Here is a 103538-nt window from a genome sequence, read left to right as displayed (position 1 = left end):
CTCCAGGCCACGTGGGGAAACTGAGATTTCGATTAGGGAAAAGAAATTCCTTAGGGTCATATGGAGCATTCATTAATTCAACACATTTTTATTCTATTTAATATTTTGGTTAAGTAATATATTCACAACATCCAAGAAACCACATATAGAACGATATACTTTACAAGGCCTTCCTTCTACCTCTATCTGCGTTCCTTCACTTACCTCATCCATGCCCTATAAGTAATCCACTTTATTAGTTTCTTATGTATCCTTTTCAGGTGAACGCAACCAAATAGGAATATGCATTCTTATTCATTCACACCCCTGTTTTACTCAAAGGAGGGCATACCATGCTCTGTATCTTACCTTTTTCACTTGAAAAGGTGTTTTGTAGTTTAATTAGTCCATAGAGTTTTCTTCTATGAGCTTTCTAGTACATGATGGGATGTAGCAGAGTTTATTAGCTAGCTCCTTCCTTAATTACACTTGGGTTGTTTCCAGACATTTGCTATCACAAACAATACTGCAGTGAATGAACTTGCCTATCCAGGGCTGATAATTAAGCAAGAGTATCATGGGTAAGGCTGTACCAGTTGTTAAAATATTGAAATACTTTTGTAGTGTTTGGTAAATAGTACAATTGTAGCTGTAACAATCAATAACTTAATACAATTCTTCTATAACTCTTTAGTTCAAGCTATGGTTGTAGGATGTCAGGACTTGCCCAATGGGCCTTCCGGACGATTCGAAATGTCAGGACTGGGATTTCCCTGGTGGCACAGTGGTTAAGAATCTGCCTGTCAATCCCTGGTCCGGGAAGATCCCACATGCTGTGGAGCAACCAAGCCTGTGTGCCACAACTGCTGAGCCTGTGCTCTAGAGCCCGTGAGCCACAACTACTGAGCCGGCATGCCACATCTACTGAAGCCTGAACGCCTAGAGCCCCTGCTTCGCAACAAGAGGAGCCACCTCAATGAGAAGCCCACGCACAGCAACGTAGAGTAGTCCCTGCTCACCACAACTAGAGAAAGCCCACGCGCAGCAATGAAGACCTAACGCAGCCAAAAATAAATAAATAAATTAAAAAAAAAAAAAAAAAAAAAGAAATGCCAGGACCAGTTCGGACTATAGCCCATGCTGCAGGGTGACTGTGTTGATGTATTGAGCAGTCTTTACAGAACACTCTGTAGTTTAGAACCATCACTGGTTTGATATTTGTAAATTTAAGATTTATAGTAAAACTTTAAAAACAAACACCAAAATGAAGAGACAAGAAATGTTGAATGTTTCTTAACATTTCTTTTAAATATTTTATTTTTTTAATTTATTAATTTATTTATTTTTTGGTTGCACTGGGTCTTCGTTGCTGCGTACAGGCTTTCTCTAGTTGTGTCAAGCAGGGGCTACTCTTAGTTGTGGTGCACAGGCTTCTCACTGTGGTGGCTTCTCTTGTTGTGGAGCACGGGCTCTAGATGCATGGGCTTCAGTACTTGCGGCATGCGGGCTTCAGTAGTTGCGGCACGCGGGCTCAGTAGTTGTGGCCCACGGGCTTATTACTCTGTGGCATGTGGGATCTTCCAGGACCAGGGCTCGAACTTGTGTGTCCTGCATTGGTAGGTGGATTCTTAACCACTGCGTCACCAGGAAAGTCCCTCTTTTAAATATTTTAAGTGTGAATCTTCCTTTCCGGGGAGAAAGAAGAAAGAAGAAATAACAATAATAATCCATCACAGCCTGGGATATCTTTTATTGCTGTGTCCAAATCTGAAGAGCCTAGAATATTTATTAACATGCAAGAATCAGTACAAAATAAGACAAATAATTTTCATTTCTAGAATAAAAAGCAAATTGATAGTCTTGTGCTTCAGGTTATTATGGACAGGGTAATTCTAATCAATCCTCTTTTTGAGGAACAGAAAAGTTGGACAAAAGTTGGACAAAGTAGAATCATTTAAAAATCATTCTACTTAACAAGTGAATGGGTTTAAAATGTGTCCAATTATTGATGACATGCCTCTTTTCAAGAGGTAGAGCCCAATTCCCCCTCCTTTGAGTGTGGATTGGACTTTGTGACTTGTTTCTAATGAATAAAATAGAGTGTAAGTGACTGTGAACAGCTGGGCCATTAAAGAGATTGCGGTCTCCTCCTGCTCTCACTCTGGGAGAAGTCAACTGCCATGGTATGAGGACACTCAAGCATCCCTAGGGAGAGGTCTACGAGGTGAAGAAACTGAGGCTTCCTGTCAACAACCAGCACCATCTCACCAGGTGTGAGTGCACCATTTGGAAGTGGGTCCTCCAGCCCCAGTCAAGCTTTCAGATGACTGCAGCCCTGGCTACCAGCTTTACCACAACCTCATGAGAAACCCTGAGCCAGAACCACTCAGCTAAGCCAATCCTGGATCCTGACTCTCAGAACCTGTGTAAGATAATAAATGTTTATTATTTTAAGCCGCTAAGTTTAGCAATTATTTGTTATTTGGCAATCAATAACTAGCACAAAGGCAGTGGAGTGGTAATAAGTTAGTGAAGAGTTACCAAGACTGGGCCAAGACTCTTGGGATTGTAGAGGCTCAGGAAGGTGAGCTTACGTTTGGGGCTGCTTTTCCCCTGAGGGGGAGGCTTAGAAGCTGAGTAGTACTTCCACAAATTTGCAGGGTAAGAGGGACAGGATTTGGAGTCAAGGACCATCAAGGAGGGCTCCTTGGTGAACGCCCCTCCCTCTGAGTTAGGACACTAAAAGGCTAACCTCTGGGAGTATGTAAGGACAAATGGGAAGTAGATAGATCTTCATAAAGAATGCACCTCAGGGACTTCCCTCGTGGTCCAGTGGGTAAGACTCCATGCTCCCAATGCAGGGGGCCCGGGTTCGATTCCTGGTCAGGGAACTAAGATCCTGCATGTCACAGGGCACAGCCAAAAAAAAAAAAAAAAAAAATTCACCTCCACTCCATACCATCACAATCCCTGAAATTGTACTAAGGCGATCCCGGATTGCAAATTTCTCCAGGTGCTGGGCAAAAACAAAAAAGTAAGTCCTCTCTGGACTTACTCTCTGGAGGAAGCACCGCCCTCAGCCTGAAATTCCTACAAGGAATTTTCCAAATACAGTGACTGTCTAGCACATGCATGTATGCACACACAAACACACAACAAGCACACAAGGAGTTAACACGAACAAGACCAGTAGAACAAGAGATAAGAAAAACGGACTCCCAGAGGCTTCAGATATTGGAGCTATAGACAGACCTTTAAATAACTTTCTACGTTCAAAGATATAAAAGGCAAGCTTGAATTTCAGCAGGTACAAGACTCATACTGCTTATATACAACCAGGAGTCAGTGTATGCTCCCAGTTCATAGAACTATCCTCTTTATCCGGGGACCCAACAAAAGGAATGTGACCCAAGGGGAGGGCAATTGTCAATAACTATAGAGGATGATAGGGAAGCCAGAAAGCAAACCCATCCTTAATGGAAAGACTTTAATGGCTCAATCTCCCCCACGTACAAACATATGCCTCCAAGACCTTTGTGGTGATGTAGTGGGGCCAGTTTGGAACCTATACAGGCAGTGGGTTGCACCATAGCTGAGGAACTCAGGGCCAAGGGCCCAGCACCACCAAGGAAGTCCCAAAAGTTACTATTTAAACCATTTTTAGGTGTACAGCTCAGTGGCATTAAGTGTATTCATAATGTTTTCCAAACATCACTGCCAACCATCTCCAGAACTTTTTCAGCATCCCACAGTGAAACCCCATACCCATTAAAAAAAATAACTCCTGGGACTTCCCTGGTGGCACAGTGGTTAAGAATCTGCCTGCCAATGCAGGGGACACGGGTTCGAGCCCTGACCCAGGAAGACCCCACATGCCGCAGAGCAACTAAACCCGTGTACCACAACGACTGAGCCTGTGCTCTAGAGCCCACGAGCCACAACTACTGAGCCCGCGAGCCACAACTACTGAAGCCCACGCACCTAGAGCCCGTGCTCAGCAACAAGAGAAGCCACCGTGATGAGAAGCCCACACACTTCAACAAAGAGTAGCCCCTGCTTGCCACAACTAGAGAAAGCCCGTGTGCAGCAACGAAGACCCAACGCAGCCATAAATAAATAAATAAATAAATAAATAAGTTAATTAATTTAAAAAAAACAAAAACACTCCCCTCTCCCCCACCTCCTGGAAACCACTATTTACTTTCTGTCTCTATGAGTTTGACTACTCTAGATATCTCATATAAGTGGAATCATAATATCTGTCCTTTTGTGTCTAGCTTTAATTAAGCATAAGGTCTTCAAGGTTTGTCCATGTTGTAGCATGTGTCAGAATTTCCTTCCCTTTAAAGGCTGAATAATAGTCTATTGTATGTATATTCCACAGTTTGTCTATTCATCTGTTGATAGGCATTTGAATTGTTTCCACATTTTGGTTATTGTGAATAATGCTGCCATGAACATTGGTGTACAAATATTTATTCAACTCAGGACTTTCAATTTTTGGGATATATATCCAGTAGTGAAACTGCTGGATCATATGGTATTTCTATGTTTAATTTTTTGAGAAACTTCCTTACTGTCTTCTGCATTGGCTGCACCATTTTACATTCTTGCTGGCAATACACAAGGGTTCCAATTTCTCCACATCCTCACCAACAGTTGTTATTTTCTGTTTTTTTGATAGTAGCCATTCTAATGGATCTCATTGTGGTTTTGATTTTCATTTCCCTAATGATTAGTAATGTTGAACATCTTCTCATGTGCTTATTGGCCATCTATACATCTTCTTTGGAAAAATGTCTATTTAAGCCCCTTGCCCATTTCTAAATTGGTTGTTTGTTTTATTGTTGCTGAGTTTTAGGAGTTCTTTATGTATTCTGGATATTAATTCCTTGTCAGATATATGATTTGCAAATATTTTCTTACATTCTGTGGGTTGCCTTTTATCCCTTTACTCTATTGATAGTGTCCTTTGATGCACAAAAGTTTTAAATTTTGTTAATGTCCAATTGATCTATTTTTTCTTTTGTTGTCTGTGGCTTTGTTGTCATCTTGATAACTTTCTGCACAGCTTGCGGGATCTTAGTTCCCCGAGCAGGGATGGAACCAGGGCCACTGCAGTGAAAGCTCCAAGTCCTAACCACTGGACCGCCAGGGAATTCCCATCATCTTGATAACTTTTAACTGCATTTCTAACCATTCTAACCTCCAATATGGAGGTCCTTCTCTATATAGAGTTCAATCAATATTCCCCTTCAGTTGGGCTATTCATAAAAAAGAGATCCCCTGAATTGGTAAGGTTTGTATGCTTTTCTCAGGCAGCACAAGTTGATGGAGGTCCTGCTGTTTTCAGGCCAGTTTATGGACATTTTGCTGGCCGTGGTCAACTGGTTGTACAAGGTGGAGCCGCAGCTGGCTTGAGGACCAGTCTGTGCACGGGGATCTCAACCTCATCATGAGCCTCACGGATGCCCACAAGGTGAGGGATGAGATCTGGGCTTCATGGAGGGCAAAGCTGTTGGGTCCTCCACCTGTATGTGCCTTAGGCTCATGGTACCCTCCTAGGGGAGAAAGGAAGTCTCAAAATGTCTGTATCTCTGCTTGTCAGAGAGGCAGCTCCTTGCTCTGTGTATTTAAACAAACTGTTGCCAGGATTCTGTATCAGCCACAAAGAGTTTACCAAAGTTGGTTTGATTCAGATTTGGCGATATGTAAACGTCACTTCGAGAGGTTTCCCCCACCTCCACCCCCATCCCCAATCCAATCATCCATTGGTGTCATTTGGGTCACAAAATGGATTTAATTTCAGGTGGAAAGACACCCATTTCCACTGACTCCCAAAATAAACGTGAGGACTTTTTAACCACTTTGGAACCATACTCATCAATATTTAGTGTAGCCTGAGCCTGTCATGTTCAGGTGCATAATACCCTCCTGTTTCAGTTGGATGGATTCTAATGAAGTGACACTTTTATCATTATCTCTGCTAACATTCTTTTTCTTGAAGTCTAGTGTCTACTTGATATTAATACAGTCCCTCTAGCCTTCTTACTTTTTTATTTGCATGATATATTTCTTCCATCCATTTACTTCCAACCCGTGTTTTGTATTTACAGTGCATCTTTTATAGACAGCTTATCATTTGCTCTTGCTTTTTTCTCCCTCCCTTAACTCATCTGACAATCTCTGACTTTTAATTGGAGCATTTAGTCCATTAACAGGAGGTGACCTTACCCACTGGCTGGAGATTCCCCATGAAGACAAGACTGTCTCATTATATCTATATGTTTATTCTTGCCATGTAATCACACCTTCGGAGCATGATGAACTGGATTTTCCCAGCATCCTGGATGCAGTCAGGAAGGTGAGTGAGGCACCTCTGAGGCCCCTCATTGGTCATTTAATGAGGCATTATAGTGTGCCTACACCAAGGCAGCCTGTGGGTCTGACATGATCATGACATAGGAGCTCAGGACAGGATCCTGTGATTGTATTCATATCTATGATAGGTCCTCAGATCACAAAATGCAAAGATTACATGTATTGGTGATAACATCGGATAATCTCCACTCCTGTAGTATCTCTTATGAGAAACTTGTCCCTGCTCTTTTATTATTTATTTATTTAGTTTGCCTGGCGCAGCTTGCAGGATCTCAGTTCTCTGACCAGGGATTGAACCCAGGCCATGGCAGTGAAAGCCAGGAATCCTAATCACTAGGCCACCAAGTTACTCCCTCTGTTTCTTTTTTTTTAATTTATTTTTGGCTGTGTTGGGTCTTCGTTGCTGTGCACGGGCTTTCTCTAGTTGCGGCGAGCAGGGGCTACTCTTCGTTGGGCTGCGTGGGCTTCTCATCGCGGTGGTTTCTCTTGTTGCGAGTTCGGGCTCTAGGTGCGCGGGCTTCTGTAGTGGTGACACGTGGGCTCAGTAGTTGTGGCTCGCGGGCTCTAGAGCACAGGCTCAGTAGTTGTGGCGCCCGGGCTTAGTTGCTCTGCGGCATGTGGGATCTTCCTGGGCCAGGGCTCGAACCCGTGTCCCCTGCATTGGCAGGTGGATTCTTAACCACTGCGCCACCAGGAAAGCCCCTCCCTCTGCTCTTTTAAACTGCTGTCTCTTTTTCATATTCTATATAGAGTAGGTCTTGGCGATCATGAATTTAACCTTGTGGTTTCAGTAATGAAAGTTCATAGATTTGCATTTGTGGTTGGCATGCAAGAAAGCCAGGCACACAGCAAGAGAGGAAGGCTTACTGGACGCTGACGCCCACATTCCAACACAGCTTTGTTCTGTTCATTGCTCCCACGCAATAGTGAGCAAGTTTTAGTGGAAGGATTCATGAAAGTTGGAGGCTACTCTTTTGTCAGAGACTAGTAAATTCACAGATATTTATTGAAATCTTAAATATGAGCTTGGGACTTTCCTGGTGGCGCGGTGGTTAAGAATCCGCCTGCCAGTGCAGGGGACACTGGTTCGAGCCCTGGTCCTGGAGGATCCTACATGCTGCGGAGCAACTAATCCCGTGCGCCACAACTACTGAGCCTGCGCTCTGGAGCCCACAAGCCACAACCACTGAAGCCTGCACGCTCAGAGCCCGTGCTCTGCAACAAGAGAAGCCACTGTGATGAGAAGCCTGCGCACCGCAATGAACGGTAGACCCCGCTCACCACAACTAGAGAAAGCCCCCGTGCAGCAACGAAGACCCAATGCAGCCAAAAATAAAATAAGTAAATAAGTACTTAAAAAGAAAAAGAAAAAAAAGAAGTAGGTAGAACGGAGTAGTCAGGAGAAGGGGGAGAGGCAGGAGAGCGGGTGTCCTGGAAGCCGAGGGAAGAGAGTGTTTCAAGAAGAAAACAGTCAGTACTTCCCCTACATGCAAATGACAGCGGTAGAGAGATGTTTTTACCTGCCAAATTGGCAGAGACTTATTTATTTACATATTTAACAATAACACCTAGTGTCAGCAAGGGTGAGAGAAAATGGGCACCCTCATACTGTTTGGGCAGCAGATAATACGTAGCAAAAACCTTAAAAACTGTGTATGCTCTTTGACCCAAATATTCCATTTCTAGAAATTTATCCTATAGAAATCACCATGGGTGAGCACAGATTATTCGACAAGATTGTAACAGCAATGCGCATAATATTATAAAAACATATTATTCAATCAAGTATACTTGGTTAAATGTTATGATAGCCATACAATGAAAAAATACCATGAAGCCAAAAAAAACCACATGTGAAATAATCAACGGCACGGTGAAATATTGCAATATATTGTAAGTCAATAGAGCAAGTGTGATCCTGTTTTTTTTTTTTTGCATTAAAAATGTACAGATGTGTTTAAGAAAAATACACCAAATATTACCAGTGATTATCTCTTGAACGTGGGTTTGGTGATTTTTGTTCTTTTTGTAATCTTTCTGTATTTTCAAAAGTTTCTGCAATAAGCAACCTGTTTTTATAATCAGGAAAAAAAGTTTTTTTAGTGCTTTGAATAGTGTAATAATAATACGTTACTAATAGTAAAAATAACAATAGCTAACATGTATTGAGTGCTTCCCGTGTGCCAGTCACTGTGCTAAGTGCTCTGTGTACATTCTCATGTAATTCCCATCACAGTCCTACAATCGTGAGCCTTACTGACAGATGAGAGACAGCCTGAGAGAGGTTCAGTAACTTGCCCAAGGTCACAGAGTTGCCAGGTGGCTGGGGAAGCCCTTGTTTGACACTACTTTCTCCAAGAAACCTTCCTCATTTCAGTTCCCCTCCAGTTCAGGAGTTCCAGGATCACCTGTCCTCTGTCTTTCCAGGCACTTTGCCGGCCCCTCTGTCGGAGCGCATTCTGCTTTTGGAAAAGATTGCATGTTCACCTGATGGCCACCCCTGTTAGAGTGGGGCCTCTTGGGCGCGGGGAGCTGGTCCGCTTCATCTCTGGCTTGGAGCACAGCACAGAGCGCCCCCTGTGGTTGTTGCTAAACTGAATTGTGGGGTGATGCCCTTCGGACTGGCTATAACCTGCTGTTTAGGTTTATGGGAATGTGAGCCTATTGTTTAAAGATCACAGTTATTTCCACTCATCTGAACTTGAGATAAATGATCTCAGCTATTACAAGAATACTGGTACTGGGCTGCTTGCAGTCTTGCTGGGAGGCCAGCATTGTATAATACACAACCAGAGGATTACAGGCTCGATCTGAGACCCCCAGTGATGCGGTGTGGACTCAAAGGGGAATGCAGAGGGATGCCCAGGGACATAGACAGGGACAGTGAAGGGGGCAGGAGATTCAGAGACCCTGACAAGGGGACACCCCTTTTGACTCGGCCCCCTGCCTCTGCATGCAGTCACCAAGCCCTGTGGATTCAGCCTCCTAAACCGCCTTCTCCTCTGCCTTCCACCCATTGCTACTGTCTTCCTTCCTGCCCTCCCATTACTGTACCTGCCCCAGCTGTGGGCCCTGACTCCAGTCTCCCTCCCTCCAACCTGGTGTCCCTTCTGCATCCAGGCTCTGGTCTTGTCTTGGGCACTTTCAATGGCTTATCTTCATTATCCTTATGATAAAGTTCAGCATTCTTATCTTGCCTTACACGGGGTGTGGAAATCTATCTGTTGGGTAAGACAGACTAGGCATGTTGCTAAGGCAAGAGCAGATGATTATTTAAGGATTTATTTGATACTTAAAATTTTTTGAAGTGATCATGGAAAAATGTGAATTTTATTGGACATAATTTTAAAGTTTACTCTTGAATTTACATTAGGGCACCATTATGGTCAGGGGCCCAGAGCCCTCTTCTAGTCTTCCAAGGCCCTCTGTGGTCTGTCCCTTGTCAGTGCCTCCAGCCTCACCCTCAGCTGGCCATTTGCCCCCCAGGCTCTCCGCCTCCACTGAACAGCTCACCTGCACGTGCCCACCTGCTGCAGCCCAGCTCCAGCGTTGTGTGACCTGAGGGAAGTCCCTTAACCCTTGTGGGCCTCAGTCTCCTGGTCTGTTAAATGAGGTGGGGAGAGGGGCGGTTAGGTATCTACCCTATGACAACGTGTGAGCATGAAGAAATGGTACAGAACACGGCTGGCACATGGACAGTGCTCACTGTCACCTGCCACTTTATGCTCCTTCGAGTCTCGGCCTTCGCACAAGCTATTTCCTCTGCCTGGAACATTCTCCTCCCACTGACCTTTCCTTCATCCCAAACAATTCCTTCCGGCCTTCAGAGCTCAGTCTAAGTGTCTCTTCCCCTCAGCGCAGCGCCTTAACCATAAACGAATAAATGCGGTGAGAAGGCGCCTAGGGAAGAGCAGGGTGTGCAGAAGGGGGCTAGTCAATGGAGGAGTTTCCGTGAGGAGCCTTCTCTCGCAAGCCGCTGAGGGCCGTGACAATTCAGATGCGCAAAGGCTCAGGAACGGCACCAGAGCTCCTTGACCGGCGGGAGGCGGGAAGCGGGTGCGCGTATCCCGCGCGCGGCTGGACCGGCACCAGGGTCCGAAGTGCGCCCAGCCAGACCTAGTGGTGGCAGTGCGGCTGCTGGAGCTGCCGGGGCGGCCCGCCGGAGGCGCCAGCCGGGAGCGCGCGGAAGCCAGGCGGGTGGGCGCGCCAGGAGCAGTGACGGAGCCGGCGTCAGGTGTCCGGGAAAGAGCTCGCAGAGGCGCACGCAAGGGGACTGCGGGGAAGGCGCCAAGAGGCCAGCGAGGAGCTGCGGTGGCTGGGAACCCGGGCCCGGCTGCTGGCAGGGGCATGCGCCCCATTCTCGGGCCTGGCTGTTACCCACCTGAGGCGTTTCGGGTCCTGAGGCGACACTCCGCGCACCAGGTGGGGCTGCAAGGTCACTCTGCGGGCCGGACGGAGAGTTGGGATCCAGCTCTGGAAGGGCGATCAAGGACATGCCCCGTTGCAGCGCAGGGTCTGATCTCCCCGAACCACACGGCTACCCTGGGTCCCCAGGCCGAGTCCCCGCGGCCGCCCGACAGCGTGGCCAGAGGCGGGAAGGGAGCCCAGGACGACCGCGAGGCCGCAAAGGCGGGACTGCGGACTCCTCGGCAGTCCCGCCCGCCACCCACAAGTGGGTAGTATCTCGGGGGCATCAACACCCGCCCCCCAGCGCCCCTTCCTGGGGCTTACGTTCCGCGGCCTTGGCCCCGCCCCTGTACCTCCATTGGTCGGGTCCGGAGGGGGCGGGACCCGACGGCTGCAAGTTGGACTGAGAGAGGCCACCTCGACCCGGGGCGCGCGGCACAGACTGAGGGTCCGCGCCTCCCGGAGCCCGGCGGGAGCTCGCCCTCCGCCTCTGAGCTGAGCTGCCTCGTCAGCAGCCGGACTGTCTGGAGCGGCGGCACAGCCAGACTAGCCGACGGTCCCCGGTCCCCGTAGGAGCCCTTGCCCGAGGAGGTTCTGCCCCATCCGACTACTCGGAGCCGCGACAGGCGCCGCGGGCCGGGCGCTCTAGGGACTGCGCTGCGTTCGCGGGCGACGCCCGCCCCGTCTCGCCGGCCCCAAGCCCGGTCCGCTGCTCGCCGTCGGGGCGGCCCCAGCCCCGGGCCCGGCCGGGAGCGGATGCGCGCGCGGTGAGGCCGCCCGGGTCCCGCCATGGCCGCGCGCCCCGGGCCGCTCTGGCTGCTGGGCCTGGCGCTGTGCGCGCTGAGCGGCGGCGGCGCCTCTGTCCCGCGCCCCTCGCCCGGCTGCTCGCAACGGCGCCTGGGCCCGCGCGAGCGCCGCGACCTGCAGCGCGAGATCCTGGCGGTGCTCGGGCTGCCCGGGCGGCCCCGGCCCCGCGCGCCGCCCGCCGCCGCCCGGCTGCCCGCGTCCGCGCCGCTCTTCATGCTGGACATGTATCGCGCCATGGCCGGCGACGACGACGAGGACGGCGGGACCCCCGAGCGGCTCCTGGGCCGCGCCGACCTGGTCATGAGCTTCGTCAACATGGGTGAGAGCGGGCCCGGGGTGGGCGGCGGCGACCTAGCGTGAAGGCGCGTGGGGGACGGCGGGCCGAGGGGCCCCTCGGGGGCTGAGCGAGGGCTGCAGGGGCGTGTGCGCCACCTCGGGCAGGGCGAGCGCCCTGCTGGGAACGGGGAATCCCCTTGTCGTGGACAAGGAACCGCGGGAGGGAAAACCGCCCGGGTCAGGGCAGCGAAGTCTCAGGGGGGTGGGGGTCGGTGAGCTGCCGATCCGGCAGGGACAGATGAGGGATGTGAGTCCCAGAGGCGTACATTCACCCGCGGCCAAACACACCCGATGGTAAGATTCATGTAGTGTCGGGGGACGCGGGCAGTGCCAGGAAGACAGTCTCGTCCTGGGGGGACAGATGAGTAAACAGAGGCTGCGATGCTGTCACGTTGATAAGGGCGGTACCGAAGAGAGGGACAAAGTTCAGCGTGGAAAACCCTGGTCACGTCATCAAAGCACCAGAGTCGAGGTGAGGACCCAGATGTTCTGAGTCCACAGCAGCCTCTTCCCTGGGCCACCCGGGGGTGGGGTGCTGCTGGGGGGTGGGACGGTGGGGAAGGAGTAGACTCTGAGCTCAGCGGGGCAGGGACTGTGGTCTCGTCACCCTGGGCTCACACCCGGGACTTGGCTTGTCATGGCATGAGTGTCCAGGCCATTGAATGACCTGATGGGCAGCTTGGACCCTCTTTGTCCTCCCAGGTAAAGCCCAGCTTTTCCTCTCTGCAGAAATTATACTCCAAATCGTGGAGCCATTTACCCTTAAAGTTCTCAAAGATAAGTTTTCCATTACTAAACTCTCTTTAATCTACATTCATAAACATATGTCCCCCATCTGCTTTGCCTCTTGTCTGTGGCCGGTGAGGGGCAGGAGTCTGAGCTGAGGCAGACACTAGGCTGGACCTGGGGACCCAAGGACTACAGCTCAGCCCCAGGTGGGGAGAGCTTTGGGACCCAGAGCAGGGAGAGGACCCTTGCCATGGTCACCAGCCTCCCTTCACCTACAGCACCGCTCTTGACCCTCCCAACAACCCTGTTAGCGACATGATATTCATCCCCATCTCCCAGATGAGGACAGTGAGGCTCAGAGAGGCAGTGTCTTGCTCAGGACAACGTGGCCTCTATGTGGCCAAGCCAGGACAGGCCCAGGTTGTTTGGCCCTCCATCCAGTGCTCAAGGAGGTGACATTTCTGTGTCAGGAGGTCAGGCTTTCAAGGTGGAGAGAGCTTTCAGAGGGATTTCGGCAGAGGAACCCAGGGGTCAGAGTGACAATAAGTTTTGTGGGTCTTCAGCCGTTTGCCTCAAGGAGGCCCGTACCCGCCAAACCAGAACTCGTGATGGGCTCAGGTGGGGGAGCGAGCAGCAGGAGGCAGCTGTTAACCTCTATGGAGAGCCCAGTGCCAGGCACAGGACTTGGGCTGGCGGGTTCTAGATGCCACCTTCCTGGTTAGAGGGCAGGGGTGGCGACCACATGTGGAACTGAGGCTGGAGCTCCGTGCTGGGGTCATGCTGACCCCGGGCTCAGGACCAAGAAGAGCTGTGGATGCAGTCACCCTGAGAATGCCTCCAGGGGAGCCGTCCATCTGAATGAGTCACCGCCTAGCCCATGTCCCTCTTCCCCCAGCATCCCCTGGGGCAAGGGGTGCACAGCCCTGGAGCTGCTGCTGTGAGTCGAGCAGCACCCTGAGCTCAGGAGGAGCTGGTTGCCCTCCTGCTTCTGCTCTGTGATCTTAGGGAAGTCCCTTGCCCTCTCTGAGCCTCAGATCTCTCCTTGTAAAATGGGGCTCCTAGTGATCCATCCTCAGAGTTGTTGTGTGATAGGTTGACAGAGGGGGAGGGGCAGAAAGTCAGCCCCCTTTTTAGGGTGAACCTGGCCCTGGTCAGTGCTGATACCAGACCCTCCCAGCTGCTGCTCAGCCTTGGTGTGGATGTGATGGAAATGTCCCCACATGTCTTATAGACATGTGAAACCCAGAAACAGATTTTTAAAGTCAACCAAAGGTGTTTCTATCTGTTTTTGAATAAAAACTAGCATTTGAAGTTCCATAGTCCTATAAATACTCATTTCTTCCATGCAGCAACTTGTGAAGCTGTTTTACCAGCCTCATTTCATGGGCTCAGAGAGGTTAAATAACCAACCCAGGGCCACACAGCACATCCATGGCATCATCCAGGCTGTGGATTCCGAATCCCAGTTTCTTCCCACACCACCTCTGTGTGTTTCATGAAGATCTAAGGCCTCTGACGCTGTGGATTAACAAGCAGATCTTTGTTCAGTGGAAGCCTGGCCTGTGGGCAGTCCAGCCAGCTGTCTGAGGGCCTTCTTTATTCTCACATACTAACTGCACTAGTAAAACTCCTTCAGTTCGAGAAGTTTTAACTGGTAATTACCTAGGCTGATGTGGGGGATTAGAACCTACCAGGATTGTTTCCTCCTTTGGAGGCCCCGGCTCCAGGCACCTGAAGGTCAGCGGCCCCTGAACCACCGTGGAGTCTAATAGCAGAGTCGCTGTGGCATCCGCGCCCACGCCGAGGCTCCCACACCTGCTGGCTCCAGCTCCACCTCTGCTATTGGCCTCATCAGCTCCTGAGCAGCCGGCCGGGCCTGGTGCTTGCCGGGCCCCTGACCGTCAGTGGCACCTGTAGGACCCAGAGGCCTGGGCCTGCCGTCCAGGGGTCAGGCCTCTGCTTTTGAGCAGATGCTTTAGGAGCCGTGTCGTGACTGACAGGGCCTGTGTTGGGGGCCAAGGCTGCGGTCAGAGCTGGGCCCTGCCTGGCCTGCCTGTCGATCTCCGCCTGTGGACTCTTGGCTCCCCTTGGCCAGGACACAGTGACGGGGCCGGTGCCCTCGAGGAGCAGACAGAGCCTGTCCCTGGTGCCGCCTGAGCTCAGGTGAGGAGGCCCTGATCTGGGAGGCAGCGCCCAGGTTCTTGTCCCTCCTGGGCCTGCCGTGGACTCCTGCACGTCCCGAGCCACATCCCTTCCCTTCTCTGGGCCTCTGCTTTCCTGTCCAGTCCACAGCGATGGTGTCAGAGAAACGAGGTGCCTCCCAGCTCCGGCCCTGTGGCTCCTGGGAGACAGCTTCTCACACCACCACCCATCCCTCCGCCCAGCTCGGTGTGACTGGCTGGACCCCTGAGGGCCTCGGCCGGCCCAGCCAGCCCTGAGGGAGGGATGAGGCAGCAGAGACCACCTCTGCATGTTCCTCCTGAGCCCTTCTCCACCTCCTCTCCTTGGAGCACCAGGTGCCCATGCTCTAGAGTGAGAAACTGAGGCACAAACAGCACTGCAGGCAGAAGTGTGGTCAGAACTGGATGGGCCACCCTCACTTTCGTCCTGGCCCTTCCCTGGGCTGGACTAATTCACTCCCGTGATCCTGGGTGGCTGAGGGCAGCGGTGCGGATGAGCTGAGGCTGTTGGATTCGGGAGACGCAGGGCTCAGTGCGAGCGAGGGACCTGGCCCGGGTCCTGCTCAGCCCCCTGACCTTCACCTCCGTGAGCCCCAGGGTCACTTTCTTTGGTTCTTCAGTAGGCAATTCTTACATATTTTCCTGAATTCACTCCACAAATTGTCATGTAACACCTGCTCTGTGCCAGGCTCCATTCTAGTTCCTGGACTATAACAGGGAATGAAACCAAGTCCCCCCTTGTGGAGCTGACCTTCCAGTGGGAGAGAGAGACAGATAACAGTACATCAGCCACAAGGTGATTGTCACGTGGTCTAGACAGTGACGCCTCTCTCTGGAAACGGGGAGCGGATGGACAGTGGGAGGGCAGGCAGGACTGGGCTGGGGGTTCTGACCTGGGACTCAACAGAATTTGCATCTTGACTCCACCCACTACTCTCAGTGTGATCTGGATTTTCAGTCCACCTCTAGGAACCTCAGTCTTCTCCTCTGTAAAATGGAGATACTCACCGTACCCACCCTAGGGGTTGTTCAGGGATTGTGTGAGATGACACCCAGGGATGACCACATGCCCAGAACCTCCATGTCTGTCCTTTCATTTCATCTCACAATTACTGTCGTATCTTTCTTTAAAAAGAGGACAGTGAGGTTCAGGGTAGTTTGGTGGTTTTCCCAAGGTACACAGCAGGTTGTGTCCCTGCCTGCACATCCTTTGCTCTTGTCCTACACGGAAGCTGCCTCTCCCCCTGGCCCAGGGCCCATCATTAGGTGCAGTACGTGCTGCTGAATTGGACTGTATTCAATGTGAGCGTGTGTTGTAAACTGGGAACGTGATTTTCAAAATATCTTCGTTTTGGGATTTATAGAACTGATGCATATTCACTGTAGAAAATGCATACCGTATAGATTCATTATAGAATTTCATGATAGAAAATTCAGACCATATGTCTAGAAACATATAATATGGAAGCTCCTAGTAATCCTCTGTCTACCTCAGGGAGAACCAATGTTTAATCCTTTAGCTTAGCCCTTCCCCAGCAACCAGCCCTGATATTTTATCAATTTGTGTTATTCTTTTTTACAAAGTGGAATCTAAATGCCCACCGTTTTGCCATTTTGCTTTTCACTTAACAATAAATCCTTTATCCATCTTGAAAGTCGACTGTTAAGTGACCACATTATTTTTCTTTTTATCTATCTACCTTTTATTCATTTATTTTTATTTCAACTTTATTGAAGTATAATTGACATATAAAATTGTAAGTTATTTAAAGTGTACATCAGGATGATTTGCTATACATATACATATAACATTCCCCCCATCTAGTTAATTAACACATTCATCACTTCACATATGTATTCTTTTTTGTGTGTGAGAACATTTAATTTCTACTCTTTTAGCAAATTTCAAAATTATATAATAGTGTTATCAATTATAGTCACCATGTTTTACATTAGCTCCTCAGACCTTATTCAACTTATGGCTGAAAGATTGTACCCTGTTACCAGCCTCTCCCTATTTCCCCCACCCCCAGCTCCTGGCAACCACTTTTCTACTCTTCTGACTTTTTAACTTTTTAAAATCCACATATAAGTGATATCATGAAGTATTTGTCTTTCTCTGGCTTACTTCACTTAGCATAATGCCTTCAAGTTTCATCCATGTTGTCGTAAATGGAAGGATTTCCTTCTTTCTCATAGTTGAATAGCATTCCCTTGTGTGTGTGTGTGTGTGTGTGTGTACACGCGCGTGCCTTAACTTCTTTATCTATTCATCTGTAGATGGACACTGAGGTTATTTCCTCATCTCGGCTGTTGTGAATAATGCTGCAATGAACATGGGAGTGCAGATATCTTTTTTAAAATTGAGATATATTTGACATATAATTTATATCAGTTTCAGGTGTGCAACATAATGATTCAATACTTGTACATATTGCAAAGCGACCACTACCATACTTACACTTTTTTCTCTTTGATATCCTGTTTTTATTTCCTTTGGATATATATCCAGACATGGGATTGCCGGATCATATGGTGGTTCTATTTTTAATTTTTTGAGGAACCTCCATATTATTTTCCATAGTGGCTGCACCAATTTACATTCCCACTAAAAGTGCACAAGAGTTCCCGTTTTCCCACATTCTCACAAATACTTGTTATCGCTTGTCTTTTTGATGATAATAGCCATTCTAACAAGTGTGAGGTGATAGCTCATTGTGGTTTTGGTTTTCATTTCCCTGATGATTAGTGATGTTGGGCACCTTTTCATGTACCTGTTGGACATTTGTATGTCTTCTTTGGAAAAATGTCTATTCAGTTCCTCTGCTCATTTAAAAAATTGGATTGTTTGTTTTTTTGCTATTGAGTTGTATGTGTTCTTTATATATTTTGGATATTAACCCCTTATCAAGAAATGTGGTTTGCAAGTATTTTCTCCCATTCAGTAGGTTGCCTTTTCATTTTGTTGATGGTTTCCAAAGGTATTTCTCTTTCCAAGAGTTGAAGGTGGGTCTCTTTTCTCCAAAACCCGGTTTGGCCATCAGAATGGTGTGCCCTATGAATCCCTGATGACTGGCTACTCCTCCCTGCCCCCATCTTCTCAGTCTTTTCTCACCCTTCTGAGGTAAATGACTACTATTGCCCCTAGGTGACAGGGGAGAAGTCTAGTCTCAAAGAGTATAAGTGACTGGCCCAAGGTCCTGTGTACCCAGATCCAAAGGAGCAGATATGAAAACTGGGTCACAGCAGTGAGGAGGGTTGGCCTTGGAGGTGGGAGAGCACAGTGGGGAAGACCAGGTTTTAATTCAGGGTCTGCTACTTGAGATCTGTGAGATTTTGAACAGGTTACTTGAAGTCTCAGCATCTCAGTTTCCTCATCTTTAAAATCAGGATAATAATACCTGTATCATAGTGCAATGGTTATATAGGTTAAGGCATTGAAAAACTTAGCAAGTGCCTGGCACCGCTCAGTAAACAGCAGTCAGAATTATGAGGAAGAGCCTGCTGTGTTTGTCTACCCTCCCGCCCCCATCATTTGCTTGGGGACCTGGAGCCGAGTGGTAAGAGCACGGTTCCAGGATCAGATTCCCATTCTACCACTTGCTTTTAGTGGATGCTATGGTGCTCCCCAGATATTCTCTTTGGGACTGAGTCACTTGTTGCACCAGCTGCTTGGAGGGTGGGCTGCTGACGGCTGGGTTCTTCTCTCAACATCAATGTACCAGCTTCTTGTTCAAGGTTGGGCACCCTCCTTGAGGGCACCCCACATCCAATGACTGGCTTATTGGGGTATAAATGCCCAGCCCCCTTGCCTCAAGGAGGGACAACTGTGAAGGGCCATCAGCCCAGAGCTCCCCGTGCAGATGGGCTGGGCTGGCCCTTTTGTGATTGCGTCAGCTGTTCAGCTGTGCCCACTCCTGCTCGTTCCCTGCAAGAACACTCTCCACTAAACCTACCCACTCAGCCTGTTGCCCAGGAAGTCTGACCTAAGTTATATTTATATGACTTTTGTGTAAGTTATTTACTGCTGTGTGCCTCAGGTTCCTCATCTGTAAAATGGGAGCAATAATAGTTCCTGCCTCCTAGGATGGCTATGAGCATTAAATGACTTACTCTATGTAAAGGGCTGAAAGAGTGCCTGGTAAATGCTCAGTAAATGTTAGCCTGGTTTGATTGTTTGTTTGTTTTTAGCCCAAGTCCAGCTGGTCAGTGACAAGACCAGAAGTAAAACCCAGTTATTTCCTTTAACTGCTGGCTCTGCCCCCTTCAGCAGCCATTCCTTCAGAACAGTCTAGGGCTCTGAATACAGGAAGGGTTCTGGGGAAGCCAAAGGCTGCAAGACCCAGGTATGGAGAAGGTTGGATCCTTCAGTCTGAGGTCATTGCTTCACAAACACTCCTGGGAACCTACTGTGTGCTGTTGCCCTCCCTGGTTATCTTGGTGCCCACTCCAAAGCACAAGCCCCAGCCCAAGATCCGCTCATTACAGTGGGAAAGGTAGGCCCACAGACAACTCAATGTATATGATTGCAAAGTGGGAGAAATGGCCATTCCCCCACTCAGATATGAGCATGAAGGTTCAGTGCTGCAGAAGACAGACCAGGTCTCTCTCTCATTTGTGGGGGATGAACAAGGCCAGAAGAGGGGGAGGAATGAATGGCCTCCTGGCTGGGGGACAGAGAAGGCTTTGAAGGAGGTGGCATTGTGCTGGACCTTGAAAGAAGGGTAGAACTTAGTCAGAAGCGGGTGAAAGGAGAAGGTGTCCAGGCAGAGGGGAGGCATGGAGGTAAAAAAGCTCTCAGCCTGTTCTTGGAACTCCAGTTCCTCAAGTGAAAATCCACTCATGGCTTCTCCTGCTTGGGATCCTTCTGCGTGTTCCTTCTTGCCAACCTGGCACTCAGCGTTTGACATTCTAGTCCAGCAGAACCCTGTGGTGTTCCCTTGACATGTCCCCAACCTGATGAGGCTGTGGATGGGGAGAAAGAGTGTAGACTTTGGAGACAGACACACCTAGACTCTAATCCCACCTTGGGGGCTTCTGGGTGTGGTCTTGTGCAAATGGGTTAACTTCCCTGATCTTCGGTGTTCTCAGCTATCAAATGGGGTGAAGAATGCCTCTTTCACGGGGTTGCTGTGGTTGCCAGCTTCCGGTATAGTTCTCAATGATCCCTGCCTCCTGGTTTTCACACCCTTATGTCCTCCCACACTGGGCCAGCGCTGGCCTATGTGACCGATAGGATGTGACAATAGGGTTGCTGTGTCACTTCCAAGATTAGGTTATAAAAACACTGCAGCTTCTGTCTACCTGCCACCCCCCAAGATGACTCATTCTGAGGAAAGGTCATGTCGTGAGAGGTCCACATGAGGAGCCTTCTACCCTCAGCCACAAGTGTGAGCTTAGAAGTGGATCTGTCCGTCCCAGTCAAGTCTCCAGAGACCACAGCCCCACCTGACAGCTTGACTGTCACGTCATGAGAAACCCTGAGACAGAGCCACCCAGCTAAGCACCTGGATTCCTGACCCTCAGAAACCATGTGAAATAATAAGTGTTGGCTGTTTTCAGCTGCTATATTTGGGGTAATTTGTTACACAGCAATAGATAACTAACACAGTTAGGTAAACTTGAACAAAAATGGCCTGTGTAACATGTCCATGATGGTGCCTGACACACAGTTCAGTGCTCAAAAAATGGGAGCTGACGCATTATTTCCCACCTCCGTGCTTTGCCTCAGATACTTTACTCCATTTCTGCTTGTCAGAATTCTTCCACCACTCTCAACTATGTTGCCTAGAAAAGTGTTCTCTGACCACTCCTCCCCAAGGCATCTCCACGAGCGCCCTCCACCTTGATCATCTGTATTTCTCTTAGGAATGGAGTTGCTTTCTGCCTGTGTGATTCAGGGGCACGTCCAGTCCCTTTTTCTCCTACCCCCGCCCCGGCCCTACTAAGAAACTATGAACAACCTCAGAACGGGGACCAAATCTGACTCTGGGCCTGGACAGATGGCACATTAGCAGGGCCAGCCTCCTGTCTTTTGTTTTTTATTATTGCTTTTTTTTTTTTAATTTGGCCACGCCGCACGGCATGTGGGATCTTAGTTCCCTGACCAGGGATGGAACCGACGCCCTCTGCATTGGAAGCACAGCGTCGTAACCACTGGGCTGCCAGGGAGGTCCCTCCAGCCTCCCCATCTTTTCAGATCACCTTGGCCCTCCCCTGGGACCCGAGTCCCCGCAGGGCCCTGCCTGGAGAACAGTGGCCTCAGCAGGCCACCTCTCAGGCACCTGTTGATGGAAGAATCTTGTGGAGAGGTGATTCCCCCATACCAGTATCGCCACCCAGAAAGTCCAGGGCCACTCATTTTACATGGACTCCAAGTCTGCAAGTCCACGTGAAGGGCCCCTAACCTGACACGTGACCCCAAGCAAGTCTCTGCCCCTCTGGACCTCAGTTTCCCATCCATGCAGGATTGCCACGAAGGCCTTTCCAGCTCCCACAAAAGAATGTGTCCCCCACCCTCCCTGCCCACTGATGGGGCTCCTCCAGGGCTGAGGCACAGGGTGGGAGGACACCCGCCGCTCCTCACGGGCACCCATTCTCCACGGGAGAGAGGGGATGTGTCACCGTGACCACGTCTTTCTGGAAAGCCCCACAGTTCAGGTCTTTCCTGGGTTTGAACTGGAGGAACCGCATCCTTCTTGCTCACATCTCCTTGGATCTATTTTTGGCCTTGGCGGGCTTGATGTGGTGCAGTGGGCAGGTTGTTCCCTTTCAATTTGGGCTCTGAAGCCGGCTGAGGCCTGGACCAGTAATTATAAGCACAGAGCCATTTATGGAAACAGCTCTTGAAAAAGTCAGTAATGAGAACTGACTAAAAATACCCCCAGCAGTGAAGCGGGGGGCCTGCTCTGGGCAGCGCTGAGATTCCTGGGCGGGAGGAAGCCCTGAAGAGGCAGAACCGGGAGGTGATGGATTCTGCAGCTCACTCGGGACCCGCACGGGCCGCGGAGACCCGGGTGTTTCCTTAGGTCTGAGGGGCCCCTCGGCCTTGTTACCGGCAGGACCAGCCAGACGGGCCCAGCCCATCTGCCTCCGGGGCCCCGAGGGAGCCTGTCCTCCACCTCGGGGGCTGGGCCGTGAACCGAGGCGAGTCCTACAGCAAAGTGAGAACGTGGGTGGCTTGGGTTGGAAACCCTCGGTGATGCGGAAGCCACTCCCAGACCAGCAGGACGCCCCAGCCCAGGGGCTGCGCTGCTGGATGCTGAGCCGCTGTCCTGGGGACCAGGAGCCCTTGGGATGAGGGGCTGGGCATCCCCTCTCTGGGCCCCCGGGACACGAGGGGCTGGATGAGCAGACTGCTGAGGCCTCCCGTTTCCACCCCACATTGTTCAGTCTCTGTCCTCAAATTGGTCACCGCCCAGAGGGCAGATGAACTGGGGACAGGGACCCCCGGGACAGGGAAAGGGAGAGACCGGCAGGCTGATGTGTGTGGGGTCAGAGGCGGGCGAGGGGGCTTTCACAGCTGGACCGAGAAGAAAGTAGCCTTTATACTTGGCGGAATGGGGCAACCCCGGAGAGAGCGGCTTCGAGGAGGGACTCCAGGGGGAGGGTGTTTGCACCAGAAGGCCCAGGAGGCCATGAGGATGGGCAGGGCCAGCCTGTGTGGGTGAGGGGCGGTGGCTGGACAGCAGAGCCAAGCGTAAGACCCTCCCATGGGCCCTAAGGGGCTGGGGAAGGGTTTGAGGGCAGGAAGGACTGTCAGGTCAGAAGATGCCATTCTCTTAACAGCCACACTGGACTGGAGGAAGGGGGTGTCTTTTGAAGTCTTACTTTTTGGTCAGGAACAAGACAGATTTAGGTTGTCCGGGTGACTCTACATTTTGTTGAGGGCACAAAAATAGCCAAAGCCGATGTAGGTGTTGGGCAGGTGGCACCTGGAGCTCTAGCCTGAGCTGTGGGTGCAGGGCCTCAGACATGGAAAGGCAGAATGAGGGCCACAGACGGGGTGGTGGAGGCCGCCTCCTCCTGTGGGCCCTCCCCTCAACCGCGGGGTCCAGAGCTGGTTTATCAGGGGCTGGAAGCGAAGGCCAAGGGTCCAGTTAGCACTCACTGGTGAATCGTAACTGCTTATTGTTCTGGGGGCTGCATTAAGGCGATCCAGAAAGTAAATTAATTTGCTGCTGCTTCTCCAGACAGAAAAGCTGGTTCAGGGATTGAACATTTTGGGCAGCTTTTTATAATTTTGTGGAAAATAAACATGTCAAGGTACCTATGGAGCCAGACATACCTTTGTCTGCTCCCTTGTCTGTGGCCAGTGAAGTGCACTGTGCCTGTCTTTTCATGTCTTTGCCAGTGTGTCTTTGGGAATCTTGGGTCAAAGGATAAATTCATAGGTAATTTTGCCAGGGTATTGCAAAAGGATGTTGCCAAATTCCTCTCCATGGTATCCCTACCAGCACCATGTGAAAATACGCACGTCTGTGCTTACCTGTTTCCTTCTCACAGGCCATACTGAGCACCCAAGGACAAGCCCCCCCACCCCTTCCAATCCTCTTGAAACCATCATGCTCTGTATTTTACTTACAATAGAAATAACATTCCCTATTTTATTTGTCTTGTTTGTTTCTATTCTGTCTCCCCTGTTAGACTGTAAACACTGTGAATGCACTGTCTTGTTCTGTCTGTTCACTGCTGTGCTCCCAGTCAGAACAGACTCTTACATACCGTAAGAACTTGATAATTTTGTTTATAAATTGAACTTGATAAATTAATGAATAAATAAATAAATGATGAGTACACTTATTTAGAAAACAATCACTCAAAATCTCCCCTTCCGGGCTTCTCTGGTGGCTCAGTGGTTGAGAGTCCGCCTGCCGATGCAGGGGACACGGGTTCGTGCCCTGGTCCAGGAAGATCCCACATGCCTCAGAGCGGCTGGGCCCGTGAGCCATGGCCGCTGAGCCTGCGCGTCCGGAGCCTGTGCTCCGCAACGGGAGAGGCCAGAGCAGTGAGAGGCCCACGTACCGCAAAAAAAAAAAAAGATGAGGGTATCTCATCTTGGCTCAAATTTGGGAGATTGCAAGTCAGGCTCATTCCAAACTCCTGTTGAACAGCCATCCCTCCCAGTCCATTGCCTATTTACAAAGTCCTTTCATGGACTTGTGAGGAAAGCTGGGTGTCTCCTCATTCCCAGTTCACACAGGAGAAGACCAGGCCCAGAGGGGATTTCCATACCTGGTCAGTGCAGGGACAGGCCTGCAGTGAGCCCCTGACCACTGGCCAGAACCCTCCAGGATGCCCTAAGCTGCCTCTCTGGCTAAAGCAGGCTCGGTCTGCACAGTTAACGAGGGGGAAATAGAGGTGCCAGAAAATGCTTTCCCAGAACACCAGCTTTTGGGAACTCTCTCTCCTAACTCAAAGCCACAGGCACTGAAAAACCTGCAAATCCACAGGTGGCCTCGCCCTCCCCTCTCCATTGACTGTCAGATAAAGGAGTTACTCTCTTTACCCAGTTCCACACTCAGGACATTTCACCAATTTCTGATGAAAATCATTTTCCTAAAAGTGTCCCACCTCTAGTGCTTGCCTGGAACTGCTGGGGTGGGCAGTTTCCTGTGCTGGAACTGTTGCGGGGGTGAGGGTGTGGGTGGGCATCGATTTCACAAACCCACAGGATGGCAGTTTGGAACTGGGGTCAGCCCAGGTGAACAGGGCTCTGTTGACCCAGCACACGCGGGCCCCCAGCTCAGCAAGGGAGGGAGGCCACAGAGCTTGGTGCCCGCAGGAGCTGGCAGGTTTGTGGTTGGTTGTTCCCTCAGTCGTGGATACAACATGAATGAGTCAGTGTCAGGCCTGCAGACGGAGGTTCCCAGTGACACACCAAGGGTCACCCACTGTGCCTTGGGGGCAGATATACTTAAGAATGCTTTGAGAGGGGTCGGGCTCAGGGCGTGGCTGCGTGACCCCTTCTTATTCTCGGGGCCACACCCTGTGACAGCCAACAGCCGGGACCTATTTCATCCTGCAGATCAGGGATGCTTACACAGCCATGTAACCGAGGTGGTCTCTGCAGTTACCGAATCCACAGAAATTGTCCCTAAAGCTCTGTGTGTGAGTGTGTAGGGAGGAGGGGACTCTTATGGTGATATTCATGGCGAGCATCACTCGGCAAAGGTCCAGAACCCTGCCCTCCGTGCCCTGCCTGTATGGGAGGACCCGGATCCTCTTATGTCACGCTGCCCCTGGAACAGCCTGGCTAGTGGCTGGGCATTTACTGCGGCTCCAGCACCCTGTCAGACAATGGAGGTTCTATTTCCTCTCCTCCCTGGTCAGGGGATGAAACGCCCATCTCCTGCCCAAACATGTGTCCACTGGCCCCGCCCAGCACAGCTGTTTGCCCATCCATCACCGGACCTGGTCTCCACCGCAAGGACAGGAAGTGCTCCCACATCCGCCTCTGCCACCAGCCTGGTGACTTGTGGTCTCTGAGTCCAGTAGCCAGAGAGAGAATTTTTAAAAAGACTCACAGACGTGTAATTAAAATCTCAGTGTTGGTTTTGGGGGAAGGCTCTGGGAGGCTCCCGCCCCTGCTTTGCGGAAACACAGATTTTTAGTGTTTGAAAGTGACAGGAGGCTAAAGTGAGACGCTCTAAATATACTGTCCTGGGCATTTCCGGGCAGCTGAGGAAATATGGGGTTTATTCTGCTCCTGTGGTCTCTCGCCCAGACTGTTAGAGCAGCCCTGCCACTGGCCTGCCTTGGGTCCCCTGCAGCCTGGGCTTTACCCTCGCCTCCACAAATAGCTTCCACTCTACCCTCAAACCACACTCCCTTGCTGCCCAGAGCCCTGACCCCCCACTGGCCAGAGCACAGCCCACGCTCCGAGGCCAGAATTCCAGCTCTCCGCAGTCAGGTCACAGCCAGACTTATGCCCTGAGCCGCACATTGCGGGATGGTGGGCGGCCCCAGCACCTCACACCTGTGCAGGACCTCTGCCTAGAATGTCTTCTCCCCCACCTTATCCTCCTACCAAGACTCAGTCCCATAATTCAAGGCCAGTTCAGGTGTCACCTCCTCCGGGAAGCCTGCTCAGATCATGCCATGGGACCCTCCAGCTTCCCCAGCACTTGACCCAGTATCTCCAGGAGCTGTCATCCTACCTCATCTCTTCCTGGTTCTTTCCATGTCTCCCTCCGGCCCCCTTCCTGCTTCCCCTTGTTCCAAAAGGGTCCTGCCATCCTTTCACCCTTTGCTGGGTCTTATGGCTGTTGTTTTCCCTGCCGGTGTTGTCGTTCCTCGGCTCTAGGCCTTTGCTCAGGCTGGACCCTGCCTCTGCAGCGCCCTTCTCCCTTGACATCGTGGCAAATTCACTCTCCCCTCAAGGCCCAGCTCCAAAGCCCTCTCTCCCCTCAACTCCCATCCACATACCGGCTGACTCCGGGAGCCCCATCCTGCTCAAGTGTACTCAGCTATGTCCCTGCTGCCACCGTGGCCCTTTTCTGCCTTGGGTCTGATGTCCATCTCCCCAGAGGAGGGACCTGTCCTGTGCCCCATCTGTGGGTCCCAGAGCCAGCAGGGTGCTGAGCTGGGCAGGCTGGGTTTGGGGCTTGCGGACCAGACATAGACACTGCCCTTGTGGCACCGCCATGTGCCAGGTGCCGTGCCAGGTGCCTCACGACACAGCTCCCGGAGCCCTCTCGGCACCCAGGAGGCAGAGCTGGGACAAGCCTGTTCTCGAGGAGGGAGCGGTCCCACCCAGACTGCCCAGGCCCCCAGACCCCACCTGGCCCTGCCCACCCCGGAGCCCGAGCTGGAACCCCAAGTGACCACCAGTCCCACTTTGTCTTGCAGTGGAGCGGGACCGCACCCTGGGCCACCAGGAGCCCCAGTGGAAGGAGTTCCGCTTTGACCTGACCCAGATCCCGGCAGGGGAGGCCGTCACGGCCGCGGAGTTCCGGATTTACAAGCTGCCCAGTACCCACCTGCTCAACTGGACCCTCCACGTCAGCATGTTCGAGGTGGTCCTGGAGCAGTCCAACAGGTGCCTGCCCTGCGCCCCACGGGCCCGCTCAAGCCTCTGTTGGAGGGTCCGGCCCAGCCCTGGGTTCCGGGGGGGACATTTCCCAGAGGACAGAAGGGGAGCTTCCTGGGCAGCCCACCTCAGAGAAGAAAGATGGTTGGCCCGAGGCCTCGTGTCACTGTGGGGAGAGGCCCAGCATCAGTCCTGGATTCAAGTCCCCATCCTACTGTCCTAGCTGTGGGACCATGGACAGGTCACTAAGCTCCTGAGCCTCAGTTTCCGCAGCTGTACACGGGCACAGTAACACCTTTGTACGGTAGACGCAGTGAGAAAAGGCATGTAAGGCTCCCAGGTCAGAGCCAGGTGGGGTAGATGCCCCACTAATGGTCCCCCAGGAGGGCACTGGAAACACAAAGGCAGCTGTGCCGGCCCTCGGTTAATTGTTCTTTCGTGTCCACAGGGAGTCTGACTTGTTCTTTTTGGATCTTCAGACGCTCCGATCTGGGGACGAGGGCTGGCTGGTGTTGGACGTGACAGCAGCCAGTGACCGCTGGCTCTTGAACCGTAACAAGGACCTGGGACTCCGCCTCTATGTGGAAACAGATGATGGTAAGACTCGGATCAGCAGCGAACCTTCCCCTGGGGGCTCCTCAGAGGAAGCTGCTGGTGGCAGGCACAGCTGGAGCCCCTCACATGGCCCTGGAGGCCTGGCCTTTTCCACCTGTGCCGCTGGGGGATACCTCCACCCCTCCACGGGGGCTCAGTGGGTAGAGAGTGAGGTTCCCGCAGTGCAGGACAGCAGGAGACCCCCTACCAGCCGAGAGTGCCTCCTCTCCTTCTGCAGGACCAACAGTTGTGATGCTCAGAGTGAGTCCATGTTTTCCCTCCCCAAGAAATGGGAGATTCTTTCTACTCTACGGAGCTGCCTTCTGCACCAGGAGTTCCCGTCCTGGGCTGGGCGAGGGGAAGCGCTCACACCCTCAGGCTCTGAGGCAGAGGCCTGGGTGTGAATCTCAGCTCTGCAGCCTTCTAACTCGGTGACCTTGGCAGGTTACTTACCTTTCTAAGCCTCGGTTTCCTCATCTGTAGAATGAGGATTCACACCTTCATTCATTTAGCAGGTGTTTGGATGAGAGCCTTCTGGTGGGCCCAGGGTTGGTGTGTCTGCGGTACAGCGGGGGCCACCATGGCTGGAGCACAGGGGGCTAGGCAACGGCTGTGAGGAGGCTGAGAGAAGTGGGCAAAAGAGTAACTCTGAAATAAATGTCATCTTATTTAATAGCAGTGGAGGGGGACAGGATCTGATTCAGCGTTCTATAAAACAACCCTCTGAGACACTCCCCCTCAAGGGGGTGTAGCATCTCTCCCCCTCCTTCAGTGTGGGCTACGCTTACAGACTTGCTTCCCAAAGTATGCCGTGGGCTGGGGCAGTACCTTTGCAGGGGCAACCTGAGCGGCACCCCTCAGCCGGGTGCTCAGGCTCCCATGAGCACGTCATGTAGCTCCCAGACACCCTTGATCTGACGGGGTGGGAACAGCACTTCACCTCCATGGTCTTCGTCCCCAAAACCCAGAACCCCAGTCTCACCATGAGAAAAACATCAGACAGCCTGAAACTGAAGGGCATTCTACAGAATACCTGACCAGTACTTCTCAAAACTGTCAAGGTCATCAAAAAACACTGGAGGTCTGAGGAATTGTAACAGCCCAGAGGTGCCTAAGGAGTTGTGATGACTATATGCCAACGTGGGACCCTGGGTGGGATCCTGGAAAAAAGACACTGGAGAAAACTAATGAAATCTGAGTAGATCGTGATGTTTAGTAAATAATAAGAAACCAATATTGGTTGATTAGTTGTGACAACTGTGGTTCCAGGACAGTACGTGCTGGGGACACAGGTGTAGGAACCGCTGACGTGCAGGTGGATCTGGGGGCGAGGGGACGGGAGTAGCGCGCCGGGGAGGAAGGGTGACGATGGAGAGGAAGGAGACGAAGGAGACGGCGCCCAGGCTTCCCCGGAGGGACGTCGCCTCGGGGCCTCTGTGCGCCAGTCCCCGGATCCCTCCAGTCCCTCCTGACGGTCCGGACCGGTCCCGCCTACCGCCTTCGCGGCCCGGGAAGCTCGGCGCCTCGGGCCCTCGGAGCGCGGAGACGGAGCGGGGCGGCGGGAAGCCAGCCGCGCGGGCGCGTCACCGCCGGGGCCCCGTGCCCTGTGACGCGCGGGCGGGGCGCGCACGGCCGCCTCCTGTCCCCACTGGGCCCGGGGCCGGAGCCCCAGCCGGAGCAGAGCGGACGATGGCAGCCCTGCGGCTCCTGGAGTCTGCGCTCGGGCGCCGGGTCCCCGCCGGCCGCTCGGTGCCCGCGCTGGCGACGGGCGGTGTGTGCGGCTTCGCCAGCAGCGCCCGCGCGCGTGCCAAGTCCTACGCGGACCCCGTGGAGGCCGTGAGAGACACAGCGCGAGGATCATGGTCCGGGGCTTCGGCCTCTGCGCGATCCCGGAGAGCCTGATAGGGGCGCTGCTCAGAAACGCGTGAAGGACTTGACCGTGGTCAGCAGCAACGTGGGGGAGGGGAATTTCGGGCTCGGCCTTTTCCTGGGGACCAAGCAGATCGCCCGCAGCGTCTGCTCGTACTTGGGGAAGAACTCGCTCTGCGAGCACCGGTACCTGGCGGGCGAGCTGGAGCTGGAGATCTCGCCCCAAGGCACCCTGGCCGAGCGCATCCGCGCGGGGGGCGCCTGCGTGCCCGCCTTCCACACCCCCACGGCCTACGGAACCCTGGCCCAGGAAGGAGGCGCACCCAGCAAGTACTTAGAGGACGGCCACATCGCCATCCTGAGTCAGCCCAGGGAGGTGAGGGAGTTCCACGGACAGCACTACCTTCTGGAGCACGAGACGTCACGGCCGATTTTGCTTTGGTGAAAGGGTGGAAGGCCGACCCGGCAGGAAACGTCATCTTCAGGGCCAGCGCCAGGAACTTCAACGTGCCCATGTGCAAAGCTGCGAGAACCTCAGTGATGGAGATTGAAGAAATTGTGGACCTGGGGTGTTTGCCCCAGAGGACATCCATGTTCCTAACATTTACTTAGATCGAGGAATACAGGGGGGAAAATATGAGAAAAGAAATGAGCGTTTAACGATGCGGAAAGAGGATGATGAAATATGCAAGTCTGCAGATAATATAAGGACACGGGTCATCAAGCAGGCAGCTCTTGAATTTGAGGACGGCCTGTATGCCAATTTGGGCATAGGAATCCCTCTTCTGGCCACCAACTACATCAGCCCCAGTATAACCGTTCATCTTTTCAGTGAAAATGGAATCTTGGGCTCGGGTCCGTTTCCACTGAAAGACGAGGTGGACGGAGATCTCAACAATGCGGGCAAGCAAACAGTCACCCTTCTTCCTGGGGGCTGTTTTTTTCTCCAGCGATGAATCATTTGCCATGATTCGAGGGGGACACATCGACCTAACCTTGCTGGGAGCCACGCAGGTTTCCAAATACGGTGACCTGGCTAACTGGATGATACCTGGCAAGAAGGTGAAAGGAATGGGGGGTGCGATGGATCTGGTGTCCAGAACCGAGACCAGAGTGATGGTCACCATGGAGCACTGCACCAAGGCTAATGAACCCAAAATTTTGGAGAAATGCACCATGCCGCTGAATGGAAAGCGGTGTGTGGACTGAATCATCACCGAGAAGGCCGTGTTTGACATGCACAGGAAGGGCGGACTGGGCTTCCCTGGTGGTGCAGTGGTTGAGAATGCGCCTGCCAATGCAGGGGACACGGGTTCGAGCCCTGGTCCGAGAAGATCCCACATGCAGCAGAGCAGCTAAGCCCGTGCGCCACAACTACTAAGCCTGCACTCTAGAGCCCGCAAGCCACAACTACTGAGCCCACGAGCCACAACGAAGAGTAGCCCCCACTCGCCGCAACTAGAGAAAAGCCCGCCCCAACGTAGCCAAAAATAAATAAATTAATTAATTAATTAAAGAAAAAGAGAGGACTGACCCTGATCGAGCTCTGGGATGGCCTGATGGTGGAGGACATCAAAAAAAGCACGGGGAGCACCTTTACCATCTCCCTGAATCTTAGACCCATGCAGCAGGTCGAAACCTAGCCAGAAAGTGAACCTTGGTCCCAGAGCATGTGCTTCTCCCTTTAACCTCTTGGATTGCATCCTGAGAAAGCCACAATCACATTTCTACATTTCACCAGCATCTGGCCGGCTTTCTCCTGCCGTCCCAGACTGGCTGCCACTGGGTAGGCTTTGTTCTCTCAAGAGGGACATGCCTTTAGTTAAAAAGAAAAGGAAACCAGAGGCACTGACCTTATACGTCCTGTGAGTTCTGAGAAAGCTCTGCTCCAATCACCCTCCACCCTGTCTGTGGTATTTACATTAAATTCTATGCAGCTTGAGATGATCCCATGGGAAAGGTTTCACTGAAGTGCCTGCTCTTGTGAATGAATCATGAAATGTAGGGAAAAGTGATGGGGGAGGAACAACTCCACCCAGAGTCTGTGGAAGTCACCGTTTTAGTGTACTGGAACAATGAAAACATACACACATAAATGTGAATTTGTAACCAGGAGAAACGCTGTCTAAATGAAAGATTTTTTCCTTTGGCCCTATTGACTTTCCTTCTGGGGACTTTCATTTTGTCGCTAAGTTTTGTTTCCTTGTAGCCTCACTTCCTCTGCCTCTCACATTTCTCCCCCTCGTAGCTAAATAGATCTGTCTCTAGAAGGGAAGCACGACTGTCTAGGTGGCCAGTAAACTGGTAATAGGGGCAACTGAAGGGGGAGAGACTGTTTGGTGCCGACATTCCACCAGGAAGTCTCCTCTGTGAATAAACAGCTCGTCTGTGTGTGGCCAAAGGCTGCGGCTTAGGATGGGAGGAGTTCTAGAAACCCGGGCGATGGACTTAGATGGGTTTTCTGTTCTTAAATCATAGTGTTCCTGTGTTGTCCAGATCAGACACTTAGACCCTTCTCTGTTTTGGAGCCTAAACCAGCCTCTTGTTCATACTCCCTTGAAACTCATGAGGGGCAGTGAGGTACTTCATCCTGAATCCACAGTCTCACAAACTAAACAGAAAAAAATGAGTTTTTGTTTGCGTGCGTGCGTGCGTGTGTGAGGTTCAAACCCAGGCCTGCCATGGAAGCCGAGCCTTCTCAATGCGGCTCTAGGGCTGCACAAAATGGATGGGAGCTCGTAGGTAAGAACAGGAAGCAACAGCTAGTCAAGGAAGGCCTTTCAGAGAGGTCTCCCTGAGGCCTCACCCTGACGAGAGGCCCGGATCCTGGAGTGGAGCGACAGTGCACCTGAGGGGACAGCCACAGAGTATCAGGGGACCGTGACCAGGCGGGCAGTGGATGGATGTCACTGAGTGGACTGTGCAGCACCTTCTGGGGCTTCTGGGGAGGAGGACCTGATCTGCCCTGCATGTTGGGAGACGTCTTCCAGCATCAGCCTGGGACAGGCAGAGGTTTCCAGAAGCAGACGAGTTACAGGGCTGTTCAGCAGCAGAAGAAGGAAAAGCATTGAGTTCCTAGTTCTCATGCGGTGAGGAAATAAATACCCTGTGGGACAAAAGCACACCTGGTCACAGCTGGCTCCCCTCCAAGGGTTTCAGCCAGGCGTCCTGATTGTCCTTCAACGTGGCACTAGGGTCACATTCATGACCGCAGGCTGAGGTGGGGCAGGGGCTGCAGGGAAGGGGCAGGTGGCACCCAGAGCAGAAAGAGGCCTTGGGGAGAGATGGGAGCTGTCTTGGCCTGGCCCAGGGAGAGGGGGCATGAATCCCCAGGGATGTGATAGGTCAGGGGAGCTGCCAAGACATCCGGGCCCTGATGGGGTAGACTCAGAAATGGGGGGAGGCTGGAGGTGTCAGGGGCCTTCCTGGCCCAGAGGAGCAGCATCTTCATCTGAACCTGCGTGCAGGGGGAGGCCACAGTGTGGCCCCCATCTCGAGGTGTGGCCACACATCCCACGTCTCTCACAAAGGGGACAGCATGCCTGCCAGCACCCTCACAGTTCAGGTCTAGAAGCAGGGACCCTGGGTCTCAGAGGTTCCTGAAGTTCCTGCCTCTGCTTTCTGGAAAGGGTCCTGCCAGAGCCAGGCAGCCTGGGGGCCACCACCTGGACAGCCGGGGCCTGCCCTGTGACCCAATATCTCTGTGCCCAGGAGACCCCAATACGATCCTTGACCAGACAGTTGCACAAAGAAAAGTCTACAGTGAACACAGCCTCGGGAGCACCGAAGGTCTCCCTGGCCTCTCAGTGGACAGGGCTCTCCAGGGACTCACAGGACAGGGCAGCTGCACACACAGGCCTGGAGGGCTGCCGGGCCAAGGCCGCCGCATGTGTCCACCAGGTGTGGAGCTCCGCTCCAGTGCCGCGTGGAGGACAGCCGCCCGCCTGCCCCCGTCGCTCACAGCCTCCTCCTGCTGCCCTCACGGGCCTTTCCGGTTGTGGCGGCGCTGCTGTGTGTCTCGTGGCTCTGCATCCTCACGGGCCTGCTCTTCCTCGTGACCCTAACCTGCCATGACCCAGACTCCCCGAACGGCTTCTCCCTGGGCCCCTTCCAGTGTCAGCTCCTGTCTCAGCAGGGTCATCCCTGAGTGGCACCTCTGATGGGCCCAGTGCGTGTTTGTGGCAGGTGATGTCATAGGTCAAAGGTTAGTCCCTGGTCGATTAGTTGTTTAGTCAACTCTGGCGCATGGACTCAGGGATAAAGCACAGCTGTGTAAGGGCCGGCGATATCCTTGACCTGTAATGTGCAGTGGAGGATCATGAGACCCACTAATAGAACACACGTTTATGTATGTGCACATGTACACTAGCTGTATAAATGCACACGTGAGTGTACACATACATATATGTGCATGTGTGTATATGCCTGTGCATCACTGTTGCAACATTGGGGTGAAATGTACATGGAAGTGGGATGTTCGGCCCTGTGTTTTAAGAAACCTTAACAGTGAGCTTGTAGTCATCCCCTGTTGTTTAGTGTGAGAAAATTCCACAGGGAAAGGAAATGAAGAGGTTCTATCACATTCTCATCTTTATGATGAAAGCCAGGAAATAACTTAAATGTCTAAAGATGAACTAATATCTAAATATTCAGATGTATCTACTCAAAGGAATTTTATACATTTGAAATGTTCATAGTTGAGACTTAACAACCGAGAAAATGTTTATGTGGAAAAATTGGGAAAAATACAGACTTCTTTCTTACACTCACAATTTAAATTAACATATGAAAATATCCCAGAAAAATGAAAATGATGCGTTGTAGCAAGGGAGGGGTTTTATGGGTGATATTTTTTCTAAGTTTCTTTACAGTTGTTGTATATCACTTTGACAATTAAAAAACAAGAGGTCATTGGAACTACAGAGAGCTACGGGAAGATAGTTTTTCTGGTGGAGGTGACTTTTCCAGGGATAACCAGTGTGTTTTTCCAGCATCCTCAGGCTTTAAGCAGCTGCGGGTAAAATCCCAGTTTTACAAGCATCACTACTCCTAGGCTGAGGCCCCAGTCATGTCGCTGCCCACAGCCTTTTCTCTCTTTCTTCCCTTTCAAACCACAAACCCGCTGGTTAAGAACCTAAATGGAGGGCTTCCCTGGTGGCGCAGTGGTTGAGAGTCTGCCTGACAATGCAGGGGACACGGGTTTGTGCCCCGGTCCGGGAGGATCCCAAATGCCGTGGAGCAGCTGGGCCCGTGAGCCATGGCCGCTGAGCCTGCGCATCCAGAGCCTGTGCTCTGCAATGGGAGAGGCCACAACAGTGAGAGGCCCGCATACCACAAAAAAAAATAAATGCATGAAAGTTCCAAAAAAAAAAAAAAAAAATTCACTTAAAAAAAAAAAAAAAAGAACCTAAATGGATAAGAAGGGCTCTGGAAGGGCTCGTGTCTGAACGTGGACTTGGGGTAAATGTCTCTGCCCATGGAGCCTGGGGTCTCGTTTGGGGGCATCAGGACGGTGAGTGGCCTGCTCTCGGGCGGTGCTCAGCAGAGCAAGCACTGAGTCCTGGCAGCCGCTCCCGCCAGCCGGGTGTTGTAAATCCTACACTGATCCCCAGAAAGGATGGGGTGGAAGGTAGAACTCGGGCCTCGGAGCCCCGAGATGGACGGGAACCCTGGTTCTGAGAGTCCCTGGTAGTGGTGCTCCGAGCCGTCACCGAGGGGCTCTGATGTTGCCCAGTGAAATGATGGGTCTGGCGTCACCATGAAGACTGGTTGAGATCATCACGTGAACTGACTGAAGGCTGTAAAGCGCTGTCACAACTGGCGGTGCCCTGGCCCATCACTAATCCCGAGCCTGTGCTCCCGAGGACCCTCCCCCTCTCCTGCAGAGCTGCCTGCTGGGGGCTGGGGCTGGACTTGGGACTCGGGTCTTCAGAGGAGGAAACCGAGGCCCAGTGGGTCCCCTGCAGCCTCAGGCTCCGTGCTCCTGGCCCGCCCACAGAGAGGTCCCTGCTGTGTCCCCGTGCAGGGCCCCACCCTCGAGTGACCGCCCTCTCTGCTCTCTCCGTCTCAGGGCGCAGCGTGGATCCTGGCCTGGCCGGTCTGCTGGGGCAACAGGCACCGCGCTCCAAGCAGCCTTTCATGGTCACCTTTTTCAGGGCGAGCCCCGGCCCCGTCCGAGCCCCTCGGGCAGTGAGGCCCCTGAAGAGGAGGCAGCCGAAAAGAACCAACGAGCTGCCGCCCCCAAACAAACTGCCGGGGATCTTCGGTGAGGTTGGGGACCAAGTGGTGGGGACAGAACCCTCCTGGCCTCAGTGGGGTCAGACTGATGGTCAGTCACCCAGCCACCTTTCCTGACACCGCTTTGCCCCTGCACCCTGGGGACCAGCCACTGCACGGTCTCCAGGGCTCTGAGCATCTGCCCTCGCTGCCCTGAAGTCCCTTCCTGCCCTCCCTGGCTCACCAGGCCCCCCCTTACCCCCCCCGTCAAAATCAGGTGCCCCTGGTGGCCCTCGGTGCTGCCCCGGGAGCCCTGCAGGATCCAAGTGTTCGTGTGAAGGTGTCTCTACCAGGCCAAGCCCCTCGGGATCAGAGCCCCCTGGTGCCCTCCTTTCCTTCACGGGGAGCCGGGCTTTGCTTGGCCTCAGTGGGAGCCACTTGTCCTGTGGAATGGGCGTGGCTGGAGAGGCGGATGAGGTCAGGGGTGTCTCCAGAGGAAAGGAGGAGGGGCTGCTGGACGGCACAGGGTCCCCGGGCTGTTTAGTGGACCATCGGGAGTCACAGGCTGAAAGTCAGGGGAGGCTGGGCTGAGCGTGGGGTGGCTGTAACCACGGGGAATCATCTGGAGCCATTGAAGGTTCTTGACCAGGGTCACGGTGCCAGCAGAGCTGCAGAGCTGGGCTTTATGAGACCAAATGTGTTAGTTTCCCATCATTCATTTACTCAACAAATGAGCCCATCAGGGCGTCCCCCGCCCCAGGAGCTCCCCGTGGTGGGTGCACAGGGCAGGAGCCCCAGCAAAGACCTTGCCCCTTCTGTCCCCCGCAGACGACGTCCACGGCTCCCATGGGCGACAGGTGTGCCGTCGGCATGAGCTCTATGTCAGCTTCCAGGACCTTGGCTGGCTGGTAATTCCTGACTCTCCCTCTTTCCTAAATGACAGTCCCCACCTTGAAGATGGCAAGTGTATGTCCAAGAGGAGGTAGAATCATGGGGGATTTGGATTTTCTTGTTTTATTTTCCTCTGTGTTTTTCCAAGTTCTCTAAAGGGAGAATGTGTTGCCTCTGTAGTGAAGAGTGCCTTTTTGTGAAAACCATGAAACTGGAGACTGAATCCTTAGTCATAAAATGTCAGAGCTGCAGCAGGAAAACTGAGGCCAGGGTGGGCAGTGCCTCTGGCCTTTGCTGTGACTGGGGGTGGGCTGGGGAGGACAAAGCTGAGCGCTGATGGCGCACGAAGGGGACGGAGATCGTGCCCAGCCCTGTCTGCTGAGGGTCTTCCGGTGGATGTCAGGCCTCTGGGGGAAACTGCCCTGGGAGGGGCCCGAGGGTGGGTTGATGGGCCCTGAGGCTGAGGGGGGGGTAAGGGGCAGCCCTGAGTTGTGCTGTGACAGCTGCTGGACTGGGGGGCTCGGGAGGGGCACATGGATGGGACTCACCTTCTCCCATTACCTGCCCCCAGGACTGGGTCATCGCCCCCCAAGGCTACTCAGCCTATTACTGTGAAGGGGAGTGCTCCTTCCCACTGGACTCGTGCATGAACGCCACCAACCACGCCATCCTGCAGTCCCTGGTCAGTACCGCGTCCCTCTGCCTGGACGCCCGGGGGAGGGGTTTGCAGGGGAGAGGGGCGTGTGCAGCCAGCAGGTGATGGCAGCGTTGCTGTGTCAGGGAGCTTTCTCTACATGGAAACCTTTCTGCGTGCACGTGCAGTGAAATCCCACAGCCGTGCAGAAACTGGTCCCCGTGTGGGCCACCCCCAACCCGTGCACCTGAACACACGTGCACGTGGGGGACCTTCATGTCCATGCGGTGGGTACCAGACTTATAAAGCCCCGCCTGCTGGTGGTCAGAGGCACAGCCCGTGCATGATAGGCGGGCATCCCACATGGCTACTTCTGCCCTCGGAACACACACGTGCACCATGTTCACAGGCACGTTCGGCCTCCTGTGTGTCACACATGCCCTCAGGGTCGGGGTGGGTGACACACGTGTGGGTTCTGACCCCTCTTCCTGTGCAGGAGTCACCAGGTACCCCGTGCCCTTCTGGTTTCCCCTCCCGTTCCTTTCCCGTTGGCTCTTTTTTCTGGGTCCCTCTCGGCTCTTTGTGTCTCTACAGCCTTTTGATGCCCTGGTGTCTGGGGAAACTTTAAATGCTGAAAAAGTTTCTAATGGGAACACTGTTGCTGCTGCTTATTGCTAAGTGTTTTAAATGTTTTTTAGTGCTGAGGCTTCTTTCTAGAACATTGACCTGGACACTGTAGTTACAGGTTGTTCAAGGTGATGCCCTAGAGCAAGTGAGTTAAGGCAGCATGGACCCCAGGATAATGCTTCCTTTCCCAATGGTCACATGGGATTTGCTGGACCCCTGGGGAGCTGCCTTCCTTGAAGAAGGTCGGGGTGATGGAGCCTGTCCTGGCAGCAGGCTGCTCAGAGCTGGGGCTTCTGGGGTAAGGCTGGGCTCTGGGGACCGGGGGCCAGGCTGCCGGACAGGGCCCCCCATGAGACGGCTTCGCCCAGGTCCTGCTCAGCGGCCTCCGTGAGGTCTGGGAGGTCCTGGTGGATGGAAGCAGGTTCCCTTTTCTCTCCAGCCCCTGACAGGCTGGGGGGCTGCCTTCAGGGCCCTTCCATGTGGGGCCCCGATGAAGAGTCCAGGGTGAACGGCAGCTCATCCTGCCGAGTCCCCAGATAAATATTTTTGTAGAGGCTGCAAGAGCTCACTCAGTCGGGCTGTCTTCAGGGGTAGAGCTGTTTGGAGGAGGGTAGCGGGATCCCCGTGCCAGGTCCCAGTCGTGCCGCGGCCTCGGCCTCAGCCATGGAACTGGGCAGGTGACTCGGTCCCTGTGCCCTCAGTGGTCATCTGCCCCGAACAATCCCTGCCTAGAAATTGTTAGGAGGGGTGGAGGTGCTTTGAGAAACAACAGTGTCGGACACCCCAAGGGTGAGCCTAGAAGTCTGGCCGCTAGCAGGTGTAACACGGACCTTCACCGGCTCCCAGTCTGGAGGGGGAGACGGACCAGAAACAGCTCATGCGGACAAGACACGATCAGGGACGTTGCAGAAGCGCAGGGAGGAGAGAGGAGCAGAGGGGACCCCGGGGGCGGCGCTGCGGGGGCGCAGGCAGGACCTGGCACACGTGCCGGGGGCCAGCAGGGTCAGGGTTGTCCTGTCTGGGGGGAGAGGCTGTGATAGGAGCCACAGGTGCCCAGGCTGGGCCTGAGGGCAGCGGCGGGGTGGCCAAGGGGGGACGGGGCCGGGACAGAGTTCGCGCCAGCACCTGCAGGGCTGTGGGGCGAGATGGCGCCGGGGAGGGGCGAGCAGCTGGAGCCCGGGCCGCAGGAGCTGGGGGCTGGGGCGGGGTCCCCGCGGTTCTCACGCCTCTGCCTGCCGCCCCCTCCCCGCCAGGTGCACCTGATGAAGCCTGACGCGGTCCCCAAGGCGTGCTGCGCGCCCACCAAGCTGAGCGCCACCTCCGTCCTCTACTACGACAGCAGCAACAACGTCATCCTGCGCAAGCACCGCAACATGGTGGTCCGCGCCTGCGGCTGCCACTGACGCCCCGCCCCGGCTGCTGCACCGCCCCTACCGGGTCAGGTCAGCCCTCCGCAGGTGACACCCCCCAACGCCCTCACAGCTCAGGCAGGGCGGCAGCGAAGGCGCCCCTCCGCTGCCCACATCCTGCCAGCGGCTGGTCCTCTGCCCCGCCCCCGCCCGGTGCCTGAGGCGGTGGTGGAACTCTGGCCTGGTGGTCTACGTCCGCAGCAGCGTCCTACCCCAGCCCCCTCTCCAGAGGCACGGGCTGACCGTTCTTTGGGGTTGGCAGAGAGTCCTGAGGACCTGCCCTTGTCCACTGCTGGCCCAGCTGTGGGCAGGTGTGGGACGAACTCAGAGGCACCTGCAGCCCAGGATGGCCACCTCAGGCCCTTCACCGTCCACGACAGGGTCTGGGGGTGTGTAGACAGGTCCTGTTCCATCTCCAGTTGCCTCCCCTTCCTAGGTGCAAAACTGGGCATTTCTGGGCACTTCTGTTAGAGTGTGGAGTTGCCCTCGGTGGGCTATATTTGTGGATCTGAATTACCAAACCGCTGGCCACAAGGAGGCATGTGGGTCACCTCCAGAAAGAGCTAAATGAACAGCATGATTTAGGGCCAGGGCCGATGGCATTCATCTTCCCTGTCTTCCTCCCTTGACCTGCCTCTGCTGTCTGGGGAAGACGTGCAGTGCACGGACACTTTAGGGGAACAAAAAATCCTGGGGGCTTTATTGACCCCATCTGTCTGTCACCATGCTGAACCATCAGGAGTTCAGCTCTGTGGAAAAGTTATCTTTTTGCTGAGCCAAGTATGGTGGATACATCGGGTGGCCCAGGGTGACAATGCCCAGCACGGGTGACATAGTTTCCCTTAACCTTCTGCACGGCTGTCATCAATAATCAACCTTGATATTTTTTCTTTCAAATCTGGATAGAATTTCAAAATGACCAGCACAGAACTCCAGGTGGCCACCACCAGGTTAGAGTTGGCATGTGGAGTGAAAACTCTCTGCCATCTCCTGCCTCCAGTGCTCTGGGACGCGGGGCAGCCTGGGGCCAGGCGTGGAGCGAGGGCAAGGCTTGTTAGCACCTGCCCGTGTCCAGAAGCTGTCAGAAACAGCCTGGTCAGCCAAGTCTGCGTCACCCTATGTGCCCAGGGGCCCTGTCCTGTTTCTTGGGGCCTGTGAGCCAGCGAAAAGGCCCCCGTCCCAGGGGAGTGACAGGAGGCAATTAAGCTGAGCTGGGTGGGGAGGTTCCCGGAAACCACTGCTCTCCTTGGAGCGGCCGCCGGCAGTTGGAGTGTTTATTTGATTTCTGACTTGGTAAGCCTATAATTTACCTGGTGGAGCAGACTGCGTCCAGCTGCCCGAACCCTGAAATACTGTGTCATTAAAAGCAGAACCTGGGCCCGCCCCAATCCACGGGCACAGCCCAGGACCTGCAGCCCTGGAATTCAGTCTGCGCCCCAAGGAGGGGCTCCAGGAGTGCAGGTCTGGCAGCAGAGGTGGAGGCTGAGGCCTTGCTGCAGGACAGCAGCCCCTCTGCCTGGACCTGGGAGGGCCTCTGGGAGCCAGTGCACAGGAAGAGACCCTCCCCATGGACACAGGGGACTGGAAAGTGGTGAGCTTCCCATCAGTGTAGGGATCTAAGCTCTGGCCTACATGTTAGGGAACATGAGTTGGTGGCTTCCTCCTCTGGGCCTATTTCCCATCTGTAACATGAAGCATGGACTTTTTGATCTGAAAAGGGCCTTCAGCCAGGGAATCTGTCTGCCATCCCTGTCTCACACTGAGCCCAGAGGCAGCTTGGCAGGTGGCCATCACGAATCAGAGCTGGCACGTAACATGGAACCTGTTTGTTATTCTAGTACTTACCTAACAGTTCTCTCTTCCCAACATGGAGGATTGTCTCTTAGGTAAATATAAATCTTAAATTAGCAGATTATTTTGAGAACTAACTTTTTTCACTTGAAAATTTTAGTTGTAATTTTCTGAATTTCAAAATTTTTTTATTGCAGAAATGGAAAAATCAAAACATGTTAGCTCACCAGCTACAAATTACCGAAAAAAATGGTAGTATTAATGGTAATTTCATCAATGACTACCATTAAAATGGAATTGACAACTAATTTTTTTTTGACAATTTTTTAATTTGGTATTTTTAGGCCCAGCCAGTGATTAGCTTGGCCAGGTACACCAGGAATGTCTATCATATTATCCAAAGGTTGGTAGATGTGGAGTACACCTCATCTACCAATCAAGCTGTGCACAGCAGGAGTGGAGTTACAATCCTTTTTCAAGCAGAACAACTGAAAAACAGTAAGTTATTGCTTATGTACCTGGCCGTCAGACGTCCAGCAACTTTTGCCATCCAGTTACCAAATGAAATCAAATAGGAAAAGCCCTGAGGAGTGGAACAGTTGTGAATGGACACGAAGCCCACGTATGTTATCCCGAGAGTTATCTGTTTGCTTAGCCAAGCATTGCAGCTGCAGTACTCTTGCTCAGAGCCTGGCTTGTTTCCCTGGCCGGACTAGAATAAACAAGGGTGGTCAGTTCAGACCCCCTGACAGCAGTAAGAAATCAGTGACAGCTGATAGGCAGGGAGGACACGTAGGGAAAAAGGCTAAGGTGAAATGCACAACAGTTTTGGTGTTTGCGGTGCAATCCCGGCCTCAAGACCAAGCCATCATAATGTGAGGTTCACTGTCTTCAAACTAACATAGGTAGTAACATGTTCTGGAAAAATCCCTAAGAAATAGGAAAAGAGGCAGCACAGCAAGAGTACAGATTTTTGGGGCCAAATGGATTTGAATCCTGGTTCTTCTTCCTCTGTAGTGCAGGATACTGGCTTTCCCTCCAAGCTATTTAAAAAGATCATATATGGACACAAACATTGAGGACAACATCTGGCATATAAATGCTTAACAGCTGGTACCTGTTGGTATTATTACAAATGAATTTGCTAGTTTTGAGCCCCTTCCGTGCTTGTCCACTAAACCTTTCCTCCTCCCAGAATGTATTCTGTGGTGTTTTATTTTAGAGCTGTGCTTTTCCCACCGCAGTCCTTTGAGGGCAGGACTTGTGTTCTCACCTGCTTTAAAGGCCTGGGACAAGTGTCCAGTTATGCTGGCAGTGGCCAGGGCTGTGACACTGTGCTCTGTGTTCCCAGAGACAAGGGGATCCCAGTGGCCTGCTGAAGGCACTCAGCACCACCAGGTGCCCTTTTGGCAGTTTAAACAGGGGTTGTCCATTCCAAGTGTTATTCCTTATGGGGAGGCCTTTTGTGAGCACTTGACCCACTTTTTTAAAAAATGTGCTTTTCATTTATTACAAAAGTAATGCAGTTTTGGAGAAAAGTTTGGAAAAAACAAAAAATAAAACAATTCAAATCACTATAATCCTCTAAGTCAGATAAACATGCTAGAAAAATTTTGTTGAATTTATTTCTAGGCTTTTTTCTTAGAATACATATAAAATATAGATGTTTACATATTACGGATAGGTATTTGTACAAAATTGGGATCATACTGTATTATATAAACTGCTTTAGATGTGCTTTTCCCATTTTATTATATGGTGTAATTTTCCCTGTTAATAAATATTTTTTGAAAACATGGCTGTCTAGTTTTCCATCACCTGAACTCCATAAGACTCAGTTTTCACTACTAAAAAGTAGGTCCCACAACCACTTTCTTGTGCTGGCAGCATCTGGAGCAGACACACTGTGAGAAAGTCCAGCAGTCACAGGACTGGTCCCAGGGCTACACCCCCACGTCTGTTCCTCCATGCAGCCGTCACAGGGCTTGCACAGATGGGGCCCGGCCCTGGAGGAGCTAGTGAGGGGATGCATGAGCAAAGCCAAGCCCCGTGTTCTCAGTCCTGGTGCTGGAGCAACAGAGCAATGGAAACGTGGACGGGGAGGCCAGTCAGTCCCAGGAAGGCAGCTTTGACCTTCAGCCTGCAGCAAAGCCCCCACAGCGCCCCGGGTCCACTTCCCACAGGCCAGAGCCCTTCTGAGCAACAGAGGGTGAGTGCTGTGCTGTGACTGGCTGAGCGAGGTGGCTAGGCCACTGCTCCCTAGACTCTAGGCTCCCCGTCCTGCTTGGCAGAGTAGGGCCCAGACCAACCATGGGGACCATGACTCTGTCTCCCCACAGGCCTGGGGTTGCCCTGCTGTAGACTGAGGCTAGAGCTCAGGAAACACCCCAGGACTCCATTACGACTGATGGGGAGATGGCCACGCTTCCAACCCCAGCTCTGCCATGTCATCCTGGGTGACCTGAACAGTCATGTCACCTGAGTCTTGGTTGACCTCTGCACAGGGTTCTGGTGTGGAGACAGTGAGTTAACACCTGTGGACACCCGGAGGGGCACTGGGAAGGCCACTGTAGCTCCAAACCCACTGAGCTTCCCAACCTGCTGGCTGGTCTCAACCTCCCTAGGCTATCAGGAGTCAGTCCTCTCTTGGGGGGGCTGGCTGTACTAAGCTCTTCATACATATCCTTTCTTGGCTCTTATAAAAGCCCTGAAGTCACTGCCATCACCCTGCTTCACTAAAGCCTGCCCTAACACTGTGGGCAGTCAGGTAGACTGACCTGTGACAGCCACAGTCTGCACTCAGAGGGGGTGCCTGGGCCTTGAGGTGGGGGGTCTCTTTTGGCAGCTCCATAAGGATCAGGGGTAATTGTGGTACACCTGAGGCCCGAGGAGACAGAAACCTGGTCCGCTGCAGCAAAGGGGGCTCAGCTGAGGACCAGGAGTCCATTCGGCACATGGGAGCCAGAGGTAGAGCCAGAGTGCCATCGTCCCTCAACAGGAGCTCTCCTGGGGTCACCAGGGCCAGGGGACAACAGGCCACACTCCTGCCTCGTCCAGATTTCTACTCAACATGTAAAAGCCCAGCCGGGTAGACTCTGAATGGTCTGAGTAACCCCCCCACCACCACAGGGAGGTATCTAGTGGCCACAGGGCTCAGTCTCTGCTCAGTGCCTTCAGCAGGTCAGGGTTCTTTAAAGCCACTTGGCTGACCAGTCCATGGAGGGGGAGCGGAGGGAAGCCAGCCTGACTTGAGCTCCAGGAAGTGGCTGCACACAGGGACCAGACTGTGAGCTCAGCATGGGTGAGACCACTTGTCTCATCAGTGGTCAGCAAACTTTCTGCAAAGGTTCAGATAGTAAATATATTAGGCTTTGGGACGGCGTTGGTTAATTTTGTGTCTATAGCTAAGCCATGGTATCAACTTTTTAGCCAAACACCAGTCTGGATGTTGCTGTGAAGGTATTTTTCAGATGTGATTGACATTTACATCAGTAGACTTGGAGTAAAACAGATGACGCCCCATAACGTGGGTGGTCCTCATCCAGTGAATTGAAGGCCTTAAGACAGAAAGACTGGGATCACCTGAGGGAGGAGGAATTCTGCCTCCAGACGGCCTTTGAACTCAAGCTTCAACATCAACTATTTCCTGGGGCTCCAGCCTGCTGGCCTGCCCTGCAGCTATCAGACTTCTCAGCCCGCACGACTGCAGAGCCAATTCCGTGAAATAAATCTCTTTCTCTATGAACATATAGGCACACCCTACTGGTTCTGTTTCTCTGAGAACTCTAATACAGGGACCATACAGTATCTGTCACCAATTACTCAACTCTGTCACTGTAGTGAGCAAGCAGCCACAGACAGTATGTAAACAAATGGGTGTGGCTGTGTTCCAATAAAACTTTATTCACAGAAACAGGTAGTGGGCTGGATTAGACCCAACGGGTTTGCTGACCTCTTGTCTCCTGACAAATAGGTACGGTACCTGGCATGGAGAAGGCATTTTGAGTAATAAAATATCATTTAAAAAACCTGTAGAATGAAAGTGAGCAAATGAATCACAGAGACTGAGCAGTACACCCACTGGCTACGAGACCGGCAGCATGATTTGGGAGTGGAGGCATTGTAGACAGGAACTTTTCCACTGTCTTTGATTCCCATGGTCTTGACAATGGTCTGACAAGGGTATCTGGCTTGAAGATATATCATCCGACATCTCAGGGAATTGCCCGAGGGAAGAAAGAAAAGCTGTGGGGAAGACGCTATTTCCTATTCCTTCACCAACCTGTCTCGGGGGACAGTTTAGCCTTAGATGCAACCTCTGACAACTCCCAGGAACTAGCTGGAGGCAGCAGTTCAAAAGCTAGAATTTATTTTACCGGAAGAAAACGTCTAGGATCCACACAGGTGGGCCCAGGAGAGGCCCTGGCCTGGAAAGGGCACGCACAGCCGTCCACGGTGCGGAGGGCAGCACCCTGGCTCACGGCCCCACTTGGGGAAGAGCCAGAGGCGGCCCAGGCCGTGCCTGCAGAGGAGCTGCCCCACGCTGACCCCAAGGAAGGGCCAGGACACAAAGCCCTGCTTGCTGCAAACGGGACACCTGGGCTGCCGGTTCCCCGGGCTGACAGCTGCCCTCTCACACGTACTCCCCGCAGTCGGAGATGATGACCTTCTGCTTGGGTTTCCCGTCCTTGCTGCCCTGGGCCTTTGCAGGCAAAACAGAAGAGGAGGAATCAGGGGAGGGAGGGAGGGTGGAGAGGAAAGGGCAGCTCAGGATACCCGCCCCGCCCCCTGCCCCCACCCCCTCCAGCAGCAGCAGCCGTGGCCTCTCTCTCCAGGCCCCGGAGCCCCCCCTCCTGCCCTCCCACACGGCTGTGCACCGGGGGCCCGGACGGCCGCCCACCTCAATCTGCCGCAAGACATCCAGGCCTTCCGTGATCTCCCCAAATACCACGTGCTTGCCGTCTAGCCAATCCGTCTTGTCACATGTCAGGAAGAACTGGGAACCGTTGGTGTTTGGGCCAGAGTTGGCCATGGAGAGCAGGCCTGGGGGAGAGAAGGACCACATCAAGCCCCTCCACCCTGCTCCCGGCCCTCAGGACATCTGGTATTAGAGGGTGGAGCGTAAATGCTGCTGGGAGGGGGAATGGAATGTGGACCGGGAACTGACTACTGGCAAGATGGAGGCTGCCAGCATCTTTGAGAAGAGTGGTTTCAGTGGACAGGTGGCACTAGAAGTCTGTCTAGAGGGGGACAGAGAGAATGGAAGGCAGGGAGTCTACATAACTTTTTCAAGAAGTTTTGCTTACAAAAGGGACCAGAGGCATGGGTGATAGCTGAGGGGGTACATGAGTCAAAGATTTTTTTGAAAGATGGACGCCGCGCGCTTTTGTGCTGATGGACTGATCTAGCAGAGCAGGGGAAACGCATTACACAAGGCTGCAAGGGCAAATCCACAGAAGCCAGGTTCCAAAGGAGGGGAGAGGAGTAGGGGTCCAGGCCACGAGCAGAGGGAAGACAGCTCAGCCCCTGTACTTGGAGGGAAGTCAGAGCGGGCATGTGTGGACAGATGCAGGAGGCCAAGCATCAGCTGAGGCAGAGGGTGACGTGGAGGCTTCGGGAATGAAGGAAGGGATGGAATTGTTGTCTCTGACCAGGACTGAGTGTGAACTAGGGAGCTCTATCTAGTACGGCTGCCGAGGGCCTCCTGCAGAGCTTCGGTCATAAATTTCAGTACAGTTCTGTGTTTTTTCTAGTTGCTGGGGGAACAACGACTGAAATTTTTTACTGGATGAGTCTGACAGAGCGAGGCGGGTGGTGGGGCGGAGGGAAGACAAGGGCTTACACTGGCCGACCACAGAATATAAGCTAGGCCGACAGGGAGTGCGGACGTGGTGGGGGGACAGGCAGTACATGAATAGAAACAAGCTCACTCTGCTTAGCCAGGCCGAACGCCTCTCCTCTGTTCACTGGGTGGGTCCCCTCCAGACCCCCAACCTGTCAGCCAGAACCACAGCCCATCACTCCCCCGACACAGTCATCCTGCCCCAGCCCAGCCCACCGATCACCAGCCACTGATCGGGTCTTACCTGTTCCCGTGTGTTTGAGAATAAAGTTTTCATCGTCAAACTTCTTCCCGTAGATGGACTTGCCCCCAGTGCCATTGTGGTTGGTGAAATCGCCGCCCTGGCACATGAACTGGGGGATGATGCGGTGGAAGCTGCTGCCCTTGAAGCCAAAGCCCTTCTCATGCGTGCACAGGCAGCGGAAATTCTCTGGCGCCGAGAAAGGAAAAGGTACCCGGGTTAAAAAACAAACCAATGAAACCTCTAACTAGGCTCTGAAAAACTGTTGTATTTGTTTAATGTTCATATTTTCATTTCAAAGTATGACATGCTCATTATAAACCTTTGAGATACTGACATCTTGAAGGACTAGAGGGGATTCTAGTTAAAGAAGGAGTGAACACATGCATTCTGTTCTGTTCCACACTAAACTGGCAGTAAAGCAATTTTTTAAAAGAAAAATCAAACAGGATCTTAGAAAAAAAACACAGGGGCAACTCTTTGTGACTCTGGATTTGGCAATGGTTTCTTAATTGTGATACCGAAAGTGTAGGTAACAAAAGAAAAAATAGGCAAATTAGACTTCATCAAAATGTAAACTTCTGTGCATCAAAGGACACTCTCAACAAAGTAAAAAGGCAACTCAGGGAATGGGAGAAAATATTTGCAAATCATTATCTCTTAAGCATTTAACATCCAGAATATATAATGAACTCCTACAACTCAACAACAAAAAGACAAACAACCCAGTAAATAAATAGGCAAAAGACTTGAACAGACATTCCTCCAAAGAAGATACACAAACGGCTCCTTCCCCTAAGCACATGAAAAGATGCTCCACATCATTAGTCATTAAGGAAATGCAAATCAAAACCACTATGAGATCCTATTTCACATCTACTAGGATGGCTATAATAAACAGAAAACAAGTTTTGGTGAGGATGTGGAGAAATTAGAACCCGAATACATTGCTGGTGGGAATGTAAAATGGTGCAGCCACTGTAGAAAACAGTTTGGCAGTTCCTCAAAAAGTCAAACTAGAATTACCATATGACACAGCATTTCCACTCTTAGGTAGGCACCCAAAACAACTGAAAACAGGGATTTAAACACATATTTGGGGACTTCCCTGGTGGCGCAGTGGATAAGAATCCGCCTGCCAATGCAGGGGACACGGGTTCGAGCCTTGGTCCCGGAAGATCCCACATGCCGCGGAACAACTAAACCTGAGCGCCATAACTACTGAGCCTGTGCTCTAGAGCCCACGTGCCACAACTACTGAGCCCACGTGCCACAACTACTGAGCCCACATGCCACAACTACTGAAGCCCACAGCCTAGAGCCCATGCTCTGCAACAAGAGAAGCTACTGCAATGAGAAGCCCACGCACCGCAATGAAGAGCAGTCCCCACTTGCTGCAACTAGAAAAAGCCCGTGCACAGCAACGAAGACCCAACGCAGCCAAAATAAATAAATAAATAAATTTATATTTTAAAAACACACATACATATTTGTACACAAACGTTCACAGCAGCATTATTCACAATAACCGGAAAGTGGAAACAACGCTCAAGTGTCCACCAACGCATGAATGGATAAACAAAATGTGGACTATCCAGACAATGGAATATTATTCAGTCATAAAAATGAACAAAACATTGATACACAGATGACCCTTGAAAACACGATGCTAAGTGAAATAAGCCAAACACAAAAGGACACCTACTGTATGATTCCATTTATATGAAATGTCTAGAATAGCAAATTCTGAGAGACAGAAAATAGAATAAATGTTCCAGGGCTGAGGGGAGAGGAGAATGGGGAGTTGTTGTTTAATGGGTACTGAGTTTCTGTTTGGAGTGGTGAAAAAGTTTTGAAAATAGATAGTGGTGATAGTTGTACAACATTGTGAATGCAATTAATGCCAGTAAATTGTACACTTAGGGCTTCCCTGGTGGCGCAGTGGTGGAGAGTCCGCCTGCCGATGCAGGGGACATGGGTTCGTGCCCTGGTCCGGGAAGTTCCCACATGCCACGGAGCGGCTAGGCCCGTGAGCCATAGCCGCTGAGCCTGCGCGCCCGGAGCCTGTGCTCCGCAACGGGAGAGGCCACAACAGTGAGAGGCCCACATACTGAAAAAAAAAAAAATTGTACACTTAAAAAATAGATAAAATGACCAAAAAAAAAAAAAAAAGGAGCAAGAGAAAAGACAACAGCAACAAAAATCTTTGAAACCTAGAAGACAAATAGATGAGCCATAACTGATATAGCAGACCTAACAAACCTGAAGCTTAAGCTGGTAAAGCCGAGAGCAATTCGATTTATGCTGCAGAAATGCCAAAAGCTCAGAGACAAGAATGAAGATGGCTCTAAAAACAGTAAGTGTGGTTGAAAGCCTGTTTAAAAAAGTAGCTAGCCTCCAGATCCTCTCCCTTCCCTGGCCCTTGCTGCCGGCTGGAGGTCTACCCTCTGGTGTGTTAAAGCAGAGGGTCTATGCTCTGGGATGCACTACACATAGCCGAGGGTTGAGGTACCATAATGACAAACGGAGATCAAGTGAAGTTTATATACTGTTCCCACCACCCCCAACCATGATGGCAAAGAGCTGGAAACAGGACCACTAGCAAGAGACTAGACTTCTCTGTGGACTCTGCTTTGTCTAAGAGACTACAACTCAGGAATACTGACCATCCAGGGTCCAAGAGAGAGAGAGAATCACCTTGCAGTGGAAGCCTCAGTCAGCAAGCCTCACCGATATCCAGGGAGTTTCCAAGCAGATTTTTAGGGTCCTAGTCTTAAAGGCATCTAATGTGAAAAGCAAAGACCAAAACAAGCAAACAGACCAATAACAAACAAAGCAAAACAAAATTTAAAAACTCAGAAAAAAATAACCTGAAACATAAGCTGTATAGGAAAAAGAAGCTTTAGTAATCTCCCAAGATAAAATGGCAGTACATGCATGAAATAAGCACAGGATGCTATGAAAAAGGACATTTAGGAAGGTTCCAGAATGAGAGAAGAGAGAAATCAGAAGGGACAAATGCAAAGAAATAATCCAAGGAAATTTTCCCAAACCAAAAGATAGGACTGTCCTGATTGATGGGTGTGGTATGTGGAATAATGGCTCCCCAAAGATATCTATGTCCCAATCCCTGGAACCTGAGACTATGTTATGCTGTACACAGCAAAAGGTACTTTGAAGATGTGATTAAGATTATGGACGTTGAGATGGGGAGAGTAGCCTAGATTATCCAGGTGGGCCTAATACAATCACAACCTTTCCCATCTGTAGTCAGAAAGAGTTAGAAGTGGATGGAAGAGGAGGCAGGAGAGAATTGAAACATGAGAGGGACTGGATCTACCACTGTTGGCTGCGATGATAAAAGAAGGGGACCACAAGCCTCTAGAAGCTGGGAATAGCCCTCAGCTGGCAGCCCACATGGAAATGGGTACCTCAGTCTACAGATGCAGGAAACTGAATCCTGCCAACAACCTCACTGTCTCTGGAAACAGATCCACCCCTAGAGCTTCCAGTAAGGAACGCAGCAACCCAGCCATCATCTTCATTTTAGCCTGCTGAGACCTGTGTTGGACTTCTGGCCTTCATAACAGTTAAGATAATAAATTTATGTTCTTGTAAGCTGCTAAGTCTGTAATAATTTGTTACAGCAGCAAGAGAAAACTAACATAATAGGGCCCACTGAATATCCAGCATGACGAATGGAAGGAGATCTACTCCAAAGGCACACTGTTTCAGAACACAGGACAAAGAGACCCTCCAAGTCTCTGGACCAGTGTTATCTAACAGCTATTAAGCATTTGGATAGTGTAACTGAGGAAGTGAATTTTAATTTTATTTAACTTGAATTAATTTAAACTTAAATAGTCACATGTGGCTAGTGGCTACCATACTGAACAGCTGAGCTCTAGGCAGAAAATTTTAAAAAGGTTCTGTATAAGGGACCAATAATCAGAATATTAGATTTCTCTACAATTTTACAACCAAACCATCAAGTGGGAAAGTAGATATTTTCACACATCAGTCTCAAAAAACTTACCCTCCAAGCTCTTTTCTCTAGAAGCTACAGAAGTATGTCTTCTACCGAAACAAGAGAATAGACCAAAAAAGACAACAGAGGTTCCAACATAAGCGAAAATAGGAGATCCCATGACAATAGCTATGCAGTGGTGCCTGGAAAGCAACTGGTCCAGGCCAGAGGAGGTCAGAAGGCTCCAAGGAGGAACAGTGGAATTGACAGAACATCTGATGTATTTGATTATATAAGCAGGAGAATTTCGGAGAGACTCAGGAATATATGCACAGAAGACTAAGCAAACGTGAAAACAAGACAATTATGAATTCCAGGGAAAACAAAGTGCTCTGTACGAAAGGAAGTTATCACAGTATGATGCGTACATAGTTAGAATAACCTACGACCTAAACAAAATTATGGTAACAATGTAAGGAGGATGAAGGAGCAGGGAAGGTGATTTAAAAAGCTAATTCCTTACCTTCTGAAGTGGGAAGCCAATAGATGTGTAAAATGAAAAAAACCCAGAAAGTAGCAACATAAATCTGTTATCTACCAACATGGAGGTAAAAACCAAAAGAATCAGCTAAGAGGTGAAATTGGCTGCCTCTGAGAAGCAGCAAAGCGGGGGATGGGGCAGGATGGGAGGACAGCCTGGGGGCACTGCTGTTTTTCAAAACAAGCTTTGTGGAATTAACATTCTAAACTATATGTCTATATAATAAAATTTAGATTAAAAGAAGAATAAATAGAAGTCAATATTTAGCAAATGAAAAATACTCTGAATATTAATACCTAAAGATACTAAAATACTAAAAGAAACTGTTAGTTAACAGTAGTTACTTCTGAAGAGTAGGACTAGATGTGGAGAAGAAAGACTTAGGCTGTCAATTCATTGCCTTCAATATTGTTGGAATATATTTATGTGTGTATACTTTTTTTTTAAACCATGAATACACATTTATTTGTATTAAAGAAAAAACTATTATTAAAAAGTAGTAAACCAGGGAGTTCCCTGGTGGCGCAGTGATTAAGAATCCACCTGCCAACGCAGGGGACATGGCTTCGAGCCACGGTCTGGGAAGATCCCACATGCTGCAGAGCAACTAAGCCCATGAGCCACAACTACTGAGCCCACGTGCCACAACTACTGAAGCCCGTGTGCCTAGAGCCTGTGCTCCGCAACAAGAGAAGCCACCACAATGAGAAGCCCAGGCACCGCAATGAAGAGTAGCCCCCGCTCGCCGCAACTAGAGAAAGCCCGTGTGCAGCAATGAAGACCCAACGCAGCCAAAAATAAATAAATAAATAAAATAAATTTATGTTAAAAAAAAGTAGTAAACCAGCACCTCTAAAGCTTCAAAAACGCCTGCTATGACTCATCTGTTAATAGATCCCAGGATCTGAGATGCCGTAAATCAACTCAGGTCAGAAACAACGTCAAGGACACAAGAAGAACTAAGGCGCTGAGAACCTTGGAAAGGCTCACTGCTCAGCTCCCAGCTTCCCGGCCATCCTGACCAGAGTCCTGCTCACCTGCTGTCATGGGAACGATGTCTGAACGCAGGAGCATCTGGATGCGGCCTGCTGGCTTGTTCCCAATCTTGATGTCCATGTACACCTGAGGGTTTGACCGGGCCTTTTTTACAGCGGGCTCTCCCTAGACGTAGGAGAAATGGCCAGGTTAGAGAGAACACCCTGACTCCCCGACTAGGAGAGCAAGTGTTCTTCTGAAGACACCCCAGAACCCACTGCAGCGAGCGGGCTGAGCAAGGCACCGACAGGGAAGGTCTTGGGCCCTGATAGGGCTGCAGAAGGCAGAGGCCACGGCCACGGCCCCCAGCTGGACACCCAGTGACAGGAGACTCAGCACCGTCTACCCGGAGCCCCACTTCTCAGGCATTTTATCTCATCTCACTCCCACAGACACATCAGCTCGCTTCGCCTTCACCCTCCCCTGCAGTCGCAGAACATCGCTTTTGTGGCCCAAAACACACAACTCTCAACAACTTCAAGCCCCAGTTCAAGCCCAGCCACCTTAGTCAGTTAAACTGACCCACTTCTTTAACACACCCCCTTCCTCTACGCTTAGCCCTGCATATCCACAGGCTGGCTGCAGTGGAAGCAAGGAGGGCCTAAGTGCTCAGAATGGAGGTGGTTGGGACCTTGCTTTATACTCCAAGTAGACAAGGCTGGGCAGAGGAGGTATTTATTACAGCTGTCACATTTGCTCCAAAGAGGAAACTCAAGTGTTCTTGTTCGTGCTTCAGTTTAACAAACGCACTGAGGTATCACGCTGGGCACTGAGGATACTGTGACTATTACTTGCTGTTAACAACAGCAGTAGCATAGTTGTAACAGCAAATACTCACATAGCACTTGCCATGTACAGGGTACTGTTCTGAACATTTTAGGTAATCAGCTCATTTAATCTTTACAAGCACCTGTGAGATCAGCGCTACCATCATTCCCATTTCATAGATGGGGAAACTGAGGTACAATGAAGTTCAGTAACTTGCCCAAGGTCACAGAGGTGCTAAGTGGTGAGGCTGGAATTCACACCTAAGCCCCCCCACCCCCCAACCAAGTCCATGTTCTTAATCACGTTACCCCACCTCACATTCCACGTTTTTATTAACAAGGCCTTTATTAATACGAGGCCCCTATCCTCACAGAATTTACTGACTAGAAAGGGAAAGGCAATAAGCACTGGCGTAGCCTTTACAAAAGCAAAGACATACAGGGAAATATGAAGACTGGTTTTACCAAGAGTGTAAAGTGGGGACTACAAGGTGAGAGGTGGGCAGGGTCAAGGCTGGGAGGGTCCCCCCGTGACTTTATCTCACGAGACAGGTGATGGGCAGCCACTGACAAGTTCTCAGCAGGAGAGTCAGATGATCCATGGTATGCTTTAAAAAGATCATTCTAGCTGCCTTTATAAAAGATGGGAGGAGAGCAAGACTGCAGCCAGAAGGCTAGTTAGGAAGCTATTGCAATTATCCAAATGACACGAGAAGTTACATTGGGACGATGGAGTAATCAGGGGAGGATGGATTCAAGGAAGATTTAAGAGAAAAACTTGGCAGAACATGATGTTCTGGCTCTATTTTAAAGAGGGGTCTAGAGTGACCTAGGGTTACTCCACTGGCTGAGGGCCATTTATGTGCTCTGCTTTGCATCTGGATTTCTGGCTTAGGTCAATGTGGATGGATGGTGGCAAGTTGGTGAGTTTGAGAACACAGGAAGCACGGGGTTGGAGAAGGGAGGGCGAGACTTGCAGCAGAAACGTCTGAAGCTCAGGACTAGAAACAGAGGTCAGGAAAGTCAACAGCACAGGAGAGGCTGTGAAAAATCAGAGTGACTGCCACTGTTCTGGCAGAGAGGGGAGAGGGCTGCTGTGAGCGAAGAAATTCAGAAGAACAACTCCCCTGTAGAAGAAGGGGAGAGGCAGCCTGAGAGGCAATCAGGAGGAAGAATCAGGAGGAAGTGCCAAGGCGGGTTCTCTGGAAGGGAGAACCTCAAACCTGTGCCCAGGCTGCCGGGGAGGTACCCCCACCCAGCCCTGCCTCCCCTGCGTCAGGACAGGAAGCTCCAGTGAAGGGGGGACTGATGAGGAGGGCTGCAGTGGTGCGCTCCCCACACCTCCCCACCTCAGGCTTCCTCCTCGGCGGCAGCAATCACAGAACAGAACCCAGGCAGAGCTGAGAAGCTCCTCAAGCAGAGCACAAGGACAAGAGGCCTAAAGCTTCCCTTTAGTTCACTCATTAGCACCTCCACCAAAACACTGAAAGCTCATTTTTCATTCTCTCTGCTTTTGTATATATGTTTGCAAATTTCCATAAAAACCTAAAAGACAAAGTCTCCTGTGGGGAGTGCCAGCCTTCAATCTCACCTCCTGGGTTTCCACTTTGAGAGGCTCTGACCCTTCTTCCTCTTTATTTTCCTCAAGAGTCTTCCCAGAAAACTTCTTCAACCAGTCGTCATCGGACCAAACTGAAAGGAAAGAGGCAGGCAAATGAGAACAAATTCAAGCTATCAGCCAGCTGCTAAGTAGCTGCTTTGGTCGGCAAAGCAGAACATACTCTGTGGCCCTCTCGGCCAGAGGACTCCACTTTGAGAACTCCCACGGTAAGGAAAGTTCCCACCTTTCAGGGACTGCCAGCCCTGAAGCCCGGCTCTTAGCAGGACTAAGTGAAAAAGCTATGCCCCAGGGAAAGGTGCAGCCTTTGCCAGTCCCAGCCCTTGACGGAACCTGCCAGGAGTGTTCAGAAAACGGGGACAGGTAAGAGATCAGGCTGGGTTTCTCTCATAAAGCAAACAATTACCCTGGCTTGGCTGAGAAGCTCAAACTCTTTATTTCCCCACAAAGGTGGCGCATGTCCTTCGCCAAGCTCTACTCCTGTCCACCAGAGCAGCGTTCCGCTCCCACTTCCAAGAAAACCGGGACAGAAAGGCAACCAAGGCCAAACTGGAGGATGTGATGGGGAATCTGTAGTGCTCCCACTCACCTGGTCTGGAAGAGCCTTCCTTAATCCTCATGGGTTTTGCCAAATTGACACGAATTGTCCGTCCAAAGAGCTCAGATTCATTCTGAAAAGATTGAAAATCCAGCTGCTTAAACTCTGTTAGGTTAAAACAAAGTCAGACAGCTTTCCATTTCCTTCTGAAAAATCCGAGACAAGCTCATGACTTGTTCTCCCTTAACCCCTGAGCCCCTAGCACCCAAGCTATGCACCTGCTGCAAAGCAGCCTGTAGGTTGCAGGGAATTTCCTCCCTGGAGCCATCACATACCTCCTTTCTTTCTTCTTTTTTTTTTTTTTAAGTTGAAGCATAGTTGATTTACAATGTTTCAGGTGTACAGCAAAGTGATTCAGTTATACTTTACATATATGTGTGTGTGTGTGTATATATACACACACACACATATATATACATGTATATATATATATGTTCTTTTTCAGACTCTTTTCATTGTAGATTATTATAAGATATTGAATATGGTTCCTTGTGTTATATAGTAGATCCTTGTTGTACATCTATTTTATATATAGTAGCGTGTATCTGACCTTTCTTTCAATACCACCAACGACCTGTGCTTCCAAAGGTGACTCTGGGTTCAGAGCACTCTGAAATTACAAGGATAAATGCAGTTTCCAAGTACCCGAGTTCACCTTCAAAAGTCAAGATCAGCTTTAAGTGGTGAGAAATGATCTCTCTCTCTCTCTGAGAGCTGAGGAATATGTTTGGTGAATGGGAAACAGAGAACAGGAATAAAGGAAAACCTTATTATCCTAAGATAATTGGTACCAGGAAAGGTCACCTAATGTGAAATCACTTAAGGCAGTGAAGAAAATTTTATGGTAAAAAGTGAAGGGAAGGGCTTCCCTGGTGGCGCAGTGGTTCAGAGTCCGCCTGCCGATGCAGGGGACATGGGTTCGTGCCCCGGTCTGGGAAGATCCCACATGCCGTGGAGCAGCTGGGCCCGTGAGCCATGGCCGCTGAGCCTGCGCGTCCAGAGCCTGTGCTCCGCAACGGGAGAGGCCACAACAGTGAGAGGCCCGCGTACCAAAAAAAAATAAAGTGAAGGGAAAAAAGATTGATTGGGAATTTACTGTGATGAAACTAAAAATAATGAAAATAAATTTCTTATAGTTAAAATTCAGGTTTAATTTATGTGCTCATTTATAGGACAAAGATGTAATGGATGCTGATTAATCTGTAGTATTTTTCCAACAAAATACTATCAACAGTATGATATTTTTGCATTTCTTATCTGATGTGAAAATCATAAGCATCTTGAAGAGGGAATACATACTCAAGAGCTACATCATTTTCCCCAAGGAGCTCTCCAGGCTATTCCAGTCATTTTCATCAGTAGCATAACCTATCTTTATCCTTGTCGAATTTCTCTTCTCAATTGTTAACTGGTCTAACACTTCATGAAATCCTGCCTCTTCTGTAAAATATGCAATTTCATTGTGCAATCAATTTGCATTGTGTTTGCAATTTCCTATCCTAGACACGGGCAGCCAGTGAGAGACTGGTCAACAAGGATGGTTAGCATTTACATTATTATCAAATTGATCAAAAGCGATCCATTCACAGTGAATATTTTCACATGATGATAATCTGTACTTCCCCATGCAACCTTGTAACTTTGGAGGTTCAGCAAACTCATGTATGAATAAGTGCCCTCTGTACCACCAAAAAGCAACTTCTGTAAGAAGGAGGATTCCCAGCCATACCATGTTGTCGATAGCTGCTGCAGCATCCTGCCAAGGAAAGACAAGGTACAAGTTTAGGCTTGCAGTATATGTGGAACCTAGAAAATGGTACAGATGAACCGGTTTGCAGGGCAGAAATTGAGACACAGAAGTAGAGAAAAAATGTATGGACACCAAGGGGGGAAAGCGGCAGGGGGTGGTGGTGGTGGTGGGATGAATTGGGAGATTGGGATGGACATGTATACACTGATGTGTATAGAATGGATGACTAATAAGAACCTGCTGTATAGAAAATAATAATAATTTATTTAAAAAAAAAAAGTTTAGGCTTGCAGTCAAATGCTTCTTGTGGTGTCTAAACATACTCAGTAGCCAAAAAAACAAAACCAACCTAAGAGGAAAAGGTCTATTTATACTCCTTGCCCAGGTTGTATGTGTCTAACAAAGTGCACTTCCTGGGTGACTTCAGCTATTGGCTATTTAGTGGAAGACAAAGAAATAATCACCAGTGCCACAGGAGCTCTGCGGAGCAAGAGGCGCAGGACCTGGCAGGTCTGCGATGTTAACCACAGCCTACAGTTTGATTAAGTGACGGAAACTTTCCTTCAAATAGCACTTCTTATCTCTCTGGAAGCATCAGCACGAAGCCCCAAAACCCAACCAAATGAAGAACAGCTCCCTTTGTAATCAGTAACAATAATAACACAAGCCAAAGACTAAACATAGGTAACAGAATTTTCTCACCTCTGCCAACTCAAATTCAACAAAAGCAAATCCTCGGTGCTTTTCTGAAAAAAGGCAAACAAAGCCAAGCAATTATCATGTGGGGCAATGGGAAGAAGTAGGTGGTCACAAGGAAAGTGAAGTCAGTTGCATGCCTTATCCATTCATTCGAAATTCTACACAATCACTATTTAGAAAGAAGGAATCTTACTCTTTTTTTTTTTTTTTTTTTTTTTTTGGCGTTACGCGGGCCTCTCACTGTTGTGGCCTCTCCCGCTGCGGCTCCGGACGCACAGGCTCAGCGGCCACGGCCACGGGCCCAGCCGCTCCGCAGCATGTGGGATCCTCCCGGACCGGGGCACAAACCCGTGTCCCCTGCATAGGCAGGCGGCCTCCCAACCACTGCGCCACCAGGGAAGCCCAGGAATCTTACTCTTTGATTCTTTCTAGTTTAAATAACATTTCAAGCAATATTAAACTGTTTTGTAGTGAACATAGCTAAATAATCAACTACAGTTTTAATCTCTAAAAGCAGCATTCAATTCTTTTACCAAAGCCAAATTAAAACCTTAACTTTTGCGTGCAGGAGCTAGAAAAATGAAGTCATTTAACCTATCAGTTATTCATTCCAAGCATACATTTTGAACATCAACTGTGCATAAAGCATGAATCCTAAAACCTGGGTAAGGACGCTGTCTTTATCCTCAGCAAAACGCTAATCTAAGTAGAAAGGCCAAGTGCACAACAGCACTAGTTTAATTAACCAATTAACCTTAGAGAGTCAAGATAACCTTATCATTTTTATAACATATAAAGATCCCAGGGAGGTTAAAATTATATGCAAGGTTGATGACAGAGCTGAAACACACAACTCGACTCAGGACTCAGTAGAGCAGTTTGCTAAAACCTCAAAACACGTCTTAGGACTTAATGAAGCTCAGGTTCTTTTGTCTTGGCCCAGAAAGAATTCAGTGAGAAGCAAAGTGACAGACAAGAAGTGACTTATTAGTATAGGACGCTTGTGAGAGATACAAGGCGGCAGGAAAGAGAGTGCCCCACATAGAACTCAGTGGGCTACATACAGTTTTATAATTAAAGGAAAAGTGGGGAGGGGGAGAAGACCACCTTCTTCCTCATTCTTCGAGTCTTCCATAATTAACTCCTCCTACAGGTTGGGCAAGGGCGTTTTTGACCCTATCTGGTCCAACCTGGACTGTCATGGCGCTATGGAAATGAGCAAAAAGGTGGTAATATACACTAAAATATGGTAAATCACCTCAGGTTTCAGCATAATGTCACCTTTCCCCTATGTTTTTGTTTTTAGTGTGTGCAGAGAAGCATGTCCTAGGGATCATTAACTTACTGACCTCAACCAGCAGGATGCAGGCATCACTGACTTGATGTATAGTTTTGTTGTTAAGCAAGCCTGCTTGGTTTTGTTGCTAAGCAAGCCTGCTTTCTTGAGTGATCATTAACTTACAGGGGTCTCCCAAAGTTCCCTCTCTATCTATGATTCCCTAGTGGGATTTCTAAACTAGCTGCATACTCTATCCCTATCAGAGCTGGGCCTAAAACTCCAATCTTAAAAATGACAACAAAGATTAAAATAGAAAACTGAACTACAAATGTGATACTAATTGATGGAAAGTTTACCCCCAGGTACACAGAGGCTAAGGCCCCACTGTTGAAGCTGGGCTTTCCTGCTACCCTGTTTAATAGCACAGCCGCCAAGAAGGGAGCAGGTGCGGTAGAGTGCCTGGCAGGTAGTTCGAAACAACAGATCTCCATGTAGCTCAAAACCTATCTTCCTACTGGCTAACTGAAAAGTTTGTCTTTGCTCAAATGCAACAGATGGGACTCTCTGCAAAGCATGTTACAGCTCACAACCACAAGCCTAAGAACAGTCCTTCTGCATCAAGATCACTGTCATGCTGCCCAATGCATATTTAGAATGCACTGTGATATGACTTAAAAATTTTTTTTTAAGTTCTTTTCCTTGCAGGAGGATTCTGAGCAGGCGAGACACTAAAAAGACTTACCTGTTTCATAATCCAGAGGAATCTGGATATCTGTGATGTCTCCAAAAGGGATAAAAGCAGCATGAAGAACTTTGTCATCCACCTCCTCTGCAAGTCCACCTGCAAAGAAGCCAAGGGCCTTCTGAGACACTGTCCTCTATTCTCTCAAGACCCCGCCCACCTTGAGAAGTCCCTGCTGTAAAGTTAGTATGCTACCACCAAGGGGAGGGGTCTTTCCATCCAGTCCTTTGGGTTCATAAACATCCCTCTCATATGCTCCCTCACACCTACTTATGATGCACACCCCTCTCTTCACCCTTCTTTCAGACCCTCATCTAGCCCCAGGATTACTGCAATAGCTTCATAACTGACCTTCCTCTCCTCCACAAAGCCAACTAGAAAGATCCCAGGAATGTGCAGATTTTAACCCATCACTTCCCTGGTTAAACTACTTCAAAGGTTTCCCACTGTCCTAAGGATAAAGTATAAACTTAGCAGTATACGCAAGGCTCTTCATAAGCCCCTGCCCACCTCTTCAGCCTCTTTCCCTTTGATTCCCCGCAAAATGATACACTTGCCTCCAAGTGTCAGGCTATTTTACACTTTTGGGATTTTGCTCCCTTTCAGTAAACACACTTGCTTCTACTTCGGCTACCTGGCTAACTCTGGCTCATCTGCGGCGTCACCGCATCCTCAGAGCTTGCTCTCACCTCTCCAGATGGAGGGGTCACTTCTCCCCGCACCCAGGCCCATATCACCAGTGTCCGTACCCACCAAACCGCTCATCAAACTGTGCTATTGAGGTTATTCCCATTTTTAGCCGGCTAGTCTGGGAACTCTTTTGCTTAGGGCAACAGCGGGGGCTGAGCCCTCACTACTGTGAACATAAAGTGAATGGGCGCGAGGATTCAGAGGTCCCTAATATTCCTCCACCACTGCCCCAGGCCCAGGAGGTGAAGAGATTCCTGTTAGAGCTTGGCGGACTTGGAAGAGCTGCAAAGACCGTTACGTCTCAGGCTCACACCCTGAGGCCAAGCAATACTGCCAAAGATACGGCCTAGACTGCTGCTCGCCGCCCTCCGCGCCCGGAGACCTGTCCAGCTCCACGCCACGACCCACTAGCGACCCGGTTCGCCCAGACTCCACCCAGAGCCCGCGCCTGCTCACCCACGTACAGTACCCGCTTGGTAGTAGCCATCTTGCTCCCGCACTCTTCCGCCGGAAACCTACGCTCAGCCCGCCCCCTTCTCCAAGGCCCCGCCCCCGGGTACGGCTCTCGCAGACCCCGCCCACTCCCGCTTAGGCCCAACCCGCCTCCGGCTCCCTTTGAGCGGCGGGTGACGTGCAGGTGTATCTCGGTGGGTGAACAGACGTGGTCCCGGCGCTGCCCGTGTTCCGTGGTGCTGAAAACAATCCTCTAAGAAGTCAGCCGGTGTCCGCAAGTAATAAACTACCAACAAACTACGGTCCGCGGGCCATCCTGCCCGTCTGTTTTTCGACAACCCGGGAGCTACGAATGATTTTTACATTTTTAAAGAGCTGGGAAAAAAAAAGATAAGAAAAAGAAACGAAACAAGAATAATATTTCGTGACATGTGAAAATTATATGTAATTCAATTTTCATTAAAAAAATTCCAAAAAAATTTTATTGTAATCCAGTCTTGCTCATTCCTTTTAGTATTGATCTGTGGGTGCTTTCAGGATGCAAGGGCAAACCCAGGGCCTACACAGCTTGAAATATTTACCATCTGGCTCTTTGGGAAAGCGTTTGCTGACTCTTGGAATAAATCAACTAATACATAAATCATTGATTGACTTCAGTGGTACAAAGTAATGGGACCACTTATTTTAGATACAGCAGTTGGTTAAGACCTCCCTGAGGCCACATTTAAGCTGAAACCTGGAGGAAGAAGAGCCAGAGAGAGGATGGAGCAGGGAAAAGGGTTTCAGGGAGAGGAGACAACTTCTGCGTATTAAAGGAACTGAAAGGCCAGGCGTGGGAGCTGGGGAGGGGAAGGGCATGAAACATCAGGCAGCAAAGGTGGGCAGCGGCTGCTTGATGCAGGGCCCTGTAAACCATGTGGAGGATTTGGGGGCTTTGAGAAGCTACTGAAGGTTGTGATGGGGAGTTACATGGTCACATTTATGTTTTAAAACAATGCTCTGGGGCACTTCCCTTGTGGTCCAGTGGTTAAGAATTCACCTTCCAATGCAGGGGACACGGCTTCGAACAAAGAGCCTGCGCCGCAACACAGAGCCTGTGTGCCACAACGAAAGATCCCACATACCACAACTAAGACCCGACGCAGCCAAATAAATAAATAATAAATTAAAAAATAAAACCATGCTCTGACCACTATGCCCAGAATGATTTGGATGGAAACCTGGAGACCAGGAGGTTAATGCAGTCGAGACTAAGGAAGAGTTGATGATGGCTCTCTCCCTCCAGTCCGCCCTCTGACTTGTTCCCAGGATGATCCTTCTTCAAAACAAACCTCAACTCTCTAGAGTTCCCTTCTTAATCAGTGCTGCTGATGACAAGGCTCCTAGAGCCCTTCACAAGGGGCCATGGCCACGTCAAGTCAAGCCCTACCAACACACAAGCCCTAGCCCTTACCATGTGCTTGATTCTCTTGACTCTGCCTCTGCTCATTTGGTTCTCTCCTTTCTCCATCTGGAGGCATCCACCTCTCCTTGTTGGAGGTCCTACTTACCCCTCAGAGAGGTGCCATGGCCTCCAAGTCCAACAGTTGACTGAAACACACACTGTGACTGTAGTCATGTGTGTGTCTGTCTCCCTCTTTGACAACAAGGCCTGTGTCTGCTGTGTTCCCAGAGTTAAACAGTGGATGCACACACAGCCAACCTCAGCATCCTCAGGCCAAACCAGAGGGGTACCGTTCATAGAAATGAGGCTGTGAGATCTGATCAAAAGATCCCCTTGTGAAACTGTCACTATGCCAGACCAACAAGGCCACTCTTGAGAGGAACCTGACCAGGTGTCCTTTATGTGGATGTGGTATAATATATATATATTTGGTCTTTGTCCCTAGTACCTAGCACCGAGCCCCTGAAACCCCTGAAATTTCCTGAATGATAGGAGGGTCTTTTTGTTGTTGTTAATAAATTTATTTATTTATTTATTTATTTATTTTTGGCTGCATTGGGTCTTCATTTCTGCTCACAGGCTTTCTCTAGTTGTGGTGAACAGGGGCTATTCTTTGTTGCAGTGCGCAGGCTCCTCATTGGGGTGGCTTCTCTTGTTGTGGAGCACGGGCTCTAGGCACGCGGGCTTCAGTAGTTGTGGCACGCAGGTTCAGTAGTTGCGGCTCGCGGGCTCTGGAGCACAGGCTCAGTAGCTGTGGCGCAAGGGTTTAGTTGCTCCACAGCATGTGGGATCTTCCCAGACCAGGGCTCGAACCTGTGTCCCCTGCCTTGGCAGATGGATTCTCAACCACTGCACCACCAGGGAAGCCCTAGGAGGGCCTTTTTAAATTCATAATGAACCCTTTTGACCACACCTGAGTTTACCCTAAGGAGGTGAAGCATAGTGGGGTCCTGTATTAGTTAGGGATCTTCAGAGAAAAAGAACCAATAGAAGAAATATATATACATCATATAGATACATATGGAGAGATTTATTATGAGAACCAGGGGAGCCAATTGTATAAATCCCAGTTCAAGGGCAGGAAAAGATGAATTGAGATGTCCCAGCTCAGTCATTTAGGCAGATGAAAGGGCTAATTCTCCTCTCCTCCACCTTTTGTTCTATTTAGGCCCTCCATGGACTGGATGAGGCCCACCCACCTTACAGAGGGCAATAGCATTACTGGGTCCACTTATTCAACTGCTAATCTCATCTAGAAACACCTTCCCAGACACACTCAGAAACAATGTTTAGCCAAATATCTGGGCACCTTATGACATAGTCTAGTAGATATATAAAATTATCCATCACAGCCCCCTAGATAGCTTCCAGATCGGGGCTGGTCAGCAGAGGAACCAACCACATGATTAGAGGGTTGGAACTTTCAGCTCCAACCCCTGACCTTCAGGGAGGGGAAAGGGATGGAAATTGTGTTCAATCACCAATGGCCAATGATTTAATTAATCATGCCTAGATAGTGAAACCACATGTAAAAATTCTAAATGCAGTTTGTTTGGGGAGCTTCTGGGTTGGTGAACACATGGCTGTGCTGGGAGGATGGTGTGCCTGGAGAGGGCAAAGAAGCTCCGCATCTCCTTCCTCTGACACCTTGCCCTATTCTTCTCTTCCATTTGACTCTTCCTGAGTTGTGTCCTTTATAATAATCTATAATCATAAGTATACCTCTTTCCTGAGTTCTGTGAGTTATTCTTGCAAATTTTCAAACCTGGGTGGGGCGGTTCATGGGAACCCAAATTTGTAGTTGGCTGAGCATAAGTGTGGGTAGCATAAGGACCCCATTTGTGGCTGATGTCTGAAGTAGTGGCAGTCTTGTTGGACTGAGCCCTTAGCCTGTGGGGTCCGTGGTATCAGAATTGAATTGAAATGGTAGGTCCCCGCTGTTGTCAGAGAGTTGTAGAATTGATTGGTGTCAGAAGAAAACCACACTGGAAACTGTTGTTTGCCCTTTGTAATTCACAGCTTATCCCCTCCTTTCTCTAACTTCAGATGACAGATAAGGTACAAAGGTAACAGGATAAGTGGGCAGGATAAGCAGTAACAGAAGCAGGGCTCTCTCCGTGCCCTCCTCCTTCGGCCTTTTTAGGATGATGATCGTAAATCAAAACCATCGCAGGAAATGAAATCGCCAAACATACGGTTTGCCCTTGTCTAAGAGGTAGCAGCAGCAACAGCGCCCACCTTCTGGGCAGCTTCTTTCTTGGCATGATGAGCCTGTAGGACCGCCACAGCTTCATCCACCTGTGAGAAGCTCCAGGTGGTCAGTGACACCTGAGGAGAGTCCCTCCGCCCTTCCCTGGTGCCCAGGCCCAGCGGTGGCCTCTCCTGGTGCTGACCGCTTTCCTAGATACCCACGCGCCAGCAGCCCTCAGGTCACAGGCGAGGCAGGAGGAGGTCACAGGGGCAGCAGACCCTTCTCTCTGCCGCCCCTTGGTGTCCAAGGCCACCCCGTGTCCTCCTGAGCCGAGTGAGCAGAAGCTGCGGGGGTCTGGGAACCTGCTCACCTTGGAGCGGAGAGACTCGGGGGACTCCAGCATGTGCAGCAGCTCTGAGTTGTCAATCTCCAGCAGCATCCCCGTAATCTTCCCAGCCAGGTTTGAGTGCATCGTCTGGATGAGCGGGAACAAACGTTCACCTGTGGGAAGGTATTCTGTGAAAAACCCAGTGGCATCCCAGTAGAGAAGGGACGCTGGTGTCCAGGTCAGTAGCAGCTCTGGCCCCCTCTTCTGCAAGCACGTGGGTCACTCACCCAGCATCTGTTTCTGTTCCTGCGGGGGTGCTGCGGCCAGCATGGAGGCGGTCAGCGGCTCCTGCCCCTGCACGTGGACTGCAGGCTGGGGTGCCTGGGAACCAGGAGAGGTGGTGGGCTAACACCAGGGAAAGGACCACTTGACAGTGGTCGAGGTTAGGACCGTCCAACCACTCAACACCTGAATGCTACCATTCAGCATGCCAGGAGAGGAGGACGAGAGGTCCCTGGGCAAATTCAGACCACTGAGAGGGGAGTGGTGGGAATATAAAAGCTATATAGATTCCTGTGAACCTATTCAGGTATGTAATACAATGCAGTACAGTCAGAAAGGGGAGGCGAAATGAACCCATAGAGAACACACCTGCTCTGTGTCAGGCCTAGTGCTAGGCAGCTATTTCCTCAGATATTTAGTCCTCATAAACTTCTTCAGGTAGAGAATATCACCCAATTTTACCCATGATGCCCAATGAGGTCAAGTCATTTGCTCACATTAGCGAAGTTAAAACTGAGTATTGAATTTGTTTATTGAACATACAAAGTTACAGTAACTATCTTTAGCAGTACAGCTTTTTTCTAAAGACCCCGTTACTTCCTTTGGAGGGGCTCCCAGAAAGGATTGGGCCCAAGGGCATGCATTTCAGACCAGTTATAATTATTATATACCATACGCCCTCTCTCATAAAATGCTCTTTAGAAACATGAGATGTTTCTAGACATCAATGTCTAGATGCTCTATGGGGTCAGTGATGATCTGGGGCATAGAAGCAGGACCTTGCAGGCTATAGAAAGGATTCATGCATTGCAATGTTTGAGCCCAGTTAAAAGAATTCTAATAGTAATTGCTTCACTTGTGAAGAAGAATAAATCCAAAGGAAAGGTGTAAAAAGAAGAAAGGATTCGTATCTTTTCAACAGGGCATTACATTTTGGAACTCCCATATTTAGAGAGTGTTAGGTAGGTGAAGTGAATGAGAGAGTGGACCACATCCGTTTCTCTCCTGCATTTCTGAAGGGAATAGTTAGACACTGTGCTCACATTTAGCACAAGTTGTATTTAATTTTTTTTTTGTATCTACTTTTTAAAATCCCCTTTCTCCTACTACAGAAAGAGCATTTTGAGAGCAGAGTCCATGTCAGTTTGTTTACCACTGTGACACCATCCCACTCACAATTCCTTGTCATTTAGTGGAGTTTTAATATCTGATGAATGAAGCATGGGATGTGGGCTGCTGACACGGGGGTGCATTTCCGTGGAGAAAAAGCCCAAGGAGGAGCACGGGCATGAGTGGTAGTTCAGGTGCAGTGGGAACCCCTAAGGAAAAGAACAAGCCAACTTAGACCCCACCACTCTTGGTAGCCACGCTCTCCAGGAGGCTTCCTTTGAGTCAGTGTTTATACCATGGAGACTGTTTGAAGGACTAGAAGCTAAAACGTTCTCTCTGCTAGCCATGGACTCTTTTCTTCACTGGCAGCAGGAGGGACAGATGTCCAGGTATGCCAGAACCTAGAGCTTGTGGCCACTTTTCCTTCATTTCAATATCATCTCATAACACTGGATTCAATGCTCATAGCAGCACTATTTACAATAGCCAAGACATGGAAATAACCTAGATGTCCATCGACAGATGTATGGATAAAGAAGATGCATTATATAGATATATACAAGTATATATACAATGGAATACTACTCAGCTATAAAAAAGAATAAAATAATGCCATCTGCAGCAACATGGATGGACCTAGAGATTATCATACTAAGTGAGGTAAGTCAGACAGAGAAAGACAAGTAAAATATGATATCACTTGTATGTGGAACCTAAAATATGATACAAAAGATCTTATTTATGAAACAGAAACAGATTCACAGATATAGAAAACAAACTTATGGTTAACAAAGGGGAAAGTAGGGGGGATAAATTAGGAGTTTGGGATTAGCAGATACAAACTACTACATATAAAATAAATGACAAGGTCCTACTGTATAGCACAGGGAATATTATACTGTATATTCTAGTATCTGGTAATAACCTATAAGGGAAAAGAATAATATATATATCTTCATATATATATATATATATATATATATATATATGAATCACTTTGCTATATACCAGAAACTAATACAACATTGTAAATCAACTACATTTCAATAAACAATTGATAATGTCCAAAAGAAATTGTCCCTTGGATTTGGCAATAGTTTCTTAGATAATACACCAAAAGTATAAGAAACAGAAGAAAAATAGGTAAATTAGACTTCATCAAAATTAAAAATTATCGTGCATCAAAGGACAATATCAGGAAAGTGAAATGATAACCCACAGAATGGGAGAATATGCGTGCAAATGATATAAGTGATGAGTCTCCTGTCCAGAATGTGAAAAGCACTCCTAAAACCCAACAACAAAAAGGCAAACAATCCTATTAACAAATGGGCAAAGGACTTTTCTCCAAAGAAGAGATACAAATGATCAAAAGTTCATGACAAGATCAATGTCATTATATCACTTACATCTGGAATCTAAAAAAGCTGAACTCATAGAAACAGAACATAGATTGGTGGTTTTCAGGGGATGAGGGGGTGGAGGAAATGGGGAGATATTGTTCAAAGGGTATAAACTTCCAGTTATAAGATGAATAATTTCTGAGGATTCATTGTTAATAATACTGTATTATATACTTGAAGATTAGTAAGAGAGTAGATTTTTTTAAAGATTTATTATTTATTTATTTATTTATTTATTTTTGGCTGTGTCGGGTCTTAGTCACAGCATCTTCATTGAGGCACGTGGGATCTCTCATTGCGGCACCAGGCTCTTTGTTGTGGTGCGTGGGCTTCTCTCTAGCTGTGGCGTGCAGGTTTTCTCTCTCTAGTTGAGGCGCACGAGCTCAGTAGTTGTGCTGCGTGGGCTTAGTTGCCCCGCAGCATGTGGGATCTTAGTTCCCTGACCAGGGATCGAACCAGCATCCCCTGCATTGTAAGACAGATTCTTTAGCACTAGGCCACCAGGGAAGTCTCAAGAATACATCTTAAATGTTTTCACAACAGAAAAGAAATGGTAATTATGTGACATGATGGAGGTGTTAGTTAACTATGGTGGTAATAATTTTGCAATATATAAGTGTACAAAATCAAGACGTTGTAGACCTAGGACTTACACAATGTTATAGGTCAGTTATATCTCAATAAAGCTACAAAAAACAGTGTTATTATGTCATCAGTCATTAGGGAAATACAAATCAAAACCACAATGAGTTACCACTTTATACCCACTAGGATGGCTATGATTGAAAAAAGAAGTGAAAACAAGTGTCAGCAAATATGTGGAGAAATGGGAAACCTCATACATTCTTGGTGGAATGTAAAATGGTGCAGCCACTCTGGAAACAGTTTTGTGCTTCTTCAAAAAGTTAAACATAAAATTACCATATGACCCAGCAATTCAGAAAGAAAAAAAGAGAGGGAGAGGGAAAGAAAAAATATTTGAAGAAAAAATGGCCAAAAAATTTCCTAATTTTAAGGAAAAACATTCATTTACAGATCCAAAGAACTCCAAGTAGGATAAACATAAAGAAATCCACATTTGGACACATTATCATCAAACTGTTGAAAGCCTAAAACAGAAAAATTTGAAAGCAGCAAGAGAAAAACAGCACATCAGAACTCACAAGTAGAGTTCTCGGCCAAAATAAAAAGTAAAAAAAGGGAATTCCCTGGTGGTCCAGTGGTTAGGACTTGGTGCTTTCACCGCTGAGGAGCTGGGTTCGATCGCTGGTCAGGGAATTAAGACCCCACAAGCGGTGCAGCCAAAAAATGAAAAAAGAACTCTTAAGTACAGTTCTGACAAGTCTTATTTCTCGACAGAAACAATAGAGGCCAGAAGGCATTTGAATAACATAATCAAGATGCTGAAAGAAAAAAAAAAAAACCTGTTCACAAAAGTTTCTATGTCCAAAAAAATTATCCTTCAGAAATGGATAATTTTTTTAGTTTAAGTAAATTGAATTTAAAAAAAATAAATGAAGATGAAATAAAAACTTTCCCAGATAAACAAAGACTGAGAGAATTCATTGCTAGCAGACCTGACTTACATGAAATATAAATAAAGTCCTTCACGGTGGAAGGAAATAACAACAGTGGTAACTTGACTCTACAGGAGGAAATGGAGAGCACCAGAAAAGTGACATATGTGGGTAAATATAAAGAACCAGGACTTCCCTGGTGGCACAGTGGTTAAGAATCTGCCTGCCAATGCAGGGGACACGGATTCGAGCCCTGGTCCAGGAAGATCCCACATGCCACGGAGCAATTAAGCCCGTCTGCCATAACAACTGAGCCTGCGCTCTAGAGCCCATGAGCCACAACTACTGAGCCCACATGCCACAACTACTGAAGCCTGTGCACCTAGAGTCCATGCTCCACAATAAGAGAAGCCACTGCAATGAGAAGCCCGTGTTCACTGCAACTAAAGAAAGCCCGCGCGCAGCAACGAAGACCCAATGCAGCCAAAAGTAAAAAAAAAAAAAAAAAAAAAGAACCGTACAGGGACTTCCCTGGTGGCGTGGTGGTTAAGAATCCGCCTGCCAACACAGAGGACGCAGGTTCCATCCCTGGTCCGGGAAGATTCCACATGCTGCAGAGCAACTAAGACCATTTGCCACAACTACTGAGCCCTTGTGCCACAACTACTGAAGCGCGCACACCTAGAGCCCGTGCTCTGCAGAAAGAGAAGCCACCACAATGAGAAGCACGTGCACCTCAATGAAGAGTAGCCCCCCTCACCGCAACTAGAGGAAGCCCACGTGCAGCAACGAAGACCCAATGCAGCCAAAAATAAAGTAATTAAAAAAAAACTGTACAAATATATATTCTCTTTTCTCCTGTTAATTTCTTTAAAAGATATGATTTTATGAACCACTAATTATAACACTGTATGTTGGGTTTATAACATATATAGATGTAATATATGTAACAACAATAACACAAAGGAGGGGGTATGAAATGAAGCTGTATTGGAGCAAAGTTGCTATATTTAACCGTTTTTAAGCTAATATTAACCTAAAGAAGATTATAGTAAGTCAGGATGAATACTGCAGTCCCCAGAGCAACCACTCTACATACAAATATAGTTTGAGTGAGTAAAATGGCTGAAGTTCTTGAGTGAATTTGGATGACTCAATAAAATACCATTTTAAAAAAATCAACAAATAAATTTAAATGGTACTCTAAAAAATATTTTAGCACAAAAGCAGGCAGTCAAAGAGGGAAGAGAAACAAAAGAAAACAGGATAAATATAGAAAATAAATAGCAAAATGACAGGCATAAAACCAGCCATATGAATAATTACACTAAAAGTAAATAGACTAAACAATTCAATCAAAAAGTAGAGATTGTCAGATTGGATTTTTTTTAAAAAGCAAGATTCAATTATATGCTATCTATTAGAGACACAAATCAGATTCAAAGACACAGGCAGGTAGAAAGTAAAGGAATGGAAAGAGACCATGCAAATTGTAACTCTAACAGAGCTGAAGTGGCTGTGTTAATATCAGACAAAATAGGCTTTAAGATAAGAAATGTTACTGGCAATGAGAGGAATATTTATAATGATAAAAGAATCAAGACATCAGGGAGATGTAACAACTATAAATCTATACATACCTAACAACGAAGTCCCAAAATACATGAAGCAAAAACTGATAGAATTGAAAAGAGAAATAAACAATTATAGTTTTGGCATTTAAATACCTCACTCTCAATGATTGATAAAGGATATATATCCAGAATATATAACGTACTCCTACAACTCAATAATAAGAAAATATATTATCTAATTTAAAAATAGGCAAAAATTTGAGTAGACATTTCACCAAAGAAGATATGAAGGTACAAAGAGCTAATGAGCACATGAAAAGATGTCCAAGATCATTAATCATTTGGGATACACAATTAAAACAAAAATAAGATACCACTACACAGTCACTAGAATGGCTATAAAAAAAGATCATAACAAATGTTGGTGAGGGTGTGAAGAAATTGGAGTCCTCATACATTTCTGATGGGAATGTAAAATGGTACAACCACTTAGAAGAGTTTGGCAACTACTAAAATTTAAACTTTATTTATGACCCAGCAATTCCCCTCCTAGGTATCTATCCAAGAGAAGTAAAAACATATGTCTACACAAAGATTTGTACATGAAGTGTTCATAGGACCATTGTTCATAAATAGCTAAAAAGTGGAATCCATTGAATATCAACTGGTGAATGGATAAACAAACGGTAGTATAGCCATACAATGGAATGCTATTCAGCTATACAAAAGGATGAAACTTACATGCTACAACATAGGTGAACTTAAAAAAAATGCAAACACAATCACAAAAGGCTACATATTGTATGAATTCTTTTTTTTTTTTTTTTTTTTTTTTTGCAGTACGCGGGCCTCTCACCGCTGTGGCCTCTCCCGCTGCGGAGCACAGGCTCCGGACACGCAGGCCCAGCGGCCATGGCCCACGGGCCCAGCCGCTCCGCGGCACGTGGGATCCTCCCAGACCGGGGCACGAACCCGCGCCCCCCGCATCAGCAGGCGGACTCCCAACCACTGCGCCACCAGGGAAGCCCTGAATTCATTTTTATAAAATGTCCATAAAAAGAAAATTTATAGACACTGAAAGTAGATCAGCTGTTTGCCTGGGCCTGGGGGTGGAAGAAGGGACTGACTGAAAATGGGCACAAGTGAACTTTTGGGGATGATGGAAATGTGCTAAAACTGGGTTGTGACTTACAGAGTTGTCAAACTGTAAATTTACTAAAAATCATCAAACTATACACTTACAATGGACATATTTCATGATATGTAAATTATACCTCAGTAGAGTTGTTTTAACATTAATCACATTCAACAGGTACTGAAAAATCAGCTTTGGTTTTCTTATGCATAATGGAAGTGTAATAATAATCATTTCTACCTCATACGGTTGTTGCGGCATTAAATAATTCATACAAAATGCTTAGCAAATGGCAACAAGTGAATCACAATCATTGTTAGCTGTTATTGGTCAAGAATAGGCTATGTTTTAAACTGGGAGGTAACAGGGTTAGATTTGTCTTTTAGAAAATCACTCAGGTTGCAGAGTGGTGAATGAATTGGTGAGATGGAGGTGAGGGAATGATGTGTATACAGTTCTGCTCTCTGCCTCTTGCCTGTTTGCAGGCAAGAGACTATGCAACCTGAGGTAAGCCAGAGGCTGCAGAGGTGGAGACGAATGAGCCAGGAGGTGGGACAGAAGGGTCTGGGAGGTCACTAGGACGACTCCCCGGCTTTTGCCTTGATGACTAGGTGGCTGGCGGTGCTATTTCCTGTGGTAAAGGAACAGGTGTGCAGGAGTAGGGATGGATGCTGGTTAGGGATGTGCTGAGTGTGAGATGGAGACCGAAATTCGGGAGTCTGTGGAGCTGACATCATGGAAGTGGACAGGTGAGGGCGAGCAGAGGAGGAGGAGAAAGAATAGGAGCCTGCGGAGGGCCAGCAAGGGAGGAGGAGGGCTTGGGCAGAGGTGGCAAACCAGAGGCTTGGGCAGGATTTTCTGACAGACATCTGTAGTTAGTTTGGTCAATTCTGTTTTTTGTTTTTGTTTCGTTTTGCTTGAAAGGTGCTTAACGTGTTCTTTATTGAGACATAATTCATGTACCATAAAATTCACCACTTTAAAGTGCTCAACCAGTGTTTTCTGGTACATTCACAAAGGTGTGCAGTCATCATCACTATCTAATTCTAGAACATTTTCATCCCTCCCCCTGAGATGCCCCATACCAGTCACTCCCTGTTACCTCTGCCCCCCAGCCCCTGGCAACCACTGAATGACTTTCTGACTCTGTGGATTTGCCTATGCTGGATACTTCATATAAGTGGAATCACATAATATGTAGTCTTTTGTGATTGGCTTCTTTCACGTGCATAATTCTTTCAAGGGTCCTCCATGCTGTAGCGTGTGTCTGTACATCATTTCCTTTTACTGCATAATAATCTGCTATAGAATATACCACATTTTATTTATCCACTCATCAGTTGATGGACTGTGGGCTATTATGAATAATACTTTTATGAACATTCTTGTACACATTTTGTGTGGACATATGTTTTCAATTCTTTGGGGTATATACCTAGGAATAGAATTGCTGGGTCATATGGTAACTCTGCATTCAGCTTTTAGAGGAACTCTGTCTAAGTCTGGTTGTATCACTTATCAGCTGTGTGACCAAGGGCAGATTGTTTCACTGTTCTGTGGCTCAGGTTCCTTATCTATAAAAATGAGACAATAAAGGACATTTTTGCTGTTTCCAAAGCAATTGAACCATTTTACGTTCCCACCATTAATGTATGAGGGGTCCAGCTTCTCACGTCCTCACCAACACTTGCTATTGTATATCTTCTTTTTTTACATCTTTATTGGAGTATAATTGCTTAACAATGGTGTGTGTATGTCTTTTTTATTATAGCCAACCTAGGTGGTGTGAAGTGGTATCTCAGTATGGCTTTGATTTGTATTTATCTGAATATTAATGATGTTGAGGCTGGCCATGGTGTTTTCCTATGTTGAGATTTGCTAGAACATATCATTAGGTTTTCTTTTCCCCGTTAAGTTGTTTTCTTCCTGTTGATCTACAGAGATTTTCCAGATGGAAAGCTGATTTTTCCTATATTATAGTTCTTAGGTTATTTATTAACATGGTCCAATGCCCCCATTCTATCATCCTGTAGGATTGATTGTGCCCTTTCTGTCATATATCATCTTCAGGGTTTTTGGTCTGTATCTGGGCTCTCTACCCCTGTAGAATGATCCTGAATTAATTCTATCTTATTTAATATCTATAGTTTAATGATAAATTTTTATATCTTGTTATCTTGTTCTTTTTTTCAGAATTACCTTGTATATTCTTGGGTGTTTACTCTTTCGTAAGAATTTTATTTTATTTTTAGAATTATTTAATTAATTTATTTTTATGTTTATTTTTGGCTGCGTTGGGTCTTTGTTGCACGCACGGGCTTTCTCTAGTTGCGGTGAGGGGGGGCTACTCTTCATTGCGGTGTGCGGGCTTCTCATTGCGGTGGCTTCTCTTATTGCGGACAACTCACCTAGAGCACACGGGCTCTAGGTGCGTGGGCTTCAGTAGTTGTGGCACACGGGCTCAGTAGTCGTGGGTTGCAGACTCTAGAGCACAGGCTCAGTAGTTGCGGCGCAAGGGCTTAGTTGCTTTGCAGCATGTGGAATCTTCCTGGGCCAGGGCTCGAACCCGTGTCCCCTGCATTGGCAGGTAGATTCTTAATCACTGCGCCACCAGGGAAGCCCTCATATGAATTTTAGAATCCACCTATCAAGTTACATGAAAAATCCTCATACATTTTTACTGGAATGAATTGAATTTGTAGATTTATTTTAAGGGAGAAGTGACATCTTTATGATAGTATTCCCATGCATAAGCATGTTATATCTCTCCATTTTTAAAATATTCATTTTATAACTCAAAATACTTTGTATTTTCCTCTGTAAATGTCTAGCATGTTTTTTTTAAAGATATGTCCTTAGATACATGATCATTTTTACTGACATTGTGAATGGTATCTTTTTGCCTATCACATCTTCTAGTTTCTTATTCCTATTACAATCAGTATGGTAATCTGTTGATTTTTGTATGTTGATCTTATATCTAGTAGCCCTGTTAAACTCTTTTATTAGTTCAAATAGTTTTTCTGTAGATTTCCTAAATTGACAGTAATATAACCTGAAAATAGAAACAGTGTTGTCTCTTCCTAATTCTATTTTTTTTTTTTTTTTTTTTTTTTTTTGCGGTATGCAGGCTTCTCACGCTGTGGCCTCTCCCGTTGTGGAGCACAGGCTCCGGACGCACAGGCTCAGCGGCCCAGAAGCTCCGCGGCATGTGGGATCTTCCAGGAGCGGGGAATGAACCCGTGTCCCCTGCATCGGCAGGCGGACTCTCAACCACTGCGCCACCAGGGAAGCCCTCTTCCTAATTCTTATCCCTTGTATTTATTTCACTTATTACATTGGCTAGGAAGTCGGGATAGTGGTGATTAGTAAGGTGACAGTGAGCAATCTTCCTTTGTTCCTGACTCAGTGGAAATGCTTCCAAACTTCCATCTTAAGTATAAAGTTTAGGTTTGGGGTAGATACCTTTTAAAAGTTCCCTTCTATTCTCAATTTGCTAAGCATTTTTATAAGGAATCTCTGTTTCATTTTGTTGAGCGGTATTTTTGAATTTTTGAAAGGATCATCTGATTTTTCTCCTTTATCAGTTAATTAGCAAATCACAGTAATAGATTTCCTAATGTTAAATTATCTTTCTGTGAGTAAAGTGAAAATTAATATCGGACCTGGACTGCTGCAAGCCTGCCTGACACTGAACTTGGTCTTCCACAATAATATTTCCTTAGAAACAGTAGAGTTAAGATAAAAGGGGGTTACAGTGTATGCCTCCTTTGTTGTGTGCTTAAGTTTTGGGGGGTTGTCAGTGGGCTTACACATCAAAAATGGTGTAAATTATTGGTGGGAAATAGAGGCTGCAGCTTCTATAAGTCAAGGTGACCCTCACACACCTTGGCTCTCCTGTACCTGACCTGTCGGTAAGTGACAAAAGAATCTGTGTACTTGGGTAGCTGCTGGGTCTCCCAGGAAGATGAAAATTGCATCTGCCTTATCTCCTGCTTTGTATTCTAGATTAAAACCTATTTGTGGGACTTCCCTGGTGGTCCAGTGGTTAAGACTCCATGCTCCCAATGCAGGGGACCCGGGTTCCATCCCTGGTCAGGGAATTAGATCCCACATGCCGCAACTAAAAATTCCACATGCTGCAATGAAGATCCCGCACGCGGCAACAAGGGTCCCATGTGCCACAACTAAGACCCAGTGCGGCCAAATAAATGTTTTTTATTTTTATTTTATTTATTTATTTATTTTTTTTCTGGTACACGGGCCTCTCACTGTTGTGGCCTCTCCCATTGCGGAGCACAGGCTCCAGACACGCAGGCTCAGCGGCCATGGCTCACGGGCCCAGCCGCTCCGCGGCATGTGGGATCTTCCCGGACCAGGGCACGAACCCGTGTCCCCTGCATCGGCAGGTGGACTCTCAACCACTGCACCATCAGGGAAGCCCCAATAAATATTTTTTAAAAATCTATTTGTGTCTCATGGGTCTGATCACCAACTTGAACCCATAATCACAGTGGTGGTACTGCACCTTCCATTCCGGTGGTCGTGATATATGATTTTTTATAAGTTGTCAGATTCTATTTGTTAGCATTTTATTTTAGGATTGTTGCAAATGTATTCATGAGTTTGGGCTAAATTTTCTTTTCTCATACTAGCATCCCAGATTGGTTTGGCATCAGTTATATAAGTCTACAATTCTTATCTGCAATTCCAAAATTCAAAAAGTTCTGAAAACTAGCAACAGGTTTTCTTTGAGGGGAGGGCCACTCACCTCAATTCACCTGGCCACTAAACTTGATCTCTGAGACTATTTACAGTTTTATTTGTCCCACTTAGTATGTTTTATGGCAGAGATATTAATATATTTAATTGTAGAGGACTGGTCCCATCTGTGCTGAGGGTGTTTATACACAAGTTACACACTGCATCATCTTTCTAAACTTCCAAACCCAAAAAGTTTAAGATGAGGATAGTGAACCATTTTACTGTAATAAACTGGTCAGATTTTCCAGGTTTTTTTGTGGGGTTTTTTTTGGCGGGGGGTTGGGAAGCAGTGTATTTGAAATAGTTCGCATGAGAGGGATAATTTGTTTCTTTAAAGTGTGGAAAACTTGTTTGTGAAGCCAGCTGGGTTTCATTCTGTGTGTGTGTGTGTGTGTGTGTGTGTGTGTGTGTGTGTGTGTTATTGGTGGTGGCGGGTAACTTATTTTTCGTGGCAATTAATTCTTTGGTGCCATTCTGCCCTGCATTATGCAACTGGGCCAAGCCTTCCTGTTTCTCTTCAAGGAAGTCTGATATTGCAATTCAAAAATATTGGAGTCACTAAAGACCAGTTGTTATTGGGCAATTTGATTTGCAGAAACTACTGCTTTTTGGCTGGACTATTTGGGAAGAAAAAGGCTTTCAGGGATTGTATTTAGCATGGTTATGGAGACAAAGTTTTTATTTTACCTCTAGAGGGCAGTCATAGATCATAAATTGGTAGGGCTGTTATTAAAAACCATTACCTAAAAATAGATTAAACTGAGCGCCCCTTTTGGTATGTATTATTTCCCTCACTTTAGAGATGAGGAAACTGAGCCTTAGAAAAACTAGATAATTTGCTTATTTCACAGCAGTTGTAAGCAGCATAAAGCAAATCTGGGATTTTAACCTTGATCTATTTACCACTAAAATCCATACTCTTAACCACACTATATTCTCATTCTCTCTCTTTCATTCTCTCTCTCTTTCTCTCTCTCTCTCTCTTCCCAATAGAAACAGTATATCAAACTGGTTAAATGTACCAACTCTTAACAATTCTAAAGTCAGTCTGCTTGACTAGGAAGGCTGGGCCTCAGTGAGTACCTGCAGGGCAGAATGGCATCAGGAAATTGAGTCCCATGAAGAGTAAGTCACCTAACAAACCTACCAACCTCTAGCTCTATTGCTTGCCAGCTGTGTGACCAAGGGAAAGTTACTTACTTGCTCTGTGGCTCAGGTTCCTTATCAGTAAAAATGAGGTGATAAAGGAAGTTTTTGCTGAGTCTTGAGCATATGCGGTATACTGCATGACCCAAGACTGTACTGTTAATAAAATGCAAGAAAACAATCAATCAGTGTCCCAAAAGAAGGAACCAAAGTGCATCCCTCTTGCAGAACTGATCAGAATCAGCAGAAAACAAATCAACAACAACCACAAAAGCCAGCCTGATGATGAACTTGTTATGTTTGTGATCTGTGTCTCAGATGTACTACTTGGACTCAACCTACTGGACCTACTGGGTCAATAAAGTCCTTAAAAGCCACAAATGGAATTGGGGCTCTGCTTCATTACAAGCCAAACTGTCCTGTGCCGACAAGCTAAAGATTTATTTAACCAGCCCGTCACCTCTCCTTACATTGTACAGTGCCTTTTGCTCTTAGAAGCCCATCCTTGTCTTTGGACTGGGAGTCAGTCTTCATGCGCCCTGTTCTTCCTTGTAGATTACCTACCTGAGAGTAAACGCTCTATGCTTTAGCTAATCATCCTGAGTTGTTTGCTAACATTTCATCTGAAGACCCAGTCTTATATGGTCTAACTTCTGTACTAGATCAAGTTTCCCTGCCTTACCCAGCAGTACAATCAGTTTAGCCACTGACCACATATCAGTATTTATTTTTTGTTAGGAATTAGAGTTCCTATCTCATGAGATTATTTTGATGATGAAATGATACATGTAGGGCACTTCGAACAAAGGCTGAGGTGATAAGAGCTCACTAAGTGCTATTGCTGTTAGTTCAACAAATATTTTTTTGAGTGCCTACAATGTCAGGCACTATTCTCCATTCGAAAGACACTTTGAAACGTGTGTGTGTATCAGGAAGAGTCTGATCAAGAGATAGAAATTGCACTGGTTATTTGAGCAGAGATTTTAATATAAAGAATTGTTACCTAGGTATAAAGTTATTAACTGGTTAACTGACAATTCAAGAAAAGAACAGTAAGGTTTCTTGGAGGCAGCAATTAAGGAAGCATCTACTGCCCCTTAGCCTGGGAGAACAAATGGAAGGTATTTAAATTATTAAAACTCAAGCTTAGCGGAGTGGCCCTGCTGAGCTGAAACTCAGATTTCTGAGGAGGGTGAACTGTTCAGCTGTTGCTGGATTTTATGGGTGAAGCACAATAAGGTTGGTACACAAGTGTTGGAAATACTGCAAACTAGATTCAGCATCCTCCCCAGGAAGGAAGTGTTGTGGCCAGGGTGAAGAAGCATTGCTGGAGGATGCTCACAAGTTCAGGAAGCCCAAGGGAAGAAACCAGTTCCTTCTTCCTCCTCCAATTTTGTAGCCCCCTCACGTACCACCTATTCATAATGCCTAAGAGGAACCTGCTTTTGGCAAAGCAGAAATATGGTTACTCTGGTCCCTGCCCCAGCATCACAATATAGAGTATAGAAGGGTGGGTTGGAGCTAATAGAAAACAGATTTTTTTTTTTTGTGGTACGCGGGCCTCTCACTGTTGTGGCCTCTCCCGTTGCGGAGCACAGGCTCCAGATGTGCAGGCTCAGCGACCATGGCTCACGGGCCCAGCCACTCTGCGGCATGTGGGATCTTCCCGGACCGGGGCACGAACCCATGTCCCCTGCATCGTCAGGTGGACTCTCAACCACTGAGCCACCAGGGAAGCCTGAAAACAGATTACTTAATGGCACAATCCGTCCCTTTGGCTATTCAGCATCCCTATGTACCTTCTTCATATATTTGAACTTCCATAAGAAAATTAAAAACACTCTTTTTCTTTCTAACAAGTTACAACTGTCCTTCATTCAAACGAAGACATCTAATTCTCTACCCTGAATGAGGAGATGCAAAATTGCAATAATCATTGTATAGTCATTGTATAATCAAATCATCTTTGAGTGACAGTCATACCATCCATTTCTAAAACATGTTAATTACTCCTCAAATTCAGCCTTAATCCCAACTGATTATTCATTTGAGCTTGTCATTTCCTCTCTACATGCACTCTAGGGCATTCAGAAGGATTCATCCCACACCATAGTCCTTGTAGTCCTTATTAGTGCCCTAAGACCCAGTGAAACAGCCACTCTGTCAAATACCCCTTTCAATAGGCACTTCATCACAATCAACCACAGGTGAAAATTTGATCCATCATGAAGTCACTGCATACCATGGATTCCTAGTATTTCCCATCTTCAAGGAGGTCAGCACTGAGTTCAACTCCAAGAACACAACCAAAGCATTGTCAAAAAATTCCTCTTCTGGTACCAATTTCTCAATCAACTAGGGTCCGATGGGGAGACAGAACCCCACCAGTTATTTGAACAGAGAGAACTGATTATAAATCATTGCAAACTAGGTATAGAGTTGTAAATGAGGTAAGTAAAAGAGCAATAAAAAATACACCAATTTATCATAGACATAGCAATTGGAGGAAGCAGCTACCACCCCCAGGGCTGAAGGAACTAAGAGAAGAAGTGTGAATAATCAAAACGCTTGAGCATAGAGGAGGGGCACTGCAGAGCTGAAACTCAGACCCCTAAGGATGAGTCACTGCTTAGATGATGTTGGTGTCTCTGAACCTGGAAGAGGGTCCCACGGGGTTGAGACCCAGACATCTCGGGGACAGGGCACTGGCCAGCTCATGCTGATATCTCAGAGAAGAGCACCATGGAGCTGCCTCTGCAAGTGATGGACATTGTGACTGGATGCAGCTGCTGCTACAGGAAGGAACTGCTGTTACCAGGGATTAGAAGCATCCCTGGGGTGATACTCAGAAAGTGTAAGCCATCAGAGAGCCCATAGGAAACCAAAAAGCAAGTTTCTTCTGCTACCACTGTCCTTGCATGTTCTCTCTCCCTGTGTATTAATCATGCCTTTTAATTTCCTGTTATTTGATGCTTGGGCATTCTGGGGCCTTATTGACCTTGGAGGGATTGCTTCTTCCAAGGCTAGCTAACATCCCCTTTAGAGACGGCAAACAACTTGCCTTAGAGCGTTCTTTTCATATGCAAACCAACTGATCCAGAGCCCATGATCCCAACCATCTCCTCTGTTGAATTCTCACACTCTGGGCCACTATCCATCCACCCTAATCACTCCAAGGCTGGGTACCAGACAACTAAGGACAGTCCCTATACCTCAGAGACCACTGAAATTATTCAAACTAGCCAACCCTAAGCCTGCTTACCCTGCCTTGCCTATTCCTTCCAGTGAAAACCACAATAAAAACTCTTGCCCATGTTTTTTCCTCACCCCTTTTGCCCCCTGACCCCCCCTGGTGCTTCGCCATGTGACCCTGAGTGGTGTGCCATGCCTCCTGTTTCTAGGGAACTGAGCAAACTTCTTCCTTCATGATGGTCAATTCCATATCTGTGTGTCACACAGATTAATCAAATCCCAGGTACCCTTAAAACACCCTGTAGCATCCCCTCATGACAGAGCCTAACAGAAAGCCAGTTCACAAAGGAGAAATGTGGGTGTCAGAGTCCCAGCTCCAACCTCACAAGGGAGAGTACAGAAAGGAGAGTTTGAAGCAGAGAGATAACAGCGGACACTCTGGCTAGTGTACAAGTTAAATAAGGTCTGTTTACGAAGGAGCTTCTAGTCTATGACAAAATTGTTTTTGACTGGACTGTAACAGTAGAAAATTGCACCTTTGAGACATGCCTCACCTGAGATCACCACATAGGGAAGGCCAGCAGAGAAGGCCTGCGAGAGCTAGGGCCGGAGGAGGGCTTGTAACCTAAGATGGGGCTATCAAAGAAGGCTTCCAGAAGTGACACTGAGCAAAATCCAAAGGAAGGGAGGGAATGAGCTATGGGGTTGTCTAGGAGCCATGTGGATATCTGGGAGCAGATCATTTGGGTAGTGAAAATAGTAAGGGCAAAGGCCCTGAGAAAGGATGACCCTGTCTTCAAGAAATGACAAAGAGGCCATGTGATGTTCTTTTTTTTTTTTTTTTTTAATTTATTTGGTTGCACTGGGTCTTAGTTGCAGCAGGCAGGCTCCTTAGTTGTGGACTCTTAGTTGCAGCATGCATGTGGGATCTAGTTCCCTGACCAGGGATCGAACCCAGGCCTCCTGCGTTGGGAGCACGGAGTCTTAACCACTGTGCCACCAGGAAAGTCCCGTGATGTTCATTTTATGTGTCAACTTGGCTAGGTCATGGTGCCCAGTTCTCTGATCAAACACCAGTCTAGCTGTTGCTATGAAGACATTTTTGGGGATGTGATGAACACTTAAATCAGTCAACTTTGAGTAGAGCAGATGACCCTCTATAATGTGGGGGGACCTCATTCAACCAGCTGAAGCCCTTAAGAGCAAAAGTTGAGTTGCCCCTGAGAAAGAGGGAACTCTGCCCCCAGACTACACAGAAATTCTGCTTGAATTTTCAGCCCTCAGACTCAAGATTACAACATCAGCTCTTGCCTGAATTTCCAGCCTGCTGGCCTGCCCTGTAGATTATAGACTTGGCCAGCCCCTACAACAGTGTGAGCCAATTACTTAAAATCCATCTCTCTCACCATAGCTATAATATGCATCCTACTGGTTCTGTTTCTCTGAAGTACTCTGACGAATACAGACCAGGGTAGCAGAAGAGAGTGAACAGTGGGGTGAGTCCTATGAAATGGGGCCAGAGGTGAGGAGTGGGAGGGAGGAGTCCATGGTGTAGGGGCTCGTAGCCAACAGGAGGGCTTTGGCCTTTACGTGGGCTGGGAAGTCACTGGAGGGTTCTGAGCAAAAGGGTGACATCATCTGACTTGTTTGTTCAAAGCTTCTCCTGGCTGCTGTGAGGAGAATAGACTGCGGGGCAAGGCCAGAGGCAGGGAGGTCATTGCAGGGATGGACACGTGGTGAGGACGTGGAGGGGTCAGGGGAGAAAGGGAGGTGGCAGTGCAGGTGGTGAGAAGTGGAGAGATGCCTCTGAGACATTTGGCTGTTGGGTTTCCGGATCTGGACTTCAGGGGTCTGGGCTGGAGATGTAACTCTGGCAGCTTTGAGCCGGCCTCACCCATGACCACACAGGGAGGCTGCGGAGCTCTGCCCAGGACCAGGGCCTGAGTTCTCCACTCTGCACCTCAAGCATGGCCTGTGTCCTAGGGAGGCTGCTGCAGCGCCCCCAGCTCCCCACACGGGGGCTCCCAACAGGAGCACCGACCTCCATGCCCGAGGCGGGGTGGGTAACACACAGGCCTCCTCCCCGCTGTTCACAGGTCATTGCACTGCAGGCCACGGTTACTCACAGAAAATAGGAACAAGGCTGGAAAACCCCAAACCCAGTTTTCTATTAACCCAGTCCTGAGTGAGGACCAAGCAGACAGGCCTGGTTTTCTCAGCAGAGCTGGTTTCTGTTAGTCCAGGGAAGGCAAACAGGTTTCATCTCATGTGTCAATCTTGATTAGTTAAGCTTGGCTCTAGATAGAGCTGTCTTAAGCAGAGGGAAGGGGTGTGGTCATCCATCGGGGGTGGGTTGGGGGCAGGAGAAAGGAAGAGCTGCTCTTCAAATACCTGTGACACAAGTGTGACATTTAGCTCTGTCTTTCCCTCAAAGCAGCCTAGGTGGGGTATCTGAGGATTGGACTGGGGGTGGTAGAGACAGCTGAAGCAGTGGTGCAAGTAGGGAGATGCTTGTGTGCAGCCCATTCATTTATTCAGCAAATAATTTTTACCTGCCTACACGTAGCTGTTACTATGCTAAGTGTAGGGGATGAAAAAGTAGAAACAAGCCTACTCTGTAAGCCTGCTGTTTTAGTCAGCTCGGGCTGCCATGACAAAATAGCACAGACTGGGTGGCGTAAGCAGCAGACATTTATTTATCACAGTTCTGGAGGGTGGAAGTCCAGTTCAGTTCCTGGGGAAGGCTCCCTTCCTGGCTTTTGGACAGCCACCTTCTCTGTGTTCTCTTCTGTGTTCTTGCGTGGACTTTCTTCTGTGTGTACATTTTGTGGCGGAGGGGGGAGATAGAGAGAGATCCCTCTGTTCCTTTTCTTTTCTTTTCTTTTTCTTGGCCATGCAACTTGCAGGATCTTAGTTCCCCGACCAGGGATTGAACCTGGGCCTTCAGCAGTGAAAGTGCGGAATCCTAACCGCTGGGTCGCCAGGGAATTCCCTCTCTCTTCCTTTTCTAAGGTCACCAGACCTATCAAAGGATTAGAGTCCCACCCTTATGACTTTATTTAATCTTAATTACTTTCTAAAGACCCTGTCTCCAAATACAGTCATATTGGGCGTTAGGATTTCAACTTATCAATTTTGTGAGGATAAAATTCAGTCCACGGCACCTGCCCTCATGGAGATTACGGTCTCATGAAGATTGACAACTTAACAATATAAACAAGTAAACAAAAATATAATTACAAGTCCTATTAAAAAGTAAACAGGGTGCTATGATAGATAATAGTAGAGAGGGAGAAACTAATTTCTACAGGGAGATAAGTGCTCTCTGAGGATGTGACATTTAGATCTGGACCTGAAGGATTAGAAATAGTCAGCCATTCAACAAGCAGGTGAAGGATGTTCCAGGAAAAGACACCCACAAGTGCAAAGGCCCTGAGGCAGGAAAGAACTTGGTATGTTAAGGGAAGTGAAAGCACAATTTTGGCTTTTAAAAGATCACTCTCGTTTCTGTGTGGAGAATAGACAATATAGGAACAAGAGTATAGGAAAGCAAACCAATTCCAAGGCTATTGCCATCATCCATGTAAAAGATGATGCTTGTTGGAACTAGAGTAGTAAAAGCAGAGATGTAGAGAAATCGATTGATTCTAATATATATCAGTTGAAGGTAGACTTGATAGGATTTGTTGATTGATTAGAGTTTGGAGGTATTAGAGGGAAGTGAAGAGAATGATTCCTAGGTGGCTGGCCTGAGCCACCAGATAAATAGTGGTGCCATGTATTTATATGGGGATGTCTGTGGGAGGCATGGACGTGGCAGGATTAATCAAGAGTTCTAATATGGATGTGTGTGATTTGAGATTCCTATTAGATACCTAACTGAAGAGTCCGCAAGCAGGGCCAAGTTGAGGCCAGTGAGTTACAGGAAAGGTGTGTTACAGAAGGCGATGAGGAAAGTTTTTCAAGAAGGAGTTTGTTCGACTACATTGAAGGTTGTTGAAGGGATTAAGAGGGACAAGAATATAAAATTGCTATTGGATTTGGTAGAGTGGAGGGTTTTTGTACCCTGGACTGCCTTTAGATAGGAGATGAACACTTTTCATTTTCATGGGGGCAGAAGAGATGGATCCAGACATGAATGGTTTGTAAACTTGGTGATAGAAAGACAATGGAATTCCTCTTTTTTCCTAACAAAATGCCAATATAATGACCTCATGAGCTGTGACCATTAGTCAAAAAAGGCATATGTGATCACTAAAATGCCATCAAACACATTTTAAGTAATACAAGCTACAAGACCAACCTGTGACTATAAACAGGGCTTACGTAACAGTTGTGATGGTGAGAAAAACCACCATGGATGTTCCCAACACCAGATCTCACCAGCTGAACATCTCCAGTCATTCAGAACTTCAATAAATGATCGGAGATGGTTATTAGTTAGGGTGAGTAACTTTAGCTGCTGGAACAAACATCTCCAGATGTAAATGGCTGAACTTAATAGAAAGATATTTCTCATTCATGTCACCATCCGATGTAAGATGGTGAGGTCTTTGCTCTATACAGTCATTCAGAGACTCAGACTTCTCCCATCTTAGGGTTCTGCCTTCTTCTAGGTCCTTGAAATCCTCTCCATTCATCTGATAGATGGAGAGGAGAAAGAGTCATGCCTGGGAGGTCTGTGTGAGGAAGCAAGGCATATCACTTCCAGTTCTCAGTCACATGTCCACCCCCAGCAGCCCCGGCTGAGATCCCCATCAACACCGGCATCAAGTACCCAACATGAGTGTGAAGATGTCTGCAGATTACTTTAGCCCTCGGCTGTCAAAATTTCCCAACTGAGGCCCCAGACACTGAGGAACAGAGATACACTTTCCCCCACTCTGCCCTGAACAAATCCCAACAATTGAATAAATTCTAATTCCTTAATAAATTCCTTTTCCTATATTAGTCATCGTGTTTCCATTTGTATGATCCAACCACGATCAATATCAACACTGGATTTGAACTGAACATAATTGCCATTTTTGAATGGTACAAGTGCCACACTAGTTGGTTCTGGATCTTTTAAGAAAACAAAACCCTGCTGACTTATTACTTATACCAGTGTTAGAACACACCCACAATAAAACCAAAGTAAAGGGTAAACTATTTAGAATCACTAACAAGTGAGTAATTTGAGGATAAAGATAAACTGATAATTCCTCTAAAGCACAGAGCAGAGTTCTTCCTAAAGAATGAGCAATGTGGTGTGTGCTGTGGACAGGGACGTGAGCGAAGCAGCAGAATGCCATCAGTGTTTCTCAGAAGTGGCTATTTAAGAGGCCCATTTATCAACGGTCATGATGGTATCCAATGAATGGATGAGCTTATATTATAACATATTTATAAATAATTAATTGTACTATTTATTGCAGTTGCTGTTTACCATTTGCTAACTTGTGTCTTAGTATTTCAATATTTCATCCACTGTCACAGGCTTCACAGTGCATACCTGTCCCGTAGCCCCATTGGTGCTCGCCATCGTGGGGGGCGGATGGCAGGGCGAACTGGTGATTTAGTTGGAGGTCTTCCCACCTGCAAATTCTCCTTTCAAAATTCAAATTGTAGAAGCATTTCATTTGTTCTTTTTAAATGGGAAAAACACTTCCTGGATGCAGGCAAACCCTGTGTCCTCACCCCATGCACAGCTGGTTTATTCTGGGGCCCTTTCTTTCCCATCCAATGCTCCTCACCCAAGGGCACCAACTACCCTGCTTTTATTTCTCCTCCTTTGGCCTCCAGTTTCCCTGAACTGAAAATAAATAAGATGGACAAGTCAGCAATTCTCAAATTTTATGATACACAAATGCAGATTCCTAGGAGTCACCCCTGAGTTTCCAATTTTGAGACAGTAAGACATTCTCCAGGTCACTTCGAGCCCTGCCCTTCTCTGGCCCTAGGCTACCGCTCTGCCTTCCAGATCTGGCGAGTCTTTACCCCCATTTGGGAGGGTTGGATGGCCCAAAGTATCCAGGCTCTGTCTGCAAATAAGAGAGGGTGACTGAGGCTGCAGACCCATCCCAGATCACACAGCCCCAGATTGATCATCCCCTAGTCTCAACCAGAAACTAGAACTTTCTTTAGGCACTGGGAAGCAACCTCCATCTGTGGAGCCCCTGCTACGTGTCTGATACCATGCTGTATTTTTTCATTTATCACCTCACTTAATCCTGACAACAAAGCTTATGAGTCTGGGATTTTTTTAAATTTTATTTTATTGAAGTATAGTTGATTTACAATGTTGTGTTAATTTCTACTGTGCAGCAAAGTGATTCAGTTATATATATATATATATACATTCTTTTTCATATTCTTTTCCATTGTGGTTTATCATAGGATATTGAATATAGTTCCCTGTGCTATACAGTAGGATCTTGTTGTTTATCCATCCTGTGTATAACAGTTTGCATCCACTAATCCCAAACTCCCAGTCCTTCCCTCCTCTCCCCTTGGCAACCACAAGTCTGTTCTCTATGTTTGTGAGTCTAGTTCTGCTTCATACATAAGTTCACCTGTGTCATATTTTAGATTCCCCATATAGGTGATCTCATATGGTATTTGTCTTTCTCTTTCTGATTTACTTCACTTAGTATGACAATCTCTACATCCATCCATGTTGCTGAAAATGGCATTATTTCATTCTTTTTTATGGCTGAGTATTATTCCATTGTGTGTGTGTGTGCCACATCTTCTTTATCCATTCATCTGTTGAGGGACATTTAGGTTGTTTCCATGTCTTGACTATTGCAAACAGTGCTTCTATGAACGTAGGGGTGCATAGATCTTTTCAAATTATAGTTTTGTCTGGGTATATGCCCAGGAGTGGGATTGCAGGACCATATGGCAACGTTATTTTTAGTTTTTTTTTTTTTTTTTTTGCAGTACGCGGGCCTCTCACTGTTGTGGCCTCTCCCATTGTGGAGCACAGGCTCCGGACGCACAGGCTCAGTGGCCATGGTTCACAGGCCCAGCCGCTCTGCAGCATGTGAGATCCTCCTGGACCGGGGCACAAGCCCATGTCCCCTGCATCGGCAGGCGGACTCTCAACCACTGCACCACCAGGGAATCTCTATTTTTAGTTTTTTGAGGAACCTCCATAGCGTTTTCCATAGTGGCTACACCAATTTACATTTCCACCAACAGTGTAGGAGGGTCTTGGGACAATGATTAATCCTGCTTCTGAGAGGAGGACACCAGGCATCAGTGAAACCCCGGTAGAGAGTATAGAGCAGAGTTGGGATTCCATTCAGACCTGTCCTGAAGCCTCCTGAAGCCTGCTCTTTCCCTTCCTACATGCTCACCCAAGAGCAGGAGATGGAACTCAGATCCAGAAGTGACCTTGAAACACAGTCTAGCTACCTGTTGTCTACCAGGAAGAGAGGAATGAGCTTAGCACTTCACTCTCCATGGATTGGCTCCCCTCAGGCTTCACCATTCACCCCCAGAGCCCTAACGCACAGGCACCTTCCCTGCACCCAGCACCCAGAAGCCCCCAATATCTGGAATGATGGGCCAGGCTCCCGATCACCTCCCATGTTCTAGGTGTGGGAGGTCGTGAGAGTGGGTCTGCAGACTCTTCTCCCGGCAGCTCTTATCTGCTTACCCATCTCCATCGGGTGCCAGCACTTCCGGTCCAGACTTCCATCCCCTCAGCCACTCCAGCCCTCAGGCCCCCAACCCACTCGACACCTAGAAGCCCAAGTAATCCTTAAAAGTGTGACTCAGGCTGTTCATGTTACTCACCCCCAGCCACAAAACAGTCTGACGGCACTTGGGATAAAATCCAAACTCCTGACCATGGTCTTCTCTCAGCAAAGACACTTCTCTCCAGCCATAAATGTCTCCCCTGAGCTCATGTGAGAAGTCACTCTTCCTCACCTCAAGGTCTCTGCCCATGCAGTCCCTCTGCCTGGCACTCTTCCTCTTCTCTCATGCAGCTGGCCACTTCCAGTCCTTTAGATGCCATCTTAGTGGAGGTGCTTCCCCACACCTCCAGTCTGGCACTGAATTCCGCTCCACCTTACTCGGTCAAGCATCCTGTCATTTCTCTCATGGCATATTGTGACAACAATGTGTAATTACATGATTATTTGTTACTTTATGTCTGTTTGGTTGTAAACTCCATGAGAGGGGTTGCCATGTTGGTCTTCATGATGGTAAATTTCATGTGTCAACTTTACAGGGCCATAGGGTGTGTCTGCAAAGGTGTTTCTGGATGAGGTTAGCATTTGACGTAATGGACTCAGTAAAGCAGATTGCCGTCCCCATAGTGGTGGGCCTCAGCTAATCCACTAAGGTTTGAATAGAACAAAAAGCTGAGGGAGAATTTGCTCTCTCCTGACTATCTCTGAGCTGGGACATTGGTCTGCTTCTGCCTTCAGACTCAGACTAGGACTGGGACTTACACCATAGGCTCTTTTGGGTCCCCAGCTTGCTGGCTGCAGATCTTGGGATTTCTCAGCCTGCATAAAGGTAGGAGCCATTCCTTCTCCCTTTCTCTCTCTCTCTCTCTCTCTCTCTCTGTAGGTAGGTAGATAGATAGATAGATAGATAAATGCTTTTATTTCTGTCTCTCTCAAGAACCCTGGCTAATACAGTCTGGTTCACATTTGTATACCCAGAGCTTAGTACTTAGTATTACTACATTTAATCCAAAAATATGTATTAAATGAATGAATAAATGATGCAAGTTAAGAGAAGAATGACCTAGGACTCACATGAAAAAGGAGGCCCAGGCTTGTGAATGTGGAGGAGCTGAATCTTCCTCATCCAGCCCCTCACTGAGCAGATGGGCTGCTTCACAAAGACTGGAGGCCTGTGTGAGGGGAGGAAGTCTCTTGACTTACACACCTACCTGCAATTTTTCCAGTGTTTGTCCTAATTGCCCTCCCCATCACCTCAAAGGAGAAGGTGTCCCCATTTCCCTTTTCCAGATTGTTCCACCAAACTTTGACCTCAGAATCTTTCACCTCTTCCCATCCTCCTCCTCTGCACCAAGCCTCCTGCCCCCATAACATCTCTGTTATACACAGGAAAGTGCTAAATTTCTTAACTTGGGATATCTGGTTCTCTTTGATTAACAATAATCTTTTTTTTTTCTTTTTTACTTAATATATCCTGGTTATCTTTGTTTAATGTTTTTTTATTGTGGTAAAAGTCACATAATATAAAACATACTATTTTAACCATATTTAACTGTACAGTTCAGTGACACTAAGTACATTCACACTGTTGTGTAACTCTCGCCACCATCCATCTCCCGAATTTTTCACCTTCCTAAATTGAAACACTGTCCCCATTAAACACTAACTCCCCTTTCCCACTCCCCACCCCCCCCACCCCCCAGCCCCTGGCATCTCCCAATGTACTTTCTGACTCTATGAATTTGACTATTCTAGGTAACTCATATAAGTGGAATCAAACAGCATTTGTCTGCTCCCAATGTATATTGAAATGCATTTTTAAGGTTAACTCAATATATGTCCTGAAAACAGATTGTATCTTCTTTTTTTTTCCCCTGTGCTATACAGTAGGCCCTCACCAGCCATCTACTTCATACATAGTAGTGTACATACGTCAATGTCAATCTCCCAATCCATCCCACCCATCCCCTCCCCCTTGGTGTCCATACATTTGTTGTCTACGTCTGTGTCTCTATGTCTGTTTTGCAAATAGGTTCATCTGTACCATTTTTCTAAATTCCACATATGTGTTAATATATGATATTTGTTTTACTATTTATGACTTACTTCACTCTGTATGACAGTCTCTAGGTCCATTCACGTCGCTGCAAATGGCACAGTTTTGTTGCTTTTTATGGCTTAGTAGTATTCCATTGTATATATGTACCACATCTTCTTTATCCATTCCTCTGTTGATGGACATTTAGGTTGCTTCCATGTCCTGGCTAAATACATGTCCTGGTAAATAGTGCTGCAATGAACATTGGGGTGAATGTATCTTTTGGAATTATGGTTTTCTCTGGGTATATGCCCAGGAGTGGGATTGCTGGGTCATATGGTAGTACTATTTTTAGTTTTTTAAGGAACCTCCATACTGTTCTCCATAGTGGTTATATCAATTTACATACCCACCAATAGTGTAAGAGGGTTCCCTTTTCTCCACACCCTCTCCAGCATTTATTGTTTATAGACTTTTTGATGAAGGCCGTTCTGACCTGTGTGAGGTGGTACCTCATTTTAGTTTTGGTTTGCATTTCTCTAATAATTAGTGATGTTGAGCATCTTTTCATGTGCCTCTTGGATATCTGTATGTCTTCTTTAGAGAAAAGTCTATTTGGGTCTTCCATCTGTTTTTTGATTGGGGCGTTTGTTTTTTGATATTGAGCTGCATGAGCTGCTTGTATATTTTGGAGATTAATCCTTTGTCAGTTGCTTCGTTTGCAAATATTTTCTCCCATTTTGAGGGTTGTCTTTTCGTCTTGTTTATGGTTTCCTTTCCTGTGCAAAAGCTTTTAAGTTTCATTAGGTCCCATTTGTTTATTTTTGTTCTTATTTCCATTTCTCTAGGAGGTGGGTCAAAAAGTATCTTGCTGGGCTTCCCTCGTGGCGCAGTGGTTGAGAGTCCACCTGCCGATGCAGGGAACGCGGGTTTGTGCCCCAGTCTGGGAAGATCCCACATGCCGCGGAGTGGCTGGGCCCGTGAGCCATGGCCGCTGGGCCTGCGCGTCCGGAGCCTGTGCTCCACAGCGGGAGAGGCCACAACAGTGAGAGGCCCGCGTACCGCTAAAAAAAAAAAAAAAAAAGAATTTGAGAAGGATGGGTGTTAGCTCTTCTCTAAATGTTTGATAGAATTCACCTGTGAAGCCATCTAGTCCTGGACTTTTGTTTGTTGGAAGATTTTTTATTACAGTTTCAATTTCATTACTTGTGATTGGTCTGTTCATATTTTCTGTTTCTTCCTGGTTCAGTCTTGGAAGGTTGTACCTTTCTAAGAATTTGTCCATTTCTTCCAGGTTATCCATTTCATTGGCATGTAGCTGCTTGTAGTAGTCTCTTATAATCCTTTGTATTTCTGTGGTGTCAGTTGTAATTTCTCCTTTTTCACTTCTAATTTTATTTGTTTGAGTTCTGTCCCTCTTTTTCTTGATCAGTCTGGCTAAAGGTTTATCAATTTCTTTTATCTTCTCAAAGCACCAGATTTTAGTTTCATTGATCTTTTCTGTTGTTTTCTTTGTTTCTATTTCATTTATTTCTGCTCTGATTTTTTTTTTTTTTTTTTTTTTTGCGGTACGCGGGCCTCTTACTGTTGTGGCCTCTCCCGTTGCGGAGCACAGGCTCCGGAAGCGCAGGCTCAGTGACCATGGCTCATGGGCCCAGCTGCTCCACGGCATGTGGGACCTTCCCGGCCTGGGGCACGAACCCGTGTCCCCTGCATCGGCAGGCGGACTCCCAACCACTGCACCACCAGGGAAGCCCTCTGCTCTGATTTTTATGATTTCTTTCCTTCTACTAACTTTGGGTTTTGTTTGTTCTTCTTTCTCTAGTTGTTTTAGGTGTAAGGTTAGGTTGTTTATTTGAGATTTTTCTTGTTTCTTGAGGTAGGATTGTATTGCTATAAACTTCCCTCTTAGAGCTGCTTTTGCTGCATCCCATAGGTTTTGGGTTGTCGTGTTTTTGTTGTCATTTGTTTCTAGGTATTTTTTGATTTCCACTTTGATTTCTTCAGTGACTTCTTGGTTAGTTAGTAGTATACTGTTTAGCCTCCATGTGTTTGTGTCTTTTACGGTTTGTTTCCCTGTAATTGATTTCTAATCTCATAGCATTGTGGTTGGAAAAGATGCTTGATCTGATTTCAATTTTCTTAAATTTGCCGAGGCTTGATTTGTGACCCAAGATATGATCTGTCCTGGAGAATGTTCCATGTGCACTTTAGAAGAAAGTGTTTTCTGCTGTTTTTGGATGGAATGTCCTATAAATATCAATTAAGCCTATCCGGTCTAATGTGTCATTTAAAGCTTGTGTTATTTTATTTTATTAATTTTATGTCTGGATGGTCTGTCCATTGGTGTAAGTGGGGTGTTAAAGTCCCCCACTATTATTGTGTTACTGTCGATTTCCCCTTTTATGGCTGTTAGCATTTGCCTTATGTATTGAGGTGCTCCTATGTTGTGTGCATATATATTTATAATTGTTATATCTTCTTCTTGGATTGATCCCTTGATGATTATGTAGTGTCCTTCCTTATATGTTGTAAGAGTCTTTATTTAAAGTCTATTTTGTCTGATATGAGTATTGCTACTCCAGCTTTCTTTTGATTTCCATTTGATGGAATATCTTTTTCCACCCCCTCACTTTCAGTCTGTATGTGTCCCTAGGTCTGAAGTGGATCTCTTGTAGACAGCATATATACAGGTCTTGTTTTTGTATCCATTCGGCCCGTCTGTGTCTTTTGGCTGGAGCATTTAATCCATTTACATTTAAGGTAATTATCGATATGAATGTTCCTATTACCATTTTCTTAATGGTTCTGGGTTTGTTTTTGTAGGTCTTTTTCTTCTCTTGTGTTTCCCACCTAAAGAAGTTCCTTTAGCATTTGTTGTAAAGGTGGTTTGGTGGTGCTGAATTCTCTTAGCTTTTGCTTGTCTGTAAAGCTTTAGATTTCTCCATCGAATCTGAATGATATCCTTGCTGGGTAGAGTAATCTTGGTTGTAGGTTTTTCCCTTTCATCACTTTAAATATATCCTGCTGCTCTCTTCTGACCTGCTGAGTTTCTGCTGAAAAATCAGCTGATAACCTTATGGGGATTCCCTTGTATGTTATTTGTTGCTTTCCCTTGCTGCTTTTAATATTTTTTCTTTGAATTTAATTTTTGTTAGATTGATTAATATGTGTCTTGTCATGTTTCTCCTTGGGTTTTTCCTGTATGGGACTCTCGGTGCTTCCTGGACTTGGGTGGCTATTTCCTTTCCCATGTTAGGGAAGTTTTTGACTATAATCTCTTCAAATATTTTCTCAGACCCTTTATATTTCTCTTCTTCTTCTGGGACCCCTATAATTTGAATGTTGATGTGTTTAATGTTGTCCCAGAGGTCTCTGAGACTGTCCTCATTTCTTTTCATTCTTTTTTTCTTTATTCTGCTGTTCAGCAGTTATTTCCACCATTCTATCTTCCAGCTCACTTATTTGTTCTTCTGCCTCAGTAATTCTGGTATTGAGTCCTTCTAGTGTATTTTTCATTGCAGTTATTGTGTTGTTCATCACTGTTTGTTTGTTCTTTAGTTCTTCTAGGTCCTTGTTAAACATTTATTGTATTTTCTCCATCTGTGCCTCCATTCTATTTCTGAGGTCTTGGATCATCTTTACTATCATTACTCTGAATTCTTTTTCAGGTAGATTGCCTATTTCCTCTTCATTTATTTGGTCCTGTAGGTTTTTACCTTTCTCCTTCGTCTGTAACATATTTCTCTGTCATCTCTTTTTTGTTGATGGATGGAGCTGTGTTCTTGTCTTGCTGGTTGTTTGGTCTGAGGTGTCCAGCCCTGGAGTTTGCAGGCAGCTGGGTGGAGCCAGGTCTTGGTGCCAAGATGAGGACCTCTGGGAGAGCTCACACCTATTAATATTCCCTGGGGCCTGAAGTACTCTGTTATTCCAGCAGCTTGGACTCAGCACTCCCACCACAGGGGCTCAGGCCCAACCCCTGGCCTGGGAACCAAGACCCCGCAAGCCATGCAACGGGGAAAAAAAAAACCCCAAAAAACAGAACAGACAACAACAAAAAAGAGCATAACAATAACAAAGCATAAAAAATAAAATAAAATTAGAAAAATAAAATTGAAACAACAAAACACAACAGCAAAAAAAAATTGGAAAAAAATTAAAATAAATTAAAAATTAAAATTCCCTGGTGCCTTTGCTATTAGTGTACTTGCCCCCGTGGTGAGCTACATCCAACCCCTGCCTCCCCAGGACGGCCTCCAAGACCTCTAGGTAGGTCTCTGAACCTGCTGTGTCAGCACCACCTCTGTGTGTGTTCCTTTCACCAGTGTCTGTCCCTGAAGCTGGCCTGGAGCGTGTGTGCCCACACAGGCTGGCTGGGGCGCTGGCTTCCATGGGTGTGTCTGCAGGGGCCGGCACAGCTGGAGGAGGCTTTGGAGGTGGGTGGTGCTCGGTCTGCCTGGACCCGCGTGGCCCATGGAGGCTATGGGGGGGTGGCAGTGCTCAGGTCCACTGGGACCCACACGGCCAGAGGAGGCCTTGGCAGTGGTGGGGTTCGGGCCTGGGACCCGTGCAGACAGAGGAGGCTTTGGCGGGGGTGGGTAAAAAAAATCTTTTGATGTTCCCTACTCCTGCCCTTTGTTGCAAAACTCCAATATATCCCAGCTCCCCTCTCACCTCCTCGGAGCAGTTCTATCATGGCTACTTGAGATGCTGCCTCCTGGGTTTAAAGTCCTAAAAATTCCCACTGAATTCTTAGCACAAGTTCATGTGCCCGATGCACAGTGAAGCCAAACAAACTGAAACATCGGAGTTTGGAGCAGAGAAAGGTTTATTGCAGGGCCATGCAAGGAGACAGGTGTCTCATTCCCTAAAAAGCCCCGAGCTCCCGGAAGGGTTTTGGCAAAGTATTTTTAAAAACAGGTGAGGGGGGCTTCCCTGGTGGCTCAGTGGTTAAGAATCCGCCTGCCAATGCAGGGGACATGGGTTTGATCCCTGGTCTGGGAAGATCCCACATGCCGCAGAACAACTAAGCCCCTGTGCTACAACTACCAAGCCTGCACTCTAGAGCCCAAGAGCCACACCTACTGAAGCCTGCGTGCCTAGAGCCTGTGCTCCACCACAAGAGAAGCCACCTCAATGAGAAGTCCGCGCACAACAACAAAGAGTAGCCCCCACTCGCCGCAACTAGAGAAAAGCCTGTGCGCAGCAACAAAGACCCAACGCAGCCAAAAAATAATAATAATAAAAGCCAGGTGAGGGAGGTGGGTCAAAGTAAGTGATCAGCTCATGCACAATTCTCTGATTGGCTGATGGTGAGGTAACAGGGTGGTGTCACAGGGGTTAACATTATCAGTCCTTAGGCTCCAGGAGGCCTGGGCCCATGTGCTCATGGTCATCAAGTAGTTAACATCCTCCGTTTGGTGGGGGGTTTTCACATCTGTAAAACAACTCAGGAAATGTGCATCAAATACTGTTATCTAGCTGCTTCAGAGAGGAGTTAAAGCAGAGGATATGGGGGAAGGCCTGTCCCAGGAAGGCCCCATAGGGTCCTGCTCGGTTACAGAACAAAAGATAACTCTCAACTTTTAGACTGTGAATAATTTTTTAGTCGACAGCGTGTTCTGGTTGAATTTCAACCTCGCCACCACTAATCCAATTCATGGTCTGTAGACTCAGGAGCCAGCAGTGAGCTCCCTACAGGCTCTGCTGGAGAGAGATTTGATCCTAAACCATTCTCTTAGATAGGGGTGGGCTCTTGAAACATAGTCACATTTGTCTGCTGACTCTCAGCTGGCAGCACGTGGGGTTCCTCTGCAATGGTCCCAGCAAGCCTGCAGCTCCCAATCTTATGTAGTCTCTTTATCTCCAACTTCAAGTTCGGCAGCTGGTACTGTCCGATCTAATAATCACAACCTATATGTGATTATTTAAATTAAAATTGATTAAAGTTAAATAAAAATTTTAAATTCTGTTTCTTCATTCACAACAGCCACATTTCAAGTGCTAGTCACGAGTGGCTAATAGCTACCATATCGGATAAGCGATAAGCATGGAGGTAGAACTTTCCCATTGTCGCGAAAAGTTCAGTGGATCAGTGCTGGACTGTGAGATCTGTCTTCCGTAACTCTCAGGAACTGACCACTCCAGGGCACGCTCTTTTCTCTCTCCAATTGGCACTGTCACTACATCATCTCTCCCCGATACCTTTTCCTACATCATCCTACCCTTGCCGTTGCAGCACTGAGGCAGATGATATTATGCGTCAGCTGAGAGAGAACTGACAAATGAGTCAATTCCCCTTCCTGAGTGTGATATTGTGAATTATAACAAGAAATACATATTTGGTCTTCATTGACAGCACAGTTTCTAAAACCCTTGGAATTTCCTAAATGGATAGAGAATGGTGTCTTTTGTCATGTTAATGAGGTGACTTCTGGCATGCCCTCGGGTCACCTAAGGATGGGGCTGGTTGCCAGGGGAACCAACCCTTTGGTTGTAGGGTTGGAACTTTCTTTCCCATCCCTTGACCTCCTGGAAGGGGAGAGGGGCTGTGAGGCAGGAGGAGATGGGCCCCCCAAGGAAAGCAATTGGAGATTCGTTCCCTGTGGACAGATACTCCAAGAGGAGAATGGCAGGACATTTGAGAGAGGAGGCTGGGCCCTGCCCAGATAAATGATAAGAGACCACATATTTCTCATTCCCGAAAATCAAGGAGAACTCCCTGACTACACATGCGCAGAAAGGCTCCCTGGAGGTCAAAAAGGGAGGGGGTGCCACCCCATAGTAAGTGATGTCAACTACCCATAGTCCTCTTGGGTGGAATCCATCTTGGCTGAGAGATGCACACACACACACATTGGAGGATCCTGAGATATACCAAATACGGACTCTGAACCAGCCAAATCAAAATGATTGGCCAAAGGAAACCTGGAAGAAATGTCCCATATAAATGATTTAAACTACCACGAGGGCACGACTTTCTCTCTCTCTGAGTCCACCTGTGTGTCTATCCACATACTGTACTCTTTTTCCTCCTAATAAATACTTTACTTGTTTCACTACTTTCCATCTTTGTGGGAATTCTTTTCTGCAAAGCTGAAGGGCCAGGGCCTTGTCACTGACCACTGGTCAGTGCTAGGATCTGGTGCTCTGACTGACGAGACCCGACCTCAGTCTCTGGCCAGGAACTGAAACCCTGCTTCAAGTCGCTGCAGGGCGAGGCCACCGCGATCAGCTGGAGGTTGAATTGATCACCAATTACATAGTCAATCATGCCTATGTAAGGAAGCCTCCATAAAAACCCCAAAATGAGAGGGTTTGGAGACCTTCCAGGTTGGTGAACACCTGGAGGTGCTGGGAGAGTGATGCTTCTGGAAAGGACACGGAAGTTCTGCGCCCTTCCCACATACCTTGCCCCATGCACCTCTTCATCTGGCTGTTCATCTGTATCCTTTATCATATCCTTTAATAAAGTGGTAAACGTAAGTATTTCCCTGCGTTCTGCATGTGGCTCTAGCAAATTAATCAACCCCAAGGAGGGGGTCATGGAAACCCATGATTTGTAGCCAAGTGGGAGAGAAATTTTGGGTGACGTGGGGACCTACTACTTGTGATTGGCATCTGAGTGGGAGATTCATATGGGAACAGTTTGTAAGACTGAGCCCTTAACCGTGGGATCTTACAGGTTCTATCTCCAGGTAGATAGCATCAGAATTGAGTTAAATTTTAAGACACCCAGCTTGTGTCCCAGAGAATTGTTTTGGTGTGGGGACCAGAAGGGTCAAAAGTGAAGTGTTCTGGGGCCTCCCTGGTGGCGCAGTGGTTGAGAGTCCGCCTGCCGATGCAGGGGATACAGGTTCGTGCCCCGGTCTGGGAGGATCCCATATGCCGCGGAGCGGCTGGGCCCGTGAGCCATGGCCGCTGGGCCTGCGCATCCGGAGCCTGTGCTCCGCAGCGGGGGAGGCCACAACAGTGAGAGGCCCGCATACCGCAAAAAGAAAAAAAAAAAAAAAAAGTGAAGTGTTCTGTGTGAGTGTGGTAGTGGTGTGAGAGTCAAGGAGACACACAGGAAAGAAAGACGCAGGAAGCAGAAAACAGGTTTTTCCTTTATATTGAGGATACCCCAAAACTTCATGAGCTAATTTCTGGGATCCCCCTCCAAGAGCTATCAGGAAGGGAACCAGATGAATACACTCACAAGGAATGAGGGGCGAGGACAGTCTGTCTCCCTTTACAATCATAATCTTCTCCAGTTTCCGTCCTCTTTGTAGAAATCTATTGGGAGGGTAGAGAGATTCTTGGGCTAGTTTTGAAGTTGAGCATCTCTCAGTAAACACTGCAGGAAGGTGGCTGAAACTACAGTCCTCAGTACTCTGAATTTATAATACCAGCCACTTATCTGCTTGCTCTAACTCTGTTCTCGTCCTACACTGCCCTCCTCTGTATAGCCTGGAGCTGGAAGCCTGTAATCTACATTTCTTAGACTCCTTTTTCAGCTGCCTTCCCCTTAGGTCTTGCCAGTCAGAGGCACTGGTGGGAGTTTGGAAGACAGAAGGGAGAAGCTTTTTTTTTTCTTTCTCCAGCAGTTGTAAGTGCAGCAAAAACAATGAGTGGCTGCAGGCTCCTGGGTTCCTGCTCAAGCAGCACTCTTCCAGACGTGGTAGGTGGCTGGCACTCCAGCAGCCTCAGCAGCATGGTGCTCTTGAACTCTAAGTCTGGCAGTGTCAACAGCAGCAGCAAGTGACTTCAGCAAGGGTGTGAGCTCCTGGCTTCCTGCAGGGCAGCAGTGGTGGTGGTTCTATTAGTGACAGCAGCAGGTGCACCAGCTGCCTTCGCAATGCAATGAACATGGGCTCCGGAGAGCATCGTCTTCCTTTTTACCCCTCCAGCCCACTGGTGGTAATGGCGTCCCCTAATTAGACATCTCTGGGTAACCTCACTGTCTGTGTTTTGTTCCTAGAGCCCTTCTAACATTTTTGTGTCCAATCTCTTGTATTAAATGCACTCTTGGAAATACTAGAATCATTTTTGTTTTCCCTGGTACATGAAAGGAAGCGATATGAGCCATTTCCAGCTTCCTCCATTCTCTTTCCCTTTTCACTGGCTGGAGACCTTAGGAAATGGTAGAATCACAATGTAGAAGGAGCCTCAGTCCCAAATTCCTATAAGAAGGAGAGCCATTCACCAACCTGACACTGACCCTAGACTGTACATAAACAAGAAAAAAATTCTATTGCGTTTGAGTTATGGTATGGTTGGATCTATCTGTTACAGCAGCTTAGCCTCTGCCCCAGCAAATATAGCACCTTAACTGTGGCTTATATATTTATGTGAACATAGTGCTTACTTGTGCCAGGCACTCTGCTAAGCAATTTATCCTCCTTGGATGCCTCACATAACAAGTCATTCTTCTTATTATGCCCAATCCCACACGAGGAAAAAGAATTGCAGAGAAGTTAAGTAACTTGTCCAAGGGCTGCCTAACTTGAAAGTCAATGCACTTGAAAGTCTATATATAGAGAGCTACTTAGTATACATATATATGTGTGTGTATCCATATCTATATCATCTATTTATTTCCCCCATTAGGTTTGTTCTCTGCTTGCCTCCACTTTCTACCCTCTCTGTGCTGCCCCAGGAGACTGACTTGTGAACTTGTATCAACTGGGCTACTTTGCCCTCTGGCTTCTTGTTGTGTTTGGCCAATGGAAGACATGAGTATGAGAATGGCACATGGGAATAGAAGGGGGTCAGTGTATTTATTCCACCGACCCTCAGTCTCTCTGTACCAGGCCAGGTGTTGGCAGTGACTCTGTTCCTTTACCAAAGGTCATGGATCCCACTGGAAGACTCTCCTAAAGTAACAGCTCTGTTCCCTTTCTCACCACGTGAGGGCTAGAAATAGTCATGACTCTCCACTGGCGCTAGCCCCAGGATGCTTGACAATACCTTGCTGATTTCTTAACCCTGCCCATATCTGTGTAAATAGTTCCCCCATTGACCTATCTTAGTTATCTCTTTGAGTACCATCTGTTTCCTGTCAGTACTCTGATAGTATAACTTGTATGTGTTTTTATAATTTAGGAACTTCTGTTGTCCTTGATAGGAACACCCTCTTTCCCTACTCTGGATACACATCTTTTGGGAGGAGTTGACCTTACCTCCCAGTTCTAGGGGTAGACAAGTGACTCAGCCCTAGCCAATGAAAGCACTGCATCCCCCTGTTTTCAGCAATTGATTCTGAACTTAGCCTGTCCCAAATCAGGCCAATGAGAACCAGCCCAGGATGTTGACTAGCTGCCCTGGGGAAGAGAAACTCTTCTTTTCTGTGGGACTCCACCTGAAAGGATGTTGGCTAGAGATGATGGCAGATATCTTGCCTTTATATGGATCCCAAGAACAAAATTGACATTGACACAAGTGAGTAAAGCCAAGCCCTAGGAAGAGGTCAGATATTAATCACATTGTTTAAGCCCCTGAATCAAGCCACCCCTGAAGTCCAATCTACTCTTGGGGTTTTCCCTTACTAGAGCCACTACATCCTTTTTTTGCTTAGCCCATTGTGGGCTGGATTTCCTGTCATTTGCAACCAAGAGTCATTACCAATAGAGAAATATGACAAACTCATATGAACTTTCTGCAAGCAAACAGAAGTCACCTCTAGATAGCTTCAGTTTAAAAAAAAGAAAGGAAATAAATTTGGGGGGAGAGATGTGAAATGGCTCACAGAGACAAAGGAAAAGCAGGTCTTGGAAGAGATGTGTACCAAAGTGATCCCTGGGGATTCAGATAGCAGGAATGAACATACAGTGTCATCAGGGCACTGCTCTGGAATAAACCAGAGCTAATTATCTACCACCTTTGAGTCACCTTACTCAAGATTCAGATTAGCTTGGGAGAGAGAGAGAGACTATTTAGCCTTACCTGAGTCTCATGCCCAACACTTGCCCATGGGAAGGCAGGACACCGGATTGATAGTCCCACCAAGACTGTATACAATGGGGGCTAATTCCCCAAAGCAAAATCGGTTCTAAGCGCTTTGCATATATTAACTCATTTTAATCCTTAGAGTAGCACTTTGAAATAGGTACTGGTCTTACTATCCCTATTTTACAGATGAGGAAATTGAGACATAGAGAGATAAAGTAAACTGCCTGTGGTCATACCGCTGGAAAGTGATAGAGCTGGGATGCAAACCCAGGCAGCCCGGCCCCAGGGTCTATACATTTAACCCACTACACTATAGGGCTTCTCCAGCAGAAAGTGAGTGAGGGCAGGGCCAGCCAAAACACAAGGTCCCCTGCAGGTAATTCTCAAGGGAGAGAGCATGGGGAACTTCCAACCTCTCTATTATTTTCTTAGCCACTATGCATTAACAGGAAAAAAAAAAAAAGATTTCTATTTTGGAAGTTAAAAAAAAAAATCCTGCTGAGCCAATAGAGAAAGGGAAAGAGCCCAAAGCTGGTGATCTTACTCTCTCCCAGCCACTAAGAAGACTATGAAATATCTAGAACCAAGGTGAATTCCAGCTGTCACCAGGCTGCACTAGCCAAGGCTGAGGAAACCCAGGGAGTCAGGAAGGCATTATCCATCATAAAGGCACAGTTTGGGACCAACAAGGGGAGGAATGCTAGCATTCTGGTGAAGCAAATTGAAGTGGCCACAGCCTGCAAACTTCTGCCGTCACTGAAACCCTATGGGCTCAGTGCCTTCTGTGCCTCCTTTTTGGGGTCTCCCACACAGACACACCGTTCCTTATTCCTTGCAGCCTGCTCCACCCTCCTTATTCTGCAGAGCCCACTCCCTCAACATACGTAGTAGGTATTGCCAAGCCTGAGAACAGAGAGGCCACAACAAAGTTTCAGAACTTAAACCTCATTCCTCTGGCTCAGCCTTTAGCCGCCGAACAGTGGAAACAACTCTTGTTCTGGACACTCTCCTTTCCCAGGAACACAGGTCAGTTAGTGGTTAAGACTGTGCTCTGGAGTCAGACTTAGGTTGGAATCCCAGTTCTGTCACTAGTGGGCTGTGTTACAGTGGGCAAGTTGTCTAACATCTCTGAGCTGCCATCCACTGCCATGAAATAAAGTAATGATACCAGCACTGAAATTCAGTCCCTACATACTGGTACAGCTGGTTGTTAAAACATCAAAATATCTGCAAATTGATTGGTAGATAGCCATAGCCTTGGGTCCCTACCTCCCTAGCTTCTCTGCTGCCTGCTCCCCTTGATCCAGTAACTAAAGTGTTCACTCTTGGCAGAACAGAGTCCTTGATCTAGCACTAAGGCCAGCATCTGTTCTGATTGGTAACGCCTGTGCCTCAACAGGAATGACCCCTGGCAGAGGTCATTTCTGGGATGATGCAGATAAAGGACTGGGCAGAGTTGTTGCGGGAAGGGGGACCCCTTCCCGGGCCCGAGAGTGGGCTCTTATCTCACACTCGGAAATGAACTGTCCGAGGAGACACACGTGCTGACACAGCAAGAGACTTTATTGGGAAGGGGTGCCCGGGCGGAGAGCAGGAGGGTAAAGGAAACCAGGAGGACTGCTCTGCCACGTGGCTCATAGTCTCAGGTTTTAGGGTGATGGGATTAGTTTCTGGGTTGTCTCTGGCCAATCATTCTG

The 103538-nt window shown here is 48.0% G+C and overlaps 2 protein-coding genes and 1 pseudogene across 4 annotated transcripts; 2 read left to right on the top strand and 1 right to left on the bottom strand.

Annotated features, from left to right (window-relative positions):
* Nucleotides 1–11556: 11556 nt before the first annotated feature.
* Nucleotides 11557–39084, top strand: LOC309800648 (bone morphogenetic protein 8B-like; the record flags this gene model as incomplete). 2 transcript variants are annotated; one of them, XM_082614895.1, is made up of 7 exons in its annotated part: nucleotides 11557–11893; nucleotides 26670–26859; nucleotides 27299–27447; nucleotides 35384–35578; nucleotides 36358–36437; nucleotides 36992–37102; nucleotides 38935–39084. In XM_082614895.1, 7 exons carry the CDS (start codon nucleotides 11557–11559, stop codon nucleotides 39082–39084), a joined length of 1212 nt encoding a protein of 403 aa, XP_082471021.1. The 2 variants fall into 2 exon arrangements, with proteins under 2 accessions (XP_082471021.1, XP_082471020.1); XM_082614894.1 differs by having other exon boundaries at nucleotides 36992–37159.
* Nucleotides 29134–33460, top strand: LOC309800743 (succinyl-CoA:3-ketoacid coenzyme A transferase 2, mitochondrial-like; annotated as a pseudogene). The gene is made up of 3 exons: nucleotides 29134–30583; nucleotides 32748–32811; nucleotides 33214–33460. The product of its transcript is annotated as a succinyl-CoA:3-ketoacid coenzyme A transferase 2, mitochondrial-like (transcript).
* Nucleotides 39085–45233: 6149 nt separating the features above from the next.
* On the bottom strand, nucleotides 45234–61177 carry PPIE (peptidylprolyl isomerase E). The gene is made up of 10 exons (XM_082614896.1): nucleotides 61107–61177; nucleotides 59961–60059; nucleotides 57943–57986; nucleotides 57220–57246; nucleotides 55482–55563; nucleotides 54866–54966; nucleotides 52510–52633; nucleotides 46968–47153; nucleotides 45782–45924; nucleotides 45234–45583 (listed from the first exon to the last, which is right to left on the bottom strand). The coding sequence occupies exons 1-10, from the start codon at nucleotides 61135–61137 to the stop codon at nucleotides 45515–45517; spliced, it is 906 nt and encodes a 301-aa protein (XP_082471022.1). The 5' UTR covers nucleotides 61138–61177; the 3' UTR covers nucleotides 45234–45514.
* Between the last annotated feature and the right edge of the window lie 42361 nt (nucleotides 61178–103538).

This window comes from Mesoplodon mirus (genome assembly GCF_964341445.2).
Source record: "Mesoplodon mirus genome assembly, chromosome: 3".
Taxonomy (NCBI): Eukaryota; Metazoa; Chordata; class Mammalia; order Artiodactyla; family Ziphiidae; genus Mesoplodon; species Mesoplodon mirus.
Note: the sequence above shows the minus strand (reverse complement) of the source record. Positions and strands in the feature narration are given on the sequence as shown.

Bases quoted from the DNA above. Each gene is read 5' to 3' on its own strand.
- PPIE (XM_082614896.1), bottom strand. From the start codon at position 61,137: ATGGCTACTACCAAGCGGGTACTGTACGTGG. The intron at 60,060-61,106 runs GTGAGCAGGCGC...GCTTCTTTGCAG, and splicing joins CAAGCGGGTACTGTACGTGG to GTGGACTTGCAGAGGAGGTG. The intron at 52,634-54,865 runs GTGAGATTGAAG...TCCTACGTCTAG, and splicing joins TCAAAGTGGAAACCCAGGAG to GGAGAGCCCGCTGTAAAAAA.